This window comes from Aptenodytes patagonicus, chromosome 26 (genome assembly GCF_965638725.1).
Source record: "Aptenodytes patagonicus chromosome 26, bAptPat1.pri.cur, whole genome shotgun sequence".
Taxonomy (NCBI): domain Eukaryota; kingdom Metazoa; phylum Chordata; class Aves; order Sphenisciformes; family Spheniscidae; genus Aptenodytes; species Aptenodytes patagonicus.
The window spans coordinates 2,071,344-2,211,373 of record NC_134974.1 but is presented as its reverse complement, the minus strand read 5'-3'; the positions used below and the strand labels follow the sequence as shown (position 1 = coordinate 2,211,373).

The window sequence follows — 140,030 nt, the reverse complement described above, 5'->3', positions numbered from 1 at the left end:
TGCGTTTCAGCTCCTCTTTGTAACAGCAGGAGCAGAAATTCCCAGTTTCCGGATGCCCGTAAAAACTGCAGTTCGGCTGCTTGCATTTGGTCTGCTGAACGTTATAAAGAACTCGGCTTTTAGTTTTGTCCGCCGGCGTTCCTTTCTGCGAGCTGTCCTGCTCGAGGTATTCCCTGTAGCCGTTGCTGTGCGGGGGGAGGCAGGCTGAGCCGTCGCACTCCGACGGGTAGCTGGGATGGACGTCCATGTCCGTGGGGGAAAACCTCCCCAGGTGGGAAGGGCTGGTTTGGTAGGGGCTCGGCTGCGCCTGGGTGCAATGTCTGGGTAAGGTAGCGTAGGGAGGGAGGCTGCTGCAGGACCCCCCGGCTACCTGCCGCCTGCTGTCTTGATAGCTGGGGGGATGCGACCCTTCCACGCTGTTGACCGTGGAGGGTCTGGGAAAGGTGAAAACGCCCGAATAGCCGGAGGGAAAAGCTGCTATTTTAGCACTTATGGCCAGATCCGGGGCCTGGATGGCGTACGCAGGGGGAGGCTGGGGGTAAGCGGGGTTGAGCATCGCTTCCTCGCCCTTGTGGGCGTTCACCTCCGGCTCCAGCTTCTTGGCAGGGGCAGCGCTCCCCTGCGCCTTCTTCTCTGCCTCCTTTTGCTTCTGCTCGGCCATAAAGCGCTCCTCGGCGTCCAGAAGGTACCGTTGGATCATCTCCTCCTGGTACTGGTGCCGGTTGCTGGTCTTGAGGTGGCCGGCGAAGATGAACTTGCGCTCTCCCTGCATGGCGGCCCGGAGGATGCTCAGGCTCAGCCTGACGTCGTTGCTGTATTTGTAGGGGTCCGACGGCTTCTCGGGGGCTGCTTTACCCGGGCAGGTTTTCTCCACAGGAGCTGACAAGTCTCCTTGGGAAGATTCCTCTTTGCTGCCTTTCCTTGTCTTCAAGGATCCTTTCTTCTTCTTCTCCAAGGTATCTCCCTGCCCGTTGCTCACGCCTCCCTTGATAGTTTTGCTGTGCATCAAGCCACCCATGTTCTTTTTTAGCTTACTTCCCAACGTCTTGCCGAAGCTGCCCAGCTTATTGGCAACCGAGTCTGCCCGTTTTTTATCTTTTTCCTTATCCTTTTCTCGGTCTTTCTTTGGTTTCTCTTTGTCCTTGCAAGCCCTGCTGCCGCCGTTGCTCGCCGAACTGCTGCAGACCGACTCCTTGTCCGACTCTCCCGACTCGGCAGCTGAGCGAGCATCGTCGCCCGCGGAGGCTGTAGGGGATTCCGGCTGGGCCAAAGGTGCCTAGGGAGAAAGAAAACATAGATATCAAAGTCCAGTAAGTTCCTCAGATAAGGATTTTCAGGCTGAAGGCGAAACGGAGAAGTAGGCGCTTGCTCGGAGAACGGAGGGGACAACGTTCAAACACGCTCAGTGTGACGCGTCCCCAGCAGCCGTCCTGCACGTCCATAAACATCTATAACTTGCTGGAGGTTTCAGGGGAAGAGCTAGAGGAGAAAAAGGGGGGCGCTACCGGTGAGGAGGGGGCCAACAAATTCCCCCTCTGGTCACCCACAAGCGCGGCGGGCACGGCTGGCAGCCGTTTCCCTGGGGTCAACGGCATCCTCCATCCCTTCACATCAACGGTTCGTACGTCGATAAGGCCGAGACGGGGACGGGTGACGGCATTTCTAAGCAAAGCACCTGAGAGCACGTGGCCAGTTAAGGAGGTCGCAACCAAAACGTCCCCGTTGGAGCTTTGCTACAGAGGTGACACCTCGACAGTTTCAGACAGACCAAAACAGCTCGTATTTAAGTTTGGGGAGTTTTCTCCTTAAAAGGGGGGGGGGGACACGGACCGAACCCCTTCACGCTGTCAAGGCGGCTACCACCATCTGCCAACGCACCACCACGGAGATTTGGGAAGGGCCAACAAAAGGTCCCAGGAAAACTACAGTCAAACCGTGCGCCTCAAGGCAGGTGCCGGCAGCCGTAAACCAACGGTTCACGTTTGTCTTGGAGCAAGCGGCCGTTGTCTTCACCGCCAGCCACCTGCACGAGAGGCTGCCCTGCAGGACGCACGAGGGCTGCGCTTCAAGTTTGCATGAAGAGTAAAAACGGGCACGAAAAGCTCTAGGAAAAAAAAGGCACAGGCAAAAACCAAGTCGTTTATCTGCTCAGAGCAGTATTAGCCGCAATTTCTGGAGGCGCGGGCAACCTCACGTGAAGGAGAGCAAGCCAGCTGACGACTTCACATCTGCTGCCCTGCAGAAAGGAGCTTTAAATAATTAAAAGAGTAAAGAAAACACTCCTCGGCTCTTTACCTGCATGTCACAAGGCAACGTGATCCATTTAACATTCATGTAGCTGTGCAGCAAGTGCAGCTTTGCTTCCAGTGATAACGTCACGCTAAAATTTAAAACAAGGATAAAAAAAAAAAAGTTAGAGTCAAGTTTTACTTTAACAACTGAGGTTCCCTCCTCCGTATTTACAGTTATTTGCCTTCTTACTTGTCGTCTTGTTATTTGTCGTCTCTGTATTTAAATGCATGTTTTAACACAACAGGGAAAACTGCACCGAGACAGCAGCGGTACAAAAGGTAACATTTTTGTAGCCTTCCCAACCTTTCAGTTAAAACCCAAATGAATAAATAAGACGACTCCTGGATGTCAAAAATCAAGCTTGCTACGAATTAAAATTAACTCGACAGATAATCTTACTTGTACCTGAGACAAATAACAGAAAAGCAGATGTCGCAGACCTAAATAGAGCTAGTTTCAAAATGATTCTCCTCTCCACAAAAACAACTTCAGAAAAAGAGTGAAGATGTTTTCTCAAAAATTTCCACGTGTCAGAAAAAAAAAAAGAAAGAAAAAGAAAAAAAAAAAGATTCTTTCCACTAAAACCACGGGGACAGAGTCTTTTCTACTGGCTCCAAACCCCTCAAAATGAGATACCGTATCGGTAAAACCTGCGCTGAATTTTAACACTTTGATCGCGGAGGTTTCTAGGTTTCCTAACCCGAAGTCAGACGACGGAGAAGTCAACGCCGCCAGCTCCCTGACCGCTACACCCGCCGCTGCTGACTCCCGCCTCAATAACAGGAAACTCGCCACTACCAAACCGTGACGTGGCTCGCCCGTAGTCCGAGGCAAAAATAGGAAGGGTGGCTGACGGCAAGCCATCCTCCCAGCTCCAGGGCCCCCGCTCGGAGATATCTGTTATCCTCGGGTGGGGACAGAGGAATGGAGAAATCCCCCTTTTTCTGCGTGAATCCGACAGCCGATCCTTCGTTGCTTCTCGTTTGCGAGCTACGCCTGGTCTGAAGCCCCAGGATTTGGGGCAATCGTCTCTTTACCTTGGGGGAACGAAGCTGATGAGGTGTCACAATCCTACCCAAAACGTACCGAAATCAGGGCGTCAGGAGAGAACGAAGTGAAAGAAAAAGCTGTTCCATCCCCACCAAAGAGGTTCATACCCCGAGTACAACTTCCATCCAGACACAAGAAATCCCCGGCTGGGGCCGGGGCAAGGGACCCTCCAGCTGTCACCGCTCCAGCCTGCGGTTAACCAACCTGGCCAGCCTGACGTTGTCGCTGTCGTCTTTTCCCCACTGCCATTCCTTCCCGGGATCCACGGCAAAGTGCACGGGGAGCAGCTTGTGCTCGGAGTCCGTCAGGGGGATCACAGCTGCACGAGGGACGGAAAGCGCACTTTTACTGCCCGAAAGGACAAGCCTTTCACGTCGGCAGCCGAGCTCGGAGTGCCTACCAAGAGCAACGTCCGCTCTGACGGCAACCGGTGTCGCGCCAAATCACACAGCGACTGCCAGTGCTTGGGATCACGGAATCATCACAGAATCACAGAATGGGTTGGGTTGGAAGGGACCTCGAAAGGTCGTCTAGTCCAGCCCCTCTGCCATGGGCAGGGACATCTTCAACTAGATCAGGTCACTCAGAGCCCCGTCCAACCCGACCTTGAACGTCTCCGGGGATGGGGCATCCACCCCCTCTCTGGGCAACCCATGCTGGCGTCTCACCACCCTCAGCGTAACGAATTTCTTCCTTATATCTAGTCCGAATCTCCCCTCTTTTAGCTTAAAACCATCACCCCTCGTCCTGTCGCTGCAGGCCCTGCTCCAAAGTCCGTCCCCATCTTTCTTACGAGCGCCGAAAGGCCGCCGTGAGCTCTGCCCGGAGCCTTCTCCAGGCTGAACAACCCCGACCCTCCCGGCCCCTCCTGGCAGCAGAGCTGTTCCAGCCCCCCGAGCATTTTGGTGACCCTCCTCTGGACCCGCTCCAACAGGTCGGCGTCTTTCCTGGGCTGAGGACCCCGGAGCTGGACGCAGTGCCCCGAGGGGAGTCGGGGGGGGTCTCACCGGAGCGGAGCGGAGGGGCGGAATCCCCTCCCTCGCCCTGCTGGCCACGCTGCTGGCCACGCGGCCCAGGGGACGCGTTGGCTTTCCGGGCTGCCAGCGCACGTTGCCGGCTCGTGTCCAGCTCTTCACCCACCAGTACCCCCAAGTCCCTCTCGGCGGGGCTGCTCTCAATGCTGTATTGGTATCAATCTTGTTTATCACCTACCTTGATCTTTTGTGGGTTCCTTCTGCTCCATGGATACCAGGGCAGAAAAATGGGCTTGGTCGTAAGCCAGTACCAAGGGAGAACGATGGCATTTGTTGGCTGGGACTTCCAAGGGAAGATAGATCCCTCCAAAGGGAATAGGAGCAAAAGCTGGAAAGAAATCAGGGCGGTTATTTTTCGTAATAGGTTAAAGAGTTAAGAGTTGTTTGTACTGAAACTGCTCCAGAACAAGCTGTTTGCTTCGTTCAAGGTTTCACCGGCAATCGTCTGTCAGCTCGAGGGCCACTAAAAAAAAAAAAAAAACCACCCCCACAACCCAAAATAGACATCTATTTTACATCAGGAGGAACACAGTTGCAAAACCAACCTGTACTTTCTATAAAAAACACCCTTCTTCACTCCTCCACAAGACAACTTAAAAATTTGCACACAGAATGACGGTAATTGATACATCTTTTCTGACAGGAAATTAAGTCTGCCGGTGGAAAATACTACAGGCAGGGAATGGAATTTCCCATCTCTACGCACACGTGTGGGGGCAAAAGAAGCAGAAAAAAAAAACCACAACCCATCACGCAGATGCTCTTAGAAACAGCAAAAGATCAGACCGCGACGCTGAGCTGTGTCTCTCATACCCTCCACGGGAATCACCCACGGCACCCTGCAGCACTTCAGCGCACCCCGTGCTCCGCTCTCCGATTCAATATCGGGCTTCGTGGAGCGAAAAGACCCCGTGAAAACATGCGGTAGAGAGGAAGCACGCAGTCTGAGCGTGCACAATCCATCAAGACTTTTAAAAGAGGGTGCAGCTCTCACCTTCTCCCCCCGAGTCCCGCAGCATCGTGTCCGCCACCACCACTATGGGTCTCTTCAACACGTGGGCAAGGACGAAAACGTGGAACTCCTCCAGGCTCTCGTACACCGGCTCTTCCGAGCTTTCAACGCTTTGGGAAGTGAGAAAGAAATCAAGTTTTCACCCCTTGCGCATTTAATCATTGCTTTTAAAAATAGGCAGAGGTCTTTATAGGCAGCCACGTAGAGGCAGATCACATTAACAGCATTAAGTTTGATCTCAGCTCTGATTCAAGATGTAGATCCAAAATTACATCCTACTGGAAGACAAGGGTTGTCTCCAGGAGATACCCCACTGCTGCCTGGCACTTCTGGGAGCCTCTTCTCTAAAGAGCCTCAGAAGTGGTGTCTGTTTGGGATGGCTGCGGCGACAAAGTGCCCTTGAGATACAGAGCGAGCACTGCAGCTTTTGTTTACTGCTCTCATTTCGGAGCCATCGACATGATGGAGCACGAGAAAAGATTAGTTTTCCGCTCAGTGTATGCGTTACCCCACGAGAAGGGGTTGGGCAGCATTTAAATCGTTTCCCCGTGATGCTTTATGGACCTCTCGTCGTTCCTCGCGATCCTTCCCCTTCAAACCCTACAAGCTGGGCCAAAGCAGCAATCCCCAGCCTCGTCCCTTGACCTGCCCTTGAGAATTATCCCGAGCTGTCCACTGAAGGAAGATATTCGCTGCGGTTTACATCTAGACTTATTATTTTTTAATCCAGTCCCCGCCACGTACCCTCCGCAGCCGCCCCCGTTGGTGCCGTAGTGCACGCGCGGCTCGCTGGATGCCAGCTTGGTCAGCTCGTTCCACTCCTTCTGCCACTCCTCTTCGGTGTAAACAAGACCAGACTGGAAAACGGCAAATAAAACCCCAAAAAGCTTCAGAGTGAGTATTTTCCAATCTCTTCAGTACAGTTTTATACACGCAGCCACAACTTTTCTCTAGAGATTTATGCAAAAACAATCAATATATTATGCAAAAACATGCACACTTCCAAATCTGTGTTCTCAAGCCGGCCGGGGAGATAATCTGCCTGAAAGGGAAGTTTGCCTTTTTGCGGGGTGGAAGTAAACATTTCAACCCACGGATCGAGAGGAAGCCTTTATTCTTACGCTAAATCCCTCCGGTATTAAAGACGACATAATCTATTGACAAGAGACAGGGGCACAGATAATCGGACTAGCGAAAATACAGGTTTGCCTTTAGAATTTATTTCCCTTCAAAAGACAAGAAGAGACACCACAGCATCCGGAAACATTCGCTTCAAGGGTCGCGTTGGTATTTCAACGCACGGCGAACCTACATTTTACTGGCATTTCCTTACATTACGACTGCAAAACGCCCGCTCTGCAATCGCGCCACGCGCCACGTCCCGGTCCGAAACGGCGCTCCACCGAGCGGGCACCGCAAGGGAAACCCAGGCAGGGCACAGCCCTCTCCTCGCAAAGCCGCGATGCCCTGAAGCCACCCGCCGCCCCGTAGCGGTCCCTCTACGGAATACGCTGCCTTTGGTACAACCATCCTACTCGATAAAGCCTGCGTCGAGTATTAGATTCAGGAATCGCACCTTTCCTCCTTCGTGCAGAAGCTTTTCAAAGAGCTTCCAACGCAGTCGCGGAGTTGAAAGATATCGGAAACCATATTCATCCCAAGGAAGGGGAGAAACACCTTAAAACACGAGACCGCGCACAAAGCTAAGCTCAAGCCTGCTGTGTTTAAGGTCATAAGCCAAGGAACGCGACGGGAGGGGCAGCAGCCTTATCCTCCTCCTCCTTTCCCCGGCTCCATAATCGGAGCTCCAGCATCCAAACACAACATCCTAAACCCTCAAAGCTGCCAAGAAAACCTTCAAGCCGTGCACCAGAAGTAACCGATGGCACGTTCAGCCCTCCGCTTTGCTCCGTAAGGTATTAAGTTTCTCCGCTCCCGGTTAAGCCGTCAACGCGAATTCTTTCGTCGCTGATCTAAAGCTTGTGAAGCCAAGCACGGGAGGAGAGTATCGCACCCAGGGCGGGTTGTGAAATTCAGAGCAACATCCATCACCCTGGGCTGCTTCTTTCAGCGCTTGTTTGGAAAGGAGGAGCTCGCAATCCTCGACTTCCAGCCAACCGCTTAAGCGGTACCTGCAATTCCTGGACCGTCGCACCACCTACGTCCCACACCCACTGCCGAGATCCCTCGGCTTGCGCTGAGGACTACGACCAGGGCACGACACTACCACGTCCTATGAGTATTTGCGAGTCCTTTTAAGACCTGCAAGTCACGGTACTTTGCCGAGGGCTAATTCTGGAGCACGCAGTTTAAAGAGACGCATAAAAGCATGCTTTTAATAATAAGCGATCGGAGACTTTACTGCTAACTACTCCGCTTCGAACAGGGCAATACGTATTGTTTCAAGCCGTCAAGATAGGAATCTTTGTGCCCTTCCAAAATTAAAAAGGAAGCTGGAGAGTAAACAACATCCTTCAGTGTCAGGTGGAAACAAAAGTTTACCCCGTTCGCAAAAACATCTCGACACGGAGGGGCCCTCTCTCGCCGCGTGGGGACGTCTGGTAACTTTCCACCTTGAAGAAGTCATGGCCCTGCTTTTTGGGGGGGGGGGGGGGTGTTGTGTCACAGCGTTGAAAAGCCTTTAGTGTGGCAAGTTCATGAATTTCCTTTTTTGGTGGAGGAGTTTGCTCTGCGCTTCGACCAAGGCGCATCTCACTGATCTTTATCGCTGGAGAGACCTACGCCGCAGCGTTGCTTGTCTCTTAAAAGCCCAGCGCGGCCATCGCATCCTGCTGGATCTTAAATGCCTGAAGGTGACGTGTGTTTTCCCGTCCGTGTTGGACGTAACACGGTTCTAATAAAGAATTTTCCTACCTTGTAATAAAGAGAATTTTGCCATAGTTTAGACTGAAGGATACGTCTCATCGAGGCACAGCCAAGTACAGCAAGCCAGGGAGTTGCCCAAAATTCAAGACAGACTTTATCACGATAGGAAGCACCTCCCAGACCCACGGGATATTTTATCAAGACCTTCCCCCCCCCCCCCCCCGCCCCCGGCAAAGAGGACGGCGTTCGGTCTGGTTCCTACCTCCTTGTTCTGCTGCGTTTGCTGCCAACGCCACCTCCGCTTCAGGGCTTCCCTTTCCACGCCTTTGTCCATCAAGGTGTAAAGGGATTTGCGAAGCATGAGGTCCCGATCGTGGAACCCCCACATACCTGCGCAGGGGGGGAAAAAGAAACAGCGGCAGAGGATTAGCAGCAGCTGGCATCGCTCCGTCCATCCGCTGAGGTCCGACAACCTGCCACGAACCAGGGGAAGCGGGTAAATTGGGAAACAGGGGCAGAGGAATGCAAGTTCCTCAATCCAAATAACAGAATGCCTGGTTCAAAGCCTGCATTTTCCACCTGCAGCGAGTTTTCATGCAGCTAAATGGAGATGCTGACACCTCTGCTTTCAACTCTAGGGCACCTCACAGATGCAGCCAAGTATTTGTTCACAAAAATCACACGCTCCTTTACATCAACGTCTGATGGGAAAACGAGACCGGGTTAAAATGAGACTGTGGTTGCGCCGTGTCTGAAATACAGACACGAAGGAAATGCACAGCCCTGCTGATTTAAAAAAGTCTGGAAACCTCCGAAGTTTTACCACGGTCACACTTGACAAGACGAAATCAAATCTGGACTCTTGAAACGTCAGCGTGCGAAAGGAGGGAAGGGGCGGCTCTGTCATTCCACATTTCCCTCAGAAATACAGGGAAACTCGCCAAATGGACGGGGAGGGGTATTTTAGAAGTACACAAGCTCTTGGCAGCCTGTTTCCTTCAACCCATTCCTCTCCCGCAGAGCCTGAGCGTCGCGACCGCTCGCACGCCTACCGCCGCGGCGGCCGGGATGAGCAGCAGCATCCCCGTTTCCCCACGGGAACGGATGGGAAACGCTCGGGTCCTGCTCCCAAAGGATGGTCCCGGGCTCTCTCCCCCCAGCACAGCCGCTTACCCCAGCCTCAGCCGGAGAAGGGAGGCGACACCAGCACGATGCACGTTACCGGGTCTGACGCGAACCAGTTTGTTATTTCGCCTGCCGTAAATTAAGTCAAGCTCTTACCCAGGGAGGCGGCATGGAGCAGGCAGTTCCCGTCGCCCGTGGTGGCCAGGGGGAGCAGCCTTTGGCAGCTGGGATCCACGTTCGCCCACCAGTTCAGACGACCTGCGGGAATATTTGAGAGCCTGAAAACGGGGCCCGTTACACAACGTGGGACTGGTGCGTTCATCCCCTCAAAAAAAAAAACCAACAAAACCCACGCCGCCGAGGACGGGAGCCTGCTTTGATTTGCAGGGGGGAACACCCAAAGAGATGAGCAGTTACAGACCCGGCTCGTGGCTGGAGGAAGGAAGGAGTCAGGACGGTAACAAGGCAACAAGAAGGGGAGACCGGAGTTACAACCACCTCACGGGGACGCAGGGAAACGGCCAGGCTGATCTTAAGGTCATACAAATCAGAATTAAGGCTGGAAATAGGAGCCAGCCCAGCCAGGCCTTTAACCCAGGCCAGCGTTCTCCTCCTACCCGGTTCTCCCCCCACCCCTACTTATCTCAAAACCCCGAAAAGCCGTCAGCCTGAAAACCCCTCCTCAAGTGCCCGTCGCAAACGGCGCCCAACAACTTTTCCAGTTAACAACCGCTTTTCGTTTCTTCTTGTAACCAAACCGCTCCTCTTTAAACCATCTCACCTCGGTCTTTTTTTCTTTTTTTTTTTGTCCCCGCTCACTGGTTTCGGTACAATACTCAGGAACTTTTGCTGATCCCAGCAGCTTTACCACTGAAAATGCAAACTGACAGTGCTTTACGCCATTTAAAAATAGCAGCTTTTTGGTAATATAAGGCACTTGGAGTAATTCAAGTCAAGAGCATCTAAAAATAGAAGCTAGGAAAAAATTAACATACACGCCGCAGTCAAGTACAGTGCGACTGGAGGTTAAACATTTGTCAAGGAAACGAAGTTGGGCTGAATTAGGACTTTGAACTTGCAACCCAGCCCGCACCTCGCTCGGCTGTGCCCTCAAAAAACAGGCGCTGCCTCCCTTGGCTGCGACTTTTTCCGGGAGCTTTTCTGCAGCGGATCCCGTGCAACGGGCGGTTTTTTGGCTGGTAGATGCTTGTTCGGGCTTCCAACGAGTCGCATTTAAATTGCTCTCGCAGAAAACCAGCCCTTTCCCGGCATTTCCAGCGAAGCTCTCCCTGCTCCCGAGCACGGTCCCCGCCAGGGACCCCGGCTCTCAAACACAGGGTTTCTTGAAATTGTTTGCACAACCTCGGCAACGGCAGCTGTAGAAGAACTAAATACAGAAAACTTGTTTTTAAACACCGATAAACACAGGAAAACATAAAAACGCAGGAGCTAACTGCAACGCCAGGCGGGAAATTTCTTTTCTCGGCAGGGGGAAAGGAACCCGTCGGAGTTGAAAAGTGTTTAGTACACAGCCTCGGGACAACAGGTCTGCTCGGAAAAGCCGGCTATTTTCACTCAATATAGCTCCTGGCACGGCGAAGTCGCGAGCCCGCGCCAAGTGGCGCGGGGCCAGAGGAGCGAACCGAGCAGCAAAACAGCATCTCGTGAAAGCTAACCAAAATGTAACGCTGCTGCAGGCAGCGCCGAGCTGGTTGGTTTTTTTTCTTTTTCTTCTTTTTTTTTTTTTTTTTAAAAAAAAAAAAAAAAAATCCATTTCACGTCGCTCCTGGAGAATTTGCTGCTCTTTTCAACGGCCGGGGGAATCGGGGGAGTTCGCATCTCTGGTCAACACTTCGGAGGTTGTGCAGCCTCTCGTCGAGCCCAGCCAGGTCCGGTTCGGAGGGGACACACCTTGGGGAGGCACTTCTATTCGCAGTGTGCGGTCACGCCGTGCACGCCCCCGGCGAGGCAGGCAGAGTAATCCGTACAGACTTCCAGTTACGCAAGAGAAGTCATCTCGAAAGAAACCGCATTCCCCAAATCCTTCCCCGAATGTTTTGCTCGTATCAAGGCGGGGGAAAGGCCAAGAGGCCCCCTAGAAGTATTTAAACCGACATATTTCTCTGCGCACGGTTGTTAGGAGCAAGCCCCGAAAGCTCAACACGAAAGATAAATGGATTCAAGAGCACGAGGGATCTTCCCCGCAACCGTCGCTCGAGCGGCGAGGTCGGCGACAGCTCTTCTGCACGTCTGAAGAAGTCCACCAGCATCAAGAGGCTTCCTCTGCATCCAGCACCGTGACTCTCACGGGGTCCAGTTTTGCCCCGCGGCTGGTTTTGCTACGGAGCATCTGTTTGTCCCAGCAGAGATCAGGAACCCGCGCACCAAGGTGCACGGTCGGTAAAAACACCGTTGTTTCTTCTAACAGGAACCATCTGAATAGGTCGCGGCAATAGGAAGGCGCAAAGACGGTGCTCCTCCCAGCCCGAAGACGAGGGCTGACTCATAGAAAAGCCAAATGGCTCCCCTAAGGCTACCAGGGAATCCAGTGCCGTAATTACAAGGCCATCCCCTCCGCGTGACGAAGGGAGCGTTCCCAGGGATGACTCGGCCTCGTGCTCCTCGGGCTGACGCGACGGATCCAACACGAACACCCACCACGACCTCCGTGCAGTGACTGCAGGCCGCCGGGGGTTTTTCCCCCCTGCTGAATCGCCGGTGGAGGCGAAGGAGCAGGATCACCACCTAGAAGCGGGTTAAAAAAAAAAACCCCAAACAACAGAGAGACCGAAAGAGAAGAGCAGGTAGAAAAAGCGGCATCTACACTGAAGCAAGCTCATTTCATCTATCGAAAATGAGATAATTCATCCGCGGTTTCCTTATCTAATCCAGAACCCATCTCTGATGAAAACAATACCTGCAGAAAACATTTCTGTCTCAGGACCTGGCGGCGACAAGAGCCTGTTCGAGTGCATTTACACATCGGTAGCTACCTTCTCCCCTGTTTCGGGAAGGATGGGAATCGAAGGCTTCCAACCAACCCTGCTATCGGCTCTGCCTGCCGAAACGACACAACCCGCGGCAGCGCGCATCTCGCCGAGAGCTTGGTCATCCTCCTCTTGGCAGTCGGGGACACCTCCCTCCGGAGCACAGGCTCAGCCTCCCGGTCGCGCTGCCGAGGATGACAGCGGAGGGGCCGAAGGCATCGCAGCAGTGGTCCCGTGCCGCAGGCAGCGATCCGTCAGGAAGAGAACCGGCAAGAGCACAGCACCCGACTTCCGAGAACGTTTCGCCTGCCTTTTGAAGCCGCAGACGTAAGCTCGTCTCTCCTGCTAAGGGAACCAGTCCAGCCAATGACTTACGGGCCAAAATATTTGCAAGGCAGGTAAGACGGGGGGGGGGTACGCGTACACACGTGCCTCTGCTCACGCACGGGCTAAACTCAGGCCGAAAAGCTTCTCAAAACCCGGGTGATGCATTACCAAGGCACCCATCTCTTTGACTGCCCGCTCCGAGACGCGGGACGCTTACGCCCCAAGAACGAGGAACCCGTTTGCTGTTCCCGCAGCAAAGCAAGCACGCTGATCTCAACTCAGCAGTTTTTAATAGTCCACCCACAGGTGTTTATTAAATATCAGTCTGAAGTGCAAAGCAGGAGGTTTCTTGCCAATAGGCCAGGGGGGGACTTTGGAAGGCGTGCTTGGCACCGCGTCCCTGACCCCGGGGAGAAAGCCTGACCTCGGAGCCAAGGCAAAGCCATCAAACCCAGGGGTTTCTTTCAGTTCTTCCTGATTTTTTTTTTCCCAGTAGCCTCAGGCAAGGCACCGCCGACTGCTCCTCCATGTGTGCAATGAGAAAAACCACTCTCTGTCTTCAAAATGTAGCGCAAGGCTTAATCCATTTAGGTTTGTAACAAAGAACGCCGAGGTTGTGGCAAGGGCCAAGTTTTTCAGCTCCACCAAGACCTTTTCATACAACTCAGGACGTTAAAAGCTTTCCAAGAGGACGCCGTTACAATTTACAGCCACTTTAAAGCGCGCTTGCTCTGCCCACAGTGGTGTAAAGGGATCTCTGGATAGAAGGAGGAGAGTATCTGAACATTTATTGGTCTATAAAATATTTGCTTAATCCCCTAAGGACAGCACATACTAAATTAGTAACGGGAGTCACCGTAGATCACAGCATCACGCTCAAAACCCTACTTCGAACTAAGCTTGGAATATTTTATATATGCAGTACAGCCCTTTATTAAAGATAAACACCCACTTACAACAAACCCACATACATAATGCTGAACATACAGTTAACATTAAGTAATTGATTTTTTTTTTTTTAGAAATTTTGAAGATTAAAGTGTATCTAACACTATCTAAAGTGTATCTACACTTTTTAGTCTTCAAAATTTCTAAAAAAAAAAAAAATCAATTACTTAATGTTAACATGGTCTCGGCAGGCCAGGAAGCATCCCCAGCACACGGATGAAAAAGCGCAGCCACCCCTCGTTCCCTCACCCGGAGCCCGTGCTGAACCGCAGCAATCCAATACCCCCGGCTCCGCTCAGCCGCGGATCCGTATGTTTCATTCGCATCAGACACGACGGCTTCGCCACCGACGAACAGCAACGCTGCCGTAACGCGATCGCTTGGATCAAGTGTTCATTTCCAAAACATGAGAATACTTATTACAGGAACACTCGAGCAGGAGAGGGCTAAAATTTGACATTAAGAATATATGTTATCTCTGAAGGAATAGTTTTCTAGGTACGTGCCTCGGTGACAGAAACAAAGGAGAGGCGTAAAGGCTCCCGAGATCGTGCCTGGCGTCCTTCTGCCCCCCCCGCCCCATGTAAGCTGTCCCGGTAACGTGTATTAGGTTTTCTCTGCCGGCACAGAGGTCCCATTCATTCACCAGCTAAATCTTATTTACAGATCACCTAGCAACTATTCAGGAGGAAAACAGCGTGTTGGAAAACAAATCCATCTGCACTCGTAAGGTGGTTCCTCTCCAGGCAAGCAGAGAGCCAGCAGACGAGTTTTCCTGCGTCGAAGCAGCGTATAAAACGCATCATCAATCTAAAAATGTTTGTAATGGCTTCTAACGTTTGTCAGTGGTGACGAGCTACTGTTTGTGTTAGGCAGGAATTTCTTTCCCCCCCCTCCTCCTCTCCGTAAGGCTGACGGGATGGTGCAGGGCGCAGGGAAGCTCAGGGGGTGAGATAATGCAACTTCCCCCCCCCCCCCCGAGCGTTACCATTCAGCTGCATGAGCGATGACGCCATCCACGATTTATTTACGCATTCGGTGTCTGCAGGCAAAGCCAAGCAGACTCTTACTCAACTCTCGCACCACGCTATAAAAAGGGACGAAATAATACCTCTCGGATCCGCGCCCTCGCAATGGGCTCGCTTCTCTGCCGCCTCAGGCTCGTGCCCGTTGGTACCGCTGCGAAACTGCCCCCGCCGCACCGGATTAGCATTAAAAAAAAAAACAACAAACCCCAAACAAACAACAAAGCACTCACCGGCCTGCTCCAGAGCCACCAGCATCGACTGCTCGATGAGGTCTCGCTCGATGAAGCTGCGGAAGTCCTCGGTGTACACGGTGAGGTCGGGCAGCTGGAAGGTGCAGATGGGCATCTCCAGCAGATGTTCGCTGCTGCCGTTGCTGGAGACGTGGGAACGGGCCAGGGAGACAATGGTCGAGCTGGCGTGGGAAATGCCTCGAGACAGGCGTTTTTCTGAGAGCAAAAGGAAGACGAAAAAACTCCTGAATGGTGCAGGAGCAGCAAACCTCGCCGAAGCAATTATTAAATCGCTGCCTTCAGCTAGTATTTTTTGGTTGCGAGCGGCCGGATTGCTCCGGCAGATATAAATATTTCAGGCGGCAGAAAGAAAGATTTAATTGATCCGTATCATTTTTGTGACTCGGCTATCTGGAAGCCGCCAGACGACACTGACCTTGCACAATATCATCCTGCCGCTGGAGCGGCGGTCGCCCGGGACGGGCTGCCTCTTTTTCGGGGGGTTTATAGTTGCGTCCTTCGTTGAAGGAATGGGGTAGGTTGCCGGCATGCACTTGCCTTAGCTGTTCAAAGTCACTCAGGGCTGCGCTCAGATCCCAGTTCTTGCCTGGATGGGAAGGTATCGATAGTGGTCACCGTCACATGAGAAAGAAATCAAGTCAGTTCCTAAAACATCCGCACTAGAAACTAATAATAGTGCAGTTTATCGTGAAGCATGAAGGCTGTCTAGCAGAAACAAGGCGGAAAGCAGGGTGCCGCACCACTCGTTCAGCTGGTCGCTCTATTTTTGTCCAGGATTTGCATTTCTGGAAGAGACGTGACCGTGAACCTGAAGTGCCCAGAAAGCGTTGGCCCTACTGCCACAGGTTACGTGGATGATTTACACCCCGTGTGTGCAGAGACACATCCAGAGCTTAGAGAGAGCTACTGCTCTTGGATGCTGGACATCTGCAAAACCTAAACAAAGGTCCAAAGACCTCCAGTTTTCATAGAATCACAGAAGGGTTTGGGTGGGAAGGGACCTCTAAAGGTCGTCTAGTCCAACCCCCTGCCGTGGGCAGGGACATCTTCAACTAGATCAGGTCACTCAGAGCCCCGTCCAGCCTGACCTTGAACATCTCCGGGGATGGGGCATCCACCACCTCTCTGGGCAACCCGTGCCGGCGTCTCACCACCCTCAGCGTAACAAATTTCTTCCCGATATCTAGTCTGAGAGATAATTTTGCCAGAACAAGATTCCTGGCTGTAAAATGAAGAAGGGCAGGGTCACCGTAACAGCAAACACTGAGCACAGAGCACGGGACTGGAGTAAAATAAACACGACTGCGCCCTTAGGAAAGGGAAAGGGAAGGTCAGGCGGTGTCATGTCCACCAACATCTATATAAACCCAATGGCCAATTGCTTCGGGTCACGCCGAGCGCTTTGTTTTATAACTCTCCAGCTGCCGTGAAGATAATCCATCGCGATGCCGGCACCGCTTCTTTGCTGACAAAGTTAACAGCCTCCAGCTCCCTTTACCCTCGCATCATCGCAGGGTAACGCTCGAGCGAAAACACGCAACTTTTTAAAAGCTGATGACTTCTAATACGACTTTCTAAACCTCTCTGCACGGTTTCAGAGAGACAGCCACCCGATTCTTTCCGAGCTGACACCCAAAATGTAAAAGCAAGCAAGGTGCCAGCCGGGCGAGGCGGTATCCAGACGACTTTTCAGCAGGCTCGTGTCGTTACTGGCCAGATCAATTATCCAGCAGAACAGCCTGAGCTTCGTGGAGTTGAGTGAATCCTTAAAGCAGGTCCATTTCCTTTTAACACTACCCAGCAAGCTGCAAGAACGTGACATATATTAACACGCTGAAGTCTTTCAGTGTGCAATAAATTGACCTTTTAGAAGCCACTGTCTTCCAAAGGCAAGAATACATAGCAAAGAAGAAAAAAAAAAAAAAGGTCTACCATATGGCTTACGTTTGGGAAAATTGTGATTTTTTTTAATTTTTTTTTTTATGAACACTGTTCATCTAAGCTCTTAAATTAGCAAGTTAGCAGACACCGTAGAAAGAAAGCCAACTTTATATATAGTAACTCCACTACAGGAAAGATATAAACCGCTGATTGGTTTATGCGATGCTCATGGACAATAAAAGAAGTCATTATGTCTAATTCCCTAAAGGAAATACGCTTCGCAAGTATTTAAATTCTTCTGAGAGATGTAATTTGCAGCATTTAATGACTGACTCCAAGCGGAAAGTTATTTTCAGCTTTACCTTTTGAGTCAAGGGGACTTTTTTTTGTTGTTTCTTTTTTAAATGAAATAACGAATCAGTATCAAGGACTGAGAATGACCCATCAGATTAAAATTAAATCTGCTGTCGCATCACTATTTGCTTTAACGCGTCAGCAACGGGAGGAGACGCTACCGGCGCTGACCCCTTGCAGCTGCATCTCCCAACCATCTTCACCAGCAGCCACTTCAGAAATGGAAAAAAAACAAAACCCCAAAAACCCACAAAAACCTTAAACTTTGGAAACTCTATGCGAAACGATGGCAGCCGAAGGGACTCGTAAATCCCAGTATCACGAGACGGCCCAGTTACCTGCACGCGCCTGGAAAGGGTGTGTTTGATGGACTCGGGCACGCCGGTGCTTTTCTGCAAGCACGGGAGAGGCTGTTAGAGGCGTTCAGGGAAACTTTTGCAGCGAGCAGGTTTCGCTGGTGCTTGGACGATAAAAGGGAGGTTCCCTCCTCCGGCAGGAAAACCGGTGTCCCCCGGGGACACCCCGAGCCAGAAGTTCAACCACAGGGAGACCCGGAGCCCGCCTTCCGCGTGACGCTACAGCTCTCGTTGCCAGAACGCGGGATGATTTCAAAGAGCAGAACCTAAATAAATCTCGCCAATTACTACGTTCCCTTCTCCCCCCAGTTCTTTAGCCTCGTGCGCGTTTGTACGCTGCAATCCTTCGCCGTCGAGGTGATGGGTTTCCAACGGCGCTGGAGAGCGGAATGAGGGAGAAGACCACCATTCAGAAGAGCTGCCGTCGCCGCCAGGCAGCGACTTCACTTGCCACATGCACGAAACTCAAAACGCCGGCAGAAAACCGTGACTTAAACCGCTCCTATCGCCCTCAAACTTCACATCCGAATAATTCGCTTTACACATCTATTTTATCTGACTGCTTTCACTAATACCCACCCCAAAAAGAAAGATCTCTGTGTTTTTCCCCTCATTTTCACCCCAGCTCCGCCGAGGCTGCAGGAGAAATAGCAGCGACTCAGCGGCACGTCATGAAAATGAGCTAAAGCTACCGTTGTCAAAATAAATCAACCTATGTGCTGAGCGGGAGACGGAGAGTTTTAAGGAATATCTGCTTTAACCTTTTCTATCGCAAGCCTAAATATTTCTTCCGAAAGATAGCATTAGAAATTCTGACATGAAACGAAGCAACCTAAACCCAGAAAACAGAACATAAACACACCACAAAACCCACAACTTGCCAGACTTCCGCTGAGACGACGCTCGGCTGTAAAAATTGAAGGCTGAAGCCCTGAACCCGGCAAAGCTAACGGGAGTTTTGAAGAGGAAAAAGCTACGAATCGATGCTGCGAGCGCCGAGGAGAGCTAGAGCCCAAGGAGGTGGAGCAAATTGCCTAAAGACACAGATTCTAGCAACAATTTCAGGGCTTTGAATTCATTGCTGCTAGAGCATGCGGAGTGGCAGCAGCCGGGGAGCTGGTGCGGATGCTGGAGGAGCATCGGCTTAGTCCCGGGTCCAAGCAACAACAAAAATGACCCGTATTAGACAAGAAAAGGGATGATAGGAAGAAACACAGCAAGTATGGTCTTGCGTTATAATTACAGGTTGGCTAACGACGTACAAACTGCCCCGCTTCTCATGCAACGTTCCTGTCCTCCAGCATTACAACACGTGCCAGGATTTACTCACCATCCTTTTGTCAACATCAACCCAAGGGCAACGCTCGCGAGCAAGTTTACAGCCCCCAAATTAAGACCTGGTATCCTTTCTCCTCTACCCTGCCCATCGCTCTAAGTACAGGGTGGAAAAAAAATTACCCGCAGCCTTCAACTAAGCGCGATCGCTAATGAGCAACTCCTCCATCTTACGGAGTTTTTGAGAAAGCCGATATCACGCTATATTTTTAGGGCAAATACACATGCTCTTTTAAGTACGTAGAGCACCAGAAAGCTGCCAGCGTGGCGCGCTGAGGCTCTCAAGGGCTGGCGTGCCCGTTTAAAAGCAAACTGGCTGAAGGCAGACGATGCTCGCGTTCAAGTCCTGAGCATCTCGGCACTCTCCATCGCCTTAAACCGACCGATCCTGTTCGGTCGGCAGCCTCCTGCGCCGGGCATAAACGGGGCTCTAAGGGGATGCTCTGCCAGGAGAGGTCACTGGCACCGACAAAACAGCAATTTATATCAGCATAATCAAACCACCTTCACAAGCAGAACAAGATATACCAGTAGCAGCACGGTTTTGCCTATATAATTACCCCTATATTGCTTTGAAAACACAGGCAGCCTTCGCCTAGTGCTATTCCTTCGACCCTTTCGAAGGCATCGCTGCTATAAAGAAGAAAAAAAGAAAAACCAACCAAAACCCTTAAGTTTTGCTGCTCGCGGCGAGCCACACACGTGAACGGAGAGGACGAAGGAAGGGAAACCGCGCTCCTGGGCGATGCGTTCTCCTTCCGAACATCTGAAATTCATTATCCGATGGACGCGTAACAAGAAACCAAGGCAGAATTTCACCAGCCGCGCCGCCGAGGGCACGGTTTTAATATCTCCAGCATCGCATTCAGCAACCGCCAGCCCCGGGGGTCTGGCCGGCAGCTCCCTGCCCCTCTTGCAACCCCCTTTTCCATACCAGCCCCCCGTCAGCCGCCGCCTGGCTCTCCCCTTCTTTTATTCCCGGTTTCATTTACCTTCGAGGAGGTCTCTGGCCAGTCCCGGCTCTGCCCCCGTCGAGCGAACAAAATCCGACAGGACGATGTCCATAGCCGAGGTCGTGCGCTCATGGATTCCTCCCGGCAGCTGGGGTCGGCGGCGCCCGGATCAGCACCTCGGCATCAATCTAGGAACGAGACCAACAACGCGCGCAGCTCGCATTACAGAGTATAAAATAATTAGCCTGGCCAGGCAGCCTCCGAGCTGGCCGGGAACTATCCGATGGCAGGTGCCTCGGTGTCCCCCGAGGAGGGGGGAAAATAAACCTCCCCCGCCAAAATTCATTGTGCTTTGGGACTGCTGTTTAACTAATTGATAATTGGGAGGAAAAAATTAAAAAAATATACAATTTTTGCCGCTCTCTCCCCGCACGTGAGCGGGTTGTAATGACTCCGCTAACGACGGGCACACCAAGGGCTTCGCAAATTCAGGAAAAATACCAATTCTCATGTCAAAGGCGGCGGAGCTTTTCTTTCCAAAATCGTGGACGAGTAGCTGGGAGAATAAATGAGTTTATCTGGTAGCAGCGAGAGCGCAGAAAGTTTCTCTCATATATTTGCAGAGAGCTCAGCGTCCCTGCCCTGCCCGGGGCGGGCAGTCCTCCTCCGAGCACCCTGGTTGTGCGCAAGGGGAATAAAAGCAAGACCAAACCGCTGGAATGAGTAGATGTTGCCTATGCAAAACAAAACAAAAAGCCCCTTTCAAGGGGGAAAAGGAAAAAAAACCAAACAACCCACAACTAACCCCCCCTACACACACACACACCCACCCCCCCACACACACACACCCCCCAAACCACAATTCCTCTTCTCGCAGAAAAAAAAAAAAAAAAAAAAATCAACGCTCCTTTCTGGGAAGGGGATCCGGACCGGTGCCAAAACCAGCCCGTCCGAAGGTATATTACGTAAATCTTAAGTTTTAGCAGGTCCTAAGATTCAGAAAGGTGTGTGCTCTTGCTGTGCGTTCAAAATCCTGATTTTCTGCATTCCTCGAGGCAGAGACGGAGAGCGGGGCGCATCCGCGGGAGTTCGGACCGGGCAAAAAGCTCCGCGGGATTTTTTTGGGTGGGTTTTTTTTTTTTTTTGGTGCAGTTAAAGGGTTACGATAAAAATTCCACTGTCAAGGAACAGAAACTGCTGGGGAAAAAAAAAATTCACCCTGAGCTGAAAACGTGGCACGTGAAGAAGAAGGGGGAAAAAAAAAAACGTGTAAGGCTGATTGACGGAGGTGTTGCTGTACTGAGAGCAGGAGAGGAAAATTCAGTATTACATGGAAGATGAACAAACCTGTTTGTTTTCCCCCTGCCTTAAAACCCGTCTCTTTTCAGGATTATTCCTAAAGATGGGCAAAACTCCCTAACGGCACGCAACTCCCAAACCCCAGGAGCAGCAAGTTAAACATCCACGCTTTAATCTGGAATTTCCTGGCTTTGTTGGTTAAATACCATTAGTCTTATCTTCCACGCTCGCTAATCATGCACTTATTAACTTCATGCACGCAGAAAAACTACTTAATATTCTTTTATCGCCGGAGCAATCTCGGGGCTATTGTCGGCTGAAGGCAATCCTAAACCCGAGCGTATTCAGACAGCAAAATTTGGCAGGCGATTCTTGCTCTTGCCCCATCAGTGATGTAGGGAACGTCCCTAATTAGAAGCCAGACATTTGTATCCTCTAACCACTGGCAAGAGCTATAGACCCAGAGAACAGTTTCTAAAGGAAAACTCACTGCAGTAAGAGATAACTTCCTCCTGATGGGTTCGGCATTTAAAAAAAAAAAAATAAATAAAAAAATAAAAATAAATAAGCGTACGCAGCAAAGCGTGGCTTTTTTGGGAGGGAGAGAGCAGCAGCGCAGCCCACACCCGCAAACTGATGGCATTTGCAGCTACCGAGCAGACTCCCGCGCGCTCAAAAATGTCAGGCAAAACACAGATGGAAAACTGCGGGCCTGACGGCCCGGCGACGAACTGTTAGAGAGATTTATCGCCGGGGTTCACACGAAGAAACATTCTCCCCTCTGGGTTGAGCTGTTATTTATTATTTTCTTTCCCGTGCGAGGGAAACGCTCCCTCCTCTTCCCTCCCTCCGTAACAGGTAGGAAATCCAAGCCCCAAAGAGATCTGCAACCACAAACGTAGCCCTTGCTGGATGATACGGGTGTCAAGCACACCCAAATCCCCCCCCGTACGTGTACGTACGTACGTGGGCGGGTAGGATGCTATCACGACCGCTGCCAGTGCTGGATGTAATCCGTAAGCGAGCTTTCCCGACACATTCGCACGTTTCTATTTGCAAAGAAAATGCACTTCGGACTACAAAAACCCAGTCGTTTCTACGACCTCTGCAATACCAACGGTTACTTGCAGGGCACGCCGGCGGGAATTAAGCAAAGTCAACGGTGAATAGCCGCGATTTAACCGTCACGAGCAATCCAGCCTCTCCTCTCCAGCCAAAGTCCACGCGGTGGCCAGCATCGCCGTCGCGTGAACTTCACCCCAAAACCCCCCAGGGTGCCAGTTTTCCCTCCGGGATTTAATCGGAGCGAGATAAAAAAGGGCAACAGGACAAAGAAAACAAGTCGCCCGAAAATATTGGAGGAACGTCCCCGGTGCCTCTGCCGCGGGTGCCCAGCCCCTGATGCGAAGTGCCTCGCCTTTCACGTTTTCCAGGCTTTTGGGGATGAATTTGCAGGTTTAGCAAAGCGGTTTATCATTTTTTTTTTTTATTACACAGCTTTGTTACACATCTGAAATACTGCAGAAAGCCATCATATCCCGCGTTACGGGGTTTTTTCCATTATCGTACAGCCCATTTCTTTAAGCTACCCGAGAAACACTTCATAACCAGCACTTCACAAGGAAACGCTACTTTCTAAATATTTAGATTTTAAGCTATTCTAGGGGGGGGAAAAAACCCACCCATCAAACGTAACGCTCTGTACACCCAAAGCTTTCGCTGTTTAAGGTTGCGCGCAAAGTAACAGCCGAGTTTTGAGCCCTGCCTCCCGCCGCGATCCACCGCCCTCGCGTAGGAAGGACGGCGTCCAGATTTCCCTCTTTCCGGCAGCGAAGAGCCAAAACCAAATTGCCTTAATTTGCAAAGACTTTAATTAGGACGATTCCCCGCGCATTGCCTGGCTATGGGAGGGAAGCACCCAGAAACACCACCAAGGCGTGCTTCGGAAGATGCCGCTACCCCTAAATTCCTTTCGTTTTCCTCCTAGTAGACGCTCCCCGAGCTCCTCCGAGATATTTCCAAACCTTGCACATCCCTCGAAGCTTTTCTCATTTAATTCCCCCACCGGGCTGCCGAGCGGTAACCACTAACGGTCAGGTTTTGGAAAACCAGCCTCTTTTCCTTAATTGCTTTTTCAGGTACAAAAAGGAGTCGAAAAAGACGTATCTCCACGCTCTTCAGATAATGAAAAATCTTGATTTAAGAAGGGGAAGATGACAGCGTGGAGCATAACGAGCTCTGAACTTACGGAGGGGCGAGGGCTGGCCCGCGCAGACCGGGATCGGCGGGGCTTCGTTATCGGCTCCGAATTAAAACACGCTCTTCAGCGCTTCAAAACAGCGGGCAGGAACGCTTGGCAGCGCTCCTCCCGTTGCGATAAGGTCCTATCATCTCCTTCCCATCGTTTTTCTGGCGAGAAGCAAGACTTCCTTGCTGCTTTTGGCGCTAACGTCGCACCGCAGCCCAAATCACAAACCGCCGCTCTCGCAGGCACCGTAGGGTAAATGCTTTGTGAACGGCTGTCCGGGACGGACGCCATCGCCTATTACGAGCGACCCTAAAGGCGACGTACCTGCGGTACCTTGGCAGTATACATTCAATATTTTATCTAAGAAAAAATGGCAACTAATTCACCGGGGAGCTGTCACGCTTGAGGTTTTCAAAACTTGGGGAGGGGGGGGCGGAAAATAACCCACACCCCCCAAAAAAAAAAAATATCAGAACGCCTTCATTTGCAAAATGCAATATTGCTATCGCGCCTCGGGAGCTGGGGATGCAAATGCAGCTCTGCCCCGTAAATCTGGAGGATTTACATCTGGCTTTCGCCTCACGTGAATGAGGTTTCCTAAAAATTTGCATAGAGGACCAGAAGAGACGACCGGGGAAGACGAGCGCCTCCTTCGCGGCGCAATCTGGGGGAAAAAGAAGATTTCTATTCGGATAACCGCACTGCTGGGAAGCGTACCTTTGCACATTGTCATTTGCACCCCGTCAGTAAAACTATTTGGCATGGCCGGCGTCGAGCGGCAGCGCAGCAGTGGGTGTTTACGCGGCACCCAGCATATTTCGGGCGGGGGGGGGGGGGGGGGGGGGGGGGGGGGGAATGCTGCAAAATATATATACCCAGCCACATCTCCGGGTTTCCGAGGGACAGAAGCTATCCCATTTCGGCCATCTCCTTGCAAACAAACAGGAGAAGCGAGACCGAGGGACGCAGCGCATTTATTCCCTCTCCCTCCCGTTCAGCTCTACCCAAAAAAATAAAAAAATAAAAATCATTTTCAAGGGAATAAACGCTTTGATTGAAGCGCTGGTTCGGTCGCTGCAGAGCATGGGTTTTCGGGCTTCAGGTCCTTAGTTGTAATCCTAATTTTCTTGGCACAGCGGCTCAGTTAGTTCCTTCCAGCTCGCTCCCCCCTCAGAGTTGTTCTGCAACTTCGTTATCTCCTTATATCCTTTACACTTTCTCTCCCGTGGTTCGCGCCTGCTCAGATCTCGCCGTCAAGCCTCCGAGCTGGTGGGAGGTTGAACGCTCTGACGCAACGCCACAGATGAGGATCATCCCTCTCATCGCAGCCTCCTACAAGAAGCTGCCCTCCGCTAGAAGCTGTAGAGCGTTAAATTCACGGAAGACTTTCATCCCGGCTACTTTGGGTCAAGCTTTTTGAAACCGTAAGAGGTCGTTAGCCCCTCTTCCGCTGATGGATTTTGCTAGAGCACGCAGCTTCCCAGACGTTTCAGCGTGCTTTGGTGAAAAACTGGCAAACCTTAGGGGGAACAAACTCAAAACCAAAGCAAAAGGCAGTGCAAGGAAGCTGAATTTAAAATACGGACAGAACGAGCTAAAGAAGGTAGAAGAGGCCAAAGAGGAAAAGCTCAAGAGAAAACAAACCTTCTCCTGGCGTCGGTGGCAGCACCAGCGGCTCAGACGGAGACTTCCACCGAGTACGTACCGACCGAGCCCCAGCCCGCTGGCAATGGTGTCAATATTGCCTTTGAACCGTGCGTGACTCCTCGTTTTAGAAACCACAATGTCCTAGACTGTCAGGAATCCTCCGAGCCCAACGCCTCTTCTGCTGTGATGCAAGCGCTGAACTATGCGGGCAAAACACGAGGGACCGGAGCGGGAGTCGTGCCGCCCGCTTCTGGTGCCTCCTGATTTAAAAAAAAAAAAACCCAAACAAACACAAACCACCCCTCCGTTCGAGGCAAACACTGGCACCTTTCAGCTCTCCGCGCTACGCTTTCCCCCAGAATTTGCCGTATCACCGTCCAGATAAAACTGGTGTTTCGGAGGGTCGACCTTTCTCCTCCCTCGTCCCAAGCACCAGCACCCGCGGCCCCTTTCACATGCCCCCAGTCACTCGCCAAGTGCCATAAAGATAAGAAATCGGGTAAAAGCTCAGCGCGGTTCACGTGGAACCCATGTTCACCCTGTTCTCCATTCTCCTTTAGGAACGCACGCGTTTTCAATACGAGCTCCGGACATCGCTATCGGCAGGCCACCAGCAGCACCTTCAGCGCGTCTGCAGCCTCAGCTCTCCTAAAAGCCGCTCGTTTCTAAGGATGCTCGTATCTCCAGGAGCCTCTTTACGACACCGTCTTACGTTTCCATCGGATGCGTCACGCAGGCACGGGATAACGTCAGCACTCCCAAAACCTCTGGGAATCCACCTATTTTTAGCGCAGCTTGGCATAACGTCGGGTGTGGGTTGCCCTCAACGATGGGGCATCGTCGGGAACCTCATTTCAAAAGCATCCCCCTCCCAGCGCAATTCTCCGAGAGCCCGCGCAGACAGAAATAGCTTTATTAGGATAAGCAAAAAAAAAAAAACAACCCCAAACCCCAACCACCTACCCCATAGGGATGTCACAATATTTAGTTAGCTAATGCTTGTAAAATGCTGCAAAAAGTTTAATTAAGCCTCGCCCTTATGAGACACTGGAAGGATTCGCGGGCTTGTTTCGGAGGCAGGAGACAGACGAGTGCTCGGCAGCAAAAACACGAGCCCGGGAAGAGTTTCCGCCTCCCAGCCAGGGCATCACTGGATGCTTCAGAAATAACCTTGGGGAAAACCCGAGAAAACCAGCCAGCGCGTTCACCGCGTAGTCAGAGGCAGAGAGCCTGGCCAGTATTTCAAACATCCATCTGCAAGAGAGCATGACGCTCAAATCTAATTAATAATAACCTCGTTGCGCACAGGACCGGATTCTTGCACGACCGACCGCCAAACCCCCTCCGCAAAGAGCTTCCTCTGCTGCTGCTGCTCTCAAAGCTTATAGAAGCGATTTACGACCTGATCAGATCAGGTGGAACGGCGTGGATTTACTGCTGCCGGCAGTAATTCCTCCGCAGTAAGGCAGGAGTTTACAAGGCGAGAACCGCTCAGCGCTGACACCCCACGTAGACACGCTGGGTGCATCGCTAAAGGGTGCCAGGGTGGCCCGAGGCGACGGGAGCTCCTTCCGCCCCGAAATCGGCTGGTCGGTGGCGGCCGCCGCTGCTCCCGGTCGCCGATCAGCCTCTGCAAGAAGTCACCGTCCCCCGCATCGGTCGTCGGAGCTGGTGGCACGAGCAGCCCCCGCTGACCTGCAGGGAGAGCGACTCGGGCTGCTAATTAACGCGATTTAAACACCCCCGGCCGCCGCTGCCCGAAGGGAGGGCTCGCGCCAACCGCTCTCCGGGGAGATCTGCAGGAATAACAACCGCCGGCACCGGGGCAAAGGCTTCACCTGCGCAGCCGGTCGCCGGCTGAACTACCTCAGCTCGCGCGAGGCGAGCAGCAAGGGCGTCCCCCTCCTTCAGGCGGACAAGCTCCTAAATGAGCCTGAATTTAAATCCGACCGAATTAATCGATCGCACCTCCGAAGGCCACATTCAGAAGTGTATTAATTCAGTTTTAGCTGCTCTTCTCCCCTCGATTTTCAAAGATTCACATGAACTCAAGGCAACTCAAGGTACGGTGCCTTTCCCACCGCGCTGGTCTTAAATAACGCAGGCTCAAAACAAAGCTAAAAGGTTATTAACTAATAACTCTCCACCTTGAGATGTTGCTTAAATCAACCAGGGTGTTGCTTAAATCAACACAAGCAAGGAGAGGAGAAGAGGAATGGCTGACGAGACGTGGGGATTTGGGGGGGGAGCAGCGCGGTGCCCCGCCAGACCCAGAAGTGTTTCGCAGAACTGCCAGCAAATGGTTTCAGGCTGATTCACTGGGGGGTTTTTTTTGGTGGTTTTTTTTGTTTGGTTTTTTTTGTTTTGTTTTTTTTTTTAAATTGTCCTGTCCAGAAAGGACGACCGAGTTCATTGCTGCTGAAAATACTTCACCCCGTTTTGCTGTCGTGCCTCACCGTGCTGTCATACTTGCGGAGCATGGTCCTCTACGGGCTGCGGAAGGAGCGAGCCGTCGGCATCAGCTAACGAAGGAGATGACTCCCCTGTGAGAAAACCTTTTTTGCAAACAATACGAGGTTTCATACCGGACTCGACAGCGGACTAACCCTCCCAGTCACCTTACGGTGACGTACCGAGCTCTGCTTCCAGAAAAAAAAACCCCAAACCTCTTCCCACGTTTCTGCTTGGCACCACACCACACCAGCTGCTTTATCGGTTGTGTGCAAATATGAGAAGAAAGCACAGAACACACAAGTTTTTCAACCGTAGGCTCACCACCCCTGATAGGAGCCTTCCGGATTACAAATATTTAAGAGCCTTCATCATTCTGCCTGTTTTCACACCGAGGCTGCCCTGGTTTCTGAAAGCCGATCTTACCAAAACCAGCAACGCAGCGTGAAACCTTCAGTTCTGGCACGAAAGCGGGCTGAATAGAAATAGAAATAGAAAAAGAAACGAAACTTGGGGGGGAGTTTTGTTTTGTTGGGTGGGTTGGTTTTTTTTCGGGGTTTTTTTTTTTTTCCCCCTTTTAGTCCGTCTCAGAAAAGCTGCCTGGCAACAGACACGCTGGTGCTGGGCTGACAAACCCCCAGGGCCCGGCTCGCATCAAGAACCAGAAGGCGAGCCCAGACCACCAGCGCAGGACCGGGCTCTCGGCGGTGCCTTAAGGGCGTCTCGGTCTCAGGCTAAAACCAAAGCCAGGAGCAGGTGTCCTCCTTCGGCCCTGGGGCATCCGTTTCCTGCTCGTTCGAGGCAGCAGGACACAGCAACCAAAACTATATTAGGAAACTTTACAGTTCCAGCCCGAGGAAAACGTTTCCTTTTGCGTCAAAAGCCCATGTGCAACCTCTCTTGATTTCAAACTCTAGCTTTCAAGTCAACATCATAAAAGACACCAGCAAGCGAAGAGGACTTTCATCTTCGAGCGCGTTTAAATACTCCCTTTGCACCGCATATATTCTGATTTTAAACAGAGTTTGGGCCGGGTAGGCGTGTATCCCAGCCTAGTTACTTAAAAAAAAAAGAAAAAAAATAAATAATAAGATCTCTTTTCGTAGGATTTGGGCATGCCAACGTCACAGCGCGGGGGCGGCAGGCAGCCTCCGAGCCGGCGTACGTTTGCTGACGAGGAGCACGAGGAAGAAAGGGGCAGACCAGGCGGGACCAGGCTAGACCTTCCCGGGGGCCTTTGAGAGGCGGAAGCCAACCAATCCATATGATAAATCCATGCCGTCAGCGGCGTTAACGCGCGAGAAGACACCAGTAACGAAGTCTTGCACCGCGACGCTCCAAATTTTGCCAGCTCCCCACCCACGGATGACAGGCGGGATTTTATTACGTTACCTCTAGGCTTCTCTGCTGCTTCTGCCCGGGGTTTTTAGCAATATATCAACGTGCTCTTCCCCCCCACAGCTTGCGCCGGGGCCCGAGCACAGCAGCGTTTCCAATGGAGCAACGCAGCGGCGAGATTACACCGAGCTGTGAGTCACACCTAGCTCTGAACTATAATAAGCTCGATCCTTACACAAACGGTATTTCTTGCTTGGTCACCACACCCATAAAAACAGAGAGTGAAAGCCTTGCATCCATGAAACGCCGTAAGGATGCCTCCGCCTATCGCTAATTCAGACCTCCATCCTTCCAGGCGGTGAAACGACACGCGCCGAGAAGAGCCGGGATTAGTTAATCTCTACACGAGTCCGCATAAACCTTCCTAACAGAAACGGACCAGAATTAAAACGCTCGATACCGGACGCCCATCTAAAACAAGAGCGGAGTCAGGAAAAAAAAAAAATACACAGAAGCAAAGCGACCCGCCGCCCCCTCGCTTCCCACATCCTCTCCGCAGGATAACACACCACCACAATGAATTTGCCGGGTTTCGGTACAAACTCACCGGCAGCAAAGCCGGAGAGGCGCAGAGCATCCCGGTCCTCCGCGGCAGTTGGCAGAAACGGCAGGACCGCGCTCCCTGCCCTAACTCGACCAGGCAAATTAAAAGAGGCCAAGGGAAGAAATAAAAAGGAAGCAAGGTAAAACGATTAGAGGTACCTCAGCTTCATCGCTTGTGTCTTCCAGGACATAAGGGGGGGGGGGGAAATCATCAAGCACAGTTAACTAAATAAGCATTTCACCAGAAACAAATACAATCCGCAGAACAGGAAAGACGGACTGTTGGTTCCAGGATCATAATTTTCAGGGGCTTTAATTTTCTTACTCTGTTAAGACTTCAATCCTGTTGAGAACGGTGTACTTCAGAAAAAAAAAAAATAAATCATGTATTTTTAAGGGCTACTGTCAAATCTAAGCATTAAACGTGATCTGGAACGCGCTCCCGTATTGTAAGCTGTCTTTGCTATGTTTAAAAAGGTATTTCCAGGCATATTTTAGGAGCATGAAACTACAATGTCTCTTCCCCAGATTCGCCACGTGATTTTTTTGAAAAGGGCAGGAACCCGAGCCAGGACGTCAGGGCTCCGGGCCCAGAAGCACAAAGTCAGCGCACGACCTTGGCCAGGCACCTCCACCACGTCCCAGCCTCGCGGGTGGGAGGAAGGACAAGAGGACCTCAAAGCTGGAGCCTCCGAAGCCCTCGGGCACCTTCAGACGAGAACCAAGGCAGGAGGTGCCAAAACGCACCAGAGATTTAGTTTTGCCGGAAGCTTTTTGCTCCCCGCCGTCAATCGCCCACTTTGCTTTGCAAAGCTCCACCAGAAGGAAGCTCCCACCGAGCGAGGCAAGCGAGCCGAAACGGATGGGACTCCCGAAGCAAAAACCCACCCGAAAACCTGCGACGAGCAGCCCTGACGTCTCAAGCGGAGGGAAACGCGGCCGGCTCGCTCTCCCCGTAGACCCGCGCGCAAACCTTGCCCCAACGAAAGGTTCGTGGTGGAGCCCGGAGGCGAGACGGGCGAGCCTTCGGTGCCATAAGCAGCCCCGCACCTGAGCTGACCAAGCCCTGCTCCTCACGCAACGAGCCTTACCGGAATAGCTACGAGCAAAATAAGCTACTCGGGCGGCTCAGTTCCAAAGGAGCAAGATCCGGAGGTCCTCGAGGGAGGTTCCTCGCTTTCTCCTCCTTCCCGCGATGGCAGGGCCCTGCCTCCGTCCCGGCCCGCATCCCTGACCTGACACCGGCAGGTCACCTAACGCACGCGAGAACAGCCAAAACACAGAGCCGGGATTAGCGCCGCCGCGCTGAACCTGACCTGACCTAATACCTTTATTGTAGTCGCTAAGCTCCGACTGGGTGCTTGTACGAGACGGGATACGGACCACGCAGCTCTCGCTTCATCGAGGGCGGAAAAAAAATAAATAAATAAATAAAAATCAAACTGGCAGATCACCATCCAACCTCCGTTACCAAAGCCCAGCAAAATAGTTATTCCTGGTGAAAAGGAAGGTGCAAGAAAACCCCGCGGGCTCGCCGACTCCTTCAGCCCAAAGAAAGGGCGCTGCGGATGCCGGGAGGAGGCCAGTCCACGAGGCAAAAAGAGGAATATTTGTAAATAGCTGCGACAGCCGGCCTGCGGTCGGGCTGGACGTAGCTCCGAGGTCGCGGGGCTACAGCATCTCGCGTTCGGTACGAGCAGCCCTTCAACGAGATTTATCGTCTCGTGAAACCCTAGCCTCGGAAGCCCCCTGCGGATTTTTGGCACGACCCGGGCTGCTTCAGGACAGCACGCCGTCCCCGCAAACGGAGGCTTTCCAGCAGGGAAAAGGCGTTCTTAAAAAAAAAAAATAGGCCGTTGCTCAAGAGTCGGAGCACGAGAAAAGCAGCAGTTAAGCAAGAGTCGCAGTGGAAGTTTATAGAAGCGTAACGATTTTTGTGTGCTTAACTGTTTTTAAATAAAAACTTTACCCTATTTTCCAGAGCTACAACCACCTGCTTCCCTTTGCTCTAAATACGACCGTGCTAGTTTCAACACCCAGATCATTCTAAAACTTGGGTTGAAGAACACGTCGGCAGCGGCGCAGGAATGAAGCCTCAAAGCCGTATAAAAGCCAGAAACAGCCTCCCACACAAACGCAGCAGCTTCAATACGTCCGAGGCTCGACCCACACCATCATCATCATCATCATCATCACTCTTATTCATCGATTCCTCTTTCGAGGGGGTTTGCGCTTCCCAGGATAAATTACAGACCTCAACTTTCTGTTTCAAAAAGGTCCTGAAGGCAAAACAACGGCTCAAACCCCAACGTGGATCACGTGTTGCGTTAAAAAACCAGCACTGTCATTACAGTGCCGTAATTAGGAAGGACGATTATTGAGCACGCACGGTCCAACCGTCACAGCAGCCTTGCTTCCACTTTCATCAACTTCTCATCTCCGAAGGCTGCCCGCGGGAGAGGACACGGGGCTCCCTCGGTGCAGGGGGGAAGACGCCGGGCCAGCCGGCGCGGAGGCAGCACCCAGGAGCTGGGGGCGAAACCGGGGCCACGTCGGGGATGGAGAGCTGCCGGCGAGGACCCCAGGGCGGGGTAGAATTCAGGGCCGTAAAGTTTGGCCATAAACACACCACGCTTCACGGGGCTGCGTTAACCGCCTCGTCAGGACCGGGGGGCGGCGGCAGGTGAAGAAGCGATTGCAGAAAGCAGAGCTTCCCAAAACTCCTTTCTTACGCCGCGGCTTGATAAAGCCATTAAATGGTTTGACGAGCGCAGCAGCACCCGCTCTCGTGACGTTCTCAGGAGCAGGGTTATACTCCCAAGAATGATAGTAATTATATAACGACCCGTCTTAGGCGCTCTTCCCGTTTTAGCCGACTAAGAGGCACGTATCTAAAATAAACACAGTTTTCTCAGCGGCTGCGTGCAAGAAAATTCACTTGGAGACACGTTCACCTGCTTAAATCAGGCTGCTACTATTTCCAGCGCAAACCCTGGTTTTGCGAGAGCGCCCAGCACTTGCTGTCCTCGCCGGCCTCCCGGGGGGATGCTCGTAACGAGCACCTCCGCAAATCAGGCCACGGCAGATTTTGCCACCCGATTAAGCGTCGTTTTCTCCCCAGGGTATTCTGATCCAGGAGCAGAGGCACTTGTTGAGATGCGGGGCGAGAGAGCATCCCTTCCAGCGCTTCCCCAACGCCGCCACGGAGAGGAAAGTCACGTCCCACTGCGACCGCACGGCGTCGAGCGGCAGAGACTCACCAGAAACACGGTAAACTCTCGGCAGAAACCCAAACCCACAAAAATTAAGGCACTAGAAAGACCGACCGCAGTCCCGATCTTCGTAAGTATTTGGGCGCACGACGACTCCTGCATCCCCCGCCTCCCTCTATTCCCAGCAGGGATTTGCACGCTTAATACCCACCGGCTCGCACGCCGAGAGCTGACAAGTGTTTCACACCTACAAACGCGCTTGGAGAAAGCCCAGCTCCGTACGCGGGCTCTTCCGAGTGGCGCGCTAGTAACGAGTATCCCGAGGGATGCTCCTTCCAGCCGTATCAGACGTAAAAGCCGTGAGCTGCCGCGCTGCCTCCCCTCTATAAGCTTATTTCTTTAGCAGGCAGAACCGCACCTTCGAGTAGTTAAACATCACGTTTCCCCCCAAAAAACTGACACGGCGCAGATGCACGCCGCTCGGCGCCTTCGCCAACACGTTTTCCGTCGAGAGCATCCCCCGTTTTTCCCGGGAAAAGTAATGCTTTTCTTGCAAGGCTGGGGTAACGGCTCGCGATCAGCGGGAAGGAGCTCGGTCCCCGCTCCGCGCAGGTTAAAGCCGCGACGCCACAGGTCACCGCGCCAGCTGGTTTTACACCTACTTGAAACGGCAGCTTTGGTTCTACTGAAACTATTCATCCAAGTCTTACAGTTAGCACCGCAAGGCTTTTCTTTTTTATTTTATTTTACTTTAGACACTACGAAGAAAAGAAATGCCCAAGGAAAAAACCGCCACGACGCTTTAGAGTCCAAGGGACCAGCCTGCTCTCCTCCTGCGATATACGGAGCTTCACGCTCTTTATATCGCAGCGTATAGGAGAGCGCTGCTCTCCCGGGGCCAGGAGTAGCCGAGCTCCGCGCAAGGCGCGGCAGAAAGCGAACCCAAACCCAAACGCGAGCGTCCGACTGCGGCGTACGAAGGGGAGCGACTGCGATCGGTCTTCGCCAAGGCCTGGAAACGGGCGGCAGGGGCAGGAAGAAGAAATCTGACGTCGTCAGCGATCTGATGGGGAGGACGCCAGCCGCCAAGTTTGACTTTTCCGGCTACGCGACGTAAGCTGACAAGAACGCCTTTATCAGCCCCGCAATTCAGAGTCGAAAATCAGCCCCCCCCCCCCGCCCCGCGCACGCCTCGCCGCCCGCGAACGCACTGTGCAACTAATCACCACGCGTACGGCACCGCGCCGGCGTCAGCCCATTTTACAGACGGGTAAGCGGAGGGGCACCGTGGCAGGGACGAGCGACGCTCTCCCCCGGTGCGACAGGGAGCCGTCGCCGCCTCCCGGGAGGATCCGTCCCGTTACCGCGCTCCTTGCGTAAGCGACTCCCACGACACGGCGTCGGTGCAAAGACGTTTCCCTTAAGCACGGGATTGTCAGAGATGCTCGAGCCGGTGAGTCACCGCCAGCCTCCTCGCCCACAAGGAAACCATACGGAGAGCACGGCAGCGAGGCAACCTGTAATTAGCCGGACGAGAAACTCCCTTTCCTCCCGAGATTAAGACGGGTAAACTCTGGAGTTGTTTTTAAGCTCGCGTCTCGCCGCGGTACGGCCGAGCAACCCGAGTCCGAGCACGGCCTCGGCCCCGACGGTTACGCGCCGATCTTCACGCCAACGCCCGGCGCTGTTAAACGGGCGAGCGAAAAGAGACAACGGCTTTTCACCGAGGCGAAACCCCTCGGCGGGAGGACGGAGCCCGGCAGCGAAGCTCCCTCCGGTTCGAGCACAAGACGCGGGATTGAAAAGCCATACGGATTTTCCGGGTTGCAAACGGCAAATCCTATTTGGTCCGCACCGGAGGAAAAGTAACCGGATTACAGTTATTTGGTCCAAAAATCACCACAAGTTGAAACATTTTAACAACGTTCCGGCCCACCGCCCCGTCCTCGCCCGTTCCGACGCCCCGGTTCGGTTCACGCCCGGCGCTGGACGGAGCGACCCACAGACGCCGACCCGGCTCAATCGCCGTCGCTCCCGTTGCCAAACCGGGCTCCCCCTCCCCTCCCCGGGGATTTAGTGGAAATTACGGAGATCGGTCCCACGCCGCCAGAAGCCACCGAAACCTCGGCTCCGGTGACGGCTTCACCAGAAGGAACGCTCGCGGGCTGGGGCGGCGGGGACCGCGGCGGAGCAGCCGCTGCCCGAGGGCTCTTCCCCGGACGGGAACGAGGGGGGGGGAGCCGGGAGCGGGGGGGGGGGGGCGTCCACGGACCGGCCACGACCGCGGGTGGGAGCCCGCCCGCCCGTCCCCGGCGCCTCCCTCCTCCTCGGCCTGAGGCGGCTGCAGCGGGGAGCCCGCCGTGCCCGGGCGCCGCACCGGGACCCCTCACTCCTGGGGCCCGACCGGGGCCCGGCCGCGACCGGGAGCTCGATCGGGACCGGGAGATACCCGGGCGCAGCCCTGGGACCCCGCCAGCCCCGGGCCCAGGCGGGACCCGTGGACCCCGCCGCTCCTTGAGGCGGCACCGTGACCCCAGCGGGACCCGCCGCCGCCCCGGGAACCCCCAGGCCGCCGCCGCCCCCGGGCCCGACCCCGCCGAAAAACTTTCCCGAGCCCGCCGGGACGCCGGGCGGGCGTTACCTGTGCGCGGCTCCATGGCGCTCCGGACCCGGCCGCCGCCGCCGCCGCCGAGGCCGCGCTCCCGGAGGGGCGGGAGGGCGGGGGGGGAAGGGGGGGGGGGAAGGGGGGCGGGCAAGAGAGCGCGGTCCGCCGCCGCCGCCGCCCGGAACGCCGCGCCGCCCCCGTTCCCGCCCGGAACGCTTTGGCGGGCGCACGCGGCCGCCCCGCCCCGCCGGGCTGGGCCGAGCCAATGGCGGCAGGGAGGCGGCCCCGCCCCCTCTACCCCCCCCCCCACCACCACCACCGGCGGCGCAACGGCGCCTGCGCGGGGGCAGGAAGGGGGAGAGCGCCCCCTGGGGCTGGGCAGGGGGCGCGTACCCGCCCCGCGGGGCCTGGGGCCCTGCGTGGGGCCTGAACCCCCTGCGTGGGCTCTGTAGCCCCAGTGTGGGGCCTGTAACCCCCCTGTGGGGCCTGACCCCCCTGCGTGGGGCCTGTAACCCCAGTGTGGGGCCTGTAACCCCCCTGTGGGGCCTGACCCCCCTGCGTGGGGTCTGTACCCCCAGTGTGGGGGCTGCATGGGGCCTGTAACCCCCCTGTGGGGCCAGTACCCCCCTGCGTGGGCTCTGTACCCCCAGCGTGGGGCCTGTAACCCCCCTGTGGGGCCTGTAATCCCCCTGCGTGGGGCCTGTAACCCCCCTGTGGGGCCTGAACCCCCTGTGTGGGGTCTGTACCCCCTGCGTGGGGCCTGTAACCCCTGTGTGGGGCCTGTAACCCCCCTGTGGGGCCTGTACCCCCAGCGTGGGGGCTGCGTGGGGCCTGTACCCCCTGCGTGGGGCCAGTACCCACCCTGTGGGTCTGTACCCCCAGCACAGGGCTTGTACCCCTTCGTGGGGCCTGTGCGGGACCAGTACCCCCCGGCGTGGGGCCAGTGATGCCGGCGTGGGGCCAGTGACGCCGGCGTGGGGCCAGTGACACCAGCGTGGGGCCTGCGCCCCCAGACTCCAGGAGGCCGAGGGGAAGGTGCCCGGTCCCCTGAGGCCGATTCCCTCCGGGAGTTGCTTTCACAGCCGGGGAAAACCACAGGGCAGAGCGGCCCCGCCGTGGGCCCCCCCCCCCCCCGGGCAAGGAAATGCCACCTCTCCCTCCTCCCCACGGCGCAGGGGGACAATGCCGAGTGGGACGGCCGGCACCGGGGCCTGGCGGGACAGCGCGTCTGCCCGGCCAAGTGCTTGGCATTCCCCTCGCCGTGGGTGCCGGCGGCTGCGGGCGAAGCACGCTGAAAATGCGCCCCGGCGCTGCCACTGGGGTTGTTTCTCAGAGCCGGGAGGACGCGTCCTCGCAAAGACAAACCGGAGGTTTCAGTGGCCGGTGCGAGGAGACTCGTGACGCCACCAGGTCTGCCGCGGGGTGTCGGGATGTGCCGGGAAATCCCGGCAGAGCTCCCGCGGGGAACCGCCGCTCAGGCGGTTATTTGCCGCTCTGGTCCTTTTCCCGCTCAGCCTTTCCACCGCCCAAACGCGTTTCCCTCGAGAACGGTGGGGAAAGAGCCCCAGGCCGGTGCGGCGGCGGCCGGGGTCCGGGGGCTGTTCGGGCCGGTGGCGGTCGGTGGCAAACCCCCACGCGGGAGGAGCGGCGCGGGGCCCGTCATGCGCAGCGTTCAGCTGATCCCGGCACTGAATCGCAGCCTTTGTTCGCCGCCAGCAACCTAGCGTTGTTTATATCTCACACAAAAGGATTGTTTATCATGTCAGGGGCAGAGAAAAGTCCAGTAAAGAAAGAACGGTCTGTGCCGTGGAGTCCCGGCCTCCCCAGAGTCTTTTTCCCCCCCCTCCCACTGCAGTGTTTGTTCAAAGGAGAGATCTTTCTGATTTCCAAGCCATCAATAGCGACGGGATGGCAAGCGGGCCTCGCTGCCCGCGTGGGCAGGCTTCGTGTCATCCTCCTCCCGTGCTGCTTGAATTAACTGTTTCTTTCCAGCTGCCCGGAGCGATTGCAAGGGGTCAGCAAGGCGGGCACAGCGTTAAATAAAAGTAAAATCTTGCCTGTTTTCTGCCAGTTCTAGTTTAAACCGTTTGCACAGCTGGGAGAAATGGCTTTGTCGATGGATTTCTCTCTGAGGAGACGTACGAGGCCTCCGCACCCTATCGGTAACGCTGGTACTGCCCTTCCATCCAAATCCACGCGGCGGGCACGGCGACGGCGACGGCGACGGCCGGCCCCCGTGACGCGGCCGCTGCCGGGCTGACCCACGGCCGCTCCCCGGCTCTCTCCTGGGCCTGGTTCTCGTCGGCATTAGCTATTTTACGAGTCCAGCACGGTTTTTTTTTTTACGTCCTCAGCATCCCTTCAGCTGAGCGTTCACAAGATTTTGAGCTGGCCGGCTTGGCACGCCTGCTCCCCCTTTCACAAGGCCAACTCGGGCGGTTTCCACGAGCAGGGGGAACGCGTCTGCGTCGTGTCGGCTCTGCTGCAAGCCGGGGCACCGGTCTCCCCGGGAGGATCGATGCAGCTGCGGCGGCAGCTCCTCTTGGCTAGTGCAAGGGGCTGTGCAAAGCCGGGGCCAGGCTCACGTCTCCCCCGGGGGCCCGAGCAGAAGCTGGGCCTGGAGGAGAAGCAGCAAATGGATCGTGGAGATTCAAACTGCTGATTGCCAGGGTGCTGAATCTGCGCACAGCCTCCCCGTTTCTCCGTTCGTATCTTCCTATCTCACACGGATGGGCAAGGGCTCTCTTCTTCCTCCCGTGTTCTCCACTGCCCAACACCCTGCCCCTGGCCGGGACTTCTCCGTGCAACCCCAAACCGCCTGAGGGGCGTTAAACAGAAAGCACTCGGGCAAACGTAAGCCAGCGTTGCAGCTCAGCTCCTCTCTCCTGCAGTCATCGGGGGGGCTGCTCTCCATCAGTGACGCCGCGTGCCACGTCCTCGAGCGACTGCGCACAATTCCACTTAGCGGCCCGGGTGCTTTTCCTGGTGTTGCTCTTCCAGGCAAGCGACCGTACGCTCCCGGGCGTCAACCCCGATTTCATCCAGAGCTCCTCAATTTCGTGATCCTGTCACTGCGATTGGGAGCCTGCGGTGAAGCAGCCGTGTCCCGGGATCCCGCGAGACATCCAGCAATCGCAGTCATTGCCGTCAGGGGATGCTCCGACAGGCCAAACTTGGAAGCGCAGGATGGTTCTTAAAATACATCTTGACACCTCGGTGGGAAACGGGCCCTGTCTGCAAAACGCAGGAGCAAGGGAAAGGGCTTTTTGGAGGAGAGGACAAGCAGAAGGCATGGGTCTAACGAGACGACTCACGATGCAGCCTGAGGGGCGACCAGCTGAGAGCTACAAACGCTTTTCCAACCCTTTGGGGGCTGACTTAAGGTGACATCACTGCAGTGTCATCCTTACAGCAGTGCCGTTCGCAGGGGCACTGACCGGGGGTTGTGTCTTAAAACCGCCCGCAGCACCGTGCTCCGTCCTCGGCGAGGAGGCAGCGCGGCGGAGGAGTGGGCCCTCGGTCTCAGCCTCTTTGTTGGACTCGAAACCAAGGCGAGAGGAAAAGAGCAGCAGGCTAAACTCCCCGCGTACCCCCCGCTGCACCGCACCTAGGCAGGGAGCCGACACGGAAAGCACAATGCCACCTTTGACGGCAGGCACCGCGGTTCTTTAAAGGACTGAACAGTTCAATTCTTGCTGCTCACTGTGGTGCCATCAGTCATCCACATTCTGGCGCGACGCAAGCGGGGACGGCTCCCCTGAGCTGCGCGGAGTTTCACCCACCTACATCAGCTCCCGACTCTGTTTGCGGATTTGATTTCATTCCCCCCCCCCCCCCCGTTCGGATGAAAGATTTCTCAGAACTTCCTAGTGGGAAATCTCGCAGCAGCTCCCGCACGCAAGTCGCTCCTCAGATGCCGGACAAATAATAGTGCTTTGCACTTCTAAAGAACCTTTCATCTGAGGATTTCAGAGGACTTCACATACGGCAATACGCATTAACCCTTCCAGCAGTCCCCAGTTTTATTCCAGGAGGCAGCCCTCACTTCTGGGAGGTTAATGGGCTCGTTCGCATTCCCAGTGGGTCGGGCTGATAAAGGAGAGCGGGATTCCCGATATCCAGCCCTAACTGCCAATAGCGGAAGGTGACAATCCTGATTTTTCCAAGTCTGGATGGTCTACTGCCAACTGCTGCTGTTGATCCACAAAGTCCGAGCATCGCCGCGTGTCTCTCCTGCTGGGGCCACGAGCAGGAATGGGCACCGCAGCCGGGAGCAGCCGGGAGATGGGAACTGCAGGACGATCCGTGTGATGGAGCGCCGTCAGACCGGCCTCGGGGCGCTGGGTTTGGAGTAAGGCACTGAAACGTGTGGGTTTGGACTCGGGGGGTGCTGTGGGGCAGTTGCTCTCAAGCTAGAAGGGAAAGACAGAGAAACATCCTGAAGTACCGGCTCCAGGAGGGAAATCAAGAGGGAAGGCATCAACCGACTCGGCTGAAAAACCCCGTTTTCACTCAGTTTCTTTGTGATGCGAGCGGAGCCTTCACCTGGTTATTTTAGCTGGATCATTGTCAGAAATGGTGTGAGAGGGAGGACAAGACACGGGAAAAATGCGAGGGCGAGGCAGGGCTGGCGAGAGGCAGAGTCGGAGCTGCCGGCTGCGGTTCTGCCAAGGGGGGAATCCCCATCTGGCTCTGCTGGAGTAGGCACACCCCGGGGTATGACCTTTTGTTTGGAAAACCGCAAAGGGGAAGCAAATCTGAGACGATTGTGGGTCTGTTTGGATACGTTTGGGTCACCCGTGAACTGCTAAGCTTAATTTTGTGGCAGCTGGGGTGGACTGTCTGGCTTTTAATGCCTTGGAAATTAAAAAAACATTGTAAAACCAATGAAAAACTCATAAAACCAGAGGTGAATTAAAGCCCCAAGTCACATTTATCTCGCTATATTGGATATTACTGCCCCTTCTGTGGAGAGTGAGCGAGATAAAATGTGTGTTTATATGAGGTTACTGACATGGTGGCACAGAAGCCAGCGCTCGTTCAACTTGCTGTAAAGCCCTGGGTGCCCCAGGACACGTCACCCGAGGTTCAGACTGGATTTGCTCCCTCGGGGACCCAGGCCACTGTCCCAGCACCATAAATCAGCGCAGTAAAGCCCCCGTGCAGCCCCACTGCGTCCGACCGGGGAGCTGATTTTCAGGCTGTCTTCTGAGCTTGAGTTACCCAACCGCGCCTGCTCCACCACAGCAATCCTCCTCTCCTCCGGCGACGAGGAACCAACCCAGAGCTTCATGCAACAGGCAAAACGTAGAGGTTGCCTCTTTCTTCTGAAGCTTCGGGCGCCGGTCATCAGCAGAATTAATGCCCAACGTAGCGGGGGGCTGATATCCAGGCTGCTAAAGCAGCAGTTAAACGTCCGTTGTCCTTACAGCATCTGCAGCATGACACACCAGCACCGTTACGGCGCTTTACATCGCAGATACGAAGGAGGATTAAAGCGCGGTCTCGACCGAGTGCAATGACTCACCTGGATTTGCTGGGGGACGTTGGGATAAAGAAGAAAAGTGCCATAAAGAGGATCAGGGATTGGAGTAGAGGGGGATAAAGACAGAAGAGCAGATGGCAGGCATCGCCAAGGCACCGAAGAAGCGAGGCGAGGCACTCGTGAGACCAGAACCGCTGTTGTCTGGGCTTTGTCTAGAAATCATTTCACTAGTGAAGAGAAACATGACGAGGAAGCACAGGGATCGGAGACATGAAGTCTTTTCAGCTTCACTTGGGCTCGACCAGTTAGCTCCGGACTAATTCGTGAAGAAGGCGTTTAAAGGCCTCAGCTAGCAGGGTTATGAAAGAGCTTTTCTTGCCCTAAAACTCACTCGACTTTTCCCAAAAAGCCTTATGGAGCGCCCAATTAACTCCACATAATTGACATACACACGCAGTTCCCAAAAGACAGTGCATAAGGTTCTGGACCCAAAAGGACCTTTGCTTGTTTATTTGTTTTTTTTTTTTCCCCTCGTCAGTGTTAAAAGGGGAAGCACAATAAGATTATGAAAAAATAATGAGGTGAAGTAAACCATTCCGTATAATGAAGCGTGCTCGTTTTCCAAGGCCAAGAGGGAACCACAAGACTTACTGCAGGCCAGCTCAATAGATGCAGAAATTGTTCCCAGGGCAGTTAAATGGAGTTACTTGTATTTACGAAGGCGAGATAATTGAGCAGGAAAAAAGACCACACTCATGGTGCGGTGACTTTTTTTTTTTAACTCTGTTAAAAAAGCAGCGGGTTAAATGGCAGCTGACAAGCAAAGCTAATAGGAAAACAAACTAATTTTTGGCTTCACAGGCCCGAGACTCTTCAAAGATGGAAACTCACCCAAACCTTGTTTTACTTGCCAAGAGCCTCTTTTTTATGTAGCGCTTTTCCCCAGGAGACCTGAACGCTGTGGCGGAAGATCTCTCGGACACGAGCATCGTTTTAGAGTGTAAGAACGGAGGCACGGGGAAAGGGTCGGGATTTTCCCCAAGTCACCAGAAACCAGATGCAGAGGCAGGAGCGGGACTGGTACGCTGTAAACTTTCTTGCAGGCAGGAGATAGATAGGTAAAGAAAATTATTTCGTATTAATGAAAACCAGAGGAAGAAAAACATCACGAGACATACAGGCACAATTGTTTCTAAGCAACTACTCTATTTTTCAAAGTTTGCATGAATTTCAGCTCCCTTCTGCGGGCAGTCATCTGTTTTTCTTCTCTCCCGTAACTAACGTCATTACCCTTTTACTGACACGATGGGAAGGTGATTTTGGTGCTGAACCGAAGATGTTAATCGATGGGAGCCAGGGCTTAGCTCTTGGCCCGTTTCCAGGGCCGGACTCACTCACGCCGCGGGGTTGATTTGGCCCCTGGCTGCCACAACACGTACGTGGATGGGGTGTGATGGGACTCAAGGGAAATGCTCACGGTGTTTCTTTGGTTAAAAGGCTGCTGCTTTTAAGAAGTATGCAGGGAGTCGAGCTTTGAACCGATGTGCTGTTTTCACAGCGCACGCAAACGTCTCCGTTTCCTCAGTGCGAGGGAGCTGACAAAAAGGCGTGAGCTGTCCGTGGCTGGCTGCCTGTAGCCGATACGGTCCCCCCGCGGCATTGCCGTTGGCTTCCACCGCACTTTTGCACATGAACCAGTAATAGGATGCGCAGAAGGATTATCTCCTCTTCTGACTCCATACCCGACGATGTGGCTTTCCGCAGTTCGGCTCTCTCCCACCAGCAGGCAGAAAGCTTTGTAACTGGAACACCGTACGTCAGGCACAAAGGACGTTAGTGGGAAGCAGACGCTGACGTCAGAACGGCCGAGACACCTGGCTCGAAGGGGCACATCCGAATTTTTCTAACTCGGCGTGTCTGGTTTGCAACCGGTACCAAGAACACGTAAACCAGGGAGCTGTTCCACGGCGTTGTTTGCATCAAGACAGTTTCCAGCCTGCGATTTCAACCTGAATCTCGGGGATTTCATCTATGAACTTGCGTTCAATGAGCAGTTGTGCCCGAGCGTCGCAGCCAAAGTCACGGCTGAAACCGTGCCCGTTTTAGAGTGGGAAGAAATGATGGAAGCACAGCCTGACCCAGTAACGTTACTGGTTTGATAGGTGGGCCAAATATAAAACAGCCATTTGGAATATATTCCACGTGAAGCGCAAGCCTGTGGAGTTTCTCTGAACAGGAGGAACTCTCCCCACGTCAATCCCCAGTTTTTGCTGTTTCATGGGACAGCTACTCGAATTCGGTAAAAGCACCGATAACATCTGCTAGAGCAGAGATGGTGAAAAATGATTTTCCTACGTTAAGAATGAAGTGGAAGCGTTTTAGAGACGTGAGACAGAGCGGGATGTGAATCAAAGGTTGCAGAGAGGAGGAATTTTCTGTTACGCGGCAGCGTGTGATGTCCCTGGAAACGCAGGCTGCCTCGGCCTCCTTTCTCTTTGAAACGAGAAGAGGAAAATCGGCTCCTTTTTAAATAATCAGGATAAAATTTGATCTCTTAAAATAGAGAGCACTGTAATCCTGCGGCAATCCTATTGACTAAACTTAGGTACCAAAATCTGCCCCTGAAGCTGTTATCGTGCTGTTCAAATAGTAATTGGACCAGCGTAATTATTAGCGAGATTAAATAGATTTTTATTTATACAAATATGTATTTGAATGAATTCTTAAGGCAGATTTAAATTAGAAACAACGTCAAATGTTATGTTGTCCAGCAACAAACCCCGTTGACATTAAACTGCTCTTCCACCATCCGACGTCATCCTGTGGGAAAGGAAAATTGTAAAGATTTCCTCGAAATAATTCCTCAGTTGCTTTAAATGTCTTATCTGCAAATAACGGATAAATATCCTACAAATACGATGGACATTTTCACTCTCAGTAATTAATAAAATCATCATTGGAACTATTTTTACCCTGGAATATTTCTTTTCTGTTTGTCACGTCCATTATTTGATAATTTGTAAAAGTGGTGGATCGGTACAAATCCACCCACTTCTATGCAGATGAAATGTAAATACGAGCGATTCCCAGCACGACAGCCAACAAATGTTTTGCCACATCATCCTCAAAATGACCGAGTCACCTGCACCCCACACTGACCTTTTGCAGGTGGATAAAAACCACGGTGGAAAAATAATTGGGGGAATCGAGGAGTCCGAACGAAGAAACCTCGAGGGCCATCCTGTCTGACGGGCTCGGCAGAGTCCGGGCCTGTCCCCTGATACGACAGCCTTCGACTTCTGGAAAGTGCCGATTTTATTGCGGTTCCCTTTCGTCCGCAGTTCCCAGAGCGCTGCACCCTTTGGTACGAACAAAACTGGTCAGCAGCGGTTTAGGGCTGATTTGGAGACCAGCGCCGTGGGACGTTGGCAGAGCATGGACGGGGGAAGGGGAAAAGGGAAACGGATTAAAAAATCAGTAGCATCTGATGACAATTTTCAGGATTTGTATGAAGCCCAGGTATTTTAATTACTTGGGCCAGTGACTCTTCGCCCATCCAGCTAAGGTTAGAAGGCAAATAAAGATGTAAAGATACTAAAGATAAAATCTGCATCAGGAGATCGACTTTATCTTTTGAAATAAATGAACTAGATAATTCTTCCAAAGCTTTACGTTGCTAGGCTAGCGTACCTCTAATTTGTGTTCAGCCCTGCCGTTCGGTCGTACTTTTCAAGAAGGTGCTCGGATCCGTCCATTATCGGTATTATTTTCTGCATCTGTTTTACGGGAGCTTGCGGGAGCTTGGTGCCAGCCCAGCTGCGAGGCTCTGCAGGAAGGCAGAACAGAAAGTCCCTGACGCAAAGGTATTTTGAAGAGACGTTAAAAATGCAATCCCTTATCTGGCAATTTAAAACCAGGCTCCAGCAGCAGAGGACAACTCACAACCGACTGTGTATTTTTCTGTGGTTGAAGGTCTTGCAAGCATTCCACTTTATTTTCAGACGTGCCCAGTGCTACCTGAATTTGCCTAAAAAATCAGTCCCTGATGTCTCAACGTGGACGTTCAAAATGATGAAGGAGAGGCAGTGTTATAGCTTTTGATGTAATAATAGCTTTCAATGACAAAAAATAGAACTTAGGATATTTCTGTATCTATTTTACACGTTTAATGTGATCGTAATTTACAGTCTACAGTTGTTCTGCCTTTTTTTTTTATGAACCTACTGCTTTGCGAGTGCTTTTAGTATGATTCGTTCTGTTATACATTACCTCGAGCTTTTCTTCTCCCGTCTGAGTTGCAACAGTCCTGTAACGAAAGAATATCCCCCCCTGGTAATTACATGGATTTTGAATCCTTTTTGATATTAATGTTAAAATAACAAAATAATTCTTGCATTATACTTTTGATTTGTAATTCATTTAGTCAAATCTACTGCTACAGAATAATGGCAAAGGCACAAAAGGCATTTGTATTCCTTTAAGGACAACTACAAAGATGTATTTAAGAAGGAGACAACACTCTGGGCTTATTTAGTTGAAAAAAATCATCACTGCCATCATTACAAAAGCATTTCCAAGGAAACCGGACAAATAATTAAACGGTAAGTACTTTCCAGACACTAAATCGTTTAAAATCGAAACAAGGCCAGAAAACAATAGGATGCAATTAAATACCAATTTTTTTATTTAGTTTGCAGTTACTGTGCGTATAAAGCAGCACCTTTTGCCGTGAGTACCCCCACTCGCTCCGGGGGTGTCAGTCGGTTTGAATAGGAGAGGTAAAATCAGGTGCCCGGAACAGCATTTTTTCTAGAGAAATCCTGAACCATCTAAACCACACAAAGCTTTTGTTTGTATAAAGATCTGTACGTATATGCAAAACTTCCCGGCCTCTGACCCCTCTGTAGGAAGAAGACCCCAAGCATTTTGAACAGTGAAACGAAATTTAGAATGTGATCTCAGCTGGTGATCTAAAGTCCTTAGAAGACAACAACCGTGTAGGTTACTCGATGAAGAAAAAGGGGAGCTGCTTAATTGGAAGTGAAAGGCAGGATTTAGTCATTTATCCATTCTCCTATAAATAGTGACCTGACAGCGAGGGTGCGCTGGCTCTGTTTCGTGCAGCCCCTTTTTAGCTCTGTCCCTCTCGGAATAGCATCTAATCCCAACTGCTGTTCTTTCTGCGATTAGCGGGACCAAAGGCTGTTCTGGGTGCCTGAACGTTACTCAACCAGAGCCGGTGTTCCCGAAGAGGAGCATTACCTCATTTTCAGTAAAACTAAGTAACATTCTTGTACTTTGAACCTGGAAGGACGCTCCCCTGACTTACCGAGCACTCCTTGGTACGAGCGCAGAGTTAAAAACCTGTGTGATTTTGGGCGTAAGGAGCAGAAGGCCTAGTGATGGAAGAGGGAGAGATGGGAACTGTGTGAAGAAAGGAGGGGGGGGGGAAGAGCTCTCAAAAGGCAGGACTTGCAAAAGTGTACGGATGGGCGATATGGACGCAAAAAAAAAGCTCTAATGCCATCTTTAAGTTTGCTAAATAGGAACTTAATTAACTCTATCCCAGCCAAAACCAGGACACTGCGTCAGTTCTTTCCCTACGGTTGAAACGGAGGAGAAACAGTGGGTTGTCCAAGAAAAAGGAGAAGTTCCTGTGTGCTAATATTAATGATGGGGGGGAAAAAAAGGTGCACAGTACTCCCTTGTCTCTTTTACAGGCTGGTTTCAGCCCTCCCACGCCAGCACGCCCTGGGCCAAAGCTAGAGCGGTTCTCCTGAGCCTGCCCGGCCGAAGCTGCGCTGCATGCCAGACTTCCCCAGCGGCCTCCCGCCGCTTCCAACAGCCCGGGCGCAGACCTTACGGCCTGAGCCCACGTGGTAGGATCATTTTCCCACAGGAAGAGCAACAAGGTCCCCTGACCTTCAAGACCAGGTTCTTTTTTTCCAGACCTCTCTCTCCGGCAAGACGTATCGAGATTTAGCTATGGGACTTCCAGGAATTCGGTGCCCCACGTATCGCAGCTATGCACAGAGTCGTCCCAGACATATTAATGCTGTACAAACTGCCAAGTAGATCTCTTCGTTACAGCTACATCTTGCGACTGACCCCATTTGTCATTCCCTTTTACTGATTTGTCACTGCAACCGGGGAAAAGCAGCTCGAACGATACGCCCTGCGTGGCACCGAAAACGAAGCAGTGAGACACAGACATCGCTCGCTCACGCTACCGGGGTTAAATTCCCCCGCAGCTTCGGTGCCACGGGACGCTGAGCACGAGCCCCGAGTCACTGACCACGTCACGTACCCAGCCAACTTGACGTATTTTGGGGCACTGCTGCATCTCAGCAGCATCCCTCCAAATATAACAGCGATGACCAATAAAGTCTGATTTAATCCTGTGCGGTCAGTGTTTTCCTAGTGCCATCGAAGCATTTAGCCCTGAAGAGGAGGCACGGAGTTACCTTTCCTCCGCTCCGCCGGCGCCCTCTGTCTGAGTGCTGCAGGAATTCAAACACCGTTCAAATCGGTTTTAAAATGCCGCTGATCTTTAGCGGTTTTCCCCAGAAGTTGCATGTTGGGGCTATTTACGTTTAATTGGTTATTTAACCTAAGCTGCTACAAGCGTCAATTCCAGTGCTTTAATTAAAACCGATAATTAAATGATACTGACATGGGGTGGCAATGCTTTTCAAAATTTTCTTCCCAACACAAGCCAAATGAAAACAAACGTTTTGCAACTCACACCGAAGTACTTTAAATAAAAGAAGATGCACGTGTAGCCACCAGTTTTGTGAAAACGCCTTGGCATGCACCCAAAATTTCTGTTAACTAGCAGGCAAATGAATCACCTTAGCATCTAGGAAAAGCTTGGTTTTTCACTTAATGATTTTTCTAAGCCATTCAGCTAAAAAATGAAATTTCAAAAGGGATGATGTAATGCATTATCTCATGCTGCTATGCCGAGAGGGTTGGAAAAGCAAACATTTCGCATCACTCGCTGCGTGTGCTTGGTCCGTTTCCTTGGTGTTCTCTTATCTGCCCATTTAAAAATAGAAGCACAATCATTTTAACGTTTAGAGTTACCTGCAGACTGTGTGCTTCACACCCAAGTTATAACTCTGAATGCAGAATATTTGTGTTACAATTTCTTTTAAACGAAGTAACACTAGTCAGACTCCTAATACTATGCAAATGTTTTCACGCTAAACCACTCAGAGTGGCTACAAAGCAGATAGGAAGCATATTGCTATAGTATGGAACTGAACAAATATAGAGGAGTTTTACATATAAAGAGGAACGTTCTTTATGACTGTTTTCAGCTGGTCTTCCAGCGGATAAAAATAACGTACCTGGGCCGCCGAGGTGCTTCAACTCTTCATACTAAACAAGAGACACAGTTCATTTTACAAGCAATGGTAAAAAGCCAGGTATTTTTTAGAAGGCTTAAGATGTCCACTTTGGGGTTTACACAGAAGGCTTGCACTTCTCATATGCGTCCCTAGCAAGTGTTTCTCTGTCGCAGATGGAAGAGATGAGGCGCCGGTTCGTAATTGGTTTCCCTTTGCTCCATCTTGGGATGCAGGGTGTTTTTTAACCGTTTCTGACACCTGCCTAGTCCCTCCAATCACGTTTACAATTAATGTCTCTAGGGCTTCCTTCCCTTCCTCTGAGTATTTTTCATGGCACGGCAGCATGTAGCAAAGCTGTATGTGTTAGAGGACGTTTAGTCTCATTAAAACGCTCTCAGAATTTGTTTTTAAGTACTGACGTATTTACCCAGAAATTGGTGCCGTTTAAGCAGTTGGGTATCTCGCCAGAACGTCTCTCGATCTCACTCTGAAAACAAAGCAAAATGCAAATAGATGTGTTACTTGTCAGAACGATTCTCAAGTACAAAGCTGATAAAGACATCAATTTGTCACAGAACTTTAGCCACCAGAAATTGGAAAGATTTATTAATCAAGGGTGAAATTCGCTCTGCCCTTCTAAGCCACAAAGCCACATTAGTTTAGCTCAGCTGTATATCATTGTAACCCAATGTAAGGTAATTCTCATCCTTACTTCTCATACTCTTCTTCCCTTAATGCCCAATCTAGGAAGAAAAAGGAATGACACGTTGTTTTTGCTACCCAAACTAAAAGATGAAGCCCTGTTTACCAACCTCACAGTAAAGCGCGCTTGTTATTTTCCAACCCGATGCGTTAGAAAGACGGGTACGAATTATTCCGCTGATATCTTAATAGACTTTTCTTTCAGTTCCGCGTGTTCGGCTACGAATTATTTATGTGCCTGACTCTGCAAAATGTCATATACGGTGGTAGTTACTGCGAAACAAGGGTCTGAGACAGCTAGCCTTTCCACAGAGATTTCCCTGCAAGTTCCCACTGACTTAAAGGGAGGCTTCAGTACTTCTCCAAACAAGAATGTTTACTAGGGAAGAATTTAAGTAATCTAAACTACATTTTGAGCCCACCTAGCTTGTTTTATTAGCAGCCAGTTTTATAAGCACATGCAATCAGGTTTTTTGCATTATTTTCCTTACTTGTTTTTGTATTAAAAGGGTTTTTTTAATAACAAATGTTTGCTCTTCAGTTCAGTTTCTAATTTATGAAATGTTAATGATAAAGAATTTCCTGTTGGGAAATGCTTAGGTGGCTCGGTAGATAATATACCTTTTGTTTTATATCGCAGTCTCGAGTTCTGAGGAAGAGACAACAGAACGAAAACGGCAATGAGCACAAACAGAAACACTAACAGCGAAGTCTCTGTGTACTAGAGAAACCAAAGGTGTTAAACTGATGCGCGTGATTATTCCCTGAGCAACTGCAAAAAGATGTCATACAACAAACCGCCTACACGTGTAAATACAAATGTAAAACGCACCACATTTTTAGCTTCCTATTTTCTGTCCTCAAAGCATAAGTTTCCTGGACCTGGGATAGGAAAAAAACACCGTGTTTTGAACATGAAGATCAGTATCAACTTTGTACATCCTTAACGTCAGCTTTCTCCAGGGCTGATTAAGCGTCTTGGATTTTAAAATACCTGTAACTTTGCATTTTAGTCTCTACGTTGCACGCTGTTCTGAATTACAATGCAAAATCGATGCCGAACCAACATGGTCTCATAAAGTTAATAAACATTCTGCTTGCACTGACCGTATTTCTGCTATTGCAATGTTCATGGCTTTCCAGGTGAAAGTGAGAATACAAAAATATCTGATCATTTCAGGGTTAAGGATGTTTTTTTCTTTAAATGACAATAGACGCTGAAAGGTAGGAGCTACCTGATGGCAGAAATGACAGCAGCTAAGAGACGTTTGCTTACACGCGATGTATATATTGCGGAGGGTCAGTATTATACTCACTAAATCGCACTGGCAAACAAACTACAATCAAATCCAAATGCCTCGAGTTAGTCTCCGTGCTCAGACTAAAGGGAAGGATTTGAAGGCTGTTGCCTCCTGCATTATTTCAGAGACACAGCCGCTTTTTTCCTCCATCCAGGCCAAGGAATAGTGAAAAAGACACTCGGGCACCTGCTTTTCTCGATACCAAAGCAAAAGGATTGCTTTCCCTTTGTCTCGAATGTTGTAGTGTTATTTACAAACACGAGACAGCTTTGGCAAAACAAAGCCTTGCCTTAACCTGAACGTGGTGTTGCTTTAACATCCATCTTTATAGCCATTGCACGTGTTTAAAAGCCAAACTTTCCCCACTCACTTCATCGGGATATTTCTCAGCACTTGACTACAACTGCTTTTTGCGTACAGTAGCTGGGATTTCTAAATCTTATCCCACTTACTCGCTAGAAAGGTAAAAGACTGCGGCTTGTAAGGAGAGAAAATATTAGTTATATTCAGCTTAATGTAGCCAGGGAAGGTTCGACGCTTCTGAACAACTCCGTTACGCTATGGTATGAACAAACTTCACGTCTCATCTCATCTCCGTACACAAACTTCAATAGCCCGCGTATCGCTAGTGTTTTGTGAATGTCTCCAAGAATGCTTTCATAAATATTACTTACAGGCTGGCTGCTGTCTAAAAAGGAAAAGGTTTCACGGACAAGCCTCTTTCTCTGATCTTTATTTTTCCTATAAAATACAAAAATTTTAAGCTATATCCCCACTGCCGTAATGGCTTTTGATGTATATTAAATGTAAATCAAGCAGAACAAAAGATGAACTGGAAGCATGGAAGAGTTCCTTTGTGTCAGCTTTTATGAAAAGGTACTTACAAGATTGGCAAATAGCTTTCATTTTTCACCAGCACCTGCTCACCGTTTTCTGTATAAAAGATGCACGTTAGAGGATTACATTTTTATGACCATAATAGCCCTTTTCCAAAATTGTCACACTCAGGAATGATAACAGCAGCAGAATAAATAGCACAGAGGCCCGCTCTTCTAAAGGTTAGCGAAATAGGTATCAGCTCCAGTCACGCGAGTTATCCCATGAAGGTCAACTGCTGCGCTCCCCATCCCGAAGACGGGAGATGCAGAGGGGGAGCAGCGACACGGGAGCATCCTCCCCTCCCTCCGTCTGCCCCCCAAAACCCTGGTACCGCTGCGGGTCTTTTCAAGACATAAATGATTACAGATGCTGTTTGCTTTTGGAAGCCAAGCTGGCTGGCTGGCATAGGGCACGGACTTGAAAAACCTGCCTCAATGAAGAATTATGCAGTTCGGCAGGGATGCGGTGGCTGCGTGTCCCGCATGCAGCCGGGCCGGGTTAAATGGCCGGGGGTTTGTCCACAGGACGTGCCCGCACCTCGGCACCATCCCCAGCTTCACCTCGCCCAGGCCTAGACCTTCCCAGAACTGGGTCCCAGCTCGCTTGGGGGGTTATACTGGTGATAAATTACTGGTGAGAAAGAATCGCCCTGGTTACTTTATTATGCGCAATATCGAAATGATGTTTCAATGCGTCTTTTTTACCTTCCGTTTGCTGGAAAACAAGACCGACAGCAAGGGTGCTGAAGAAGGGAGGGACCTACCTTCTTCTTCAAGCAGTGACACTGCGGGAAGGCGGCCTGGTAGCGGGGAGAGAGGTGGGTTTGGTGCCTGGTGGGGGGAGAGCAGAGGTGGGTTTAGCCTCAAACCGTTTTCCCCCTCCCAGGACGTTCCCACCCCCTTTCCTCAGCTCGGGTCCCCCTCAGGCCCCTGGGGAGGGGAGGGCGAAGGGATGAGACCCGGGCGGCTGTAGGATTTCCCCGGGGAGCCGGGGCTGGCGGGGGGACCGGGCCTGGCTGAAGACGCTGCCCCCCGGCTCCCCGGAGCCCGCGGGCCGCAGCCCCACCGGGCCGCAGCGCAGGGCCGGCCGCTGGCGGGGCGCCGGGAGGGGAGCGGGCCGGCGGGGCGGGGCGGGGCCGGGCGGACCGCGCCGCGCCGCGGGGGAGGCTGGGAGTTGTAGTCCGGCGCCGCGCTCCGCCCGGCCGGCCCTGCCGCTGGCGGACTACAACTCCCAGGCGGCCGGCGGTGGCGGAGCGGAGCCGGGTCGAGCCGAGCCGAGCCGAGGGGAGCGGAGCGGAGCGGAGCGGGGCCGAGCCGAGCCGAGATGAACGCGGTGCTGGCCGTCAAGCAGTACGTGTCCAAGATGATCGAGGACAGCGGGCCGGGCATGAAGGTGCTCCTCATGGACCGGGAGACGGTGAGCGGCGGGGCCGGGCCGGGGTGAGGGCCGCTGCTGGGCCGGGCGGCCCGGCGGGGTCCGGAGCGGCGGGGCCGAGGCCCGAGGCCCGGGGTGATGGGCGCTGCCGCCTCCCGCCCGCAGACCGGCATCGTGAGCATGGTGTACACGCAGTCCGAGATCCTGCAGAAGGAGGTGTACCTCTTCGAGCGCCTCGACTCCGCCAACAGGGAGGCGATGAAGCACCTGAAGGCCATCTGCTTCCTGCGGCCCACCAAGGTAGAGCAATCCCGCCAGCGCTGCCCCTCGCCTCAGACCCCCGGCCTCGGGCATCACCCTGCCCTGCCCTTCCCGCCTGCCGTTAGCCTGAGGTGGTGGGACGGCCGTGCGTGAGCCGTGGGTCACGAGGAGGGACCGTGATGGGGACGGCGAGGGGGCGCGGGTCACTCCAAACCCTTCTTGATTCAACATTTTTACAATCTGCTCTCCCCGGTGCTGTTTTCGTCCAGGAGAACGTGGAGTGCCTCATTCAGGAGCTGCGGCGGCCGAAGTACAGCATCTATTTTATTTGTAAGTAGGTCCCGTCCTGTCCAGTAAGTCAGACTTGCCCGTCAGAGAGCGATCGGATGTTCAGTAGAGAACACAGATGTGAGACGCTGTGACCGCTCCCACTGACAGGCCTTTACTAAAGCGCTAAGAATGTGTGAATTCTAGTTTTTATGCTATTTTAGCAAAGGGTACATACATACCAGATAAAATAATTAAACCGAAGCAACTCGCGAGAGATCTTTGCAAAGCAACACCGTAAACCTGCATTCCTCCGCTGTGGCTCATCCCTGAAAATTTCTGGGATGTTGCTTCATAAACATGAAAGGCAGCTAATGCGAGGGGTAAAGTGCCTTTATTATACGGAAACCTGAGATGCGCTGGGTGAGAGACTGGCCCAAATCTTGAAGGTAAATAATTCAGAGACAGGATTAGGGTAGACTTCACATCCCAGCGTTGGACTAAACCTGCTACGTGGCATCTTCTCATGCCTGGCATATCGGGCGGGGTGTTCCTCACGTGTCCTGCTCATGCTGCGGAATGTTCTGTGGTTTGGGAAATGAAGCAGAACAACTACGGCTGGCTTTGTGTTGAAGTCTAGCCCTCCAGCACAGGTATCACTTGGTGAGATTCTAGGAAATGAGCTGAAGAGGCCTCTAGATGTCATTGCCGCTCTGCAGGAATGCAGCGCCGAGGAGCCAGGCTCCAGGCGGCGAGAGAGGGGGCTCCGGTTTGGAAAGGGTGGTGGTGACCTGCTGGCACAGCAATGCCGAGGAGCTCAGCAGAGATGCGGCTGTCACTGTGTTCAGCCATTTAGTATTACTCGGTTTTTACGCACAGAAATCTACTGACCACAACCGGGCTGTGCGTGGTGTGGCTTAATCGGGCAGATGTCAGGCCAGGGAGAGGACAGGAGAGAGCCGCTGCTGCCTCTCCAGCACTGCCGCGTCCCACGGGGCGTTTAATCCCATCGTTGACCGTGACGTGCTGGTCCAGCGCTGCAGTCACGTACTGGATATTGGCACCAGAGGCAGAAAGTCGAACAGGGGATTGGCTCAGAGTATCCGTGTGAGGTAACTTCTGGATTACAATGTCTGCATAACAATCGCAGGTGTAAGGTCAAGGGATCTCTGCTGCAATCTGCTCCTGCTCCAGGGGAAAATCTGGTCCTACTGTTCTGTGGTGTTCTTGTGTGTCACGTGTCACTCGCAGAGCCCGACTGTTCTTTCGCTGTTGTTTTCTTTCAGATTTCAGTAACGTGATCAGTAAGAGCGATGTCAAGTCATTGGCTGAGGCTGATGAACAGGAAGTTGTGGCTGAAGTTCAGGTGAATTTTGAGTATTTTAAATAGATCTCCTAATCCAAAAGCATCAGCAAAGTGAACATACAAGCTAACAAACTCAGGCGTGGCAGTGGGAGGACTCAGTAGTTCTCGAACAGTATGCAGCAGCACCGTGCAGCAGTCTCGGATGGAAGAAAAGATGAACGTAGACGTGGGATTAAAAAGTAAAAGAAAGAAAAACTGCTGTGGCCCCTGTTTCTGCCTGCCCTCCTGTTGTCAGGGCCGCTGCTGGTTCTGCTGTCATCTGTGTTTCACAAGGCTGCTACATGTTTGTGGTGTTGACGAAGAGCTACATACTCGAAAAATACACACGACAAACTGGCAGTGGAGTTGTCAGCAGAAGTGGAGGGATTTGAGGGGTTAGGCACGGAGGAAGGAGAAACGATCAGAGTCAAGGAGTCTGTGCGCTGCTTAGGATTTTAGTGTTAATGTGGCTGATGCTGGCACACGTACTCTTGTAGGCTGAATAAGACACGTAACTGTATTTGCTTTCCCTTGTTGGCAGGAGTTCTATGGCGATTACATTGCAGTGAATCCACACGTTTTTTCTCTCAACCTCTTGGGCTGCTGCCAGGTATGAAAAAAGCTAATGCTCCTCCAGGGCCTTGTTTTACGGTTAATAGAGAGACTAGTAGCCGCAACAAGCTGGGTGTGGCGGCAGGCTGCCCAGCAGGCAGACTGCTGTTGAGGGTCCGTAAGGGGGCAGCTGATCCTTACGAGGAACTGGCAAGGAGAGGAACGCTGGGGAATCCGGATTGTGGCCTCTGGCCTACCTGCTCCTTCAGTCAAACTGTAGTTTAAGACTTTAAGACTTAAGACTTTATGTGAGAAAGAGTTTGGGGATGGTGCAGACTAGATGCAGCCTTTCCTTCTAGGGTCGCAACTGGGATCCGGCTCAGCTGTCCAGGACAACTCAAGGGCTGACTGCTCTGCTTTTGTCTCTGAAGAAATGCCCCATGATTCGGTACCAGCTCTCTTCTGAGTCAGCAAAGAGGCTTGCTGAATGCGTGAAGGTATGGTGAGAACCTACAGCGATGTGAAATAAGTTTGGCAACGTACTTAAATTTTGTTTAATTTTTTTACATGTTGATGCATTTGAGAGGAATACCCTTTTTCAGTCAATTCTTGTAAATTGTGTCATTTCCTTTGTTGCATGGCTTCAGGCAGGTCACACGCCTCGTCTCTGCCTGCTCCCAACCAAGGAGCAGGTGAAGACCCCTATCTCCTGCGAGTGTCATAAATTGCAGCAGGTTACCTGGTGCCTTTTGAGAGCGGGTATTATTTCTTCATTAGCAGTGTAGACTAAGATAGCAGCACAACCCGTTTTTCACCAGCACTTCACTTTTTGTTCACCTGTATCCAGACTAAGAGGAAACATTTTCTGGGTATACATAAGATCAAATGGCTTTTTTTTTTTTTTTCCCTTTTCTCGACAGCAAGTAATCACTAAAGAGTATGAGCTGTTTGACTTTCGGCGCACTGAGGTTCCTCCTTTACTTCTCATTCTGGACCGGTCCGACGACGCCATCACCCCACTTCTGAACCAGGTGAATCATCTCGCAGTTGTGCAAGGGCTGAGATAGGAACGCGAGTTCTGGAAGTGCAGAGAGCCCTGTGGCGGTAGTAGCGAGTTGGGAGTTCACACCCTGGCAGGGCACGGTTTATATCTGAAAGGTAAAAAGTATTGCCTCCCGCCCCCATTCTTTTTGAAATCCCTCTTTTATCTCGTGGCCTGATTTTTCAGAGTGTTGAGCACGGATCATGTGCGCTGGCTTCAGTGGCAGATGTAGCCAGCACCCTGGAAAGCCAGGCCGCTTGCACTTCCGTAAGACAGACTTTATGTTTGGAGTCCTCGTGTCTCGGCAGTGTCCTTTCCAAGGGTTTATTTGTGTAGGCCGTTTGGCAGCGCACGTACACAGTTATTGAGTGACCTTGCGCTGCTGTATTTCTCCGTCTGTGTTATTGACGGGTGGTAGTATTTACTACGTAGCTGTTGGGATTTTCTTTTTCTTTGCTGTGCTGCAGATTCTGGCATCAAACGGCCTGTTTGTCTCCTTTCATTTCTGGGGGGTACGCTTAGACACAGGTCAGTCTGGCGATCAGGCAACGGCTGGAGCTGCAGCCGGGCTACCTCAACAGCAGCCAGCGGTTCTGCAACGCCAGTGGTGTAGGAGCTAGTGGTGATACTTGTGTTATTGGAGTGATCCGACAGTCAGAAACCCAGGTCACGTGTGGTTTGTAGAGTTAAGGACGGCGCTCGGCACAGGGCACCAAAAGCATTATCTGCTATGCGGAGGTCTTCTATCCAGAAGAGAGATTCAGATGAATGTAAATGGAGTGTCAGGCATGTCGGTGCTCCGATCAGCTTTCTCTCTAGATTAGTATTAGTCTTCCCAGGATAAATATAGTAACTCACCGATGTGCAGAAACACACACTCCTACTGCTGCCTAAGAAGCAAAGGAGCATGGAGGAAATTGCACAGTTTGCAACTGTGGAACCTCTGCAGCCAAAAATACATGTCCCTTCACAGCAGAGGAGGGGGAGATGACGGTGGCGAACAGAACCATTCGAACAGGAATATTAATCCCCATTGCTCCTCTTTTCGAGAGTCGTGTCTTTTAAACGTACTTACGGTAAGCACCCTGGAACGGGGTGGTTTTCCTTTGCGTTTGCACCAGCGTCTCTCACCACGGGATGCCCATCTGATTATAACAGAAGTAATATTTATTCCTTCTTCTAACATTCTGGCAAAAGTTTGAGAAATGCACACTTTGAATCCGCTGTGTGTTGCTAGAGGAATATAAACTGGCTTTGTTTGAGTTCAGCCTGAAATCCATGAATTTTCCAATGCTGTTTATTATCTTACTAAGGTCATCATTTGCCTTTCTCTTTCACCATCCTTGTTAGTGGACGTACCAGGCTATGGTTCACGAATTGCTGGGGATTAACAACAACCGCATCGACCTCTCTCGGGTACCGGGGATAAGCAAGGATCTCCGAGAGGTGGTCCTGTCTGCCGAGAACGACGAGTTCTACGCCAACGTAGGTATCTCGGTGGGGATCTTCATGAGTAGGTGAATTTGGGGATGCGGTTCCATTCTTTGTTTTGCCGTGTGAAAGGAAATTTCCAATGACTTTGAGCGTCGGGGTGGTGATGTACTGTATAGCTTATGCAAGTGGTGAAAATCAATGTGTTATGCAAGCAGCATCTGACATGAAATAACGTGTCCATTTTATAGTTTTATTTCAAACCCGGACCAATGGCAGAGCTGCTTGCCCAAGCTTGGGCCTCAGGGAGACGATGTGCAATGGCACTTCAGTGTTTCGGGCACAGAGTGCCACTTTGTTCCAGTGGCATCAAGACTCGTGTTAGAATGGCTTTCTCTCAGATCCCTGTCTTGTTCCGTGCAGAACATGTACCTGAACTTTGCGGAGATTGGCAGTAACATCAAGAACCTTATGGAGGATTTCCAGAGGAGGAAACCTAAGGAGCAGCAGAAGCTGGAATCCATAGCAGATATGAAGGTACAAACAATCTACACGTAACTGACTGGACTTTTTAAATCCCGTCCATTGCGGGATAGTGCAGATCACTGCTGTCTCTACACCGACAGTCCACACTATCAGCACCAACGGTTCAGATCTCTGTGGCGTGCTAGTTTTGTGGAGCAGAAACCTCCTTTTTGCACTGTGTTCATTACAATGGTTCTTCACTGAGGGCTAGACACTTCGATAGGCCGTTCTGCACCACTGCAGTGTGGTCTACAGGCTTGCTTATTCTGACTGCTCGCTAAGCTGCTGCTTAGAGCTTGCTGGAATCCCAAAGCCCTACAATTGAATTGGTAAGCTCTGGTTTAAGTACTTGGCTTACTCCAATAGGGCTGTGTGGACTTCGTATCTGAGCTGGGTCACTTGGCAACAGCTCAGAGCACAGGCTATTAATTCAGTCACTGCTCAAGATTTAAAGAATCCTGGTGACATCTTTGGAGATACTGTCCGCATCCTTTTATTTTAAGAGTAAATAAGAAGTACATCCCTTCCAAAATTCTCCTTGTAATTGGAAAAATCCTGTGGGCTCCTGGGATTGAGGTGCCCGGTCATCCACACACCCACGCTGGCCTTGCTTATATTGATGCAAATTAGTTTATACAATTTATCACTGGTTTGCACACATCCACTGTCTCTTGCTGTCTCTTGCTTTTCTTTTGAAGAACCGGTTGCTTTGGTTTCCCCGTTGCAGGCATTTGTGGAGAATTACCCACAGTTCAAGAAGATGTCGGGCACGGTATCGAAGCATGTGACAGTAGTGGGAGAGCTCTCTCGACTGGTTGGTGAGCGGAACCTGCTGGAGGTGTCTGAAGTGGAGCAGGAACTGGCCTGCCAGAATGACCATTCCAGCGCTCTCCAGGTACCTCGGGCTCAAAACCTAACCTTGATCCTTTGTCTGAATCTAGATGGTTTGATCCTGTAACTTCCCCATTGATGGAAGTTTGACACTGAAAGTCAGCGGGAGTTCTGTGTGCAGATATCCTGCAGGGTTGGGACATTAGATGTTCGAATTACTCTTCTCCTCCCCATTCAGTTCAGATGGGGATGAATCATAGTTAATAACTGGCTTGAGAAGCATCTTTGCAAATTCTGTCTTTGCATTTCACAATACAACATTCCTTCATTACATCCAGTCAGTTGGCTTCTGGCAAGCTGCCTGTGCAGGCACCAGCAAAAAAAAAACCTTGGACCCCTGTGCAGAAGCTGCTTGTATTTGTTGGGGAGGAGAAGAAATGGAATCCATGAAATTGTGTAAACCAGACTATTCACTGAGGTGCTGGCTTTTACCTTTCTTTTTTTTTAAATAAAAAAACAGTGGAAAGCCTCTTAGAGAAAAGATTTCTTTGGCAAAGAGGACTGAAAAAGCCTAACAGAGACTTCTGTTATAGCCGAGTATAGACTGAAGTTTTGACCCCATGCTGGCTTGTTGGATTCCATGACCTGACCTGGTATCTGACAGTACGTCAATAGTGATGAATTGTGGCCACTGACTATTCAGAGAAAAGAGCAGTATTGTGGAGTGTGACTGTATTCTAGCAGAGTTCAACCAGCGACTCAATATTAAAAAACGATTCCTTAATTTTTTATAGCTAAGGTAGGAGTTACACCATATAATGGACTCCTTTACACAATACTGGAGAAGCAGTTTGACTAGAAAATAAAGATAAGCATCTTCAACAGATTTGAAATACACGTCTTCTTTGCCTCTGTTATTCTGTGCTCCAAGTGGGTGGCTAGGGGATAATATTAGACTCTTCAAGTACTGTAATCTGTTACCAGATCCTGAGCTGATGTGAATCGGTACAGGCCTGCTGAAGTCATCGCAGCTATATAGATTGGCGAGCATATAGATATGATTCGCTAGCTTATATTCGGTAGAATTTAGATGACTAAGTATTGAAGGGGGAACGTAGCCATAAAATGCATTTGCTGAAAACAGCCTCTGAGGTTCTCTTGCTGTATCATTGTTTCTGGATCAAGCTTTTGCAGTTTAAAAGTCAAAGATTTGAGTTCTAATCCGTCAGCCCATCGTGTCTGTGCTGTGATCTGTTATTTCTGATACCAACACAGCACAGAGCGTTAGTGTTGAAACTTGGGTGCTTGGCATTGGAGACCATTTTGGAAAATGTTGGTCTACTTTTCTGTCTTTTATTAAGTTATCTCAGATTCGTTGAAGAAAGGGATGATGTGAACTTCTGGTGATTTTGCCGTTGCATTACCGGCTCTACGGTTAAGAGACTATGTGGCAGTGCTGGAAACTGGACAGAGGCAGGTCAGCCCCCACCGAGTGCCACGCTGTCATGGCAGGGCGGTTACTGGAGTTCGCCTTGGTGCTAATTCGGGTCTTAGTCTGGCCTAAGTAGGTATTCCTGCAGTTTTTAAAGCAGAAAAGCTGCCTGCAGTTTGCTTACAGCCACATGCCTAAAGGGCTCTATTGTATTCCTAACAACTGAGACCGACTGGAAAACATGTAGCAGCTAGGAAATAAATGCAAAACTATGGAACTGATATCTTTCTACATGAGAGATCAGTATCTCTTTAGCTGCACTGCCCCAGGCTGTTCCCTGTTGCAGTCTCCTAATGGCAGTGAAGGGGCAAGGCCACAGAAACAATGAAGAATAAGCCAGTGCACGAAATAAAGGCAGAATTGTTCTCCCACTGATGTAACTTCAGCAATTGTTAATTTCTCAGTGGCCTCGGGCCCCTGAGTACAGTACATTTTGGTTATTCTTTCCCTGGTCTCTTATTAATCCTGACATAGTACATGAGCCTTGAGAGATGAATGGGAGGTTTTGAATCCCATCTCCTTGGACGGACAATAGCTTTTCTGTTTTACACGCTTCCCGCTTATATAGGCATTGCCACTGCACTGCCAGCACAGGATCAAAAATCTTGCAAGCAAACATCTCCGTGGGACTCTGTCCCTACCCTCACAGGTGAATTCCTGACCTTACCAAGGTCAATGGTAAACTCCTGTTGATCCTCCTCAAAGCCAGGATTTTATCCTGTGTTTTTGTAGCTAGTCAGCATCAGCCAAATTCCAGCAAATATAGCTGAATCAGCGTGGTAACTAGCGACAGTTTCAGAACGCTGTTTCACAGCTGTTCACTGAATGTTTCCGTGTTGCCTACCTGTATATTGGGAGGGTGGGAGAATCTTGCAAAGATACGCTGGGATTTTTGGAGTGTTTGAAGGTCATGTACGCTTACAGAGTGGAAAAAATCCTAACTGGTTCCGTCCCTCTCTTGGAACCGCCATTTCTGCAACTGTAAAACTGGCAGCTCCTCTGCTCCCATGCATTTGAGCTAATACAGGCTGATTGTTTTGCTTTAATGTTCAGCACAGGGAGAATTTCAGACTTCGCTGTGTCCTAAAGCATCTGTCCAGCCCTAACCTGATGTCTGCAAAGACATCTGGTAGTTGATGCCTGTTCTTTGAGATCCATCTCAAAGCTCGGAGTTAAGAAGCTTATTACTCCCACTGCTCACCTAAGCTACCAACTTGGCTCTGGTGTTTGTTCTGTTAACTCCATTATCTCAACTCTGTGACTTGACACAATGACTGAGAGGTTGCAGAGAGGAAATAAGTGCGTTTTGTTGCAATGAGAAGGAGTAGCACTTACATGGCCAATTGCCAATTTACACAAGCAATTATATCCTGCCGGCAATCCCTGGAGGGTAAATGGCATGCACCGGGGGTTCTGAAACTTTTCTGGAAAGGGTCTGTACTTTAACAGGGAGCCTCTTTGGGGCATGCACCCTTTATATTTACGGTATCGTGTTCTATTCAGCAGAAAAAGTAACGATCTGCATATTAGAAGTAATAACTGTAGACTTCTGTATTTACCTCCAGTGCTGTAATCTTTCTCTTCCTTTTCATGCTTTAATTCCTTTCCTCCTTTGCTTCCAAATGCTTGATACTTGCTCCTCCGCTTCTCACATCCAAAGGTTATCCGAGACTTCGATGCTTCTGCCCTGCACCTTCCAAAAGAAAACAGAATCTGTGTAATTGTCCTCGCTCTTTTCTCTTGACAGTCAATATTACGGTGGAACCTGTGGGCCAGTTCTGGCTCTACTCAAGTTGGAAAGGGAAGGGCAGAGGTTAAAGGTTTCTGTGAGTGCCTGCTGATGCCCCCCTTCAGGGGAGGCACCCAGTAACCTGCGCTCACCCCTCAGCATGTTATGGAGGGTTAAGAATGGACAACAGAATTGCGTTATGAATTCCCAGCTTCAGGAAAAGACCCAAAAGCAACTTGCACTCCATTGTACTCTAATAAATCTAATGGCAGAGCACATAAGAAGCCAGGCTCTGTTGCTTATGACACAATTTAATTCTCTTGCATTCCTCCTGCATGCAATTTTGTTGCTAGGCAGTGGGCTTGATATTAGTCTGATTTAATGTCCTTTGAAGGCCTCACCATTAACACTGCTCTCTGTCTTGCTGCAGAACGTGCGTCGCCTCCTGCAGAACCCCAAGGTGACAGAGTTTGATGCTGCCCGGCTGGTGATGCTTTATGCCCTGCACTACGAGCGGCACAGCAGCAATAGCCTGCCAGGGCTGATGACAGATCTCAAGAACAGGGGTGTGTCAGAGAAATACCGAAAGGTAACTGCAGCATGGATGAACGAGTGGGACAGGAGGGCACGGAAGTGGAAAATCAGTGTTAATTGGTGTAGAGCTTGCCCGCTTTAGTTTAGCACAATGCTTTTTTGTTGAATCGTGCCGCACCTTGCGAAAAGAACCCTGAGCTTGGCTGGGGCCTGCAGGTGTTACTTTAAAAGGCATTACTAATCACTTAATTTCCATTTCCAAAATCAGTGATATTATGAAGGATTGAATAAAGCAGAGACGGCAGGCACGCCAGGAGTCTGCTAGGACGGGTGTGTGGCATGTAAACGGGGCCTGGAACATGCTTCCTTTCGCCTTCCCCTCCTCCTCCCCACCCCTCTTCCCCCAGCTCCTGCTGAATAGGCAATAGTTGCAGCAAAGGACTTATGGGGACTGTAAAAGGAGCTTGGCTGGGAGGGAGAGGGTGGCAGTGCTTGGCAAATGTAGTGAGCAGCTGGAGAGGAGGTGGAGAAGCGGGATGATGTCACATTGCATGGAAGATCTGCTATCACTGCAGCAGACTATGGAAATGAAAGCCTCTCTCCTTATGCAGGCAGTGTCACGGCAGACTGACTTGCTTGGTGGATAGGGGGAATACTTCTTCTCTTCCCTCTTGCTTCTCTCTATGCTGCGTTATCTGCTTGGGATCGATCTCCCTGACTCCTTGGTCATCACTCCAGTGCCTCCACTGAGCCTAACTAGACAAAAACTGCCTGGAAGCTGGTTTCCCAGCTTAACAGGATTCTGGTTTTGCCTCTCTCTGTACAGCTCGTGTCTGCCGTTGTGGAATATGGAGGGAAACGGGTGCGGGGCAGTGACCTGTTCAGTCCCAAGGATGCTGTAGCCATCACCAAACAGTTCCTCAAAGGACTGAAGGTATGGATCTGCCACAGATGAAATAATGTCAGTTTTAGTCAAAATTACAGTCACGGAGCAGGACTCGCATGCAGTGCAATGCCACGTGTCATGGATTTCAGAGATTTAATATTAAGTGCACTGGGCTTTTAGGGCATAATTCTCACTGAAGACAATGGGAGTTAGTTGCTGCAAAGCCTCTTCAAATCTGGACTTCAGTAGTTAACACTTGATGTATCCATCAGATGATGATGCTCCTTTTATGTGCCTTTGCTGATCTTCCCTCTTAGCTTGCTGCCTTGCTGTATTAATTCATAACAAGAGCTTCTCTTGCACTGTAGGGGGTTGAGAATGTGTACACGCAACACCAGCCTCTCCTTCAAGAAACACTAGATCAGCTCATCAAAGGAAAACTCAAGGACAGCCAGTACCCCTACCTGGGTCCCAACACTCTCCGTGACAGGTATGTGGGGCCTTTTAGGGCAGAGCTTGGAACTGAAATATATCTGCTCCTCCCAGTGCTGCCACTTGCTTTGTTGTTTGCCTGTAGATGAACAAAACGGGCTTGGCAGAGAAATGTCTTGATTCTTTCTTGTATTCTCAAGTAGGTGCCCTGGAGAGGGCTATTAAGACTGAAGTACGGTTGTCTTTTCTTGCTGGCCAAGATGTGACGTTCCCATTGTAAGGGCTCAGGTAAAGGATAGAGCCATTTCACCAAGCTGCCAGGATGTTCACGTGATGGATTTCAGCATGCCCCCTAACTTCAATCCATGCCATCTGGTGTTTATTTGTAGAGTATCAAAAATAGTCCAACTGCAAGCTCTCCCTTCTGAGCCAGTTTCTATTCCTGATAAGAATGGGATCTTGCTGAATATGGCTAATAACTGTAATTGAAAAGAACTCTGGCTGTCTGGTTCTCGCTGACTTTGCTGGAGCTAAGCTAATCTGTTGTCAAAGAAGTCATTAAAGGTAAATACGGGCCTCAGCGTGAGGGCACTGAATCATCAGAGAGAAGACGACAAGTTCTCCTCTACCAGTGTTCTGTACAAATCACTCCTTTCTTTGGTACCGCAGTTTCCTTTCTGTAAATTAAGTTTAGCTTCTGCAGCGTGCTGGTCGGGTATTTCTTATTCCTTCTAGTGGTAGTCTCCTTTGAGGAGAAGAGCCTGCTGTTGCTTTGCTTCCTTTGGGTGATCCGTGATGAGGTCATCGCAGCGATTCTCTGAATCTTCTCCAATGTCTGTTAAATGTCCCAGGGTTCTGTGGAAGATGTTTTACTTGCAGCGTTAGAACGATCGTCATCCCCTCCACACGCTGCGTATTATTGGCTTTTTATCAGCAACTCCCACATTTTTAGTGAAGCAGAAAATAAATGCAAGGTAATAATTCTCAACAAATGAGGCGGCTGTTGCAGGGCAGTTTGGGTTAAATGAAAACCACAGACTCATTTGGAGCAGGAGAGAAGTAGACTTGGGGACCAAGGTTCAGCAGTGTCAAGCGGGTGGGAGGGGCAGAAGCATGTCAAAGAGCGAGCATTCATGTCTGGCGCTCTTTGAGATGCACACACAGTGCTCTTCCTCCTTAGCCCTGCCTTGAGGCATTTCGATCCATCTGATGAAAGCAAAAATGTATTTTGTAGCAGGGAGGCATCCAAATTCCATGCCAGGCTGACAGCAGGGGAACGTTAATAATTTTATTTATGAATAAGAAAGAATTATAGTCATACAAGAAACAATTTGTTTGTGTATGTCCCTGGTAGACCAAAAAAATATCTGCCTTACTCCAGATTTTCCCTTTAAAATAAAACGGTGAATTTTGGATAGGGTGGATGGGTGGTTTTAATAGGTGTGAAATATCAAGGCCCCTAGCAACAGAAGTGCTATCCTCTCTGTCCTTGAAACCAGCTCTTGACTGAGATGGATTTCAGCCCAACAAAAAGAGGTTGAGGGATGCGGTTTGTGGTAGATCTGAAATGAGACCTGCAGAACAGCAGTAACTGCATCCAGGCATCCCCGACCTGGGTTTGTTCTGAGCTAACTAGAAACAAATGGTCTTCTGACCTTTATCTTCTCTTTTTCAGCTCCCACTTACATTTTCCTGAGCTGTGTTTCGCTTAGATTCCTCTTTAAATGTTTCCTGAAAAGGGTACAGCAACCTGCCCCTGAGAATCCTGCTACAAAGAACATGCAAAGAATTTATTTGGGGGAGCATGAGAAGGGTTTAATTCCTACCTCGAACTGAAGGAAAACAGAAGCTGGATGAAGGGAAATGGAGTCTGCACCTCCCTCCTTTCTCCGCAGCGGCTGCAGCCTTGTCTCTTAGCTAAAAGACGTGAATCCTGTAGTTTTGTTAAAGTAAGCAAAGCAGAGCTTCCAGACTGTTCTTTCCCTTAAATTTCTCACGGTCTTCCTTTGGTCTGGGATTGTCCTTGGGACAGAGGCCGGTCCAACAGTGCTGCTGCTGGGTCAGGTGTCTGCAAAATGATCAAAAGCATAAGGGCACGTGGTTGTTAGGGTTGTTTCCTGATGGGAGTGGTAGATCTTGTTGAGCTTAAGACATAGGAGCTGTAGGAATGAGGGTTTGTAACTGACAAAAAATAGGCACCTAAATACTTCTGCGTCTGGTCTTTACTTGCTGCATAAAATGGGGGCCACAGCACTGTGTTCTCTCTAAAGTATGAATATTCGATATCGTGAAAATGGGGGCTCATCTAAAAACAGGTTTTAGTTATCAGGTTTGGAAGAAAAAGGCCCATTTGATGGTTTTGCCTTAGTGCCAAAGCAATTGAGCAAGGAATTTAAATTTAATAATTTCACAAAACTTAGTACAATAAATCACAGCCCAAGGCAAACTGGGCTACACTGTCGTCTTGCTTTCTGCTTTGAGGGGATGGTGTTACAGTGATTGGCAGGAGTTCAGCAGAAGGTCAGGGCAAAAGGCTTTGTATTTTTTGATCAAAGGGATGCAGTTGCTTGAACAGCAAAGAATTTGAAAGGATTCTTTTTAACTATTTCTTTCTGTATTAAACATTACACTGTTGCAAGGGAGAAAAAGCTCCTGGTCCAAATTCAGCTGTGGAAATTGGCAGCAGTGAAGGAAAGGGAACCTTTGCAAAGCACTGAGCAGGGTTCCTAGGAGAGAGCAATAAGCAATTCTGCTTTCTTTTGCTTCTCCTCTATTTCCTGCCGTGTTAAATATCATCCTTTTCTCGTGTGCCATCAGCCTGCAGTCCCTTCCACCTTGCTGCTGGAAAGTACTAGCTAGAAAAGTTCCTAAAGCCTCTCTCCGTCACAGCAGCCTGCGGGAGCCCCAGCTGTGTTACATGCCGTACGAAATGCCTCCCAAGGTCTGTGACCCCACCGGCGTGCTCTGCTCGCCGGGCTCTGCCAAAGCCTGCCCTTCGGGTGGAGCTTTTGCTTTGTTTATGCTTTGACCTGGGATCTCCTCTAATAGGGCATTTGTCCCGACCAGAGCAGCTGGGCCTGAGGGTGCTTACCCAAGATGGCTAGAGTCCGCTTCTTACAAAATCGAGTTTGTAATCGGACCACCAGACAGCTCTGTCACTGCTACGCTTCTTAAAACCAAACATGGGTCCTCAACGTTTTGCATGAACCAGGCAACAGCCTAGGAAATAGCAGTAGGAAAAGGCATGCTGCTCCCTGGGGATCCAGACAGGACTCGGCTCATTCCGCGTCTTTCTCAAATTACCACAATTACTTAACCTGCTTATTGAAAAATCTTGGAAAGTTACCTTGTCTGAAAGCCCATCAAAGTTCAGACTTAAACGTGGAACGTGAGAACTCACTGATACCATCTAGTTTAGAGCATTCTAGGACTGGACATGATCTTTCTCCCACTGATTTTGTTGAAGGGAAAGTTCTTGTTGACTGCTCGAGGAGAGGAAGAATTTGGAACCGTTTAGAAATGTCTACAGCTGACACACATCTGAAGGGATGGCTGAGGTATCTCCTTAGGCAGCGAATATAAAATCTCCTTTTTTGGAAACATCAGCTTGCAGCACGTGATGTGGAACCATTTGGCTGTATGCTTTTTCATCTGAGCTCACACATACTGCCCTAAAGATTAGGGAAAGTAGCGCTATTCCTAAATCATATATGTTCTCTTGTGTTTAGTATGGTTTGCATTTCGTGGATTTTTTTAAGGCAAAACTCTGACCGTGTCCTTGTTTTTTCAAGGAAGTTGCTTTTTCCTCCTGTCTGAAGTGTTTGAGCATTTAGCTGTTAAATTGGTAGTTAACCCGAGGAGATACATAGCCACATCCACAAATGGGGCCTGAGGAGCACAACAGCTGGAGCGAGTGTTGCTGTCGACTACTTTCCCCCTAATCCTATAACAGTCCTGTGGTTTCTGCCTATTCCGAAATTGCTTACTATTTGCCCTTGATCTAAGCAGTATTCCCTGGGCGCTTCATGAGAACACCAAGATCCCTTTGTTCTTCCTGTGGCAGTCTGCCTCTGCGTGACTTAGCTCGCTTCTGGTCTGTGAGAAATCTGCAGGGTAAATGCCGGGTGCTTTGAGCAAGGCACCTGAACTGGGAGAGAGGCTGTAGTTCTGCCCCCACTCCCCCATGCCGGGCTTAATCCTGTAAGAAAGGCAGTAGCAATATAAAAGCAAAAATAAGCGTGGTCTGTGCCATGCTCCTGACACCTAGCAATCACAACTGCACGGGAAATAGAGGCAGACCAGGATATAGTGTCCAAGCAGGAAGTTTTCTTACCTGCGCCCCAGCATCTCAGAGGCATTATCAGTTTAGTTTGCAGCCCAGTGCAGATACCAGCTCTCCCATGCTGGGTCTGTTTGGATTATCCTCCTTTCTGGATTTCGCTGTTTGACATCTTTTTAGTGTAGGTTTCTCTGGGTATCAGTCGATCTATTCCTCTCTTCGTACAAAGATTCTCCACCACAACAAAACCTGCTAATACGCAGTGACAAAGCCGTGCACAGGGTGTAACCCAGACTTACTGATTGAGGATGGCAGAGAAATTTTATTGCGGTCTGTGATGGCATCACTGGGCCGTTTAGTCTCCCGAGTTGGATAGTGCCAGCTGCTTCGTAAAAAGTACAGAAATGACTTAAAGGGCAAAGGAACCATTTTCTTATTCTTGTTTTGTACAGCACCTAGCACAGGGGAATTCTGTGCCGTGAGAGGGTCTTCTAAACACAGCAGCAAGGAAAACAATATGTATCAGAAAATTCTAAACTTCCATTCACAGGGTTTGTATCCCTCCTTAGTTCCGACCCATTTGCCTTACCAATTTGATGACATATGTAATCCTCATCAGTGTTGCATAAAACGTGGCCGTACCTGACAGGCTGTGTGTGAGACTGCTTTCACTTAACAGCTAGTGGAGGAGTGGGAGGGAAGAGTACAGGCGGGAAGGGTTTCATGACTTGCTGCTAACTTCTCCTGTGTGTACTTAGTTCCTCCTTAACCTGACGTGATTCAAAACGCACTTTATCTTTTTCAAACCTGTTTTAAGACAGCTGTAAATGCCTTCACAAGGTATTTTTCTGTTCTTGAGCCCGGGGTTGAGAAACTAGCAAACTCCTCTGCATCTGGGCTTTGCATAAGCAAGAAACACACGGTTTCCCTTCCAGTGGATGTAATCTTCAATTACGCCTTGAGTTGATGAAGTGACCAGGCTGACAACGCACAGTCTCACCCTCATTTGTGGGGATCCAGCATCTTGTTAGACTAATTAATGTAACTCTAACTCACTCTTAGGAGAAAGCTGCGACCAAGCATTGCATAGCCCTGACTTCAGGGACTGTTAAGTGCATCAGTGATGTGAGTTTGCAGGGCTGGTGTCACGGTGACAGTGAAAGCTGATGGCAAATTTAAAGGCTGGTAAATGTTAAGGTATTCCAGAGGAGTATATGGGAGCTAGCCACACGACTTCGGCATCTAAATTCCTTAGGTCTCTGATAGTTCCAACCAAAAATGCATAAATGATGGTACCAGGAGACTGATCCTGTGGATTTCAGTCTACACAAGACTGCTTGGTAAGAAATTACCTGGTTTGTTTCTTTGTTGCTCCAGTGATCCAGTTAGTAACGGTACTTTAACCCTAAAGGTCCTAACTGAGTTACTGGGCTTTGGGGAGGTGCAGCTTTCTCAACCTAAGAAGCGAAGTGTGGCATGGCCTACTTGGCACATGCATCACGATAAAAGTGGGTCTGTAGAGACCTTAGGTATACTTTTTCTGACAACTGACAGTGGCTTATCAGATTACTTCATTGCTGTGCGTTCCCTTTCCTTTGATTTCCACCCCCTAAAGACTCGGGCACGTTTGCACCTAGTTTCCAAAGCCGTATGCCTAAAAAGACAAGGTGCAGCACTCTTCTGTCCTCTGGGGCTGGCTCAGTGACTTGTGTTGTCACTAGGGTGCAAAAACCTCTGTCTGCCTCAGTGAGATGTTTGAACCTGCACAGCCTGAATGTGCGGTTGCTATATATAACCTGCTTATCTTAAGGCTGCAGTGCAGAAGATTTCACAGGCTGTTCCCGTGCAGGGGACACTGTGTAGCTCTGCAGGGAGAGATGAGCACACCGACTCCTGGGGCTCTGGGAGGGAAGTGAAGACAGCACAGACTGCGTTGCTGAAATCCCGAGGGCAGCACTGCCTACACCTCTGCTCCCGGCTGGAAGGGGTGAATCACATGCAGGGTAAAACTTGTCGCTCTGTCCAGAGAGCGCAGGCGTAAGGCATCTAATATAGCATGTTCCACTATTGCGGACTTCTCTACAAAGGGTTCCACTTTGAGCCTTGTTCTTTCCAAGGAAGCTGTGCAGCAAACTGCAGCTGGAAGTCTTGGCCATTATTAGAATTATTATAGTTCCCATGGATAACAAGTTGTATAGTACCTGCGGAGGAACTGTATTGAATGCAACGACTTTGTTGTTGAATTAGCAATGCTGTGTGTCACCAGAGGGTGTGCCTGAAATGATGGGGTTCCCACGTTCCAGGCATCGAGGCTGCGGTATTCCCTCTCCACCCCACAAAGGGAGACTACCGCCACCTTCTAAAGCATCTCTGAAATCTCCTTTTGTCTGTCCAAATCATCTTATGCAGACCTGACCCAAACTTTCTGAAAATACTTACGATTTGGAAGGTTATCGGTAACAAAGATCACTTTGGGAAGGGGTGTGGGCTCATCTTTTCCCTGAATTTTTCTTACCTTTCTGCACCCTCTCCAGGGGCAGGGAGGCAGTTGCGCGGATCTGGTGGCTAACACGCTTGTTCTGAGCCAGTGTCCCATTCTGACGGCAGAAGCAGTTTTGCTCTTGGTAGTACTGCCTGTTCAGTGATGCCAAGGAAGAAGTCCTCGATGTTCGTCCTTCCGATGCGCGTGTTGCTCCCCTGGACAGTAACAGGTGTCGAGGGCTTTGCAGGTTGGCTTCTCAGCAGGGAGGAACCAGAGGCACAGAGACTAGGTGCACTCCGGGGTCATCCCTGTCTCATGCTCCATTTGCTTTGTCACTGATCCAGAGCTTGCACAGGCAGAGCAGATGAATGCCTGCTGCTTCCACCACTGCAGCACGCAGCTGTATTGTAGCCGAAATACCTGCTTGGAAAGCAGAGATGAGTTTTGAGACCACAACAGAAAGTTAGTTGTGTCGAGACTTGACTGCTCTGACTCAAGCAGATGACTGACAGGATGTGATCCACACCTTTTCGCTGTAGATTCTGCAGAAATTGTTCTCTCAGCTTGTAGATGGTGGCAGAGCTGATTTACGGGTTGCAAGCACATTCTGCTGTCCCTGAGAGTGGAAAACCTAAGTGGCTGGGGAGGGTGGTGCAAGGAAAGTGCAGCCTTCCTTTGAAAGCAGAATGTGCGGGGCATATGGCTGGTTTTGTATTTTGTCGGATGAAGGCACTTCCCTCCTTCCCCCCCTCTCCCCTCACGCTACTTCTCTGTAACATCCTGTATTTCTAGGCTGGCTAGGGAATGTAACCTCAGAGGTAAAAATTCTGCGTAAATCCCAGCAGTTCTGTAAAAAGCCAGCAAAACTGCAGCTGATCCGTGCCCTTCAAACCAAGCCCAAGAGGTCTGAAGCACCACTGTTGTCCTCGTTTGACTCCTGAATTGATCTTAATTTAACAGCCGCAGCAGTGTCTCGATCATGCATTAAACATTGGCGTACGTGTCATGGTGGAGCTCCACAGGGATGCAGCGTGTGGGTGTTGCTGAGGAGGCTTTTAAGGACCATTAGCACATTGTGTAAATGTTTAGGAGAGACAATGTTTTAAAAGCGATTTAATGGGCTACACATTGTTGTCAGTCGTGAGCCCAGCTTATGACAGAAATGAGACATGGTCTGGGGAGAGAAATGAACATCATCGTTGCCTCAGCGCCCATGAGAGGTACAGGATTTATCCTTGTGTTTTGTCTGATCCCGTCTCAACATTTGCATCTTTATTGCAGGCCCCAAGATATTATCGTGTTCATCATTGGAGGGGCAACTTACGAAGAGGCGCTGACTGTCTATAACCTTAACCGCACCAACCCGGGGGTCCGGATCGTCCTAGGTGGGACCACAATCCACAACACAAAAAGGTAATAACCATGTATTTACTGTGGATTCTGTGTGTGTAAAACTGCTGACATGAGCGTGAATTTGTGACGCCTCAGGGATCTTCATCACACAGTAAAACACAGAAAACGGTCCGAGCCCAGCTCTGCTTATTATGGCTGAGGGACTTATTACCACGCTGAAGGTTTAATGTGCATTTTACTGAATTCAAGGGCAGGGAAGTAGATGTGTATAGTTTTTCCTGCTTGTAATTCACCACACACTCTAATATGAATGGGAAGCCAGTGCGGCACACAGGAATTCAAAAGCGACTGTGGTCTCATTGCTCCTGTTGAAATCTGGAGCAACTGCATTTGATAGCAGTGAAGTTAATGTACCTGTGATTAGAACTGAGTTCTATGATTACACTGCTAACAGGCTCCCTGCCGCCCACAAGCCTGCAGAGTATTGGCTGCGTCTTTTGCATTTCTCCCTGGAGAACGGAGCTTTCCTTATTGGTTTGCTGTACGCTCCGAGTTGCCTTTCCTGGGAGGCCAGACATTTGTAAAGGCTTAATCCCTCCAGGAACTGAGCAACGCCGAGGAGCACTGACCACGCTGAGCTTCATTGATTTCCTAGGTCACTGTCTCTGGGACGTTCCAGCAGCTGACTGTCGGAGCTGGAAGGGCTCGTGTCGGGCAATGCTGATGGTATTTCACGTCCCCTGCGCTGAGCTGAGCGAGCCATTCCTAAGGGTCTCAGTTGGGATTTACAGAGTCAGACGGCTTGTACAGAAACCTGCAACTGCTCTTCTGTAGCTGGCCAAAAATTCCTGTTGATATGGAATGCCTGGCTTATTTCCTATGAACTGTCTGGTTTATAAATACAAATAATGGTTCCTGAACCCAAATTATTCATCTGAGTACTTGAGCACAGGTGAAAATTCAGACCATATTGGGGATTGTTTCCTATCAGCATGACTTGTTGCCAGCCAAGCAAAGGAGCATGAATTCTTTCAATACGTGCCTTGCTCCTTTCCACCACTCCGTTCCGTCCCCATTCGTAATGACGCTGCCATGGCCGGGAGCCGATCGGTTATCGGAAGGAGGGTAACGGCAGGAATGTGACAGGTGACCCACATCTCTCCCATGTGTTGCAGCAGGAAGCGTGGTGAAATCTAAGTCCTGGGAGAGTCCCTGGCGTTGTCCAGCAGCTGCTCTGAGATTAAAGGGAGCACCCTGCTCTCAGCTGGGGTGGAAGGAGAGCTTCAACATTACCACGTAGAAACACAAACAAAATGCAGTCCTGCAACAGGAAGGAAAAGTTATGCTTCTCAACATTTGGGATGAAATTTTCAGAGCTGACTAACAGCTTTGGGTGCCTCAGCAGTCTCCTGGAGGTCAGGAAACACATGCTATTAACACCGCAGGCGTTGTATGTCAGAAATACAGCTGTCAAGCACTTCATTGATCTCAGTTACTGACAGGTGGACTCAAGTGTAGCGAGCAGGCTAAAAAATGGCTTGGTTTTCATGCCATATACGTGCGCTGCTGCTGCATCAGAGTCCAGTGTGATATTTATAAAATCCCTGCACTTTTGCCCTTCCTTTTCATGCCTGTAAGGGATCTTCAGGCTCCAAAGCTGCCTGCACAGAAGCAGTAACAATTCTCTCGCAAGGAAATCCAGTGGCTCCTATCATCACTTGCTCAGAAAAAGTGCCCAAACCCTCCAAATTCACGGTGCCTGCTCTGAAATTTGGCCTTTACTTTAGCTTAATGTCAGATGATTGGAAAGCTCCTGAGCTGATGCTAGCCCAGAAGCAAATTGCTTTTATGAACTGGGTTACAAAGGCAAGTCTGTATTAGCCCACATATCGACCAATTCCTGCCCAAATTACCCGGCTTCCTCAACCTTCTGCTTTACAAAGTAGCCTTTGAACTAAATCCTGTTTTAGCCAAGCCTAGAAATAGTAAGAAAAAGAGATCAGCGGACATACTAGCCGCTCTTTGACTGATAAAAAGAAGTAAAGTAAATTGTCATCTTGCAAGGATGCAGAAAAACCTGGTTCGTATTCAGCCTGGCATGCACCGTAACCTCTTAGTCTACCAGTGCATTTTGAGGCTGATTTTGACATCTACCAACATGCCTGCATTAAACTTTTACCAGCATCTGTGCTGAGAACCTGGGTGGTACTGTCATCACGCCACGCTAAACACGAAAAACCAGAGTAAGCGATATGGAGACCTCTGGGATGGTAGAGTTTTTCACACCATATTGGAGGTTAAGACCTGCCCCGAAAGTGTATCAGTGTAGCAGATTCAGCAAAAACTGTCACTGTGGGGGGGAACAGAGGAAACTCACCAGCGGTGTTTTGAGTAGGAGAAGGAAAGCAGCAGTGTGGCGAGCAGGATGGGTGTGAGAAGATGGTCTGAGCTTTAGGTTGCCGTCCCAGCTCTGCTGTTGACCTGTTAGGTGACGTTGGGCAACTTTCTCCTTTGTCTGTTTGCACCAGAAGGTCTCTGAGCGGGGACCATCTCTCGCTTCTGCTTTATGAAGTTCAAGATTTGCAGCTACATCGTTGGGCTCCGCTTCTTAGATTTGTGCTGTAATGAGTAACATTAGCTAGTTAGGGCTTCTACCGCGACTACGTTTTGGCGCAGTCTCTGAATTATTTACAGAAAAACTAGGATACTGTATCAAAATTTGCATTTCAAAGAATGAAGTAAAAAAAAAAAAAAGAGAAAGAAAAAAAAAAAGGCTGTTGCTTTTTAAGGGCTGACTACTACAAGGTCCCGTCTGGGAACTCCGGGATGAGGACTGTCGAGGGTCCCATTCTAAAAATAGCCCTACCTCAAATATATTTGCTTTTCCCTAGTGGCTTGAATAAGATTTCCTAAATGATGAAAGGACACATTAATAATAAAAAAAAATTAGAACTTTGGAGTCAGTAATCTCGAGCCCTTTTCAAGGGAAGACTGGCCTGCTTTAGCTCCTGCATACGCAGGAGGAGCAGCCTGTGCAGTGAAGCGAGTTGTCTCGCTCACGTCACTGAGAAATGAAGAAGTTTCCTGTCCACTGAGTGATAACCGCAATTTTAACAAAGTGCACGAGGATCACAGATATTTCAGGAAAGACACCGAGGTGTCTGTTGTGAGGAAACCTAGATTTTATTGTGTCCTAGCTGCGCCAGTAAGCCAGTGGCCTTCCTTTAATGAACTGTTGCTTATTTCTGCTGGATTAGGGTTGATATGTCACAATAAACAAGGAGATTTTTATATTAATGCGCTAAGCAGCACATGTAAGCACACTAATCCTGTGCTTTCATTGTTCTTACCAGTCCAATTTAAACTGTGATCAACATCTGTGTTTATAGGGTGGGGGATGGCTTAAGGGATATCCATTCTGCTTTTTTACAAAGCAGGAGGCAAACAAGCCTTTGGAGCTGGTTATGTTGTCAGAGCTGTGTATTTGCGGGAAGCTTATCTGTTTAAGAGACCATCTGCATTGTCCAGTGAATATACTGTAAGTAGATGCTTTAAAGTGTGGAGGTGAAAAACACTCGTCGTGGGGATGAAAAATACAACATTCTGTGTTTGCAAAGAGGGTCTCAAAGTGGGCATAGTAGGTACCTGTTTAAAGTTTCCTTATTCTACACAGTCATGTCAAGGAGAATCTGTCCCTGTTGATCTTCATGGATTTGTATCCATATAGATGCAAAATAGGGGCAGGCATCTAATAACAATGCTCATATCCTGAAATGACGCATGGAGTCTAAGGGATTCCTTATAAATAAATCAGGCTACAGAAGCTAACAGGCTGTACTCTTGGAGTCTGTTCCCCTGTTTGAAAAAATCCCAGTGATTTTACAAGGTACGAGAAAAATTTTGTTTCTTGTCTTCCCTCCTCCACCTCTAACAGATAAATCCACGTAGTGCACCTACTCCTCGGCCTCTTTCCTGACATTAGCCATGGGCAGGTCAGTCAGTGATAGGGTTGGGAATGTGGCTTGGGTCTTCTGTTCCTGGCTGCAAGCAAGAGTTGTGAGAAAAAAATGCATTAAAGCAGCGGGGGTGCTGAAAAGTCAAGTGATGAAAGCCAGAGAAATGCAGAAATCCAAAGATCGGAAAATCTCTCTGATTGCGCACGCTCAGTTTTGCTGCAGATGAGGCCTTAAATCTATCCCATCTCAGTTTACTTAATTCTTCCTTTTTTCCCCCCGTTCCCGTTAACAGGCAACCCTCGCGCTGTTAAGTCTAGGAGGGTATACAGATAGGCACTTGGTAAGGCTTTGTGATCCTTTGAGAAACGCCAGCAGGGTGGAAAAAAATCTGTTGTTGTCAAGGAATTTTCAGTGGTTTTCTAATCAAACCAGATTGGCTGCCTCTGTTACTTTTGAAATTTTGGCAGCCTTACTAAAAATACTTCTATTATGACTTGATTGTCGAAAAGGTAAAAAAGCCTTCCCGGACGTGTTTTCCTGCATGACGAGCCTAGGCAACAGCTCACTGCAGAGCTGCGCCCGGCGTGTGAGAATTGAAATGCCACATCTGCCCACTTAATGCAGTTCTTCTACAGCAGACTCACGCTGGGGACTCCTCGGTCTGCAGCTACGCCATCGCATCTGGCCATGGGTCGAACCACTTGATAAAGGAAGACCTGAGTGTAGAGCTCCTACCTGTTTTTTTCCTGCAATGTAACGAGCTGTAATGGAAGGGCTGGAAGGCTGGAGATTATTAATCACAGGTTCTTAGCAGAAATAGTGTGACCAGCAGGAGTAGGGAAGTGATCGTGCCCCTGTTCGGCATTGGTGAGGCCGCATCTTGAATACTGTGTTCAGTTTTGGGCCCCTCACTACAAGAAGGACGTCGAGGTGTTAGAGCGTGTCCAGAGAAGGGCAACGAAGCTGGTGAAGGGTTGAGAGCACAAGTCTGATGAGGAGCGGCTGAGGGAGCTCAGCTTGTTTAGCCTGGAGAAAAGGAGGCTCAGGGGAGACCTCATCGCTCTCTACAACTACCTGCAAGGAGGTTGTAGTGAGGTGGGTGTGGGTCTCTTCTCCCAAGGAACAAGCGATAAGACAAGACGAAACAGCCTCAAGTTGTGCCAGGGGAGGTTTAGATGGGATATTGGGAAAAATTTCTTCATCGAAAGGGTTGTCAAGCATTGGGACAGGCTGCCCAGGGAAGTGGTGGAGTCACCATCCCTGGAGGTATTGAAAAGACCTGTAGATGTGGCGCTGCGAGACATGGTGTAGTGGTGGACTTGGCAGTGTTAGGTTAAGGGTTGGACTCCGTGATCTTAAGCGTGTTTTCCAACCTAAACAATTCTATGATTCTACTATGTATTTAAATTATATTTATGGTGGAAGAGTTCTTTCTTGACTTGGTGCCATTCCTTAACACTGACCATAGCAACATCTGTAATTACCTGCAGGAACCAGATGAACTTGAGCAAAACTGTGCTGGAGTTAAATTTGTGGGTTTTCAATTGCTCTCCACTCTTTAAGTTAACATTTGTGGAGGGTCACGGGCTCATACCAAAATGCAGAATGCAAAGAGCTCTTAAAGTCAGTAGCTTTGCTGTGGCGTTAGGACAGGGAGAGAAAAGCCAAGAACACAATTACTGGACTTTGAATTGAAGAAGTCAGAGCGCCTAATGTGGCTGGTAGCGCCTCCTAACCGCTCCCCTTCTCTGGGCTGAAAGCTGGAAAGAAGTGGCTCTGGCTTCCCCCGCTTCCTAAAGAAAATTCAACGCGAGGGAGCTGATTCCTTGCTGTTGGCAAACAGTTTTACCACCAGTCCCACAGGCAACCACCTCCATTCTTTTTCTGCACAGGCAAATGGATTTCAAAGAAATTCTGCTGGGTTTGGAGGAGAAAGGGTTAAAAAATGATCAATAATCGACTACAAATGGAAGACCAAGACCAGGAGGAACATCTGGTGCATGGGGCTGACTCATCCAGAGCACAGGTTAAGCACAAACCTGCTGTGACTAATCCAGGGGGATATCTAGCCTGACCCACTTACCCAGTTACAGTAATAGCCTGGTTGTGCCAAACGCGGCTGCGGTGTGCTTAGCCGGCGGAGCCTGGTCACCGGATACCTGTGCCTCTGGGAGGAATGTTTGGACCAGCCACGGTTCCTCCTTACTATGGAGGGAGGGAGGGTTTGGAGTAGAGCGGAGAGATCAGTTCAAATTCTCCCTGTGGTTTGGTATTTGCACTCTGATCAGAGGCTTTCCCAGCCAGAGCTGGGGTAGTTCTGACCACTGTGCTGGGTGCTCCCTCTGTTTCTCGCAGGATCCTCAGGGTCCTGGGAAATAACAACAGCCGCAGCACGGTGCAGTTTTACTGTGCTCCAGCTCACCCCTCCACCGCAGGTGGGAGTTTGGCTCTTACATCAGCTGCACTCCAGACGGGGAGACCTCCTGCGCAGGAGATGCTCAGACATGGTCGTGCTGCCCACTTCTAAGACCTTCCTGAAGTATAAAGTGACAATATCTCACTGCATCTCCCTCTCCACACACAAACTTTCTCTCCAGATAGCAGATAAACAGGAGTCCCCTTTAAAAATAAAAGCAAGTCATTCTCTGTTAAGAACTCAGTCTGCCTGACTCTAATGCCTAAAAATAAAACTGGAGGAGGGACAGCTCTCTAGCTGTAATCACAGAGCTGAATGACCATAGCGCAAGCAGTGTTCCTGTACCCCTCTTATAAATCAGGCTGCTGCCCTCCCAGAATGCGTATTTCTAAACGGTGCGGTGTTGAGATCTGGAAATTGGTGCAGGCATTTGCATGAGATTTTAATTATTTTTTTTTTTAAACCCTCATGATTCACAACCTTGGCAGGTAGACCTATTTTAGACCTGCTTTAGGGGAATCACATTTTTGTAGGATTCGTGGTATATCCTGATTTTTATTTCTTTACCTTTTTTTTTTTTAAAAAAAGCACTAACGCTCAGATAACTTGATCAGCATATTGAAGGAATGAGTCAACCTAGAAACTGGTAGCACTGTGTCGCATTGCCAGAGTAACTATCTTCCTGGTAACGTATCCTCGTTAGATCTTATGTGGGAGCGTTGCTGTGGTTTTGCAAAGTATTCAGCTGCCTCCCAAACTGCACAGACCGGCAGGTGTAAGTAGCTCCGATGAAGTAATGCCAGTGGGCCAGAGCTTCATTTTGTGGGCAGTCATCACAGCTCCTTTGGCTTCAGAGACTTCTCATACAGATGTATAGGGATGTCACGTGAAGGTTCACTCGCAGGTGTCTTGCTCTGGTGTTTGTATTACAGTGGCGCGCGGAGACCTAGCTGCTCAGGAGCTGTTATCAGCACACAGGAGGAGGCAGTCTGGTCGGTGTATACTCCAGACAAGGCCACTCACCTGAAAGACGGAGGTGGGGAGCAGCGGTGAAAGGCAGGAGTGAGCTGTCACTTGCTGGTGAAACTGGGACCAGGTCCAAGCTTCGGTCCTAGTCTAGCGCTCACCTCTGTATGCCGTGCTCCCGTTTGGCTTTTGCAGGCAGGAGTGCCGTACGAAGGCATATAAAAGCCTATAATCAAACAAAAACAATGCAAGGAGCTTTAAAGCATTATTCTTTCAAAGGTTTTTTTTTTTCCCTCTTGAAAGGATTGAATTAGTCTCAAACCTTAACCCACTTTTAGACCTATTTAAACAACTGTGTTCCCAAGGTTTAGCCTTCCTTGCTCTGGCGTGCTTTGCTGGATTAAGCTCCGCTGTGCTCTGTGAAGCGGGGCTGAGGCTGCCGGAGTGCAGGCGTGATGCAGCTGACCTTGGTGCAGCTCCAACAAATACCACTCTGTATGTATACCTACTTCTCAGCTTGCTGCACATACCCGTCCACCCAGATAAGAAATGAATCTGTGCTCGTGACAGGTGTAAGCCTGAAAAATGAAACGCTGTGGCATGTTTCAGGGATAAAATTTGCCTTTGAAGACTGCCTGGTGACAGAATGGGTGAAATTCATTTTGCAGACTCGTCAAGGTAGAAATCATCTCCCTTGCCACCTAACCCAGCACCATGCAACCCCAGTCCTGCATGCAGGGGAAATTCTTTGCTGGCAGAGTTGCCTCCACAGTGATCGTGACTTCAGCCATGTCCATACAAGGCTTTTAAGACGCACCATGAGCATTCCAGAATGGGACTTTGCAAACTATCAAATGCTTAGCCTAACTCCGCTCCTAAAGACGTAATGGGGCTTAAATGGAAACAGATTTGGGCTAGGACTGAACGGTCTTGCAAATTCTGATTTCAGGATCTCAGGATCTGAACCAGAGCAAGACACAGAGCCCAGCCCTCCTGACTCCCAGACATTTTCGTTAACTGCTGCATGCTCGCTGCCTGCTTCGACCTTTCTTTCCTCTGCAGTTGGCCAACGCCAGCCCCCAGCAGCTGATCTCCACCTGACAATTTTTTTCTTGAGAAGCAGTTCACCTATTCAAACGTGTCTCTGAATGCGTTGCCTTTTGTTTTTTGTGTGGAACCATTGCTCTGGTCTGCGGTTGAGCCATTCGCTTGACTTTATAGGGCAAACTTGTACGTAAGTCTCAAATTCACCAGTTCCTTGGGGTCTAGCCCCCAAACTCCCTTAAGTTTCCTTGGAAAATCATAGAGGAGAGACTGGGATGAAGCTGAGTGTGTGCTTAAGCATTTTACTGGGTTAAAACTTTCTCGAGATCCAACTGAATGAATGGTTAGCGCCCAGAGGTTTCCATGTGGCTCATTATTTAGATTTGAGTGTGATCTAAACAGGCTGGAAATAGGAGGGAGGGTCTTGCTGTGGATGTGAGCCCTTAGACGAGGCTGAGGAGCTGGGGAGTGAGGCACAAGCAGTGACCTAGGCTGCTCAAAGGGCTGCTTTCCAGAAAGCCCTGGCTGTGAAATGTCAAGGGTGCCTCAGCAGGAGGTTTCCACCCTGCCTCTTCCTGCCTTATCATCCACACAGGAAGACTGAGAGTGAGCAGAAAAACAAGCCTGAACGCTGGCCTTCCTGGCTTTGTTACTGAAAGGCGAGTGGGGCTGCCAGCCCGGTCCAGATGCTGAGCTGAGCCCGCGAGGAGCTGCTGCCCTCATTCCGGAAGCCTTACCGTTCACGGCACAGGGAGAGACAAGAGACCTCCTGGACGGGGTGGAGCATTTAAGGATGACTGACCACGTTCAGTGAAGATGTTGACCTGGTGATCCATGCTGGGTGTCCCAGAGTTTGGTGCTCCAGATTTTGGTCCCCAGGGCAGATCATTGCAGTCCCATAGCTTTGCACTTTGTTCTCCCTCATTGAATTCATCCTGGCTGGTGGGAGGATCTGTCGCTGGAAAATGGGAGCGTTCTCCAAGGCTGCCATTCACTTATTTCCTCTTGGATTAGTGTCTCCTAACTTTAGCTGTCTCAGTCTGAGGACATTTCCCCTTGCAAGCAGCTGGAGGAGTAGATCAGTCAGAGGGTGATCCGTCCACCGTGCCGCTGTCCCTCGACTGCAGAGTGAAATGGTTAGCCCCGATGCCAGCTCTCAGGATGCTGCCTTTACACTAGAGGAGATGAGTGTCTCTTTGTCACGTACTCCTTCAGGGACCATCCCTGTCACTTCCTCGCTGCTGCCTCCTTGGGGAGCGAGCTGCTGAGTTTAATGTGAGCCTGATGAGGAGAAGGAACATCACCGTTGGGACCGGGATCCCTGTTCTGGGTGGGTTTTTTTGTTGGATCACATGCTGTTGTGGGCAGGTCTTGTCCTCTTTGCCACCGTCACCACATATGAAGGAGTGGCTCTGTCCCCCCATCCTGGTGACACCAGGGGAGAAAACAGATGTTTACATAGCTCTGAGGTTGTAGAGCACTTGTTGGTTTTGTTCAAAGGCTTAAGGCCGGGCCATGTGGTTACTTTCTATCTGCATGAGTGAAAAGCTGGTCCTTGTCTCTGCTAACCTTAACTTTGCTTGGCAGCTTCCTCGAGGAAGTTACAGCTTCGGGGTTCCGTGGCCGAAGCACTGAGAGCTCTCAAGTTACGCCAAGGTCAAGCAGCAGACGGTGAATCTTGGAGAAATTGCTGTCTCGCCCATCCGGAGCTTCCATGAACTTGGCTTTGGAGCAGAACTGGACGTTCCTGCACTGCGCTGCTGTCGTAGCTTCCCCCATCCATGCCAGGAACCTTAATGGGCACGAGAAGCATCTGGGCAGTGAATGCTGGAGTTGGCATCTGCCCTGATGAACCAGGACATGCCCCAGACTGCAGCACCCTCATTGTCTTCTCACAAACACAGCTCTGAACGGGACATGGCTGCGTAATTGGAATTGTAACCTGCAGGAGAGCCTGGGAAAAATGTCGCTACAGAAGCACCGAGTCTCTGCAGCTCTGCCGGCCTGTGGGAAAGATGTGCTTTTAGTCGATTTGTCAAAACACACGATATGAGTCCCCTAATGAACATCTAATGATCCTGGCCCAGACTTTTGTGTGCATCTCTGGAAGGTGAAGCTGATGGGCACTAGAAGCCCTTTGCTCTGCTCAGTTGTCTGTATATTTTGAGTCCTATTAAATAACCCATTTTGACTGAACCTCTTGTCTATTAAATGATTCCTAATATCCCTTTCGTAATGCCACTAAGGTGTAATTACATTCTTAATCTTCTTTATTAGCTTCTGTTTACCTTAAGAAACAAACACAACTCCATGCCCCTGTTTTTGCTCCCAAGTTGTGAACTGGAAAAGTGTTGTGATTTTTTTTTTAACAATAAAAATAATTCTAGCAGTAATAAAACATGTTGGATTTGAAAAGAAACAAGAGAATTGTAACTGTGGAGCAGACCTGGGAGCAGAGGAGGGTTGTTGGCATCCTCCTAGGCATGCGAGCTAGACCAGAAAGTGCTCGCTCTGCTTCCCGTACCCTGGCTCTGTGGAAGGTGGAGACAAGCAGGGCGAGAGCTGTAATCCCAGCCCCTGCCTCCTGCGAGGGTGCAGGCATCCAGGAGAGAAATGCAGGCTCTCCGCACCTTCAAGAGGAATTTTTTTTCCCAGTTTCCTTTTATTTTAGGTACAGGAACTGTGAAAAGCAGCACAGACTAAGAGTCAAAACAGTAGACTGGATGCCTTGCTTCTCTGAAAGTACGCTACCAATGAGCAAGTCTTTCCCTTATCTCTTGCTTTCCCATAATTAAATAAGACAACCTCTAGCTCCCCGAGAGCTCTGCAGAGTTGCTGTGGATGGAAAGTACTTGAATTCACACTCATTTCTCTGGCTTAATTCCCTGAAGCAAGGTCACTCCGAGCCTGGGCGCCTGTCCATCCAAAAATCTCCCTGCAGTGCTGAAGGATTGATGGTACGTGCGCTGTGGAGCTGCTCCAGGGCTCTCGCATGAAAACAATGGGGTCAGGCCGTGGGGCAGAGTTCCCACGCCACATCATTAGGGAGCATTTCCTTTCTAACTCGGGAGCGTCAGGCATTGTTTTGGAAGGGATGGGTACTGGCACAGTTTCCAGTCCATCGCCTTCATCCTTGCATGTAGGAAGCTGACACATTTTGCTCCTCTCCTCCCTGTAGGATTAACGCCCTGCAATGCTGTAGTCCTCATCAGGCAGTGGAGTTCCAAGGTGGGGTCGACGCTGTTGCTGGAGGCGGGAGAGGTACCTAATGAAACAAGGTGTTTGGTTTTATTTAGCCAGCAGGCTCTAACCTTATCAGGCAGCTCTGTTTCCTAATAGCATATTGTAAAAGGTTGTGCTCCTGGTACTGGATTAAGTGGTGGATTAAGAGACTCCTACAACGTGTGATGTTGCATCAGCCTTTCCGATGTGAAACCCGTCTCCTGTGTATTGCCTTTTGCAGCCTCCTTGGTACACATTTTTGCTTACTGGCAAATGCAAGCACTGAAGGTTTGGACCAAGCCTGACACAAAGTCCTGGGGACCCATCCGTGCCCCCTGCACAGTCATTATTTCCCTTGCTTCCCTTGCACTTCCCTTGCTTCACAACATGAAGGCTTGGAGGATCACAGTGCCACCCTTTGCAAAGGCTCAGGCAGAGCTGACATCATGTAAGGTTGGCTGGCTCCCTTTTGATCAGCGTTGTGGTAAACAATCAGAGCTTTTTAAACCAGAGCAGATAACAAATTGGAGAGAGGGGGCACAATGCTGGGTTTTGGGTTTTTTTTTTCCCAGTCGCATTTGGACCTTGTATCTCACGCTTTCTCACCTCAGCCTCCTCCTCCTGCTTGGAATCCCACTGCTTTCCTGCAGGCAAAGCGAATCGTTCCTCAGAAATGAGGCAAAACGGCTCTCCAGGCAGCGAAATCCCTGGCTTGCGATTTCTGCTGGGCCGTCAGCAAAGAGGTCTCCAGGGCACCTGCTCCCAGTGCAGCAGGGAGTGAAATTACTCGAGAGAGCAGGAGCCCTTGCATTAGTACCACAGCTCTGAGCCAAGCTCTGCCAATGCCCATGAGAGCCCTCCGCTCTCCCCAGCGAGCTCAGCTGCTACTGTGGGTCCTGTGGAGGCACAGAGGGGGGGTGAAAGAAAGATGCTGGACCTGGAGCATCCTTTCTGGGTAGAGCAGGCGCTGCTGAGGGGGCTGCCTCCTGATGAGCATCCCTGCTGTTAACTGGAGATTGTCAAGAGCAACTCCCGGGCCGGTGTCTTAGAGGCCGAGTCCTGCTGGGGAGACTGGCATCCCACACACCCCAGGCTCAGACACCCCATGTATCTTCTGTGCTGCAAAAAGAGCTTCAGGTCCTGGGTGTAACACGGGCTCGCCACTGCTGAGCCTGCAGCAATCGGCATCCTGTTTCCAGGCACCTGTAAGGATTTTGCTCACGAACTGTTGCGCTGGTATAAAATGAGTGCACTTTAGCAATGAACAGGGAATTGGGGCTTTTGGTTCACACAAAGCTCTAAACCCACCCTGGGCCGCATGAGACAAGCCAGAGAACTTTACTCAGTAGTTTCTACATCTCATTTATAACTCTGCTTAAGCTAAAGTGCATGTTAAAAATGTACCCAATCTTTGTTTAAAAACACATATCCCCAGACTGCCTATCCTCCCTGGATTTCTTTTTTTCTTTTTAAGTACACACTGTAGCTAAAATTGGACTCGCTTCAATTTTCAGCCACTGGATTTTGCTGTGTCTTTTTTTTCAGAGCTTTCTGCCATGCCAGTGGATGCACAGATCATACTCAAGACAATTTTAGCCCACAGTGTATGTGGGGGTATTAATTTGCCTTCTGGGGGCCATGTAACTTACTGGATGGGTGGGGGGAAGAGAAGCAGTTCCCAGGGGCCTTCCTCTGACGTCTTAGGAAGATTCTGTTTTCCCGTCTGGAAGGAAAGGCGTATGATGACTCTGGTTTAGGGCATCATGAACAAAAAGTCCCCCCACGCTGAAGAATCAGTTTCCCAGGGCATTTTCTCATGGAAGAATCACTGAGCTGAAAAGGAAACAGCAGGGCCCTTGGTAGGAGGTGGGAAGACTCTCTGCGAGGCTGGTTCCTTTATCACTCTGCTGAGCCACGGCTTTTTGTGGCTCGGCTTGTATTGTTCCTGCGCTCACAGAGGCAAAATGGGAGAGTCTCAGTCATTCAAACCCTTGCTTCTTCCCTTGGCATGGGTGACTAATACTTCTGCAGATGGAGATTTATTGGGCAATTGCTAGGCTCCTTGCAAAATGGGAAGAGCCTTGCAATTTCTTCTTTTGGCCACAGCTTCAATATATTCAAGGAGCAGGAATAATGAGAGAATACAGATGGAATAATGTCCCTTGCTGTTTTCCGTACCCAAGTGCTGGAATACAAGGTGCAAGTTGCTGTTATGTGGAGGATGTGATAATAGTTTACAGAGAAAGGGAGGTGATACCTCTGCGTGATGCTGAAACTGGATGAGGCTGGAGCTAAGTGAAGTTTTTGCACCAAAGCTGCTTTTTCAGAGAAAAATGCAAGTGTGGTAGCATTGAAACACTTTGCAAACGTGTTTTGCTGAATTGTTAGGGTGGTGGTTGTTTTTTCAGTATCAAAACTTCGGAAAAACTTTTCATTTAGAAAATATCAAAACATTTTGAGAGGTGTGAAATAAAAAATCCTTTTTGTTTCCAGCTTTTCCTTTCTTTGTAACTGAAGGAGTTTAAGACAGCTCAGAAATCAAGGATTTTTGTTCTTGTTTTATCTGCTATGTGCTGACCAAAGTGGGGCTCTGCTGGTTAGTGGCCCTGGCTATCACAAGTGATACTGATCCTAATGAGGAGCGAGAGTCCCCTTAGCTCTACCCAGTAAATCTGTCCCTGGGGGAGCCTTGTGAGGGACAGCAGAGTGCTCGTGAGCACCGCAGGACCTGAGGACCCCCAATTGCCCCTGCTACTTGCCTCCTCGCCTGCTCTCTCCTACACAGCTGATGGCAGCCTGCCACCCTCGGCATAACCATGTCGAGCGGCGGCAGCCATAGATGCCGGGACCCTGCAATCCCCACGGTTACGCGAAGGGTCCCGCTGAGAAACCCGCAAGTGAGTTTCCAGATCTCTGACATGTGGCCTTTAATCAGCAATTGACGTGGGAATTAACAAGCCAGATCAAATGAAATAAGCTCCGAAATCCCTGGGAATTATCTTAGCATCACAAATAAGTCCTGTTGATGTGGAGCAAAGCGGGAGAGAGCAAAGCCCTGTAGTGGCGAGGGGGCCAGCCAAGCCTGGCTAGCGGTGTCCCTCGGGGACTCTGCCACAGGTGTCCTGACAGCCCTTCTTCATGTTGGAAAAGCACGCAGCCATCGTCGGGCAAGGAGCAGATCCCTCCAGCCAGATCGTGCAAGCCGTACCTGAGGGATGTGGTGAGGATCTGCAGAGACGCGGCTCCCCGTGCTGTGGACCTGTGTCCCACTGGGAGTGGGGGTGAGGACACAGCACCAAGGAGAGAACCTGGCTCGCGTCCCAAGTCAGCATCGGTGTAGCCCAGGAGCTTCTTCACTCTGCTGAAACTCTCCACAGAGGCAGGGTTGCTGGAGCAATGCCAGAGGGGTAAGTCGGGGCATAAAAACCCTGTCAAGATGCACGTTTTTCAGGCTGTGTGCTGGCTGACAGAGCCAGGCAGATGTTGTTGTGTTGGTTTCTCTCCTCCCCTCTCTGCTAATGTTTTAGCTCCGGTGAATGCTGCTACCTCTTTGGCCCCCGCACTGCAGGAAGAGCTAGCCCTGCACAAGGTGTGAAGCTCTGGGTGAACTCCACCCTTAGCAGGTTGGAGTTTACCATGTTTACCATCTTACCACGCCCCACAGACCCTTTCTGCCCTGGGATCATTAGCCTGCAATTTCCCAGGCCAAGGCCCACCCTGGGATATACCCACTCCGGTTCCTGACCTCCCCCTCCTGTGTTGTCTTTTCAGTCTTGAGCAATGTTTGCAGAGCTGGCCAGTTTGTTAGCTCTCTGCAAATTTCATTAGCAGGCTGGTTTCCTCCCCCTTCCACATCATTAAATTAGAGATGTTAAATAAAACTGGACCTCTGGGAGGAAAGTCAAGGCAGAAAGGGAAAACACATTGCAGCAGGAACACATAGACGAGGCACTTCATTTAAGGAAAAAAAACAAACAAACCCAAACTTCCAAACCTGTCTATAACTAATATAACCTGCAGGGGAAATAAAGGCCTGTTTCTCTGTTACTTGGAGGCTATTTAACATCAGATCAGCAGTGCTGCAGGGTCAAGGGAGAGGGGATGCTAAATTTGCAACTGCTTCAAAGCACCAGTGAAAGGAGAGTCACAGAGAATGGCCATCAGGTAGGAATGCAGTAGGCGCAATCGTTTAGCAGGAGGTTTATACTGGTTAGACCTATACTGGGACAGTCTTGAATGTACTGTGAAGTTAGGCTGGTATAAAGGTGTCTCGTCTCAGCAGAGTTTACCTTCACATGGGAAATAATACGCCAGGAGTGGACAGAGCTCGGGACTGCGTCTCTGGAGATCTTGAGTCTCCTCCTGGCCCTTCCACTAAGTCTTATTACTGTTGTCTTAGCTCAACTTCAAACTTGCCCTTGACCCCAAGTTCCCAGTGGCCCAAATTTGTTTGCCTACGCCCTAGCTCATGTCTAGCCTAAGCCAACCTGATCTGCAGATGAGCTTGGCTCAAACTGTGTGAAGGTCTAAGATCTCCTCCTGCAGGCCATAGGCCAGAGACAGGTTCCAGCTCTGGCTCCAGCTCCAGCTCTGGCTCTGATTCTGGTTCTGCCCTGCTGGAAGCCCCTGTAGGATTTAAGGTGTATCACCAGGACATGGACGCAGCCTGACCTGCTCAGAATTACACCCCTGTTGAGTGCTTCTCTGGACAGGAGCCTCTCTCTCTCCTGTCTTTCCCACCCTCTCCCTGCCCCATACAGTAAATTTTAAGTTGTTGGGAATGGGGCAGAGCCTTGAGTGAGTCACTCTACAGCAGGCAACTCTCAGATCTTGCTGCCAACTTGAGCCACCAGACCCTGAAAGAGTCCTGTAGAGAAGAGAGGAGAGCTGAGTCACAGCGCTTAAAGGAAACTTAGGCAGTCCCCTGGCCTGGTCTTTTCCAGAGGGGTAAATTCTCCCATCAAGCAGACCCCTCTCCCAGACAACAGTGCTGTAATTATCTTCAGAGACAAGGAAAAACACATGTCCTAATTAAACGCAATTCATCTCCTAAGCAGCAGTTTCACACTTGATATCCAGAGGCAAAATTATGCGGGGGGGTGTTAAATACATAAATAAACTGAGAGTGTTTGTTGTTCTGCTTTTGCAGCAAGAAGATATTTTGGTAACTGTTTATTATGAATCAACACATCATAGGGGAGCAAAACTGCAACATCTGGGCTGAACAGAGCAAATAGGATGTTTGAGGACAGAAAGCAGGAGGACATAAACATAACTTTAGAGAGAGGTCCTCTTTTCATTTTGCCCACATTTTCAAGGTCCTTTCCCTCCCGCTTACACCCTCCCCCCTCTTTTAAAAACAATGATATTTTTGTGCTCCATGTAACAAAATTCGAAGCCGTGATATTAGCAATTCCCTGCAAGTCCATTGTTCCCTGTTCCCTGCTCCCTTAGAGAAAAGATAGCTGCGAGTGAAACGTGGCATGGGAACTCAGCCCCAGGCTCGCATCCCCCCTGCAAAGGATGGTGCACCAACCCAGGGCTCCCACTTTCCCCACTGCCTCCCCTGCTTACAGTCCTTTATGCCAGCAGGTGCACGGAGGAATGTTCCTGCACCCGCAACCCCGATCCACACTTCTGTGGAGACCCTCCCGCATTCCCCTGCCGCCGCAAGAGCCTCCTTGTGCCCAGATTCAAAGCCCTTTGTGCCGGCTGAGTAGTACGGAGGGCCTTTGTGGCACCAGTTTTTCAGACTACAGCCTTACAAAGCAAAAGATGGAGACTTTGGGTCAGTTTGTGTAGCACGGAGGAGTCCTGGAGCACGGCAGGGGCTGTTGGAAATATTGTGCTGCACCTCCAAATGTACAGCACCGAGCACCGGGACCGAAGTCGCTTGGCGACGCTCACAACAGGAAAATCACATCCTGACAGGGACTCTTCAGGGCTACTGCAAGAAGGTACTAAAGAAGCGATCGCCGTAGTTTTGTAACATTATAATCTAAACATTTCTGGTTCCACCTTTCCTGCTCACGGCCAGGTGGTTGTTCCCAGCTCTGGGCCACAAGCTGCTTTTTCCTGCAGTGTTATTTATTAGGTACTTTTCATATATCCTGCAACTACAATAAAAAATACATCGCTACTGAAAATACAAACTGGGAAAACAAATCATCCCAGAATACAGTCTACACAAAGGTTGTTAAACTATGGACTGAGTTAATTAGCAGCTAATAAAAGACTGAATTCTTCCATTAGCTATTCCGGTATGTGGGATCCACTGATTTCATTGGGGCCGTTTGCGTCTGTGGGCACAGGGCCATATTTGCTGTGGTAACCATGAATGCAAATCACAGGACAATCGGGGCTCGCCGCAGCTGGGATGGGGACGGGGACGGGGACAGGGATGGGGATGGGGACAGGGTGGGGGAGCTGCACAGCCGTACAGACAACTTCACGTGCCACACCGGTGCAAACGTGGCTCAGGGAGGCCACAACCACTTCCATCCCTCCCAGCCACCTTTCCCAGCCCAGTAAATCCAGTGTGAGCAATGTCCGGGGGTCAGTTCCACCGCTGGGAGTGTGACCGCCTGTTTCAAGCACGGAAATTGGAGCTGGACTCCCTCCTATCTCCCTTCCTTCCATATAAATTGTTGATGTTTCCAGACCATTCACTGGTCACATCCTTTACAAACGTGAGTCACTGTTGTATTACTGCCTGCAGGCTTGTTCAACCAGCTACGCCCCTTGTGTTTTCCAAAACAGCCCGAGGGTTTCAACTTGAGCTAAATTCCTCCTCCTTGGGACATGTGTGCAGGTGCTTTATCTGGTCGCCTTTATCAAGGTGACCTCCCTGGCACGAGGCACAATGGCCAGGGACGTTCATTTGCATGGCATGAGAGTCCAGCTCTGCTGGGTAAGCAGTGCAAAGGGCCATCAGCGCCCATGGAAATCCAGGCCGTCGCCTGGAGGGCTCCCAAGTGGCTGAAGACCCTCCTTGGCCACCCCCAGGGCTGCTTGGCCATTGCATTTCCTCGTCTTTGTGGTTCGTGTGAGAAAGGGATGGCCCCTTCCAGCAAGGAGCCCTGCACACTCCCCCCAGGACCAGAACAGACTTAGAAGTGCCACAGAGATTTATGATGTCAAATGCTTTTTATATTTTTTTCAAAGCCCCTTTTACACTGCCTGGATAAATTGATTACCTGCTGATGGGGGAGTGGGAAGGGCTGTTTATTGGGAACCACCGAACAAGAGTTTGTTAGGATCAGAAGAAACCAGTAGGAGTGACCCACTGCCCTTTCCTTTGATCTCTGCAAGATGTGCCCGGAGAAGGCACGCCAGAGCCAGAACAATAACGCAAAGCATGCCGGCGGCATCAGCCCGACTGCCGCTCAGGCAGCCATTCCTCCGAAGGCGGCGTCTCCTCTGCGCGCTGCCGGCACCCAGACCACGCTCCACCACCCAGGGCTCCCCGCTGGCAACATGCAACTGGATGAAAACAAGTTTTGTGCCATCAGACCACACTGTGGGTACACACCGTGTCGTGACGATGGCAGGAGGCTGCTTTAGTAAAGGCAACTTAAGTGACAGCCGAAATCCTGCCTGTGGCAAACGTCCAGATGCTGTGTATTGGTTTAAATATTCGTGTGTGACAATGGGGAATCTCACACCAGTGACTTGGCATACGGCTGCGGGAAGTGTATAGCTAAGGTACGATATAGACTCTTAAATGGGGTTTCAGTGGGCGTGAGGCATCTTCTCCATCCACTTTTAAAATTCCCATGAGGCACCTAACAGTAAGTCTTTTGGCACGTAAATCCCTTGATAAAACCCCAAACACAATCCCAAGACAAACTGTGCTCCGAGTATCAGAGATCTGAGTTAGACTGGTGAAAACAGCACGTAACTGTGAGTGCCGGGCTGTCCTGACAGTCCTGCAAGGAGGCCATTTGGGGAGAGAGTGGGCCCTGACCAGCATGAGTCTTGATTCAAAGGGCATGACAAAGCTCTCCCGCTGCTACCAGCATCGTGCCATCTGGCATTGGCCTGCAGCCACCTCTGGGGTGCTCTGTAGGACCTGGCCACTGAAAACAGGACGTGAAGAATAACAAGTCCAGTTGGGAGGCAAAACGTTATTAAATAAATTGGCACACTCCATCGGGCAGTAAGAGACCCTGCAAACGGCACCGGGGGCTTTAGACAGTCAACTTCTGCTACAGTGAGCGTGACTCATCTCCGTCCCTCTGCCATCACACCTCACCCTCTTCTCCAGCTTCGCCCACATGCCGTAATCCAGCTGTCCAGGGTAGGTGACGCTGCTGGGCCTCTGCAGCTCTATATGGACACGTGCCATCACTGTGGTTCTTCCCCACTCCACAGGAAGAAGCTATGTCGTACCCACCTAAGCCAGTGCCTCTCAAGCAGAACAGACCAGCACCTGACACCGCTGAGTTTACTGAAGAGAATAAGGGAAGCAATACTAAAGCATTTAGCCACTTCTTAACTCCACGCTGTAATTGTCCAAAAAACAATTATCCTCATGGTATAAAAGGGGAAACTGAGGCACAGAGATGGCAATTCCCAGTTCTGGGCCCCACGGAGTACAGGGCTGCACAGGCACAGAAGGAAAAGGCAACCCCTGCTCTGAGCATCTTAGAGGGTGGATTTGTTTTAGACAGTAGCTTGTTACGCTGTCCCAGGTATTCAGCTCACGACACAAACGGGACAGCACTACAGAAATGCCAGCACTTGAAAAAGAAAAGATACAAACCCGCCAGCCCCCCACTCACAAAAACTCTGAAAATACTCTCTAATCCAAGTGCTCAACCACTGCTTCTGCTTCCAGCATATAATGTTTTAAAAGATGTTAGTAGCACAAGTACATCATCAGTATTCTCGACGCGTTAATTCCAAAGTACTTGGGTTAAAATACAGTCTACAATGGGTAGTGTGGGTGTGTGCCAGACTAAGGATCGGATGGAAGGTTTTCACTGTAACGCATACAACTGATCAATTGATCAATTACTGATCAATCTCTTCCCTTCTCTTTATCTATCTAGTTTTGAACAGAACTATTTCCTCTTTTCTCTGTTTTTATCTCTTTTTTACACATCTCTTTAAGCTACAAACCCAGCCTGTGACCTCAGTCCCACACTCGGATAGTCCTGGCCTTGCAGGACATACAGGTGGGAGACCAAATAAGCACAAAAAGGGTATTTTTTAAGACACCAAGCATCTCCTCACTTTTGGGAAGCTGTGCTCTGAATCCCGCTGTCTTTTTGCAGTGTAAGTCCCTGCTACCAGAGCCTCAGCGCTAGGAAGCGATCCCTTCTCCCCTGGCCCCCTCCCCAGGGAATCTCCTCGCTCCTCTCTGCAGAGTGCTTTTGTTTATACTTGCTAAACACTCAGCCACTTTCTTGGCAGAAAACCCTCCCACTGCCACCTGGCCGCTTTTCTGTCTCCCAGGAAGTTTTGCAGTGACCTGTGACACAGCCGGGAATGTGGCTCGGACACGGGGAGGGGGGGACATCTGACAATGTGCTGTCTGCTCCTGTCCGCCCCCCCGCTGACCCCAGCCTCGACACACTCACATCCAGCCACACACACATCCGGACACTCACATCAGCGAGTGAGTCAGAAACAAAGAAGAAAAACCCTCGTGGGCTGCGATTCGCCCTTTATTGTGAACCCCAGACGTCATACGCGCACGGCTATAGATGGAGCTCGGGAGCCCAGGCCAGCCCAGTGCAAGCCCACGAGAGCTCAGTGATGGTGGTGGTGGTGCCGGTTGGTGGGGGGGGATGCTGTGTCTGTATGGCTAAGGATGTATTACAGAGGCGGGCTGGTCTTAATGTAACTAGAGAGCTTCTGTGATCTACAAAGGGTGAAGACAGAGAGGGAGTAAGAGGAGGTACCCTGTGTATTTCCCAGCCGCGCTCTCCCCAAGAGGAGGCCGCCGGCAGCCCCTCTCTGATCCCCCCCCCAATCTCCCTCCAGCGCAGCACACCAAGGAATGATGAAAAAAAATAATTCTGCAAAAAGGGTGAGTCGAATCGCTTCTTCTTTGGGGCACGGTGGGGTGGGGGAGGCTCCCGGATGTTTTGGGGAGGGGGGCTTGTCTCTTGATTTCCAGTTGTTCGCTTTGCCTCTGCTCCCCCCGCCCTTGCCTTGCAAAAAAAAAAACCCACCCCAACCAGATCAAAACAAAACCAAACCCAGCACCCGTCTCTCCTTCTCTCTACTGCCCAGTGCCTCTCCTTCCTCTTGAATTCGCCAGGAGATACTATTCGCCGTTTAGTGCGGAGCGATGTAGGCAGGCAGTTTTCATTTTTGATCACAAGGAAACGATAAAATACAGAGACACCATCTATCTGTCGCTCGCTCTCTGCTCTGTGCCGTATGTGTGTGCCTGCTGTGCCCAGAGATCTTATAGCTGTCTATGAAGAAATCTTAAATATAAACCCATACATAGATTTCGCCTCTAGGATTAATTGTTCATAAACGGCTCAAAAATGCAATTTTCACTGTAGTAAAAAAATCAGCTAGTTTAAATTCTCCCCAACACCCTCCTGTTCCTCTTTCCAATGGCAAATGCACGTTGTGTGAGGCGAATATAACGTAACAGCCTTTCTTATATAACGCACAGAGTGAAACCCTGCCTGCGATTTTTGCATCATCCCCTCGGTATTATTGTTGTTGCTTCATGTCTGCAGCAGAAAAATCTATGTAGAGTGAATCAAGCAAAGTACCTCGGTCCCAGCTTCGGTGGAGAGAGGGGCCGGGAGGAGGGGGAGGCGAAAGTTGGGCAAAGAGGGAGGGGGGGAGAAGAGGAGCGTAAAACCAAGAATAATACCATTTTCCCCCATTTTCTTCCCTCTCTCTTTGTGTTAGGGGCAACAGGATGGAAACCAGCAATCTGTGCAGCCAGAGAAGGTCGGCTGGGTGCGGAAATTTTGCGGGAAAGGCATTTTTAGGGAAATCTGGAAAAACCGTTATGTGGTTTTGAAGGGAGATCAGCTTTACATCTCAGAGAAGGAGGTAGGATCGGTTTCATTTTCCTTTCCCATCCCCCCTTTCCTCCCCTTTGCATATGAAAAGCACACGCCGAGCAGCCCCAGCCTTTCCCCAGCGCCCCTGCCCAGCCATCGCCCCTCCATCGCCAGCCTGGGTTCAGGAGGTTTCTCGGGGACTTCTCCCCGAGTCGGCACCGGAGAAACCTGGCCTGGGTTGGTGTGACAGCTCCAACAGCGACTCTCCCAGACAGCTCTGGCTGGGAGACATTTTCCCAGCACTGGACACATGAAAGGATTCACTTAGCGAGAGTTAAAACCCTCATCCTTCTCTCCGCCGCGGTGAAACGGCAATGCCAGCTTCCTTCTGTGCCTGTCCTCTGTCATTAAGTTCGACAGGGGTCTTGTTCCCAGCTGCTGCACTGCTCTATTTGGAAATAACTGTGGTCTCCCCACTGGAATCGAGCCATTTATGGGTCCCTTATCTCCTGTATTTTTTTTCCCCCTGAACCACACTACAAGAGGACAACGGGGAAATTTAACCATGGATTCAACACCTTGTTGAAAAATGTGCCCCCTCTCCTCCCCCTTGTCTCTGCTCAACATCGGCTGGGGCCTGGGGTTTAATGTAGTGTTTACATTAGACTTAATTGGATGTGACCATCAGGCTGAGCGTTGCAGGCGCTGGCAGGCTGCAATCCGGCTGTCCTTGCACAGCCTGCCCCCTTAGATTTTGTCTTGATAAATTCATCAGGAAGAAATCCCCAGGCAACAGCACGCCTCCCTCTGCCTACTCTTTAAAAACACTAGTGAGGGTTGGGCCCACAAGAAGAGGCACAGGGGCTGTCTGGAGTCAGGCTGGCGTTAGGACAGGGCATTTGGGGTAAAAATACGGATCTGGGTCTGGGTCTCGGTGGGTTTCCTCCCGTAAGTGGAGGTTACTCTCCGACGGGCATTGCAGGGCGGTCTGTTGTTCAGATGCACGGCTACCTGGCCCAGCTTTATCAGTTTAGGATCTGGAGGGATAAGAGGGTCCAGAGCGCCAAGCATAATTCAATTTAGAGGCTAATTGAATCACGGGGCATGGCAAAGTGCAGATGGATCAGGGGTTATTAGAACACAGAAATAGCCTAAAAGTGGACCGAAAGCCCAGGTCGTGCTTAGCTATGTGTTGGCATTTCGCAGCTCACTCCCATTGATCTCTTGGTTGCTCCAGAACCGGAGAGAGACACGGGTGTGGGGAATAAATGTTGTCTGCAGGCTGGGGGTTCGGTGCCTTAGAAATGCTCAGGTAAAGAGACATAATAAGAGAAAGATTAGAGACTGCAGACAGCACTAGTGGTAATGAGACACTAAACCTATGATGAATCTAGAGATACATTTATGGATGGGACAAGTTAGATGGAAAGATGGATGCGAGAGGTACACAGCGAGTGGTACAAATCTCCGTTGATTTGTGGTCCTTCCAAATTTTCCAGTAGTAACGCAGACTGTATTTCTCAACAGCAGGCCTGCTTGTCTTGCATGACTCTTACAAGCCGCTCACATACCTCTGGGGCCACAGATCAGTGTTTAGAAACTGCTACAGACAGATTACATGGCTGCAAGGATTTTACCTGCCGCCTCGTGTTCTACCAGTCTGGGTCAATGGTTCTTCTGTACTGGGGTCCCAATTCAAGGCGACACTGAAGCACGTGCTTGAGCAGAAACATATGCTTAAGCCTGGTTAACAGGGATCGAACTGGAGCTTGTACTTTTTGAGCCAGGACCCGGAAGAGAAGTAACCATGACCAAGTCCAAATGATAGGGGAGCTGCTTGCTCAGATCAGACTGCATCGGCTGTGCCGAAACAGTTGGAACTGCTGGGAAGGGATTGGGAATAGGCTGGACTGGGCGGCTCTGTAATGGTAAATTCACTGCAGGCTGGGCAGATGCTTAACAGTGTTAGCAGGACGCTGTACGGTCCTTCAAGCAGGCATGAAGGTGCAGTATCAGCGATGGGACTGAATAATACTGAAATTCACACCTGAGGTTGTGTCTGTGGTTTTAGGGGGACTTAGAGACAGACACAGGAACTTTTCAGCATCCCTCTCACCAAGCCACCATTCAGTGGGGGAAGGAGTCATATGGGTGGGTAGAGGGAGAAGCTTGGCCCTGCTGAAGCAAAGGCAGAACAAGGCAGCTGGGACGGTAACCGCAGGGTCTCTGCAGGCGGGACGGGAGGCCTGACTGCTGCCCAGGCTGCACTGACCGCCTGAGCCCACGGGCTGCAGCCCAGATGCATTCTGCCTGAGCTTAGAACCTCCTCAGAGAACCTGTGCTAGGGAGAGGGAAAGGGCACTTCCAGAGAGCTATTCAGCACACATAAGCCCTGAGCAGCCTCTGGAAGTACCCATTACAGATACACTGTGGTGCCTGCGCTCCTAACAAGGGAGTGCTCGCAGGGGAGGCCAGCCGAGCGGCTGGGCTCCATGCTACCGAACTGCTCCAGGGCTGCCCCGTTTGGAGGATCCTCCTAGACCCTCCCTCTGCAGCCCAGACCTGCACAGCGGCTGTCCAGGACAGCAAAGCCATGTTGTGTGGCACAATACCCTCCTTTAAGCAATGTGCGGACCCTCCCTTTGATGGGAAATACTCTGGATCTTGCCTGGGAAAACAAGAGTGTTTTCCAAAATCCTGGCCACCCTGAAGTCACCAGCTGGACTGCCACTGGCTGCAGTACCACTGGGATGTCCCAGACACCCAGCGCTGCCAGGTGGGTGGTTACGTCTCTCTCTGGTACCCCAACTGTTTGAAACCTGGAGAATAAACTGATGGCAAAGGCTCTACTTGGCTAAGGAGCAGAAAAGCCTGCGCGAGAGAGAATGTATTCATACAGGAATCAAAACCAGTGAAGATGTGCAGGAAGAAGATGTCTGTCTGTCCACCCCTCCCTCCCAAATACGTCTAGGTAGCTACCGCTCAAGTATCTGTGTGCTCTGAGCCCAGAAGAGGGACGAGGCTATCTGAGGGGCCACGCGGGTGCTAGTTTTGAACAAGGAGCACTTGTGTTTGTTTCAGGGAGCGTGCGTGTATTTCTTTACGGGGAAAAAAACTAATGCATGTGCAACTGAGGCAGCACTGTGGCTCTACGTATATGAATGTGTGTGTGAAAGACCATAAATAACATGCAGCGGTGACTGCCTATGTCTTTATATGGAAGAATCTGTGGTTGTGTAGAAATGTGGTTACAGAGGTAACATCTGGCTGCCTGCATGCGCACTGAAGTGACTCTGTGTGCCTGCGGAATTGAAGAATACGCCTGTGTCACTGGGTCCGGCATCTCCGGGAATCTCAATATACGAGGTGGCTCCAGCCACCTGGCACGTGGTACACTGCACCGCCTGTCTGGGTGAGCACGCTTGTGTGTGCGTCATGGACGGAGGGCACGCGTTTGGTGTGGCTGCCTGTCGCTTGCACGTTTCCAAGACTTTCTGTTCAAAGACAGACGGGTCTTTTAACAGACGGCGCAGGTTTTTGGTACTGACTGGACCTTTATTCCTTAGCAAAGCCAGGCCTTCACATACCAGCAAGATCTGAGATCTGCCCTGGGGGGGCCCGTAGCCAGCACTCCCTCCTGTCCGCAGGTCTTAACGCGTGTTTCAGAGCTCTGCTCCCGGAACATGCGGCTCCCTGTGCACGCTCGCTTTCCTGGCAGCAGGTGCCTGCAGCTCCCGCAAATAGCTTAATAAATTGGGATTTGTCAAGCAGAACAGGACGGAGCCTCTTTTGTTTTTTTCACACACTAGATTATGCCCAGTGGAGAAAATGGAGCCACTGCTGGGTTGTGCTGATGAGTTGTGTGAGAGGCTCTTCACTGCTCTGGAGAAAGGCCTCTCCACTTGTGAATCCCTGCCACTGCCGGTGTGGCTGATGGGGCAGGCACTGGATGCAGCCAGAGAGAGAATTAAATAGTGGAGACCCTGAGGAGACGTGAACTGAAAACTCTAGTGGAAATGGCCACTAGACAGGTTGAATGTCAGCCCAATTTCTGCAGTGATGGGAGAGGAGACTCAATTGTCTGTTTCCGCAAAAGATCAAAGTCCTCCTCTGCTATAAATTATTTTTGCTCCATCAAAGCCATCGGAGCAACGTGGATATGGTGGATGGAGCTTACGAGTTAACTCTCATCTTAACCTTGGTGTTTCTTGTCAGCTCCTCTTAAGCTCAGTGGCTGCTCTAGAACAGAAGGCAGGCTGTTTAGCGGGTAAAGCAGGACTCCCGGCCTCTCCTTGTCAGCTCAGAGCACGGCAGAAGAAGGGGTTAAATACCAGGAGTCCTGGATGCTATCCTCAGTTCTGCCACGCACTCACTAAATGAACTCAAACCAGACATTTATTTACTTTTGCCTGAATTTCTCCATCTGGAAAGCAGGTCTAATAATACTCATCTCCCTAAGGCACAAGGTGCCTAGGAAGGGGGAATTGTATGTCACACACTGTGGGATCTCTTGGGAAGGTTGTCAGCTCAGGGCAGGTAATGATGTTGCACGAAGATAACGCGGAGCAGTAAAACTGCTCAGAGCTGAGCACCGGTCTGATATCTGGAAGGGCTGAACGGATAGGTTTCCAAAAGGCTAACTCCCACAGGCAGAGTCAGACTACCAAAATCCCATCAACATCCATGTTGATTCCTGCTGTGAATCTGTGTGCTTTTTCAGTTGCCTACCTAGGACCTGGGCTTGCAGGTTAGAGACTAGCCCTGATTGATTTATTTTTGTTAGGAGAAGATGTGAACGCCTGATGGAAGCCTGGGCTTTCTCCCTGGCAGAAACCAAGTCTGCAAGGAGAGGAAATATATTTTATCAGACCAGCTGATATACCTGTAAAATGCAAACAGGGCTTTTGAGTTATGTTCTTTTATTAGGGCATCAACCTTTGGAAGCTGTGAAACCTGCTCTAACACCTAGAACCTTTTGCTCTTCCAACCATGCACCAAAATGGTAGCTGAGGCTTACAGACCTTGTTCAGCCAGGGGCTCTGAGCCTGCACGGCGATCTGTACCCCTGCTGCAAGCCGAACTCTGTGAACTTATGCAAAAAAACCCTTCATTATTTCGCATTTGGTCATCAGCCAAAAAAAGCATTCAGGGCAGAAACATGCAAGACAAGATGTGCTGAAGTGAGCTGAGCTCTGCTAAGAAAAAGAACACCTTCTTAGTATCATTTTTGCATTCTTTCCCCTTGCTCTCCTCCACACCGGTTCCCTCCCCCCCTGCAAATTTCTGGTAATTGTTCTCTTGTTTCTAGCACAGCTTTGTTATTGCTTTGCACTTGGGAATAGCAGTCAGACTAACACAGACACAGCTGGGCTCCTACCACTTCCTGTCAGGAAGCCCAGGGCTGTCCAGACAGCATGAACGGACTCTGTGATGACGAGATGTTAATGAGGAAATGCTTCTCGGGGCTTCCTTAAGCCTTTTCTTGTTTGCTACCAAAAGCATCGACTCAATTAGCACAAGAGCACTTGAAAAGTAGTCTGTTCTCGCTCCTCATTTGTTGCAGCACCATCCAACACTGCACAACTCTCTCTCTGCCTGGAAGGGGTGTGTGCGTGTGTGTGTGTGTAGACATTTGAAGTAGCGTCTAGAGTTCACATACATGGTTCATGCGTGTGATGGAGCCTGCAAAGTACTCGTGGTGTTGCTGTGCATGTGCTGTTCATGCACTTGGTACTGTGACGACGCTTCATGGTGTGCATATTGCACGTGGTGAATACCTGTGCACGGTGTGGCCATGTTTTCTGCCCTGTGTCATGTCTGTGGTTGCTAGGTGCGGAAAGTATGTTGGTGTCCATTGCGTTCAACGTGCACAAGGTATTATCAGAGCTGTGCAATTACATATGTGTTTACAGATGGTGGCAATGCTAAGTGTCAGCCTGGTGTTTAAACCCTTGGCTTTCAGCTACACAAGAACAGTCTGTGACTGTATGGCTGGGACCTGCTGCCCCTTCCATACCTCTCCTGCTCTTGCTCTTTTAAGCCATCCTTTTCCCTTCCACCTTCCTTCTCCTGCTCGGCCAAGCTCTGTTCTACACTTTGCAGAGAAAGGTGAAAAGTTTCAGTGAAGTGTCTTTCCTGTCTCAATGGCACCATCCTGCACAACCAGAGAGAGGGTCAAAGAACACTTAGGCAGAAACAACACACAGCCTGACTCCCTTTCCCTGCGACGGAGGTAGCTCGTGAGATGAGGCAGCACGGCTTTGGGATTCGAGTGCAGCACTGGGATGCAAAAGAGCTGGTTCCAGCACAGGGTGTTCTTCAGGGGCCAGTCGATTCTGAGACACCTGTGTTTCTGGTAGCCTTGGCTGATGCCTCTTTGGGGCAAGGGACTGGAGTAGATAGATAGCAACTTTCTGCCGCCATCCCCTCGTTGGCTCAGGGCAGCGATCTGGACATGAAAAGGCCTGGAAGGTCATGCTCACGCCCTTGAGCTACCCAGTTCATGGTGCAACCTCCCACTCGGGATGCAGGTGTTCAGATGGGAGGCAGTCTCTTGGAGCACTGCCACTTCTATTCGACCGAGGTCCGGAGGCTCTGGCTGAAACCAGGGTCCTGCTGCGCCAGTGACTGCACAAACTACCTCTATCCCCGTCTTCTCTCCACACATGCACCTTAACTGGTACTAGGCAAGGAAAAAGTGGACTATCTGCAGTGTCCTGCTGTACACACGCCATTTTACCCTGTGTCCACAGCATTTTGCAGGTCCCTTTTACTGTAATACCTGAAACTCTCCCAATGCTCCCTGTATTTCTTCTAGTTCCCTTGCAGACCAGAACCACACAGTTACCTCCCTTGTGCAGCCAGGGAACTGAGAAGAACAAGGAGCCAGTGACAGGACAGGCCATTAAACTCAGGTCTCCCCCGTCACCTGCCAGTGCCCTCACCAGTGCTGCTTCCCGGCACTGCCAGGGCCGGTGTTACACACATGCGTGGATTCCTATCTTAGTGACAGCCTGATTTTAGCTAAGCTCTGCAGAAATTTCTGTCCCTTGCTAGATGGTAGAACTGCTCAGCTTGAGGAAGCGAAACTTTTATCTCAGCTTGAGAGGGGAACATTCTGGCTGATGCTGTCCCCGAGACTGCCCATGTTTGGATATTCAGCTTTGCTGAGAATCTGTAGGTTTCTTGTTACACCCTGAGCCACATTATGACCTCTTGAATGTCTCGTGGATACGTTCCACTTGGTGTCTTGTGATTTTCTGTACCTTCCGCATTTGCTTTGAGCATGTCACATCTCAACAGGGAACTGCTCAGGCAAATCTCCACCAAACAGATCTGAGGAAAACCGCAAAACTTTGCCTGGTGACTGAGTGACTGCCCTTCCGCTTCACTCCTGGTTTGGCCCCAGAACACAGCCCTGATCTGAATCAAGGAGGTTCGGAGTTATTGCAGGTGACAACTTGATGAGGGAGGAAATTTTAACAGTCCGTCAGCAAGACACCCAAGGGGCAGTTAATTTAAACCACAGTAAGGATCCTCCCATTGCCAGAATGCTACGAAGGAGCATTGGCACAAGAGAAAACAGACCTTTGGAAGCATGACTAGCTGCAAGGCTAGAAATAAGCCCTCCAAGCCTTTGAGAGCAGGTACTTTGGGTAGTATGGCTGATGTTCTGACCCTCTACGTGTCCACAGGATCGCCAGGTCCCACAGGCACAGGGAGTGCTGGTGTCCCTTCGGGCTGACCCTGGGGCAGCAGCTGCGGGGGCGAGGCGTGTGAGGAATGCGGCTCCCCTCCTTGAACTTTAGCAATGCGCCAGCAATGTCAGCCTCAGCACATCTCGCCGCTGACTGCAGGCCCAGATTAGCTGGTGGCTGCACGGCTGTCTGCAGTGTAGCTACACCCCAAGCAGTGGCAGCTGCTGTTGGGAGTGCGGGGACTGCGTGGTCTAATGGCTCCAGGGTCTAACGTACCCTGCTTTAGGGACCTGGCTTTGTCTTAGGTGATGGGGGACACTTCTCTGTGCCTCAGTTTCCCTTCCCTTGCCTGGCCTACTTGGAGTGTGGAATCATTTCTGGGAGCATGGGGAGGAGCCAGGCTGAACCCCAGAAGAAATTGCTTTGTCCGCCTAGGGCAGGTGCAATACGGATAGCAAAGCCAGCAAACAGCCATGGCAGCAATTGCTGGGATTTATATACCTTAATCCTTTCAATCCAGAGCTTCCCTGCAGGGCAAGGAGTGCAGGACCTACCTGCCCATGAGGCTCTGAGATCATCAGCTCGCTGCATGCCAGGCACTCAGCAGCTGTGAGGAAGGAAAGACCTACTGGCCACCTCCCAGCTAGGAATGATTTTGCCAAAATCAACCATCCAGGCCTCTCCCTTCCTGGCACATTAAGCCAAGCGGTCCCTGATTCCTCTCAGCCTCAAACTACAGTGTGGGAGACCTTAAGAAAGGCTCATGAAAGCAGCAGGATCCAAAAAATACACACATCTGCAGAGCCCCAGCTGCTTCACAGGCAGGTGTGCAGACCTGTGCAGTGGACAGGAGAGGATATGTCGCCCCAAACAGGGAAGCTTTTTCTTGACTCCCGAAAAGAAGTTGTAGAAAAGAGGGACTGGTGGGCCCTGGAGAGCCTGTTTAAGCCTTCTATCTTCCCTGCAAGTTAGAAAGCAAGAGACAAACTGTCTGGGGATGGGGAACCAGAATGAAGACTGTATTCAGAGTTGATGCTCAGCCCTTCCCAGAACTCAGACCTTTTCTTAAAGAGTTTTAAGTTTGGTATCTGAGCCTAAAAATTACCGCTCACTTTCAAAAATCTGTGTTCAATCTGCATTCAGCAAAGAAGAAGAAATGATACAAGCAAATGTAACGATCATAGTAAACCTCCACCACTAGGATTAACTCCTCACTCAGAGCACCCTGGGTGCATGACGAGCTGTGGTAGGTCACCATGACATAAATGAAGATCACTGCTGCTATGCTGCCCCTGCCATTCCCCTTACAAACCACACCGGGTGACAGAGACATCGCGCTTCATTCCCTCCTACTGAGAACTGACAGCTGAGGCTACTTCCTCCCAAAGGTCTCCAAAATGTTATCCAAAGACCTGTGCGTTGCCTGGGTGCTGGGAACACATCAAGCCAAATTCTCTGCTGGTGAAACCTGAAAGGTTTTATTTGCATGGGTCCAATCTCATTGAAAATGTGGAGGAGGGTAGACACCCTGCAGGTTTGTCACCCAGCTCCTAGCGACGTAGGTGACCGGGATTTAGGCTTTGCTGGCAATGTGGTTCCAACGGTTTTGTAGGTCTTTAAGGGTTGCTTTTTTCTTTTTTTTTACAGAGGATGGGCTGCATGACTATCCTCAGCCTCTGAGCACTCCTCCTCTCCTGCCTCTGAGCTTGCTCTGTTCTGTAATTCATGCCCACCATCTCCCTGTTTTTGGCCTCAGTAGCCTCCCACAAAGGACAAAAGAGCTAGCTGGTACTTTTGAAGTTTGCCTTTCACCTTCCTTCTCTCTAGTTTCACTGTTTACACACTGAATGCTCTGTTATTTTGCTCTGCCTGCATGTCTCAGTGCGGGAGAGAGGGGGGACATCAGTTGGCAATGCCCCTTGTGAGACAAGACTGCTGTCCTTCCCATGCCTCGTGAAATCACTGCCACTGCATCACCGCAATGGAGCCCATTTCAGGCTAATGCGGAGACCTCTTCCCATCACGAAGGCAGAACAAAACCACGTTCAAATGACTAAATTAGAGCCCCATTCGCTTTATGGCCTCATTATACTATCAAGGCTGCGTACAAGAGGGAATCAATTCAAAGTGAGATCAAACCTGCCTTTCCTCCCTGCGCGGCAGCTCTGGCTGAAGGGCAGACATACCCTTAGGCACCTGTATCCACGCATGCACCCACCCCCACAAAATACCTGTGGGGGGCTGAACCTGCCCACCTTGTCTGAAACTTAGAAACGGGACCCCAACATCATCCTTTTAATGCAATGTTGCTTATTCTCAGTTCTTAAGCATTTTATAACATGCACATACGGCACTTTGGCGAAAGTGATATACCGTCTGTGCAGCAGGGTCTCAGGTGTGTGTCATGGGTAGACAAACGCGGTGTTAGAGCCCTGGCACTTGTCAGTCCGAGTCTTTTAAGGGACTAGCTATACCCAAAGGGTGTTTATCTGAACCAATTACACTCGTCCTTTCTGCAGCCTCCTGTAGATATTCCTAGAGGCAAGATATTTGAGTCCCGGCTCCCATGAGTTCACAGTGCAGGCTCTGCATGTCTGAGAAAGGAGGGAAGGGCTGGGGAAGTCCCAGTGACCTACATGAGCAAACATCTGGAGTAAGGACTTGTGCCTCAGCTGCTGTGCCACAGCTGGGGGCTCAGAAGGGATCGGCTTTTCCTGCTGCAATTGAATAGGGATGAATTCAGCCAAGATTCTTGGAAAAAGGTGGATTGTAGGATGGTACTGGGAAGAGATAAAAGCCGATTAGAAATGCACGGGAAGGATATATAGATAGACATTATCTGCGAGAGACATTTCCATGACTGTTCATAAAAGCCCATACACAGTGGCTGCTGTTATGAGCAGAAATAAGCAATAGCTTCTGGGCCTTCAAGAATAGCTGTGTACAGTGTCTGCCTCCTAGTTCTTGAAGACAAACTCGGGGGATAGAAGGAAAAAGGATAGAGGGGGAACTGCAGTCATTATGCAAGGCCAGATGGTCACTTTATCTGCGTCTCTGGTTAGAAAGCTGGTTACGGCATTTTAGTCAGCTTCTTTGTTTAAATTCTGTTGAAAAAATCATGGGGAATTCCTTCAGTGCTTCCCAAAACTAGGGAGGAAACATACTGAATGGGGTGGAGTCCTTTCAAGAAATCCAAGAGCAAAGACCTCATCACCGTCTGCCTTTCTGGCACCTGAGTTACTCAAACCCCACTGCAGATCCCAGCCTGTAATGACCCCGGCTGGAGTCGGATTAAGCAGATTGACATGGATTTGAGCCTGCTACAGTTCTGTCCTCAGCGGACATGCAAAACCAAGTTCTCTCCCATCCCAGTTACCTACATTCCTCATGTTTACCATGGAAAGAGTAGAGCTGCCCTGCTGTAGGAGTGGGATGTGAGGATAGTGCATTAAAGACAGCAATGAAAAGGAAGACCATACAAAACTGAAGGGGGCCAGGCAGAAGATAGGCTGTGTGTTCTCTTTTTTGCTCCAAGTGTCCTCCGAGTGACGGCACCTTCAGGTCAGCGGTCTGTCTGTCATGGGACAGTATCAAGAACCCTGGCTTCCTCCCCAGCTCAGCCACAGCCTTCGCGACCGTGTGCAAGTCACATCTTTAATTTATTACATTATACTACAGATGTCGTCTATCTGGACCTCTGTAAGGCCTTTGACATGGTCCCCCACAACATCCTTCTCTCTAAACTGGAGAGGGATGGATTTGATGGGTGGGCTGTCCGGTGGGTGAGGAATTGGTTACATGGTCGCATCCAGAGGGCAGTGGTCAACGGCTCAATGTCCAGATGGAGGTTGGTGACGAGTGGCGTCCCGCAGGGGTCCGTGTTGGGACCGGTACTGTTTAATATCTTCATCGATGCCATAGACAGTGGGATCAAGTGCACCCTCAGCAAGTTTGCAGATGACACCAAGCTGAGTGGTGCGGTCAACACGCCAGAGGGACGGGATGCCATCCAGAGGGACCTAGACAAGCTCAAGAAGTGGGCCCGTGTGAACTTCATGAGGTTTACCAAGGCCAAGTGCAAGGTCCTGCACCTGGGTCGGGGCAACCCCCAGTATCAATACAGGCTGGGGGATGAAGGGATTGAGGGCAGCCCTGCCAAGAAGGACTTGGGGGTACTGGTGGATGAAAAGCTGGACATGAGCTGGCAGCCCGGAAAGCCAACCGAATCCTGGGCTGCATCAAAAGAAGCGTGGCCAAGGGAGGGGATTCTGCCCCTCTACTCTGCTCTGGTGAGACCCCACCTGGAGCACTGCGTCCAGCTCTGGAGCCCTCAGCATAAGAAAGACATGGACCTGCTGGAGCGGGTCCAGAAGAGGGCCATGAAAATGATCAGGGGGATGGAACACCTCTGCTATGGAGAAAGGCTGAGAGAGTTGGGGTTGTTCAGCCTAGAGGAGAGAAGGCTTCGGGGAGACCTTCTTGCAGCCTCTCAGTACTTAAAGGGGGCTTCTAAAAAAGATGGCGGCAAACTTTTCAGCAGGGCCTGTTGCGACAGGACAAGGGGGATGGCTTTAAACTAAAGGGGGGTAGATACAGACTAGATATAAGGAAGACATTTTTTACGCTGAGGGTGGTGAGACACCGGCACAGGTTGCCCAGAGAGGTGGTGGATGCCCCGTCCCTGGAAACATTCCAGGTCAGGTTGGACGGGGCTCTGAGCGACCTGATCTAGTTGAAGATGTCCCTGCCCACGGCAGGGGGGTTGGACTAGATGACCTTTAGAGGTCCCTTCCAACCCAAACTATTCTATGATTCTATGATTCTATGAATTTAAGCCTCTGGGATATTTATCTATAGCTGTGTGCCTGTCACACCATGGCTAATACAGAAAGTGTTGGGGAATAGACCTGGAAAAAATGAGAACTTGTAAAAGCTGCAAAGTGGCCACTCGATGACTCTCTAAAGGACAACCAAGAAGTGCTTCTGTCAGTGAAGGCCAAGCCCTAGCACTCTCTTCCTTCTTGAAACCTTCCACGAATCCCCTGGCTGCCAAAGGTCCCTGGGGGCCTGGCCAGCCACCCAGCAGTGAAAGCCTGGCAAGCAGCTGCCAAAACAAAACCCATGATCTGGGCAGCCACTGGTGCCTGGATGAATTCTGCTCATAGCCCCTTCACAAGGGATGAGGCTCAGCAGCGGGGGAGAACAGCACACGCATCGTGTCAGTAATCTGGGACTGGATGTGCTTCATCCACCCCCCAAATCAGCTGTCAGCACAGGCTCCAGTAATACCACCAGGTTAAAAATAGGAAGTGCTAATCTTTATCCCTCAAACTTTTGTTATGCTGTCTCCAGAAAAGCAACAAGCGCTAATATGATTGCCCCTTTTAATCAGCAGATGAAAGTCCACCTCCTCCCAGCATCTCCTGCCTCCGCATGCACCTCCTCCTAGCAGACAGGGTCCTCTCCTTGCTGCTGGAGTAAACCCTACTCATTTTGAGGGTCCACAAGCATAAACACAGGGAAAAGTCTGATCACACCTTCATGTCAGTTCAGCCTGTAACTTTGGGGGTGGGAGAGGCAGTTAAGTCCCGAAGGAATCCGTAGCAAAGCAGGAATTAACCTAGGAGACTGTGATTTTCAAGTTATCCTTGTAGATATGTCCCCCTCATTCCAGAAGAGAATCGAGTCAAAGCTATCATGTTGAAAATCTCTGCTTCTCCCCCCCCAGAACCAAGTGTAGTACTCCCCAGCTAATAGTGCCGTTACTGTATTTGTGCCTTAAGGTGGAAGCCTCTTGCACAACGTTTCAGTGAGCACATAACACACCAGAAGCTCCAGCACACATTCTGTACATACAACCCCCCTGTGCAGACAGCGGCTCCAGCCAGGCACCCCGCTGGCTTGGAGCAGCAGCCCTGTTACTGCCTCTCTGTCCGACATCTGCAAGGCTGTAATTTTATTTGTGTTTTGCAGGTAAAAGATGAAAAAAACATACAGGAAATGTTCGACCTGAGTGATTATGAGAAATGTGAAGAGCTCAGGAAGTCCAAAAGCAGAAGCAAAAAGAACCACAGCAAATTTACCCTTGCCCACTCCAGACAGCCTGGAAACACGGTACACTTTGCTTGCAAGCATGCGGTCAGCCCGAGAAAGCCATTAGATCTTGGGGGTGAAACTGGATAGGCTGAGTTGTGTAGGAGTCCAGATCATGTCCCGTGGTTTAAAATATGTGAACGTCTATTTACCACATCAGGACTGATAGCACCAGTGAAAGATGGAGAGGGAAGCAGGGTTTCTGCTGGGAGAGGACTTGGGCCTCTGGTGCACTAAGTAAATATGACCAAGCACTTAGCTCTGGATTCACTTACCTGAGAGCATTCTGATTTTGGGAAAGGAAGGTATCGGAACATTTGCCAGGAGCAAGGACAAAGCCATTTTACTGCCGCCACTCCTGGCAGCTGTGGTTTAGCTGATTGCACTCGATTATTCACGGGGCGGGGCAGGGAAGGGAGGGATGTTGATGGTCCTTGGGTTTGCTGCCCAGATTTGGGCAGGATCAGAAGAGCTGCATGGGAATTTGTCCCAGGAGTACTTTCTGCCCAGAGGAAAGCTAAAAAGTGCTGGAATGGGGGCAGTGCTACCTAGGAGCAGGACTTTCCATGAGGTCTCAGTTGCCACTGCAAAAAGAGAGCCAGTCTCTAACTGCAAGCTGTCTCTGGCACAGATGCACCCACCCGCAGCCACACACGTGAGCTGGATTTACACTATTCATTCTGCCTTGTTTCAGTAGACCAAGCTTGCCCGCCCCACGCTTTGATAAGGATTGTGTAACACCATGAAATGCGAAAAGGGAAGAGAAGGGGAAAATAGAAAGCGGCTGCACTGTCCCCAAGCGCCCTGAGCAACGGAGAGAATTGAACAAAATGCTGTGGAAGCTAAAACTCATTTCTACTGAGTATCTAGCTTAAAAAAACCCCTAAGGATCCTGGATCCCCTATACAGGCCATATTTTCAGAAGTGCTCTGCCCTCAGCGTGCATCTGACATATCAAAGTATGGAAAATCCGGCTCCTTCTGTGGGTACCTACTGTAGCTACTTGTCTAACAGGCTCTGTCAAAGTCTGAGGTGGCAACAGATAAATTGCATGTGAGCAGCAGATGCACAGAAAGGCTGCCTCATCGTTTGATGAGGGCAAAATCTAGGATGGTGTGTGGGAAGGCAAAGAGGGGGAAGGAGGAACTGCAGCCACGAGGGAAGTAAATATGGCACACAGCTTTTGGTTTGAAAAGCTGGGTACTGTGAGGAATCATGGTCCGCTTTGCAAAGGGCTGCCAAGAAGCAGAGAGGCCAGGTGCAGCGTGTGGCAGACCAGTGCTGTTTTGCAGGACTGGAGGATCAGGTCTGCTTTGCATTTTCCCACTAAGGCAAGCCAGCTGTAAAGGCCATGTAGCTTTTCTGTGGGCAGGGACAGTGTGAAAGCATCTCTGTATGAGTTTAGTCACTGGCACTGACCTGAATTCCCTCTTTTGTAGGCACCAAATCTGATCTTCCTGGCTGTGAGTCCAGAAGAGAAAGAGTCCTGGATTAATGCCCTCAACTCTGCAATCACACGTGCTAAAAACCGCATCTTAGATGAGGTGAGCAGGACTCTGAGGGCTGGACCCAGGCTCCGTTGTCTCAACTTTAATCTTGGGTGAAGATTTTAGGCTGCCAGAGACAGCAGCAGCCCCTCCTACCCTCTCCATTTCCTATTTAAAAGGAGTGCAAAGCCATTGGGGTTTTATGGACTGCACTCAACCACAGCCACCGACACCTACAGAGTGGGCTCTTCTGAAGGTCTGGGATAGTTTGATCCTCCCAGCCTCAGGATTAATACGCAGCACTGATTGCAAAGCAATGGCAAGGGGCAGCTGCCAAGGCTCCGTCCCCTCCCTGGCACACCCAGCCCCAGTGACATGCCTTCACTTCGGGGCCCAGCCTTGCCTCGCACAGGGACGGTGGGACTATGTTTGGAATGGTTTCTCAGGGCTTTGGAGAGTCTTTCCTTGCTGCTCCTGGATGATCATGCAATGTGCTCATGTTTGCAAAGGAGCTTTAAGTAGCGGAACTGAATTAAGGAATTAACTGAAAACCAATATAGTCCCATGCTATCTTCGGAGCACCCTAATAGCACGGCACCATCTGTCAACCCACCTCAGTCCATCTTCATCCTTTCACCAAGGCTGCAGTTTGAAAGAGCATTTCAACGCTGTCGCACATTAACGCTTCATGACAACTATTCTTCAGCTTAGATCTGTCTCAGATCTCTCTCATCCACATTCAACTTACCGCAATACAGGCGGCCCACTGCTGTGATGCTGTTTGTTCTCATGGATGGCCACACAAAACCCTGTAGTGAAGGAAAACGAAGGTCAGACCATAGGAAAAGCTTTAGAGCAGAAAGCAGCATAGCAAACAATGGTATAGATTGCTTCAAGGAGAGTCTGTCACTGAAATCTTTACAAACAGATTCAACAGATAATTGTCAGGAATGACTTAAGTAGATCTGATCCCATCAAGTCACAGAGGGGAGAGACCAGGGAAACAGACTCTTCTAAGGCTGGATTCTCACACCCCATTCCCTGCTGGCTCTACCTGCAAATCTCCTTCTGTGCATCCTTGTAAGCACATAGATCAGCGAGTCCCACCTACAAGTCTTGGACCAGTGATGGCCCTTGGGACCAGTATGTTATCGACACTGTGCAGGCAGGTTTTACAAACCTATCAGTCTGTGCGTGCCTGGGCACACTCACTAGGGAGGGTGTTCAGACTGTAGCCATCCAGTAACACCAGGCAGTCAGGCTGTGCTCCCAGACGCGATCCTGGCCCAGCTCGGCAGCCAGAGGAGTCCAGCAAGTTAGCACGTCAGGAATGCATTGCTTTCCTCATTCCAGCTCAGCACTAGGTTTGGTTCAGGTGGTGATCACAGCTTTCCTCCTGTTCAGCAATCATTTGCACTACAGAATTGCAAACTCTGTATTCGAGTCCAGGATTCGCTGTTTGCAACCCCAGCTTCTGTCTGCTGAGCACTCCTGCCTGACAGCCTTTAGCGAAGGATCCTGGCCCAGAGGTATGTGGGAGAAGTTCACCCTCAGCATATGGCCAGGTCACAAGAGAAAAGGAATCCTGGAGGAATAGATGATCTGCCACAGTGCATCTGGCTGATTACAGCTACAGAAACTAGGAATGGCTCATATTTCCTGTGCTCCCAGACGTTCACTAGCCTTTGTCACCCCTTTAGGTTACTGTCGAAGAGGACAGCTACCTCGCCCACCCAACACGTGACAGAGCAAAAATACAGCACTCCCGACGCCCTCCAACACGGGGACATTTGATGGCTGTGGTACGTATAACAAATTCCAGACACCTGTATAGGTAAAATTCCCTTGTAACTATTTCATTTATAAGTAAATGCAAGAAGACCTGGTGTTTGAGCTCTGGCCTGAACTGAAAACTGTAAGACCCAGGGCTGTCCTGGGTCATCAGATCTAGTCCTCCGTTCTTGTAGACCATTGCATTGTGCAAACCCTTTTGCAAAGTGGTAGCTTGCCATCACTGACACCCATTTTCCTGATGCTGAAAATTAAATGCTCCTTCAAGTTCCTGATGGAGAATAGCCATACAGCTGGGGAACTCAGTCATGGGTTAGCACAGACGGCTTGTCCACGGCCGTTCAGCTGATCTGCATCTCAGCTAGAACCACGAACCCAGCGCATCTGGGGCTCTGTCACTAGGTCGCACTTGCTAGTATTCCTGGTCCATCTTTGCATCCTGGCAGAGGTGATGCATATCTTCAGTATAAGAGACACTCAGAAGTAGTGTGCAGCCATGCCTGTTTCTGTGACAACACAGCTCTTCTTTGTCTGTTTCTGCAGGCATCTACCTCAACGTCTGATGGCATGCTGACACTCGACCTGATCCAGGAGGAAGACGCCTCTCCAGAGGATCACAGCACCTGCGAAGAGAGTTTCCGGGTGGATCTGGATAAGTCAGTGGCACATCTAACTGCTGGCCGGCGCCGGTCGGATTCAGAGAACGTCAAGTCGTCAGAGAAACGCCAGACAGGGAGCCTCCCGAGACGGGAGGTAACCTCATGGGACAGATCTGGGCAGCGCAATGACTCCTTTGACAAAGGGACCATGTACACACCACAGGTCCCCAAAAAGCTCTCGCACTCAGAAAAGAATAAATGTGCCTCCATGGAAGAAATTCTGTCTCGACGGGACTCTTCCACGCACCGGGCGGTGCTGAGAAGGGGGCTGGAGGCTCAGTTTGCCTCAGCAGAACCAGAGCAGCTGTCCCGGATACAAGAACTGGTTGCACTGAAACTGGAAAAAACTCAGGAACTGCTGACAGAGGTGAAGGGCTACGGGGAAGGCAAGAGAAAGACCAAGGATTCCAACACCAGCACCACCACCACCACCTCTTCTTCCTCATCATCTTCCAAGTCGGACTCTGAAAGGATCCTGCAGGAATCTGAGAGGTTGCTGGGGGAGGCTTCCTCCACCTGGAGCCAAGCCAAGAGGGTGCTGCAGGAGATCAAAGAGTTGAGGGACCTGTACAAACAGTTTGAACTGCAGCAGTCGGACTCAAAACCCAAACAGAGCTCACAGTCTCAGTACAGGAAGAGTATGATGTGAAGGCAAGCCTTGGGATTGGGAGGGAGGGACAGGGGAGGGTGGCCATTTGGTCTTTTTTTTAATTATTATTATTTACAGTGTTCAAAAGAGTGAAAAGGTGCCTGTTCTCACCCAAATTTGCTTCTCAAAGCTTGAACCCTTCCTTTCCTCCATCACATCCCCTGACGAAACAACCCTGTGTTCCGATAAATTCAGTTACAGTTTATACCTCCTTTTTTAAAGAGCACCCTTTGCACCGCAGGCCCCCAACTTCTGTCATGCTTGGAGGACGGAAGAAAGCACCAGTTCCTAGAAAATGCCCCTGCATGCCTGGAGCAGCACGTGCATAACAATGGGGACAGATGCTCTTGCGCTGTATAAGCCCTGGCTTTGCTGCTCTAACGTCTGAGCTGTATCCTGCATTACAGCTCCTTGACCAAGAGTCTCGTCTTGTTCCCTCACTGTCCTCCTGGAAATAAATGACAAAAAAAGGTGTCCGTCCCAGCCAATGCTTGGAAGTCCCCATTATCCAGGAACTGTCTTGAAGATGCTTGGAAGTTCAGGCTGACCTCAAGTTTTACGCGAGTCATCAGAGGCACTCGCTGGACTGCAGCTAGCGGGGTTCTGTCCTGGCACAGGTCCCTTTTGTGAACTCCTGGGGTCGGCAGCTGTTATTCTTGTGGTACATATACAGCCCTCCAGAAGGAGGGCAACAGGTATGCAATCTGTGTTCAAACTAATCCTGTCTGTCCGTTGATGCTTTACAGAACCCCCTTGGCCCTGTGCAATGGGAGTTAGCAGCTATATGTCTTCCTTTCTGTGCAAATAGAGGATCAAAGCCTTGAATTTAACAGACAGCCCAGATGGGTTGTTTGGGGGGGTTGTTTTCTGGCTTTTCCATTTTCGTTTCTTTTTTTTTTTCCTTTTCTTTGAGCTGAGGGGAAATGGAAAAATCAGGGTTGTGTACAGGCGGCAGCCGGAAACCAAGAGCCAAAAGTAGTTTTGGAAGGTTTGATTCTGTTCTCTCATGCATGCACAGGCTCGGTTTCTGCCAGTCGGACTGCAACAGGTAGTCCTTGTTGCTCCCCTAAGATCAGAATCAGGCCTACTGAAATGAAAGCTGAGCCTGTCAGAGAGCTCAAATACCCTCATCTTGGTGATGCCAAGCACTTTGCTAAATAGGTGGCTCAGTTTTCACGCCTTTAAGCAGAAAGACAAGAAAGGAGGATGGTAAGATGTCTCACAGGGCTTAAAGTACACCAATGTGGTAACATCCAACCGTTACTTTTTTTTAAAAAGGAAACCTAATTCCCTTACCTACATTGCAAATAATCCATGAAAATATTAAAACCAACAGAGTTATTTCCTGGTCGCAGTTGGTGTTGTCTATTTTCTTTTAATGGTTGACCTCCCTTGGAAAGGAGATTGGTTACTGGTCAGCTTTACTATTCAGGCTCATGTTGCTGATGTATAGTTGCCAGCGCTGCAAAGAAAGCATTTCTGTTTTTTTAAATTAGTCCTTCTCCCACTCTCCTGTTAGAATTACTGGTAGAATTATTACCGTTGGCACTAGGTTCCTGAAGATCTTATTATTTACAAACTTCAGATCTGGCCCTCGCAACAATCTTTTACTTGTTCCCGACTCTAGCACAGCTCTTTGCCCACTCTTAAAGGACAGTTTTGAAAAGGCATCACTCATTCACCTAAGCTCTTGTCACAGCGCTGCATGCTACAACTGTCCAGGGGTATACATGTCACCCTTCCAGCATTTTTGTTCTTTTCCATTTTTTTCCCTTACCTTTTGTACCACTTGAAGGATCTGTTTGGATGCACCGGAGGAAAGAACATAATCCCTAAAAGAGATTGAAAAAGAATGCATGTGAGCCACTCCGATAAAACCCTTCCCATTCAGCTCTTCGATCGAGAGAACAAGAAAAATATGCAAATACTTTCCAGATGTGACATTCAGCATTAAAATTAGCCTTGTTTTTAAAATAAGAAAGCTAGTCTAAAAACTTGGAAGTTTGAATTGCACTCGACTGGGATGGTTGTGTGTTGTGACTGGCCTACTGGACAGATGTCAAAATGTAAGCATGAAAATACACCTGATCCTGACTGGACAGGGGTCATTAAACGCTCTCAAGTCTTTCTTAAGCAACGAGGCAATACAAAAATTGCTGCTTAACAGGGTCAAAACAGTGCTAGAGGCAGGGATGAAACATTGAGCGGTCACCCAAAACAGGTGACTTTTTTTTGCTAACCAAGGGTAACAAAGGGCATCTTTTTGGGTAACCAAGGGCATCTTTATTTCACTGCTGCCTCCACAAGGTTATGGAACTGAATCACATCTGATAAGACCTAGATGTCTGGACACAGCGTTGCCATCTTTAGGTCTCTGCTAGCCAGAGAAAAGGGATGCATTACACACTTGTCAGAGCTGGGCAGAAATACGGGACCATTTCTGCTCTTCAGACCAACCTGTGCAAGCCTTTTTATTTTGTAACTAGGACAAGATTTGGAGGAAATGATGGAGCTGACTTAGGAAGTTAGGAAGAAACTACTTCCAACCTGGGAAGAATTGCAGTTCTCATCCTGCCAAAACCCAGGAGGCAATTTCCTAGTTCTAGTCTGAAAACCTAAAGGGCCAAGTTCGATGCAGCTCTAGGTGCAGCATTTCCCTTTGGACAGCAGAGTGCTGCCTGGGTACTGAGCCACCGCACAACTGCAGGAGTGGCAGCTTTTCTGCTCCCAGTGCTACGTTCTTGCCCTAGAAGATGTCCAGCTCACCCACTGTTTGTGTCTTACCCCAGGCTCTTCTCCTCCACTCTGCGGGGAACAGAGCGCATCAGGCTAGCATAAGTACGACATGCGATTTAGGACAATTTTTCAAACTGTACAACACAAGATCTCAGATCTGATCCATACATCGGCTCCTCCCTCCCTTCTCTCCACCTCAGCTCATCACTGCTGAGTAGGACCTTGTACAGATGTACTACTTCCAAAATTGATTGGAAACTTTCAGAATACGTTCCCTGTTAGAAAGCATCATTTCTGACAGGGCCCAGGGAAAAGGAATAACTTAGGAAAAAAAAGTCCATGAGTTTTCAGAGTAGAAAACATATATTTTTCACTTGGGAATATTTTTGTATTATACAAAATGTGAATTTTTCCTTAAAAATCTCTCCACGTCAAAATAAAACATTTTGGTTTACCAATTGCCCCCCTTCAAGAAGCCTGACACTTTTTTCCATGGGCAATTTTTACATTGTTTTCATTCAAAACAAAATTAAAACTCGAATTGTGGAATTCTTCACAAGGCAGAAATGCCAGGCTCCAACCGGGTCCAATTACCAAGCGGTGAAAACTTCAACCCTGGGCTCAGCCTCCGTGCTGCCGAGCAGTGTCTATTACTGGGTCATGGCTAAGAGACCCAGTCACGCACCAGAGCCAGAGTAGAGGGTTCTGTGTATTATGAGATGTTTCCCAAGAATATCTATAAACTCATTCCTACACTAGGAGCCTCTGACTCTAGACATTGCATGAATTGAAAGGATTGAAGTCTCTCTCTCCCCTTCTCCCACATGGGCTATAATTCTGCCCCCTTTTTATTCTTTTTTTATTTATTTTAAATTTTGCAAAGTTCTCCCCTCTGTCAATCCCGCTTCTGGGATTAGAGACAAAAAGCCAATTATGAGCAAGAATGGCATGTGTGGGGAAAACATGCCAGTCACGTTAGTGCCGCTGTTTCTTCCCTTCCTGAGCACAGCTTCCTGAGTGGAGAACCGATGGGGAAGCTGGGGCTGGGGCTGCCGGAGGGGACAGTTCCTGAGGGCAGGGAGAAGTGGGTTGAGCCCGTTTCCTCCCACTCAGCGGGTGCCGTTCATTGACAGATCACAGTTAGCGACAGTTTATTCTCTGTTTAGCTGTGTAAGTGGCTAAGGAAGGCACTGAACAGAGCGATTCTCACCCTTATTTTCTCTAACTGAACCACATTCGAAAGGACTGAGTAGAAATTTTGCGCTTTTTTTTCCCAAAAAAACCCTACAAACTGCAATAATAAAAATGATTCAGCCGAATTGCAGTGATTCTCTCTAGTCTCTTCTCAGCACGCCTACGCCGAGGAAGCCATTCACACCAAGGAGGGTGGGCTGCAAGTGGGAACCTGCTTCCAGCCCAGCTCGCTACTGCCCCAGGGGGGTCCTTGCACCAGGGGATGGGGAGGAAATTATGATGCTGCGATAAAAAGGGATCTTCCTTGTGAACGGATTTGCAGTCCGTGTACCGTAACAGCCCTAAGTCATCGAAGGAAGGGAATTGTCCTTGAATTGCCGCTGGAACCTCTGAAAAGGATTCCAGCAGATTTTTTGGAGATTTGTGAGGGTTCAGGAGCCTGCGTGAGTTTTAGCATGCAAGTCACTCAAACTGAAAACATGCCTGAACACTGAAGTGCTTCACAACAGCTAAGAATGAGGGTCTGCTGTTCTCTTAAGGCCTGGCTTGTGGCTGCCTCCTCCCAGTGCCTCGGACATAATTCAGATGGTCCCAAGACAGCAATTCACCCTCACTTCCACCACAGCCCAGAAAATCAAGCACAGAAAATCTGAGCTTCAGTCCAGCAGGCCTACAGGAAGACTGCGCTTTGCAACCTGAGACAACCTCCCAGTCGTCTCCAAGACATTAAATCGAGAGCCGCAGCAGTAATCTCAGCTTCCGAACTCTCTGGGAAAATTGCTGTTCCTGTCCAAAAGCCCCTCAGAATTGCTCTGGGCACTGGGCAGCAATTTTTCAGGAAGATCAGATGTTAACATGTGAACAAAACAAAGTTGAAAATGAAGAGTTCCTTTATACCTGGTCTCTCTACAACAGGATGAAGGGCAGAGTCCACCTGGAAGCTGAGAGGTTTTGTATTTTGCTTTCACGCCTGTCTGGTGCTTAAACCTTTCCCTTCTGTCTCCTTTCCTCTTGCTGCACCTGCCCCAGCCTCTCCGCAGAGGAAGTGTCCCCACGGATGGCCATGTCTGCCTGCGCCCACGGGCACCCTTCACCTGGCTGTACCACGGCACTCAGCAGGTGGCTGTGTCGAGAATAAATCAGTAGGCATGGTGGCTCAGCAGGCACACCCCATGCGAGCGTGTGCCTGGGATGCTTCACAGCATAGCAAGGAAAAATTTGCAAGGGGAACAAGCAGTGTCAAACGCGAGCAAATCATTCTTATAAAAGCAGTTCAAGAATTTGAAGAGCAAGACCCCTTTCTGCTTCATGCACCGCATGCCTGAGCCTGGAGGGAACCTCAAAGCTGAAGAAAGCCTGTCCTCCAAGGACTGCACTTGACACGACCCCACGAAGGGCAGGCAGATGGCCCTGGCCATGCTGAGCGCAGCACTGCAGCAGCCACAGGAGCTGTCAGGCTGGCTCCCAAGGGAACAAGCATCTGTGATAGGGAGGGGGGTCGGGGCTTACCGACCGAGTCTAGTGCAGCACCTGGGTTTGGTATCATTGAAAGGACGAGAATGAAAGGCCTCAATTCCCTGTGTATGGAAGAGTTGACACATAAATCAGAGCGAGCTGAATGCCTGAAGTAGTTGGTGCAAGAACAGCTATAAATGTAAAATAGGAATTGGTATCATAGAAGTGCTGACTGCGGTTTGACTCTGTGTGTGCCTGGGGGAGGCGGGGGCTGCGCTGTCTGCCTAAAACAGAAGTCAGGGATTAAGGTGTTGAGCTGTGTAGAGAATTGAAACTCCCTTTCACAAAGGAAATTTCCAGACTGCTTTTATTCCAGAAAATCATTCCTAGCTTCTCCTTCAGGGACATCTCCAAAAGCCTCTCATTTTGATTTCTGACTTTCTTCCCTTTCAGCTGTCATCTACAGTATTATGCAAATGTTTACAATGAAAAACATTAACAATGAAATGGCAAATCTACTCGGGGCACTGAGCACTTCAGCGCTCTCCGAACTGCTCCCTTCCTCCTCCTCAGTCTTCCCCTGTGAAATCCACCAGCTGAGCAGCACATCTGGGTCTCGGAGGAACCCTGGATTCTCATGGAACTGGTCCCCTGAACCCGGTCCCAAGGGCTTCAGTGAAAAGGAAGGCGACTGCCTGTTTGCTCCTCTCCTTCACACTCTCCCATCACTTCTATCTGTTTGTGTTTGCAGTTCAGCAGCTCCCGGTTTCCAAAGCTCCTCCAGTCTCGTTCTCTGCTCAGAAGGGTGATGGGAGAGCAGGAACTGTGTGATTAACCAGGGGCTCTCACTTCATGTAACTGCAAGATGCTTGCCAAGGTCAGGTTTCGTTGCACACCCCTTACGACCCCTACACGCACACATACACACACGACCTTACCCTGGCCTCACCACTGAGATATCTGTCTGGCATCAGACAAGCAGACAGAGCAAGGTTACGCTGTGCAGAGATATCGCCACATCCCGAAGGCAGGGTGGTCGCACCCACTGCTCGGCAGACCGATGCACTGCTGGGTTAGGCGGCTCCCAGGCCCAGGGCAGTTTAGAGACACGCAGGGCTGGCTTAGAGGAACAGCTGGATCACCAGACACGCTAGTTGGGACAGAGCCACAGGACCTTCACTACCTGCCAGTTCAGAGTGCACCTAATGACAAAAGCTGGACGTCCCTCGCATCAATGCTGTCAGTGTGTCCAGTGCTCAAGTGTTCAGGGTCCAGAGAAAGAGCGGGGGATTCTTTAGCTGAGTAACAACTTCATTTTGGCTTTGTGCCTGAGGGTTTCACTTAGCACAGAGCACAGCACAGAGTGGAAGCTGCTTCCTGAAGCACGCCTGCCACAGACTCGTTTCTCAGGTGTTAAAACTTTGAGCATTATTTAAGACTTTTGCTAAATCCCCCTCCCCAAATCCTTCTTTCTGCATAGCTGTAATGTACTAAGGAACCTGCCCTTGGTCCGGCTGTGGAATATTTTTAAATTTAAAATTTAAAAGCTTGTACCTGCTTACCTGCTTTTTCAGTAGGAAACGACTTTCCTTGATTCCACTGTAGGGAAACAGTTCACAGCTCCCCTGACCCTCCAAAAAAAGGACAGAAAGCCCCCTTAAAGAAAACTTCCTCCCCATTTATAAGTGGGGAGATTCACTGAAGGACAGGGGACCGCAGCCCCTTATTAGCGACTCTCAGCAGAGCTCTGCTCACAGGGATTTGCATCACAAGCTCCCCCCTGCCTGCTTATACACCACCCAGCCCTGTGGGGAGAAGCGTACCACTACCGGGCAGGCAGTAAACAAGGCATCAGCCTTTCCCCCCCTCTCCCTCAGGGTCCTGTCTGATTGTTTCAGCCACGTACTCCTAGAAAACTTGAAGGCTACGTATTTCTGGGAATTCACCTCACTGCCACGTCTGGGCCCTGAGAGCAGAAGGCATCAACCATCCAACCCACCTGCCCCTCCCTACCCACCAAACTGGCACTGAATTTCAATTGGCAAAGCTGGGAAGAAGCCTAGGGCCCCCTATCCTCCCCTCAGAATAAATAATGAACGGTTTCCAGAGGACCGGGAGCTATTTGATTCTGAGCTGCAAGAACCCAGAGCGAACAAAAGGCCCTGGGAAGAACCGAACAGTGACTATGATGTAAATGGAGCAAAGCTGGGGGTGACAGGGTGGGAAAAGAGAGGGTTTAGAGACAATTATATGAGTCTTTAAAAAACAAGCAGGCAACACGCCGGAGAAGTGTGCTCTAGGAGACTGTGCTGAGCTTGTTCAAGGAGTTCATATACTGGTTGAAGGAAGGATGGGAGAGGGAAGGGAGGAATGCTATTCCTGCCATCATTACATCTCTTTCCTGTTAAAGAAATTGAGCGGAGTGCAGGAGGAGCAGAAAAGCCAGCTGCGGGCTGAAAGGCCGCTCCAAGCATCCCAGGGCCTGTGCATGGATTGGTTAAGTTCAGGCTGTTCCTGCTTCATGAAGCTCCCAGGCTCTTACCTCCTTCACTGATATGATAGATCTGAGCATGTGCTTAAGCATTTGACTGAAACTGGCTCCTCTAGCAGAGCCTGCACATTGGTTCTCCGTGCTGCAACAGGGTGGGTGTGATGCTGAAGTATCAGGGCTTTGTGTCACAGCCCAGCCCATCCAATAACCCAGGCCAATTCCTGGCCTTCTGGCAAAAGCAAAGGATCTCAGGGACTCAAGAGTTTTAGTTATTTGCTGGAAGGTTTGTTTGGGACATGTTGATCTGCCAACCCAGTCCTCATCAAAACACCAAAAGCTCCAGCCTGTAAGAAGCAGCTGGTCTGCTAGGCCAGATAATTAACAGCCACCAATGGTCCTCAGTTGCACCAGCTTCCACAGAGCTGCACTAACTTATAGCAACCATGAAACTTGTAGGAATACGTGCATGTGGACCTGATCCACACAACCGGCAAGGACTGATGCTGGGATCAGGCAGCTGTATATAGGAGACATCTGAAGGATGCTACGACACTTGCGATCCATGCTGAGAAGCTTGCTAGGCTGTAGCAGCCCTGCCCACCTGCTTGGAAATCCCTGCTGTGCAAGGCGGTTGAGCTCACGGACCCCAATGTTCTGTCGCCCATTTTACTTGGAAATCCAAAGATCCTCTACACTTAGCTTTGATTCATCACCCAGCAAAGACCAGCTCCAGGAGTGCCTGATTGGAACTTCAAAGCACAAGCGTAGATACTAGAGAGTGGTTCAAAATCCATTTAATCAGAATTCCCCAAGATTAACCTTTATGTCTGCTTTGCTGTGTGAGGAAGGAACGTTCTCCTCTTTCACTTTTCTCTATCCAGTAATCAAAGGAATCAAATCGTTTGCAAACCAAGGCAGTGAATGGAAATCTGACCCCGAACTTTATGAATGCTCGTGTCTAACGAGCCACATGGGTTTATCCCCTAACGAGTCATGGCTCAGAGCAAAACAAGAGTTTTCAAAAAAGCTAGAAGGGAATGTAAGGGCTTGAGTCCCTCCCCTCTGCAAGAATGCCTAAATGGGTTAGGAATACAAATACCATTGAAAGTCAGGTCAATCAGGAAGGGATTAATTTTGCCTGCCTTTAGTCATTTAGCTTCCTTCCACAGAAATGGTATCTCCAGCAGATCTAAACTATGTCAGGTGCTTATCTTGGGATGAATAAATCACCTTCCACAGGTACTGATTTCTTTCCATTAACTGTACACAAGCCCAAACAGTTAAAAGTTGGAGGAGATGATTCCTGTCCATAAGCAAAACATCATGTCACGTCTCTAACTCATTCAAACTCCTTGGAAAGCCTTGGCTTCCACATATATTGTACAAAGGGGCTTTGAAGGTGCTATTTTTTGCTGCAACTGCTCAAAAGAATATTTACAAACATGACACTGATTTTATTGTTGCTTGTTCTATCAATTCTTTTTCTCTTTGACTTATATTTCAGGTTCTCCTTTCCTCTTCTTAAAAAGGGGATTTGGGAGGGAGGGATGGAATGGGTTGTTGCTTTTGGGAAAAAATCTGCACTGATTTTTATGTAAATTAAACCTTCCATATGTACAGACTTTGGGACATTATTCCAGTCTGCTGCAGCTCTGTTTATTTTGATTGATTTTAAGGCTGTGATGAAAAGAATTTTTTAAATTAAAGGAAAATAAATTAAAAAAAAGTCTTTCTTAATGGGTTTTGCATAACTAGAATCAAGTGATGTTTCCAGGACTAAAGTCAAGCACTTTTTCATGCTGATGAACTAGATTGCTTTACAAAGTCTTTTGCAATGGAAGGGCTATGCTCCTGACGCAATGAGATGGATGGCAGTAGTACAAACCAGTGTGTGTCACTGTTTACCCAAGGTAGGGACAGTGATCAACATTCCCTGTTAATACTGCAACAGGATTGCCAGCAAACTCAAGCAAGTCACCTCCTTATAGTTTTATTAAAGCAGTGGTTAAGGTGGGAGAGGCATTTAGTTTCAATTTTAAAAGTACTGAACCACTTGAGAATCATGTGTGACCTCTTGCAACCCAGGTAGCGCCAACAAGATGCTGGTCTCCCCAGTGACTCTCCTCGTATTTCAGAAAGCCTATTGCAGTGCTGCTATGAGCGGAAGCCTTTAAAAAAGCCAGCACAACCTCTGTTTCATGCTGAAAACCAGCAGAACGGCTGAAAGGTCACGAACAACAGCTGGCGATGCTGCGCTACCTGCTACACCCAAGCTACCCTGCCCAGCCTTTCAGACGGGATTCAGTAAGTCCCTGAAGTTTCTAAGAAGGACGGTGTTTTGGGGACATGGGAGGTTACCAGAGGGCAGACAGCAGCTAACAGCTCAGCTAGGACTCTGAATATTTCTTCCCTAAACCTTTGCCATTAACTGAAAGCTGGTTTGGGCTTGAAGAAGGGAGTGAGTTCCTGCCACTTCCAGGTTACTGTCAAAGCCTCCTCTAATGAGGAGTAAAGGAGGGAGAGGTCTTAACTTGGGTAAATTTAGGACTCGCTGTAGTTGAGGGAAGAAGGCCAGCCACAGAACCAGAGTTCTCTGCCGTGGCGAGGTCCAGCCTGCAGCACACCAGCTGCCTTCCCCCCATTTTACAGCTCTTAGAATTACAGTTCCCTCCTACATGCTTCCTTAAAATATGCAACAACGTACCGCACCCAGCAGAATGAGAATCAAGGCAATTTTTTGTTTCTTTTACTACTGTGACCTACCTCAGTGTCTGCTCTCACAAGATCAGTGCCACAGAGGTATCTAAAGCTGTCAAACAGACCCCTCTTCAGGCTCACAGAGGGTTTAAGTAACGCTCAGACGTGTCCTGGCCAGGTTGGCCGGGAGCAGACAGGGCAGCAACGCAGGAGGGGGCAGGACGGGAGGCAGGAGGCAGTGCAAACTCATCGAGAGCAGAGCTCACGCCTAGGTGTCATGCACTGCACGGCTCTGAGCTGAGTGCTCTGCCTGTATTTGCCAGATATTTTCACTCACCAATTCCTGTATCAGATTTAATAACCTGGGCTTGAAGCTGAACTTTGTTGTTTGAATTATGCCTTAGCATAATTCTGTGGAAGGATATTTCTCTTCACTGGTGTCAATAAAATCACACTCTCTGTTGGTAACAAAGGACAAGGTTTGTTCTCTGTCACCTCTTCAACAGTAACTGGTAGTTTGCGGAAAGAAAGCGTACAGGCTGTTTTTACAGTAACAGTGATCCAAGCGGAGATAGGAAGAACAGGTTGGAAAAACAGATTTAAAATACACAAAAATGCATTAAACTCTTCCATGGTTTCCACGATTTCTAGGCTTGCTCTTAAAGCCTAAGAAATGTCCTATTTCTTGGTTCATATTTCAACAACCTCACCTGCATATGCCAAATCTTACAGACTGGTTTCAAAAAATCACTCTCTCAAAAATCAGATGGAGAATAAAAACATTCAACAGCTGTAGGAGTTGGCCTATAGGATTTCCACCCCCACTGATGGATTTGCAAACCCTACTCTCAATTTATAAATCTGAGCCTAGTTTTATTAACCCTGCTGCAGATTTACAGATCCTATTAGAGATTTACAAATCACACCAATCTACCCTAAAGAAAAAGTCCTGATTTATAAACCCACATGTTCTGCTTAGGCAACAAGGCCATGTCACGATAAATAACCAGCTGTATAAACCTGGTCCCATATTTTTTTTTATCTCAGACACGCTCAGTCTGAGCTGCCTGTTGTGATAATGCAGAGTCTGATGAAGAAGGAGGTCTCCACAGGGAATTTTTCTCCCCAGAGAAGTCCAGATATTGCAAAAATATTTGATAGATAGACAGACAGACACATACATACATGCGTACGTAGACCTATTCACTACTCTCAGCGTGACACCATGGCCTCTCTCCACTCCAGGACCTCATGTACCTGATACACCTGGTCAGCCTGAGCTGCGAGACACCAGCAGCGAGTCTGGTACCTGGGGTGGCAGCAGGAACCACGCTCCACGACACAAACTGCCAGGCCCTTTTTCAATACACATCATCTGTGGGCCAAAACTAACTACGGAACAAACATGTCTACAACAGGTCCGTTGCCATTCAGTCGCCAGCTGCACGAAAAAGCTGCCTGATGCTTTGTGATAGGAAAACTTCAGAAAGTGCTGTGTTCAGGACTCGTTTGGATAAGGCCTCAGAAATTCAAACATTGTTCCAAGATATTTCAGAAGTCTGAAAAACAGGACGGATAGATTTTCCTGTGCTTCCTGCATCGAGATAGTCTGGAAAGACCTGAAGAAACAGCTCTCTCATTTTCCAAGGCTCTGTGTTGAGTCTCATGCAGAACTCAGAAAAGCAGAAGCAGTAACCTGAAAAATAACTGACAACTGTCTCTGCTGGACTAGTGAAGCAACAGAAATTACAAACCCTCTGAGATGAGGAGATCGGCTTAAAGGAAGAGCTTTAGAGAGTCAAGATGGAATTCTTTTTGCCTGCTGATGTCTCTAGCTTTTCGAGAATCTCACTTAGTTGCATGACTCCAGGAGCCTGACGATTTCAGAAAAACACCAAAAATGAAGGCAAAGTGGAATGCTGTTGCAACCACTTTTCTCCAGTTTCTAATCTTCACTTCTGACTACTCCTCCCCCCCCCCCCGAATCCCATTCCTCAAACCTCTGCTTTCCCTCTTCTTCTCCTATAAATTGCTTAGCTTCCCAAAGTATCTGTTTGTGGACATTTATTCTGGTCTTTACTTCCAAGATAATCTCACCATTCCAGCATCAGCCTCAGCTCCCCTTCCTGTCCTCGTTCTCGCACCTGATCACCTCTCCTTACCCCTTGCTAGTTTTTTCCACCTCTGTTTCTCTGCTCCCTCCCTGCCAGCCCCTTAAACGGTCCCCTGCGTTTGATGGCATTTCCAAAGACCCTGGCATGTTGCAATGAACCCTAATGGAGCTTCAAAGCCAAAGAGAGCACAGACATTGCTTTGTGCATCGCACACCGTTTTTGTGGGTCTATCCATGCGGGAATAACGCTGCACAAAGAGGGCATGCTTGGCCAAGAGAGGAGCAACAAGTCTGCCATTCCCAGAAAGGGCTGGCTGTATTGTCCAGCGTGTCGATTATGTCGGCTCTGCAGGCAAAAAATTGTATCATCATAAGAATAAAGAGCACCCTGGCAGAGAAGCACAGAAAAGAACAATTTTGAAGCCTGTTAATGGCCAAGAAATCTTGTTTATGCACAACTCTGCACAACTGTGCCTTGAAAACACATGCAAGATGGGGAGAAGGGAGGTTGAGGAGAGGTATTTCTCATTACATTTCAGGGAGATCAGATCAGGCCCTGGATTCTTAGTTAAGATGTAGGCAAAGTGTCTCCTATAAAAATAGCTGCAATTTGCTTGACAAATGCCGATGAGCGTGTGAGCGTTGTTTTGCTCTGCTTGTCAGCTGCCACTCCGCAGGCAGCGAGCTCGCTTCCCTTCACCCTCTCTGCCTGCTTCTCCTTCTCCGTCTCCGCTGCCTGCTCCCTCTCCGCAGCCAATCCCCGGCGCGCTCCAGCTCCCAGCCAAATAAGGAGAAGCAGGGCGAGGAACCCCGGGCGCGTGCAGGCACCCATGCACCCACCCAGCCGAGCAGCTGAGCCAAAGCAGCTTTTTTTGGTTATTTCCCCCTCCCCAGCTCAAAGACAGGCAAACCCCCTTCTCCCTCCCTCTTCTGCCTTTCTGAAGAAATAACGGAGAGACACCTGGGAAATGCCTGGGGTGTTATGGGTACACGACAGCCTGGGAAAAGAGGTTTGAAAAACAAACAAAAAACCCCAACAACAACAGCGGGCCGTGCATCAGCCTGCAGCTGAACTGATTCAGAAAATAGGCACCAAGAGAGGCTGTCACAGCGCGCAGAAAACTTGCCCACAGGAGCCCATTTCAGGGTGGAAAGGGCACCCTGCTCTGCAGATCAGCGCCACCAGGGCTGCTGTGCCTGCAGGCAAGGGGGACTTGTATGGCATCCTTAAGTTTTGAGGATCCCACTCATGTTTTGAGGGAAACCAAATTTTAATCACAAAACCAGCAGCTCTTGTCTGTGAATCCTTAAAGGTATTTCATTAACCAGCCCCCTGTCGCACTGTCAGTCTGCCTCCTCTACCAGCCTTGCCCTGCTCTCTGAAGTCTGTTGCATTTAAAGCTGCAAAGCAGCTCAGTTTTAGCAGCAACCATCTACTCTGGTCCCACAGCAGGTCTGGAGCGAGGAGCGCTGTACAGGGACGTGCTGCTCAGCATCAGATGACGCCCTTCTGGCTTTTAAAAAGGCATTTCAAAGCAGAGACCCTGGCAGAATGGGGGAGAACAGCAAGGTACGAAGTTGGATTTTCAGCCTTGCAGCGCTTAGATCAGCAGCGAATGGAAACTATCTTCATCTCGTGACTTGTTCAGCCGTCAACAAAGCCGAGGGGGTGGGGTATGAATTGCAAGATTTTCCACAGACACTTTTGATGAAAACAATGACAAAATGTATATTTTCAGCTGATTTTTCCACAGAAGAAGCTGGGCCTTTTGTCAAATGAGGCAGACCCAAAATATTTCAGTTTTTAAATTCTTCTGCGGTGCCTCAAGGGAGTTGTAGTTAATTGGCTTTGCACTCCCCTCTTGGGCCGGGAGTCCCACGCAGTCTGCATCCCTCACACTGCATTGTGGTGGGCCTTTTTTGGAGATGGGAAGACAGCTTCATAGCTGTGGCCCATAGATAATTTTCACACTGCCCTAATTTTTCTTGAGAAAAACAAAGAAAACAAAACAGCATATCTGAAAGTCTTATGGTGGTTTTTCTATCAGGATCCTCTTCCAGCACATGCATGACCTTCTCTTTCCATTTAGCAAGACTGGAGAGACAGAAGAAATGTGGCCCCCCAAGGTAAGAAATCATGACGGTTATGGTGAGAACTCTTGGCAGCCCGTTGGTCTCAGAGTGTCGAGGAGACGGGGACCCTTGCAGTCCTGTATCCCTGGTCTTTAATGGTCATTTAGCTGAGGATAAATGAACCGTGAGGAAATCTGGTTACACACATTGTCAACTGTGAGGCACACGCAACCTGGACTTGCAGCACCAGGAGCAGGAGCTGCTGTGGTTGTCATAGCCTCAGGCAGATTAGGCTCCTACTAGCCTTGCCCCAAGAATTTTAAGTGGGAGGGAAAATAAGGAATGTGACAATCTTGCTTGTGCTACGGATGTTGAGAATGTCTGGCCACCATTTTGGTGACACCTCTGTGGTGGCTGCCACCTTGTTTGACGCTGATGCTCAAACACACGATCTCCACATGTAACAGTTACTGCTGAGGTCAGTGCCGCTTAGCCGGTGCTGTAACAGACTTGTACCCTCTGTGGAATTAATAGTCTGTCCCATGTCTTATTTTCATAGGTTGCTAATGCCCTTCAGAATCAATAACTCAAAGCAAGCATAACAAGCCAGATAAAGAGAGCAGCTGCAAAATTTCTGAATTACTGCAAGGCCTCTTTAAAGCAGAAGACAACTATTAAGAGGCTTTTGGTGGCTATAAACAGAATTTATACACACTTCGAGGCAACTTTTACACTGCTGGAGTGAGGTAAAGGACTTTGGTACAAAGAAGAAATAGGCCTGTGGTACTTAAATAGCAGTGGTCCACATCCTGGAATTGTATCTTACAAAAGCAGTTCACGCAAATAAAATTTTGGTGGATAAAGTCATATTTCTCCAGCAGTTTTCAGTCTTGGAGCCTCCCACTGCATTAAGGAGAAAAAAAAGCAAAGCCCCCAAGCCCCAGAACAGATCATAAACAATTGTGACTCATGCCAGAGGGTTCTCAGTCTCGTGAAGTGGGTGGATAAATACAGTTTTCTGATACAGCTGATAGCTCCTGCTGCACAGAAGCATTTCTTGGAGTTACTGATGAAGGAAACTGCAGAAGTTGTTGGGTTTTTTTCTTTTTCTCCAGTAAGGCAAATGCCTTAGAAAGATAAGGCGAGATCTATTTCTGGAGGTCTGCAGAAGGTGGAAAGCGACAGGCCCTCTGATAGCCCAACTGCAATGGTAAAATATGGTTGAATAATATGTTCAGAATACACTTAGAAAAAAATCAATGGGATTCAAATGCACTCCATTATGTTATCGGAGCTGGGTGAATTTTTTTCCGGACACTTGTATCAGCAGCTGTAGATGAATACCCAGTCATTTAGGCTGGGGAGCAGAGGGTGGCCAGGAGCTACAACGAAGCTTGCTTGCACGACTGCGTGCCTTATCAGTTTTACCCCCATGGGGCAATTAGTTTGATGTGGACCGTTGAACTTTTGAAATAAAATGTCCCCCTGGAGATGCCCGTCTTTCCATTGATCACAGAGGGGCTGTTGACAACTAGGTTACTAACGTCAGATCCTGTAAATTACCTGCTCAGAGAAAAGTGCCAGGGATTTACTGCCTGTTAAGTGCATGTAAATGGGCAGCTATCTGCCACGGAGAAAAGCTCTCAACAGAACGGAATGCACTTACGCTGAACTCGCTTATCGTAACACTCCATTTTTCAGTAAATTTTGTGAAATTCTTAGACTGTTTTGAAAACTGCAGTGTATTGAGAAGACAGTTTTATTTCTGCAAATTTCCTGCTTCGAGGGAAGTTGCTCTATAGGAAAACCTACTTAAGCATATAGGAGTATATTTATCTTGAATCCCTCAAGCCTTTCTGCTTTGTTATTGAGAGTTGTCTCTTACTAATGGAAAGCACGGTGCTTCTATCCTTGGAGTACTGGAGTATTGAAATCCTCTTCCAAGTCCCAAGAGGGAGAGGAAAAAATAGAAAATAGTTTGACCTACATTCACAAGAATAATTATTGACTTAACAAGTTCCAACCAGTTTTTCAAATTAAAGCTCAGCAAGAACAGACCCACTTCTCTAAAAAAAAAAAGAAAAAAAGGAAAAAAACTCAGTCTTATTATATGTCAGGTGTACATGTGTGCAGTGATCGTATGTAACTGTATCCCTGGAATATGCATGTATGAATATTTGTGTGTACTTGTATCTCTTTAGGAGGGAATTCTTTTTTGTGATATGTTGTACGGTGCCTTGCAGTGTGGGCCTCTGGTCTTCGACTGGCAATTTCTGCACGCTCTCAGTCCAGGAAGGCGTATGGCAGGATACATACAGTCAAGCAGGCTATAGTCCTTCTTCGTGAACCTATGCGAGCAGCTCTGGGAACACAACTGTGAACCATTAACAAAAACTGCCCGAGAAGGGCTCGTTTAGCACTTCCCTCTTGTGACCATATGGACCAATGGAAGCCAGAAATCCAGCAGCTGTGGATTCAAGAGTTTCAGGATTATACCTGCAAACAATCAGCATCAGAGACACTTCTTGTCCCTGGGATTAACATCTGAGAAAGAAAGAAGAAAAGGCCTTCAAATATCAATACTTGAGACTGGAGTTAAAAAGAAAGTAGCAAGGAAAAGCTGAAAAAGTACTGATTAGCATCTGTGCTCTGGGAACTCTTTCCTATATCCTACCAGAAACTCTCAATGACATCAACATCTCCATTAGCGTCCCGAGTCCACAGAAATCTACTGTTTTGAAGGTACTTTCTCTTTCAGGCTCCCTTCTGACTTCCAAGATTCTACTTGATCCCAAATAAAGACATGGGACTATGATACAAAATATTAGTGATAGGTCTGATCCTGCCTTAGGCCAGACAGATGGATTGCATGATTTATTATGGGCAATTCCTAATTTTCATTCTGTAATGAATTAATTGTAACTGATTTTTAATAATAATCCCAGTTAATCCACATATAGAGGGCTTTTGTTCCTAAACACTAACCTTGGACAGGTGTTTGTATCCTTGATTTTTCACCTCAAGAAAAAGGTATCATACTTATAGACAGTGATTCAGGGAAACTTCCCTGTTCAACACAATATTTAAACAGATGCTTAATTCATCATGGGCTTAAAGTGCTTTCCTGAACTAGGGCTACCGAGAAGAAAAGAGTATCACACGCAAAGCAGAACTCATTAATCTCCTGATTATTTTGCCATTACTGGGCTGTTTTTAGTAGTGAGCTTGGGTGTTTCATTACATCACAGATGATTGTAAGTGGCAGTGACTGGGTTACGATCCACATTTTTACTAATATTTTTATGTGCAAACGCAGGCAGGTTCATTTCTCCATCTAGGAAAAACGCGGCACAGTCCTATTTATTTTTATACAGTGTCTGCCGTGCAAAAGAAAGAGACAGAACTTAATACAGCAGCTCACAGCCAAGACAGACAGCAGTTAAGTGATAATGTGCGTCCATACGGAACAACTATTGTAAACAGCTATTACTGAGTGTCCAGGAAAGGAATGACACAAAAGCTAAGAGAACCACTGATCATTTTAAATCCAGTCTCTAAAACAATAGTCCAGCGCTCAGAAAAGGTTTTTGAATGATAATGAGAGTTTACTCTAAGATTCTACTATAACACTTCTGGGGTATTAAGTGAGGATGACTTAAGTAATGTCACTAAAATTAATGGCAAAGAAAGGGCTCAAACCTTAGTTTTAGGCAAGTGACCACACCATCACTCTGAAGACACCCAAGAAAACCTCCTGTGTAAGTAATGGCAAACCAAACCTCATTCACAACCCATTTTTATCCACGATCTCGACACTGCCGTGGGAGCTAAAACCAGATCTGACTGAGTTGCTGTCCTTAAATTCTTGGGTGTATTGCACAATCAGGGAGGTTTGCACTGTGGGCTGAACGCAGAGAGGACTCTGGAGATTGAAACGTGATGGTGTTACTAACGTACCCTACGCTTCCTGCAGTCTCTCTACATCTTCCAAGTGAGCCACCAGTCAGCCAGACCATCCACAAGATGTTTAATCCCTTTTTAAGCTATAATGGACCTAGGCTGAATTAATTCTGCAGGTAAAAGTCATTATGCAGCCTCAGCTCTCCTCAGACAGAGCACCCCTCATTTGAGAGCAAGTTACAGAGCTAATCAATAGGAATGCAGGAATTGCTAGTCTGGATGAGACCCAAAGCCCATTAGTTCAGTGTCTTATATCCAAAACAGACCAGGACTAGATGCTTTAGAGGAAAGCGTGAGACTCTGCTTCCCAAATTTGGCCACTCTAAGAGACCGGCTTACAACCCAAAGCAGGAAGATTCCTATCACTTGTGGAATTGCTGTTATGAATCACCGAATCTTACCACATTCTTGGTCTCCAGGTTTAGGAATTTCCGCTGCCTCAATACGTTGTCATTACTGCGGGGACTCTCCACTAGTTAGGACGGCAGGGTCCTACTGGAGATGGGTGAGCCAGCCATGGGGGCTGCCAAATAACCGCACAGACCTCACACTTTTTTACAAGCACTTAACACACGAGAGAGTCACTCACTTTGCACGCACCCGTTCTTTTAAAGACTGACTGCTTGCCTGGCCTGGGTTATTCCACTTGATCTTTTTTGAATGCTAGGGCAGAACAGGTATTTTTCATTCTAAAAAATTCCGCAAACCCACATATTTAACAGTTAATATTAGCTGGCCAAAGGTCTCCTCAATTAAGTCTTTGAGGACACTTTGTGTAAGCTTTGTAGACTGGCTCTTTTAAACCATTTTTCCTACTTGCTGTTACCTGTTACTAATAAACTGGAAAATAGTGCACCATCATTGTATGATTCTGGCACATCAGTCTTGATTCTTTCCAAACTCCAATGAGAAATATTTATTAAAAATTTCTGGCTTTTTCTCCATAACTGTGAACAGTGTTAGTGTCTCCATCTATTAAAAGTCCTGGGTTGTTACTAGGATTTCTTTTCTCTAAATACAATTTTAAATATACCTTATTTTGTCCTTAAAACCGACAGCCAGGAATTTCTGTCTTAAGTTGCCTTTTTTCCTTCTGTATTTCATGCGCTTCATAAAACTAATGTGTATTAATTGCTCTCAATCCCTCCATCTCCTCATTTCTATTTGTTACATATTGCTTTTTTGTTCTAACTGCTGTCTTTGCACTGAGTCTGTGCCAGACAGACACTCCTGAAGGAGGAATTATGGCTCTCTGGCAACTTAATGCAGTCTTTTTACAGACTCATCCAAGTTAATTTGTGTCTTCCCGAGTGAAACCTTTTGCTGTCAGTTTTGACTCAGAGTTTCCTTCACGTCTGGGAAGTCAGCCCTCGGTAGTAGCAGTACCTCACACGGTACCGTGTTACCGGTTGGGACAGTCCTGTGTTTGCCTGTATCGAACGTCATCAGGTCACAACCGCTGAGCATCCCCGGCCGAACTGCCTGCTCGGGTTGGCTGCGCCACTGGCGGTGGCCTTGCCACCACCCTGTCACTTTGCTGACGGCTCCACGCCCTTCGGGTACCGTCTCTCGGGTTGGCCATGTTCACCAATTTGCATAACCAGTGTGCAGCACTCCCACCAATCACCGTGCAACATGTAAATCCCTGCGTTCAGATTGGTTCATGGCTGTTGTCTGCCAAACGAGGGGTGAACAAGCACATAACCATATTTCTCCCCAAATGCTCCTGAGCAGATGCTAATCTTCTCTCTCTCCCCGGCAACCAGAGACTTCCAGCCCATGTCCCCATCTCTCTCCCCGTTCCCGTCCCCTCCGGCCGCCTGGGTCCTGCCTAAGGTTTTGCTGGGTTTGAACTTCCCTCCTGTGTCACGCGAGGTGCTGGGCAGGCGGAGGGGAACCCCCAGGCAAAGGCAAAGAGGCAGCAGAACTGCAGGGGCAACACCACTGAGCACCGAGTCCCTCACTCTACTAACGTCACCTTTGGCCATCTCCAGGTGCCAAAGCTCCGGGAGACACCTGTCCTGTCTGAGTTTTGGTGGAAGCAGAGGATCGCGGGAAGCTGAAGCCAGCTGTGGGCAGCTCCCGGACTTTGGTTTTGACTTCTGGATGCTTGATATCCAGGTCACACGTCAGACAGTCTCCCCTGTTTCCCCACCCTTCTCTTTCTCAGTTTCCTCTTCTTCCTTTTTTCCCTGAAGGGGATCTGGGAGAATCCTGGGTTTTCTGCACCTCCTTTCCAAATTTGTTTTGGAGCACAAGCCAAAGTGGTTCTCCTCTGCCTGCCAGGAAATGGCAGCTGGGATAAAAGATGATATTAAGGAAAGCAAACTGATGAAAAAGCAGATATATATACACATATATGTATACATACATTTTATATGTATACTTTTATATATACATATATCCCCAAGTGATTCGGGAATAGCAGACACTGAAAGAGCTAGTGGAAACTGTAATAAGAGATTATAAACCTGGCTCCTGCCATCAAGTGTTTGTTTTCAGGAACTAGAACGCACGGTGTGAATTGTGGAGCGAGCATTCAGCACGAAGCAGTCGGCATTTCAAAAATGCTTCCGGTCCACTGGAGTGAAACCAAGCTCCAGGAACACAGCTCAGAGCCGGCAGCTTCTCAGTTATTAATTTCTTGGCAACTTTGCCCAAGAAACCTGATCTCTGTGTCCCAGTTTCCCCTGTCGGTATGAAGATAATAATCCCTCATCCACCTAGAAAAGGATGCGGTGGGATTGATTAAGAAGCAGTCAACGCACGACACGTTCGTTTTCAAGGCAGAGCCTGTTAACTAGAAGAGCTGTTCATGGGAGTTACTAATAAGTCTCAGAGCATCCCTCCACACTAGCACCAGTATTCCTTCCCTTTGTGTGAGGTCAGAGGTGGCGTTTTGACACTTCTGCTGTTTAACATGACATCTGGTATAGAAAAGGTTGAAAATTGTAGCTGTGAGTTATACTTTTTGGAGATGTTTCTATCAGCATGGCAAAAGAATGGCAAATCATCTGCTTTATTTTCAGACATATCTATTTTGTTTGACTTTATAAAATGTCCCCGAGGGACTGAAAACTAGTGAGCCTTCCACTGCATTAATTTCTAATTTTTTAAACAACTGTTTTGCTCTGTTTTGACATAACTCTTCTCTGCTCAGAGGGAAGACAGTTTTTTTAAAAAAATCTTTATAACTTTTCTGAATGTTTGGGAGAGGTCAGACAAGCCAGAGTTCAAAGTGCTGGAGATCAGACCCTCATGACACTAGTGGCTTGGGAGTTATGCATATAAATGATTATTGCTTCTTCCAAAAACCTTCCCCTCAGGCGGACAGAAAGGAGACATTTCATAGCTCTGTGGTTAGAATAAAGAGTTCATACATGCACGATAGGCAGACAGAGGGTATTATTCAGAGCTGTAAGAATTAGTGGCTTACAGTCTGATATTGAACAGCATGCAAAGGACTGGCATTAATTGGAACTATCCAGCAGAGATGTGGACATAATTATTTAAAGGACTAACTCTCAACAGATGGACTTAGTCATGGCAAACACATAGCATAACTATCTAAAGAGGGAAAATGCAAATGCCCTAGAAGGGAATTATTATTTTGAAGGATGCAGGCAGCCTTTGGCTATTAGGTGGCAGAATGATTCTTTCCATCCATGGAGAGCCTAAAGAGTAGTATCTTTAACGTTTTTCTTCAAAAATCTTTGAAGAAGATGTGCTCCGTGCCTACCAACCTCACAAGCCTACGAGAACCAGCAAGGGGTCTTGATTGATTGGAAGAAAATCAGCGTGATGGTGACGATGGGTGCTCTGAGTACAAGCCACAGGACGGTGACTTCCCTTGAGATTCCTCGTGAGGCAGCTTGTGGGGTGCAGAGATACAGTGGCCTGAGGGACACAACAAGCATACATCTGAGACAGGTGGTGAGGCAGACACAATTGAGAACTTGGGAATTTGCATAATGGTCCTCCTGTTCTTGACAGCCATGTGATCATATGGCATCACCCTAAAGATACTCCCCTTGGCCACCAGATCAGACATCTTAGATCCAGTAGGATGGGGAAACTGCCAGGGGGGAGAGAAACAGCAGGGACAGCTAGACAATCTCTCAGCTGAGATGTGCTTCAGGGAAAGATGGTGCTTCACCTTTTCCCAACCAGGAGTTCCAATTCATGAGCAGATGGCTCTGCTAAATCCCTCTATGTTCTCAGTATTCATAAATGGGCTAAGGAAATCACGATTTTCATTCAAAACCTCTTCATCACCAGTTGAAGTCCTGTGGCTAACAATAAAGGAAGGACAGTTTTATAACCAAGAATATCTTCCTTTCCTCATTAAGCTGCTGATCCTTAAGCACATGCATAATTTTGGTTGCATCTAGTTCCCTAGCCTCATAACTTTCAGCGTAGATTGTTGGATCCCCTCTTTAAAATAGGATACTCATGGACAGACGTTACTCCATGCTAAGAGTAGCCCTGCAGCTGCCCCTGCCTTCTGGGCAGACTGTGTGCTTCAGGTTGGCCTCAGCCCTCTGGAACACGTGGGATCCTGCACGTCTTAGTGTGCTCGGAGAGTTAGCTTGCTCCCCAAGGGACAGATCTTTGTGTGTGAGTAGGGAAGAAGACAGAGCAGAGAGCAAGGAATCAAATAGAGTACACCAAACCTAACCCTAGCAGGCCAGCAGCAGGGGCTTTCCTTCATCTCTGTCGAGCTCTCACCAGTACTTCTTTAGTGCCTATTGTTGCAATAGCCAAACAAGTCTCAGCAGGGAGGAAAATCCTGACAATGCTGAGTGTTGAGAGAGCCTGAATGTATGAGGTAGAGAAGTAGCATTGCCTAAACATTAGAGCCAGCAACTGGGAGGCAAGCCTGGTTTCATTACCGTTTATGCTGTAACACAAGCAAAGTCACTTGATTTCTTCAGAACAGCCTCCCACTTCCTGTGAGCCAAGTGTTCTTCCTTCCAGCCCACTTGCTGCTATATATAATCTCAGCACTGTCTACCTTTTTTGCAGTCCAATCTGGGAGTCATGCTTCCCAGAAATCATGAGATGGCATTCAAAATCATGCAGGTTCTTGGAAAAGCATGGTTTGAATGCCTACTCTTGGCTGCTTGCTTTCTGATCCTTTATAGGTCACAGGGTCACTTTTTTTTTTTTAATGTCTGTTGGCAGGAAAGCAAAATGGTAAAGTTCTATGAACAAGAAGCCTGGCTAATAAAAATAACATTTGGCCTCTGTACATCAAATATATCATTAGGAAAATCAGTTTATGTCTCCTTGCTCAAGTAAGCTAAGCAAATTTGCCTTCTGCCATCTGCTTCCTCCCTACTTCCAGTGAAGAGTTAACCTACCACCTAGTCAACAAGAGGCAAAATCACAGATAAATCTGACTGTATGCTATCGGGAAAATAATGGTTTGTAGCAGCAGCCTCCTCATCTGTTATGTAATAGTAAAGTTAATTTCTCTAGAAATTCAGTCTTGAACAGAGATCTGTCATCAGGTATAAACTCTGCTCATCGATCACTGCAGGGATTGCAGCCACTTCTGGAGTGAAACCGGGCAGCTTTTCAATACCACGCAGCACATCATACACCAGTGAAGGACAGACGCTGGTCTCTCTTTAGCAAACTGATGTGTGACTGAGATTCAGGGAACCAGATCAACTAGTCGATTTGTCGTATTTCCTGGCCCAGACCAGGAACACTAAACTTTGCTTCCCAGGACAGGAACAAACAAGAAGGACATAATCAGCTGGAACAGGAAGAGGACTTGAGGCGAACCAGACTCAGCAGCTTGCTCCCTGACACGATGCTTCTGTGTGCATCTTGGCACCACACTGACTTTTCTGGACACCCAGATTAATTACAAACAGCTTCTGATTTGCTCTCAGCTATTACTGGTGTATCTTTCCCGGGATTCCTGCTTTCTTATTTCTTCATGGGCATATCTCTAGAGTTACTCTTACCTGCATCTATTGACCCATCCATCTTTTTTTGTCAGCCTCCGTTATGCTGTATCTGACCCTTTGCACTTTTCATATGGAAGTCTTATTTCCTTATCATCCATCTTTTTAACCAAAGACAGTATTGTCTTCTGGTGTGCATGGGTAATTCTACAATGTTTGTCAATTAGAATCTGCTTCACAGAACCAAAGAATCCATCGCAGCAGATCCAGGTAGCTGTCACTTGAGCACTACTACTACTACTACTAGAGTGCACTACTACTGAAAAAAATGGCAAAGAACGGGAAAATGGCAAAGACAAACCGGTATAATTCCCAGTACGATTTCAGCATAAGGTGTTGTGTTTATCTAGGATTTTTGTATGAATTATGTGACTAAACGTTGACTTTTTTATGAGTAAAAAAGTAGAAAAGATTGCCTTTTGTTATGGGGGAAACTGAGTTGTAGAGCTGGGGAATGTTTTACTTGGAATCATTAGCAAAGCTGGGGCAGAAAGAGCACCGGGGGTGCCCATTCATAAACGTGGTCACAAGCTCCTACTGAAAGGATTAGACTTGAACTCTCTCAAACAACCAAATGAACTCCAGCACACTCGAGGTGGAACCAAACAGATTGGAGAGCAAGGGCCAGAGTCTCCCACACTTCAGCAAACTGGAGCATCTGCTGCATGGAACAAAGTTGATAATGCCTTGTTATACAAAATGTGGGTGATAGCTCAAGTGGATGCATTTAAAAATCTAAAAAAATATATGGATCATCTCTCAATGGTTTTCCTCTGACAATCCAGTCACGCTTCTAGTGATCCAAAATTTTTTGCTGTTGTAGCTTCCCTCAGACTCTCAGACAGCTTGTGACCTTGTTTATTCTTTAGTTTTAGGGATGTCACTGTCTGTATTTTAAGATGCCTTAAAAAAAACTTCCCCTTTTACAGTGCCTTCTATACAGCTTTCCGTCCTTTTCTTACTGCTTAGCAGTTTAGAAATGTTTCCGTTACAAAGAAAAATTGCCTACCTTAAATCACAATATAACTGTTTCTTTTTAAGAACAATTTTCATGAATTCAGGGGCAAAAAAGAAGATATTTGGTCATATGAAACTCTCATCATACAGAAATTCTTCTCATTTCAGCTGAACCTTAATGAATATCTGCGTACTATAGTTTCTGTTCAATGGAGTGTGTGAAATAGCACATGAACAGGTTTGTGCTTACGCAATAGGCACGCAGCGCCAAGGCTAGCTCTAGGAAATGCAGTACCTTGTGCAAGTGGGGCAGTACAAGGTGTGAAGCAGCAGGCCCCTGTGTTTCATGGCCACCAGTTCTGCTTCCTTGGAAGCCCACCCTGAACTGGTTTCCAGGGGTAAGCTTGTCTCTGGCCTCCCGAGCTGTAGGGTAGGCAGCTGCATGGCACCAGCCTCTCCTCTGCCCGGTGCTGGCCCCATTCTGCTGGTTCAAACCCCCTCTGGCTTGATCAAGGTGGCTGTTGTGACCTACAGTCCCCGGGTGGGCTTGCTCCTGATCCAGCTTTCATAGGGCTACCCGGCGTCTTGGGTCCCCTCCAACGGCAGAAGTCGCACACATCAAAGTTGTCTCCGTGTAGTCTGAACTACTGCACTGAAACATCCTGTGATGCAATGGGATGACAACTGCACAAAGTGATACTAGGACCAGCTGACCTGTCAAAATGGTGAATTTGGCTCCTTGCGATAATACACGGATAATGCAGGCCTCTCAGATATCTTCTATCCCTACGTAAGACACTCCAGTATCCACTGGCTAGCTCTTACAAAGCTACAGAACAGAAGCACCAGCGCAGGGCTACAAAGTGTGAATGATCCAGGCCAGGCTGTGTGGGAAGAATAAATGGGAAGTCATCTTATGGGCTTAAGCCCCAAGACTTGGGCAGTCCTGAGCTATGGAATAATAGGATCAGAGTTGCCTTCCAATACAAAAGTGCAATTCAGTGACCATGAGGAGCAGAGGCAGGGAAGAGAGGGACCGGTGCGTTTAAGCCAGAACTGTTGTTCAAATGCTGACTCTGCCAGTTCCTCAGTGCATGACTTGGGATGAATCACCTCATTCTGTGTGCCATTTACCCCCATGCAAAGGGCAAGCATGAGATCTCTGTTCTCAAAATAGGAAGAAGCTGCTATGCCCTTGTGATTCACTGCAGGTGATCTGTATCTTCATATGCTCAATGACAGTAATTCCCGCATAAAGGAAGTTGATGCTTATATACAGGAATGGCAATGGGACAGGAGGGGGCACGTTATTAATTAACCGATGGTGAAGGTGATTGTGAGGAAGTATTACCTGACACAAAACAGTCCCAAAGAACCTCCTGTTTCATTTAAAGGGAAAATAAAAACTAGAGGTGCCAATTTAGATCAAGAGAGTAGAAGAGAGGCTCTTCAAATTGGAACAGACCAGGTGCTTGCTACAGGGTAGAGCAATGAGGGTGCCAGATAGAAGGGAACTGGATAAGAAGGATTGTGAACATATTTACAGCCATCTGGCACCCTCTAATTATCCAAATGACGAGGCGGCCTGAGTGCTCACCAAAACGTGGAGAGTGAGGGAAGGAAGGAGTTAGTTTGGGCAGAGGATCTTGAGTGCTTCATGTTTTCAACGTATGTTTTTTGGAAATGTTTTATATCACTTACAAGATTATTTATATTAC

At 49.5% G+C, this 140,030-nt stretch overlaps 4 protein-coding genes across 17 annotated transcripts in view; 2 read left to right on the top strand and 2 right to left on the bottom strand.

The window, feature by feature from the left end:
- The window catches only part of OTUD7B (OTU deubiquitinase 7B), a 36,964-nt gene extending 270 nt beyond the window's left edge, over positions 1-36,694 (bottom strand). Inside the window, exons 1-12 of one of the 4 annotated variants that reach the window (XM_076359837.1) lie at positions 36,528-36,694; positions 19,799-19,947; positions 15,296-15,466; positions 14,860-15,075; positions 9,496-9,597; positions 8,477-8,604; positions 6,133-6,245; positions 5,371-5,498; positions 4,555-4,704; positions 3,547-3,661; positions 2,296-2,380; positions 1-1,276 (exon numbers count right to left, since the gene is read on the bottom strand). The exon at positions 1-1,276 is cut by the window's left edge and continues 270 nt beyond it. In XM_076359837.1, the coding sequence (XP_076215952.1) occupies positions 1-1,276; positions 2,296-2,380; positions 3,547-3,661; positions 4,555-4,704; positions 5,371-5,498; positions 6,133-6,245; positions 8,477-8,604; positions 9,496-9,597; positions 14,860-15,075; positions 15,296-15,466; positions 19,799-19,871 (2,557 nt within the window). In that variant the 5' untranslated portion in view covers positions 19,872-19,947; positions 36,528-36,694. Of the gene's footprint in view, positions 1,277-2,295; positions 2,381-3,546; positions 3,662-4,554; positions 4,705-5,370; positions 5,499-6,132; positions 6,246-8,476; positions 8,605-9,495; positions 9,598-14,859; positions 15,076-15,295; positions 15,467-19,798; positions 19,948-24,950; positions 25,066-35,198; positions 35,255-36,527 lie in introns of those variants that run through there. The other 3 variants (XM_076359836.1, XM_076359838.1, XM_076359839.1) reach the window with 3 other exon arrangements.
- A 6,623-nt stretch (positions 36,695-43,317) lies between these two features.
- LOC143171289 (uncharacterized) lies at positions 43,318-67,961 on the bottom strand. Of its 9 annotated transcripts, none has more exons than XM_076360169.1 (11): positions 67,916-67,961; positions 65,409-65,650; positions 61,561-61,694; positions 51,645-51,711; positions 50,887-50,935; positions 50,677-50,743; positions 48,427-48,486; positions 44,917-44,953; positions 44,374-44,473; positions 43,807-44,006; positions 43,318-43,467 (listed from the first exon to the last, which is right to left on the bottom strand). In XM_076360169.1, the coding sequence occupies exons 3-11, from the start codon at positions 61,591-61,593 to the stop codon at positions 43,463-43,465; spliced, it is 618 nt and encodes a 205-aa protein (XP_076216284.1). In that variant the 5' UTR covers positions 61,594-61,694; positions 65,409-65,650; positions 67,916-67,961; the 3' UTR covers positions 43,318-43,462. The 9 variants fall into 9 exon arrangements, 7 of the variants coding, with proteins under 7 accessions (XP_076216284.1, XP_076216285.1, XP_076216287.1 ...); XM_076360172.1 differs by lacking the exon at positions 43,318-43,467 and adding an exon at positions 48,000-48,030 and having other exon boundaries at positions 43,927-44,006; positions 44,338-44,473; XM_076360174.1 differs by lacking the exon at positions 43,318-43,467 and adding an exon at positions 48,000-48,030 and having other exon boundaries at positions 43,968-44,006.
- VPS45 (vacuolar protein sorting 45 homolog) lies at positions 52,157-82,274 on the top strand. The gene is made up of 15 exons (XM_076360161.1): positions 52,157-52,297; positions 52,421-52,555; positions 52,786-52,846; positions 54,070-54,149; positions 54,670-54,738; positions 55,040-55,177; positions 55,601-55,711; positions 57,073-57,207; positions 57,577-57,690; positions 58,406-58,573; positions 62,161-62,319; positions 63,091-63,198; positions 63,519-63,640; positions 71,625-71,756; positions 81,666-82,274. Exons 1-15 carry the CDS (start codon positions 52,205-52,207, stop codon positions 81,751-81,753), a joined length of 1,713 nt encoding a protein of 570 aa, XP_076216276.1. The 5' UTR covers positions 52,157-52,204; the 3' UTR covers positions 81,754-82,274.
- Positions 82,275-92,979: 10,705 nt separating this feature from the next.
- PLEKHO1 (pleckstrin homology domain containing O1) lies at positions 92,980-121,400 on the top strand. Of its 3 annotated transcripts, none has more exons than XM_076360163.1 (6): positions 92,980-93,336; positions 94,194-94,331; positions 107,953-108,093; positions 109,512-109,616; positions 111,260-111,361; positions 111,894-121,400. In XM_076360163.1, the coding sequence occupies exons 1-6, from the start codon at positions 93,307-93,309 to the stop codon at positions 112,656-112,658; spliced, it is 1,281 nt and encodes a 426-aa protein (XP_076216278.1). In that variant the 5' UTR covers positions 92,980-93,306; the 3' UTR covers positions 112,659-121,400. The 3 variants fall into 3 exon arrangements, with proteins under 3 accessions (XP_076216278.1, XP_076216277.1, XP_076216279.1); XM_076360162.1 differs by having other exon boundaries at positions 94,185-94,331; XM_076360164.1 differs by lacking the exon at positions 94,194-94,331.
- Positions 121,401-140,030: the final 18,630 nt, after the last annotated feature.

What these genes read in the sequence shown, in the direction of transcription:
- VPS45 (XM_076360161.1), top strand. Translation starts at nt 52,205, where the DNA reads ATGAACGCGGTGCTGGCCGTCAAGCAGTACGTGTCCAAGATGATCGAG. An exon ending in ACCATTCCAGCGCTCTCCAG is followed by an intron (nt 58,574 to 62,160) that starts GTACCTCGGGCT and finishes GTCTTGCTGCAG; the next exon opens with AACGTGCGTCGCCTCCTGCA. An exon ending in AGTTCCTCAAAGGACTGAAG is followed by an intron (nt 63,199 to 63,518) that starts GTATGGATCTGC and finishes CTTGCACTGTAG; the next exon opens with GGGGTTGAGAATGTGTACAC.
- LOC143171289 (XM_076360169.1), bottom strand. Translation starts at nt 61,593, where the DNA reads ATGAAAAGGAAGAGAAAGATTACAGCACTGGAG. An exon ending in GTCACTGCTTGAAGAAGAAG is followed by an intron (nt 50,936 to 51,644) that starts GTAGGTCCCTCC and finishes TCTTTTATACAG; the next exon opens with AAAACGGTGAGCAGGTGCTG. An exon ending in CGGGAGAAGAAAAGCTCGAG is followed by an intron (nt 44,474 to 44,916) that starts GTAATGTATAAC and finishes GCCTTCCTGCAG; the next exon opens with AGCCTCGCAGCTGGGCTGGC.
- PLEKHO1 (XM_076360162.1), top strand. Translation starts at nt 93,307, where the DNA reads ATGATGAAAAAAAATAATTCTGCAAAAAGG. An exon ending in CCAGACAGCCTGGAAACACG is followed by an intron (nt 108,094 to 109,511) that starts GTACACTTTGCT and finishes CCTCTTTTGTAG; the next exon opens with GCACCAAATCTGATCTTCCT. An exon ending in AAAACCGCATCTTAGATGAG is followed by an intron (nt 109,617 to 111,259) that starts GTGAGCAGGACT and finishes TCACCCCTTTAG; the next exon opens with GTTACTGTCGAAGAGGACAG.